The sequence below is a fragment of the Dasypus novemcinctus genome, chromosome 22 (assembly GCF_030445035.2).
Source record: "Dasypus novemcinctus isolate mDasNov1 chromosome 22, mDasNov1.1.hap2, whole genome shotgun sequence".
Lineage (NCBI taxonomy): Eukaryota > Metazoa > Chordata > Mammalia > Cingulata > Dasypodidae > Dasypus > Dasypus novemcinctus.
The window spans coordinates 59,018,609-59,158,558 of NC_080694.1; the positions used below are offsets into that span (position 1 = coordinate 59,018,609).

The 139,950-nt window shown below is 44.3% G+C and overlaps 16 protein-coding genes and 1 long non-coding RNA gene across 20 annotated transcripts; 10 read left to right on the top strand and 7 right to left on the bottom strand.

Moving 5' to 3' along the window:
- The first annotated feature begins 1,627 nt into the window (after positions 1-1,627).
- Positions 1,628-2,102, top strand: LOC101427758 (histone H3.1). Its single transcript, XM_004463491.5, has one exon. The coding sequence runs from the start codon at positions 1,644-1,646 to the stop codon at positions 2,052-2,054; it is 411 nt and encodes a 136-aa protein (XP_004463548.1). The 5' UTR covers positions 1,628-1,643; the 3' UTR covers positions 2,055-2,102.
- Positions 2,103-2,633: 531 nt separating this feature from the next.
- LOC101428187 (histone H4) lies at positions 2,634-5,087 on the top strand. Its single transcript, XM_058285355.2, has 2 exons — positions 2,634-2,994; positions 3,982-5,087. Exons 1-2 carry the CDS (start codon positions 2,687-2,689, stop codon positions 4,142-4,144), a joined length of 471 nt encoding a protein of 156 aa, XP_058141338.1. The 5' UTR covers positions 2,634-2,686; the 3' UTR covers positions 4,145-5,087.
- A 9,420-nt stretch (positions 5,088-14,507) lies between these two features.
- Positions 14,508-14,916, bottom strand: H4C2 (H4 clustered histone 2). Its single transcript, XM_004463502.5, has one exon. The coding sequence runs from the start codon at positions 14,872-14,874 to the stop codon at positions 14,563-14,565; it is 312 nt and encodes a 103-aa protein (XP_004463559.3). The 5' UTR covers positions 14,875-14,916; the 3' UTR covers positions 14,508-14,562.
- Positions 14,917-17,788: 2,872 nt separating this feature from the next.
- On the bottom strand, positions 17,789-18,253 carry H3C2 (H3 clustered histone 2). Its single transcript, XM_071211091.1, has one exon. The coding sequence runs from the start codon at positions 18,225-18,227 to the stop codon at positions 17,817-17,819; it is 411 nt and encodes a 136-aa protein (XP_071067192.1). The 5' UTR covers positions 18,228-18,253; the 3' UTR covers positions 17,789-17,816.
- A 758-nt stretch (positions 18,254-19,011) lies between these two features.
- LOC101431834 (histone H2A type 1-D) lies at positions 19,012-19,493 on the bottom strand. Its single transcript, XM_004463500.3, has one exon. It carries the CDS (start codon positions 19,460-19,462, stop codon positions 19,070-19,072), a length of 393 nt encoding a protein of 130 aa, XP_004463557.1. The 5' UTR covers positions 19,463-19,493; the 3' UTR covers positions 19,012-19,069.
- A 5,449-nt stretch (positions 19,494-24,942) lies between these two features.
- LOC101431410 (histone H2B type 1-B) lies at positions 24,943-25,411 on the bottom strand. The gene has a single exon (XM_004463499.5). It carries the CDS (start codon positions 25,371-25,373, stop codon positions 24,993-24,995), a length of 381 nt encoding a protein of 126 aa, XP_004463556.1. The 5' UTR covers positions 25,374-25,411; the 3' UTR covers positions 24,943-24,992.
- Positions 25,412-25,686: 275 nt separating this feature from the next.
- On the top strand, positions 25,687-26,178 carry LOC101430962 (histone H2A type 1-like). Its single transcript, XM_058285357.1, has one exon. The coding sequence runs from the start codon at positions 25,727-25,729 to the stop codon at positions 26,117-26,119; it is 393 nt and encodes a 130-aa protein (XP_058141340.1). The 5' UTR covers positions 25,687-25,726; the 3' UTR covers positions 26,120-26,178.
- A 1,112-nt stretch (positions 26,179-27,290) lies between these two features.
- On the top strand, positions 27,291-27,754 carry H3C3 (H3 clustered histone 3). Its single transcript, XM_004463498.5, has one exon. The coding sequence runs from the start codon at positions 27,302-27,304 to the stop codon at positions 27,710-27,712; it is 411 nt and encodes a 136-aa protein (XP_004463555.1). The 5' UTR covers positions 27,291-27,301; the 3' UTR covers positions 27,713-27,754.
- A 5,944-nt stretch (positions 27,755-33,698) lies between these two features.
- Positions 33,699-35,578, bottom strand: H1-2 (H1.2 linker histone, cluster member). The gene has a single exon (XM_004463497.4). It carries the CDS (start codon positions 35,545-35,547, stop codon positions 34,918-34,920), a length of 630 nt encoding a protein of 209 aa, XP_004463554.1. The 5' UTR covers positions 35,548-35,578; the 3' UTR covers positions 33,699-34,917.
- Positions 35,579-45,349: 9,771 nt separating this feature from the next.
- On the top strand, positions 45,350-52,692 carry LOC131275350 (uncharacterized). The gene is made up of 3 exons (XR_009182785.2): positions 45,350-45,500; positions 45,625-45,775; positions 52,440-52,692. It is a non-coding gene; the product is annotated as an uncharacterized lncRNA (long non-coding RNA).
- Positions 52,693-58,376: 5,684 nt separating this feature from the next.
- Positions 58,377-71,390, top strand: HFE (homeostatic iron regulator). Of its 2 annotated transcripts, XM_058285350.1 has the most exons (7): positions 58,377-58,888; positions 61,898-62,161; positions 62,285-62,560; positions 67,818-68,093; positions 68,235-68,348; positions 69,421-69,453; positions 70,456-71,390. In XM_058285350.1, exons 1-7 carry the CDS (start codon positions 58,813-58,815, stop codon positions 70,500-70,502), a joined length of 1,086 nt encoding a protein of 361 aa, XP_058141333.1. In that variant the 5' UTR covers positions 58,377-58,812; the 3' UTR covers positions 70,503-71,390. The 2 variants fall into 2 exon arrangements, with proteins under 2 accessions (XP_058141333.1, XP_058141334.1); XM_058285351.2 differs by lacking the exon at positions 62,285-62,560 and having other exon boundaries at positions 58,743-58,888.
- A 5,072-nt stretch (positions 71,391-76,462) lies between these two features.
- On the top strand, positions 76,463-76,840 carry LOC101428620 (histone H4). The gene has a single exon (XM_004463493.4). It carries the CDS (start codon positions 76,467-76,469, stop codon positions 76,776-76,778), a length of 312 nt encoding a protein of 103 aa, XP_004463550.1. The 5' UTR covers positions 76,463-76,466; the 3' UTR covers positions 76,779-76,840.
- Positions 76,841-78,665: 1,825 nt separating this feature from the next.
- H1-6 (H1.6 linker histone, cluster member) lies at positions 78,666-79,463 on the bottom strand. Its single transcript, XM_058285353.2, has one exon. It carries the CDS (start codon positions 79,452-79,454, stop codon positions 78,813-78,815), a length of 642 nt encoding a protein of 213 aa, XP_058141336.1. The 5' UTR covers positions 79,455-79,463; the 3' UTR covers positions 78,666-78,812.
- Positions 79,464-100,840: 21,377 nt separating this feature from the next.
- H2BC4 (H2B clustered histone 4) lies at positions 100,841-102,640 on the bottom strand. Of its 2 annotated transcripts, none has more exons than XM_004463505.5 (2): positions 102,207-102,640; positions 100,841-101,154 (listed from the first exon to the last, which is right to left on the bottom strand). In XM_004463505.5, exon 1 carries the CDS (start codon positions 102,594-102,596, stop codon positions 102,216-102,218), a length of 381 nt encoding a protein of 126 aa, XP_004463562.1. In that variant the 5' UTR covers positions 102,597-102,640; the 3' UTR covers positions 100,841-101,154; positions 102,207-102,215. The 2 variants fall into 2 exon arrangements, with proteins under 2 accessions (XP_004463562.1, XP_004463561.1); XM_004463504.5 differs by having other exon boundaries at positions 100,841-101,158; positions 102,207-102,639.
- A 218-nt stretch (positions 102,641-102,858) lies between these two features.
- On the top strand, positions 102,859-103,386 carry H2AC6 (H2A clustered histone 6). Its single transcript, XM_004463503.4, has one exon. The coding sequence runs from the start codon at positions 102,931-102,933 to the stop codon at positions 103,321-103,323; it is 393 nt and encodes a 130-aa protein (XP_004463560.1). The 5' UTR covers positions 102,859-102,930; the 3' UTR covers positions 103,324-103,386.
- Positions 103,387-127,381: 23,995 nt separating this feature from the next.
- H1-4 (H1.4 linker histone, cluster member) lies at positions 127,382-128,161 on the top strand. The gene has a single exon (XM_004463509.3). It carries the CDS (start codon positions 127,434-127,436, stop codon positions 128,091-128,093), a length of 660 nt encoding a protein of 219 aa, XP_004463566.2. The 5' UTR covers positions 127,382-127,433; the 3' UTR covers positions 128,094-128,161.
- A 547-nt stretch (positions 128,162-128,708) lies between these two features.
- On the top strand, positions 128,709-132,326 carry LOC101434750 (histone H2B type 1-C/E/F/G/I-like). 2 transcript variants are annotated; one of them, XM_004463507.5, is made up of 2 exons: positions 128,709-129,158; positions 129,471-132,326. In XM_004463507.5, exons 1-2 carry the CDS (start codon positions 128,782-128,784, stop codon positions 129,487-129,489), a joined length of 396 nt encoding a protein of 131 aa, XP_004463564.1. In that variant the 5' UTR covers positions 128,709-128,781; the 3' UTR covers positions 129,490-132,326. The 2 variants fall into 2 exon arrangements, with proteins under 2 accessions (XP_004463564.1, XP_071067106.1); XM_071211005.1 differs by having other exon boundaries at positions 128,714-129,603.
- The last annotated feature ends 7,624 nt before the right edge of the window (positions 132,327-139,950 follow it).

The following is a 139,950-nucleotide window of genomic DNA, read 5'->3' on the forward strand; positions in this document are numbered from 1 at the left end:
CTAAGAAAACTGACAATTCCCCCTTTCTTCAGGCTAAATTTATCAGCAAGCTTGATGCCGACCTCAAGAACTTGGGAGGAAGTAGTGCCCAGTACACTCCCCGTAATGGTCCTAGACACGTCTCCTCCATGTTCTTTACCAATCTTTTCTACCCCCAATTTTCCTAGGAATACATGTTTTCTAAAGGCACAGCTGATTAGGAATGTGTTAAAAAAAAAAAAAAAGAAACAAAGGGAATTAGTGACGTTAAATAGAAAATACTCGGACACAAGGCTCCTCAAATATTTAAAAACCTAGTAGAACACTGAAACTACAGTAAAACCTTTCTCAGTAAAAGTCAAACAGGGACCTAATTAAGGGTACCTTCCAAAATGGAAATACTCCTCTGCGATTGCAGATGTTTCTACGCTTATTTTTTCCTTTTTTTTTTTTTTCACGGTTTCTGCCTTCTCTGTTTCCATTGGATTAAACTGGCATCAAATGGGACTGCTCCACGCAAATGAAGGATGCTAGTTCTGCTTTTTTATTGGCTACTGTGTAGGATGGTCTTTTGACCAATAAAAAAACAGAAATTGGTCTACTTCCTGTTAGTCCAAAAGTCCCAGTCGGCGTTTTCATTTTTGGTTGGCTTGTTAAAAATCTTTAGGTAAGATCTGGGCAAGGCTACTCCCTCCTTAATCTTGGACCTCATATTCTTGTAGCCGCAGCCTGAGGGTTCCAGCACGACCCAAAGCCAGTTACTCCGCGCCGGTCGCGGAGGGCGCAGTACTAAAACCGCTGGACGGTGGCGGTTCTGCAGCCCAGGTATGAAGGGGTTGGACACTGCTGCCTAAGGGTACGGAGACCGGAAAAGCAGGGAAAATTAAAAGTCTCGCACTACTTTCCACGTCTCGAAGCGTATTTTTTGAGCCCTCCATTATTATCCATAGGAGATCTCTTCCACTTGCGTTCTCATCTTCCAAGCTGTTTACTAGATGACGTCACCGCCGTTTTGCAACTGGCCAGGTGCTCTTTAGATTTTGGAGAATGAGAGTTGAATACAGTAAATAAAAATTAGGGAAGATAAGTACTTAAAGTTTGCCAGGTAATGTGGAGGCTGTGTAACTTACTAGGCTGTATATGTGCCCTGTAGGTTTAAGTAAAAGCTGAACTCTCAATTTAAGCACCACAAAAGAAATCAATTTTCGTAAAATGTTGAGACAGCTAAAAAACCGGGGGAAAATGAGCAGGGAAGTGTAGATTGCTATTCAGCGTGAGGCAGAGGGGAGACAGAATTTCCTTAATGTTATTTTTCCCGAGCACTAAAGGAATTTGTAAATTGGAATATTACTAAACCACTGAAATCAAGGTCTCCAGTTTTATGAAAAGATAACATACACTATCAAACGTTAAACTAATTGCGAAAAATTAGATGAGGGGGGACAAGAGAACAAAAGAAAAAACCCAATCCGAACATACTCTTGAATATAGCAGCCAATGAAACTGCACGGTTTCTACAAAGGAAGGTTTAAAGATTGACCAATCAGAGTGTAGCCTATTATGTTTAAAATTTGTCTCCGCCAATCACTACGCCGCAAGCTCTATAAATAGTAGGCGAGCTTTCTGCGCAAGTACCTGGTAGTTTCTGGTGAGCACTGGTAGATATGGCTCGCACTAAGCAGACTGCCCGCAAGTCGACCGGCGGCAAGGCCCCCCGCAAGCAGCTGGCCACCAAGGCGGCCCGCAAGAGCGCGCCGGCCACGGGCGGCGTCAAGAAGCCGCACCGCTACCGGCCCGGCACCGTGGCGCTGCGCGAGATCCGCCGCTACCAGAAGTCCACCGAGCTGCTGATCCGCAAGCTGCCGTTCCAGCGCCTGGTGCGCGAGATCGCGCAGGACTTCAAGACCGACCTGCGCTTCCAGAGCTCGGCCGTCATGGCGCTGCAGGAGGCGTGCGAGGCCTACCTGGTGGGGCTCTTCGAGGACACCAACCTCTGCGCCATCCACGCCAAGCGCGTCACCATCATGCCCAAAGACATCCAGCTCGCCCGCCGCATCCGCGGCGAGAGGGCGTAATGAGACTACGACTCAACCCCACCCAAAGGCTCTTTTCAGAGCCACCCACGTTTTCAAACAAAACAGCTGTGAAAACGCTATATTGGCCTTGGAAAGTAGCCTTTGATATTAAAGGAGATAGTCTTTGACAGCATTGTGCAATCACGCGAACGGGTTCGTTTCAAATGTTAAAACGGGACTGTTAGGTCCTTCCTAGGGTCATGAAAGGCTTAAGACGTTAAAACCGTATTTGAAGGACACTGTTGCCCTAAGCTCCAACCGAATGAGTGCTTTTAAAAAGGCAGTAAAGCAGAATTGCTTGATCCTATATAGTCTTCCATCTTGCTTTCGTGATCATTATTTTTTTAAAAACGGCATTTTTGGACTAGCGTCTTCACATTTAAATGCCTAAAGCCCGAGCAGTTAATAACCCAGTTAACAGCAAAGACAAGCTGGGGTCTGCTCTTCGGCGAGGTCCTGGGGGCGTGGAGGCGGGCTTAGGGGAGGGGACTGTCAGCGTCACATGTCCCGCCGGCGCGCTTTCCCTTCTCTTCATGGTTGGCAGGAGCGGAAAAAGGGGGAGGGGAGTAGTTATATAAGGACCAGCTGCCCTTTCTTCTCTCATTCGTTGTTGCTTTTCTCCTGGGGAAGTCATGTCTGGTCGCGGCAAGGGCGGGAAGGGCCTGGGCAAAGGCGGCGCCAAGCGCCACCGCAAGGTGCTGCGTGACAACATCCAGGGCATCACCAAGCCCGCCATCCGCCGCCTGGCCCGGCGCGGCGGCGTCAAGCGCATCTCCGGCCTCATCTACGAGGAGACCCGCGGGGTGCTCAAGGTCTTCCTGGAGAACGTCATCCGCGACGCCGTCACCTACACCGAGCACGCCAAGCGCAAGACGGTCACGGCCATGGACGTGGTCTACGCGCTCAAGCGCCAGGGACGCACGCTCTACGGCTTCGGCGGGTAGGCGCTCGCATTTCGCCCGCAATACCTTGTATTTCTCAACCAAAGGCCCTTTTCAGGGCCGCCCAACCGCTCAGAAAAAGAGCTGTCATAATACCACTTGTTAGGACACTTGGTTGGCGGATCTGCAAGTCTAGGATGTAGTTAAGTGTAACAACTCTGAAAAACTGCGAGCAACTGGACTTTTTATTCTTACACATCCAGAACTCATTCAAGTCGAGTATGTTTCCCCCACCTACAGCTTCTCTTTTCCCCACTCACTGGGTAAGGAGATATGAAAACAAAGAATAGAAAATAACCGAGTGCTGTCAGGAACTTGCCTCGGTTTCCAGGGAACAAAGGAACACTTTGTCCAATCAGCGAGCGCCAGGCAGGGCTGTCATCCAATCAGAACTGGTGAGCTAAAGTCGCGCGGCCCAGCCGGGAATCCCGGATGGGGAAACCCGGCCGTGCCACGCACCGCCGCGTTCAGAAACAATTTTAAGCTTGTATTTATTTTTATGGATTACGAAATCGAGTCACAGACATTTAAATGACCCAAATCGTGTCCTGAGAATAGCACTGAAATTTTCGACACGAATATGATACTTTGTCCCTAGAAAGAAAAAAAAAACCGAAATGAGGGATAAAGGAGAAAAATGGATGCAGACTGCTAGTATGCCGTGAGCATCGGGTTAAGGGAAATTCACATCTGGTTTAGGTTGAGAAGGGGCCTCCCCTTCAGCGCCAACTACAGCCTTGGGTAAGGTGGCCTTATTTTTTCTTCCGGATCACCTTTCACAGGCCCCAGCAGCTGAGCTGCCCCGGTGCTCTCTATTCCCTCCAAGGCCCAGTAATCACTTGCTAATTGCAGTGAACACTGCCCTTTCCTGGCCGCGGGGGTTTTAAGCACCCGTGAGCATGCTTCCGTGGGATTCTTCCTTAAATTATCGTGACCGGTTTTCCTTTCCTTACTCCTCTCGCATCACTGTTTACTTGATCCCGCAGGATCTGGCCTTGGCCCTCCGTGCATTCCCTCTGTGGAGACCTCACCCACATCCTCAGCGTCCATCTTGTCCGACTTCCCAGCGGCGCCATCATCTCTTTGCCAGAGCCTCTCACGCAAACTCATCTCTCCCACCACCCACCACTTGAACTGATCTCAGCCTAAAACTGGTCCTCGATTCCACCGTCGCCCCACAAGTCCAGTCAGTCTTGTAAATCTCTCCTGCATCTACCCACCCCTTTCCCCATTCCCACTGCTACTGCTCAGTCCCTGTTCACTTACTTGCACAGTGAACCCTCACAAAACAAAACAAAAAAAGCCAACAGAAACAAGGAGGTGTAGATGCTATCCCTGACTCTCAAATGCAAAGGCAAATTCCTAGAGGATAGTTGACTTGCCCACCGGCCCCACGGCTGATAAATAAGGTGAGCATTGTCTTTGTTAGCCTATTGCCTTGGTTTAATTATTAAATGTGCCCCTTTCGTTATAAATAAAGCTTTCTTTTATCAATAATGGCCCTCCCTTTCATTTTCAAAAAAGGGTTCTATGGGAGCAGGTATGGCTCAGTGGCTGAGTGCCTGCTTCCTGTGTACAAGCTCCCAGGTTCAATCCCTAATACTGAAAAAAAAAGGGGGGGAAGGGGGTCTAGTTCCAGAAAAAAGAAGGGGGGGGGGTCTCCCTATGGTTGAGTGGCAAGGTCACTACAGAATCAGGTCTCCCTCACACCAAGCCATAATGCAGTACTGCCTGCCACTCCTCCATGGGTACTGGAAGATTCATAACTGATCACTTCATTGCCAGTCTGTTGTCTACCTTATTGCTAGAAAGATCCTTCTAATAAGTAATCCACTGCCAAGCTCAAAATTCTTCAGTAATTTCCCATTCTTTTTGGGTTAAAATTCCAAAATCATTAAGGAGACAGTCACAGTGATTATATCCTCTCCTCCCAGAACTGCCCCATCCCACCTGCTCCCAATAACTCAGGCATACTTAAGGAACTTCATTCAGACTCCCAAATAGCCCATCCTTTCTCAGATCTCTATGCTTCAGAGGCCTGCTAAGTTTACTGTTACTCTTAGCCTAGGCAGTCCTTTGCATCTTGATTAAACCTCTATACTTAAGCAAACTTGTTTTTGTTTTTCTTTTCAGGTACTAGGCTCAGGGATTAAACCCGGGACCTTGTAAGTGGGAAGCCAGTACTCAACCACAGAGCCACATGGGCTCCCCTGGGTTGTTTTTTTGTTTGTTTGCTTGCCTGTTGTTTGCTTTTGTTTTTTGGAGGCACTGGGAACCGAACCTGGGACCTCCCATGTGGAGGCAGGCACTCAACTGCTTGAGCCACATCTGCTCCCTATACTTGCTTTCATCAGCTTGATAATAATTGTTGGGCTGAAAGTGGGAGGATTGCATCCAGCATCCATGTGGAATCTGAGCCTCCTCTTGACATAGAGGTGCAATGGACACAACCAATCCAATGTCCACATAGAAAAGGTGGCATTGGATTGGGAAAAGCGGACATGGTGGCTGATGGGTATGGGGAAATACAGGAAGAGATGAGAGGTGGAGGCATCTTTGGGACATGGAGCTGCCCTGGATGGTGCTTCAGGGGCAATCACCGGACATTGTAAATCCTCACAGGGCCCACTGGATGGAATGGGGGAGAGTATGGGCCATGATGTGGACCATTGACCATGAGGTGCAGAGGTGCCCAAAGATGTACTTGCCAAATGCAATGGATGTGTCATGATGATGGGAAGGAGTGTTGCTGGGGGGGGGGGGAGAGGTGGGGTGGGGGTGGTGGGGTTGAATGGGACCTCATATATATATATATTTTTAATGTAATATTATTACAAAGTAAATAAAAAAATAAAAAAAAACAATAATTGTTGGGGAGTAGGGGTGGGGAATCTGTATTTTTTACTAGGTATCAGTGTTGGGAAGGGGACTATTTCATCCCCAAAGATCACTCAGCATAATTTGAATCCACAGGTGCCTGGACCTGATGCCTGTGTGAGACTTTTCATCAGGCGCAGAAGGCAAGGAGGTAATCAGTTGTCTAAGAGGAATGGAAATTAGAGTGATGGATGTGTTGTACAACTAAATGTAGTATATTTATGTGAATTTGATGTATGTAAATTATATCTCAATAAAGCTGTGTTTAAAATTTTTTTTTAATTTTGAAAAGACCTCCAGGCAGGGTGGTAGGAGATGAGGTTGTTACATGAGCCCCATTGGTCTGCAAAGGGCTTGCTGTGCTAACTGAGGTTTGAGCAATGTCTAGTCAATCATTTTTGCCACAGAAGTTTTTGTTTTGTTTTGTTTTGTTTTGTTTTTTAACACAGAGGAATTTTAAGCAAGGATGTCCCCTTGGCCTATTTTGTGTTGCAGTAGTAAACTGAGGTTCAGAACTCAGAGCACGAAGAGGGATGTGAACCCACTTGAGGCTGTCTAATAAGGAGACATCTTACTCTCATCTGAGAGATAGTCACGAAGGCCTCCATCACTGGGTTCTTTGTGGAATCCATTTTGTAGAGGGAGCACTGATATTAGCTTCAGCCAGCATCTCTTCTAGCGTTTTGGGTCCTGTTTTCCACCTAACTGTCTTTCGTTGGAGAAATGACAACTTACCTAGTTTGACTTGGTTTAATCTGGCAATGGGAAGAGGACTCAGGAATGGATTCAGGAAGCAAGGAGTCACAGTAGTGGAAACATCCTCCTTGGTTGGGAGGGTGGTTATTTTATGCCCTCCTTAGTGGTGTTCTTTCTAGAGAGATTTTTTGACCTCATGCCAGGTACTGCTGTAGGCATTGAGGTACATCAACAAAAGAATAGACAGAACTCCCTGCCGTCGTGCCCAGCTTCAATGCAGAAAGGTGTGTGGATGCAGATCTTCTATGGGGTAGGAGTAGTTGCTATAACATAGCCACAATCGGCTTGTTACTATTCTTCCCTGCCTCCTTAGCTCCCAGCCTTGTTGATGGCATCATAATCAGCGTGACTGAAGGAAAACACTTCTAGGAAGAAAGAAGATTAAGCATAAAGGCTCTGCAGCTGCAAGGAGATGATGATGAGGAAGAAATGTGGCAGAGAATGAGGTCAGAGGGTGGTCTGGGGTTCAGGCATAGGTGGCGAGATACATCCTCGTTCGCCTGGCACTTTCCAAGTTTTAGCCCTGAAAATCCCATATCCTAGGAAAACCCCCAGGCCTAGGCAAACTGGAACAGTTAATCACCCTACCTGTAGGCTGTGATAAGATGTTGATTTTTATAATGAGCATAGCAGACATGACACCTTTTAAAAGTGTCACTCTTACTGCTGGGTGGAGAATACCCTGCAGTGGGGGTCAAGAGTGGCATCAGGGAGACTAGGTAGGAAGTCACTACAATTATTCAGGCACAGGTGATGGTGGCTGGTACTAGAACAGCAGCAGCAGAAGTAGTAAAAGGTGGCCCAAACTGATTTGCAGATAAAGATAACTAGATTGGATGAACATTGTGGTCAAAGAGAATCCAAGGTTTCTAACAGAACGCAGAGGAAGAATGGAATTCCCCTGACTGAGATTGGAAATACTGGGGGATGAGCCGGTTTGGTTGTTTGAGATTGGTGTATGAAGTTATCTATTTTGGACAAATTAAGTTTGAGATTCCCCCTAGATATTCATGTGGAGACATCAAATGTGAAGTTAGATATATGAGTCTGAAGATTAGGAGAGAGGTCAGGGAGCTTTATATTGCAAGCACTCAATTGTTTCTTAGATTATATGTTGTAAATCTTGAAGTGGGTAGAAGAAAATGGATGGAGTTTTAGAGTGGTGGTTAGAGCCACCCTCCAGAAATCAGCCATTGGGCATGAAAAACAGCTGGAGGCCAGCGATATCATAGGCCTTCTGTATTGATAGGAGGTAGCCTAGAACCTATAGCACAGGTATGGTGTTATTCTGTTGAACTTAAACTACTTCACACAATACCAATAACAGATAAGGCTATTTTGTGACTGTGATGGATCAAGACAAATAAAAGACCACTCCAGAATCATGTTTTCAGCACAGTCAAAAACACCACCATTGTCCATACCAAAAAAATGACCAAACATCTTTCTATCCACTTCTGACACTTAACCAATCACATCGTTAGCCTCACCCCATTCTTCTAGAAAGATAGGAATTCTTAAGATAATTGCAAGGGGACCATAAATAGCCAAAACAACTTTGAAACAAATAAGAACAAAGTCGGAAGACTCACACTTCCCAATTTCAAACAGTACTACAAAGCTACAGTAATCGAAACAGTGTGGTACTGGCATAAAGATAGACAAATAGACCAATGTCCAGAACTGAAAGTCCAGAAACAGACCCACACATGAGTGGCCAATTGATATTGCTAAGTACATGCAATATCCCCTTCAACAAATGGTGCTGAGAAAAGTGGATAAACACACGGAAAAGAATGACGCTAGGTGCATACCTTATACCATATACAAAAGTCAACTCAAAATGGATCAAGGTCCTAAATGTAAGAGCTAAAACTATAAAACTCTTAGAAGATAAAATAAAGGGGAAAGTCTTCATGACCTGGGATTTGACAATGGATTCTTATATATGACACCAAAAGCACAGGCAACAAAAGAAACATTAGATAAATTTGACTTCACAATGAAAAACTTTTGTTCATCAGAGGTCATTATCAGATAGTGAAAGGCAACCTAAAGAATGGGAGAAAATAGTTGCAAACCATATAACAGATAAAAGCTTAATGCCTAGACTATATAAAGAACATTTGCAAGGCAACAAGAAAAAGACAAACAGGCTGATTTTAAAATGGGCAAAGGACTTGAATAGACATTTCTTCAAAGAAGATGTACAAATGGCCAATAAGGTTATGATATAACACGCAACATCTTCAGTCATTAAGGAAATGCAAATCAAAACTGTAATGAGTTTACAACTTCACATCCACAAGGATGGCTATTACTTAAAAAGAATGAAAGTAAGAAATGCTGGACAAGGTTTGGGGAAAATGAAACACTCATGCACTTTTTATGGGAAGGTAATATGATCCAGTCACTGTGGAAAGCAGTATGTCAGGTCCTCAAAAAGTTAAATATAGAATTATCATATGACTTGGCAATTCCATTCACCCAAAGAAACTGAATATAGGGTCTCAAACCGATACTTGCACACTGATGTTCCCAGCAGTATTATTCATAATAACCAATTGGTGGAAACAACCCAAGTGTCTATCAACAGATAAACGGATAAACAAAATGTGGTCCATGCACACGATGAAATATTACTCGGCCATAAGGAGTGAAGTTATGAGATATGCTACAACATGGAAGAATCTTGAAAATGTCATACTTAGTGAAATAAAGCAAGGCGCATAAGGATGAATATTGCATGACATCACTTTTAAGAGATGAGCAGAAATAGCAAATTTCCCCATCTGTGTATTCTCTGCTTGGCAGTCAGATTAAAACAGCAGTTAGTGTGTCACTCCTCAACCCCAAACCCACCAGTGGCTCCAGCTCATCCCTGTAGAAGCCACATCTTCACTATGACCCTTGAAGCCACTGAGATCTGATTCCTCTCACTTTTTGGACTGTACCTACTACTCTTTAGAACAGTTCCAGCCACACTGGCTCCTTCCTCTTCCTGAAACATGCCAACATTCCCCCACTTCAGACTGGTCCCTCTGTGGGAAAGTTCTCCCCCAAGACACCTGCAGTGCTTCCTCCTCTCACCTCCCTCAGGTGTGAGTGAGGCCTGCTCTGACTACCCCATCTACAAGCGCACCTGTTTCCAGCTTTGCCTCCCCTCAGCACCTAGCTATTTCCCCTATTTGCTTATTGTCTGTCTCCCCTGAACAGCAGTGCAAATACAACAGCCATCCCTCTTCCCTACTGAAGCCCCCAGTGCCTGGGTGAGACCTGGTACATGGTGCATACTTGTTAAAGTGGTTTTTTTTTTTTTTTTTTAAACAATTGACTGAATCTCCAAGATGTATTGTCCTGTTAATAAAAAGGCAATTGAAAAAGAAGGCAATTGAGAAATGTATGCATTATTCACCTGTGTTTTCTTTTTTAATTATTGTTTATATTTTCAATTATTAAGTGTACAAAATAAAGTTGAAAAAAATTTCTACCTCATTGGGTCGTTGAACTAAAATTTTTAAAAGGCTTGGAACAAAATAGTTAATAAATATTAGTGACTGTTTAAAAAAAGGCAACGTATAGCACTGTGCATATAGATACTACTGTAATTTGTGGGGGGGAAAGGGAAATATAATGTAATAACTGGTATATGCAGGAAGGATTTAGAAGAAAATGATTATCATAATGGCCTGCCCGGGAGGAACAGGGAAGGGCATTGTAGCTAGGGGTAGAGGTGAGAGGATTTGTTGATATTCCTTCTTACACCTTGGAATTTTGCACCCTGTGACTATATTACCTATTATAAGAAAAAGCAATAAATCCTCCAAAGGGAGGACCATGCTGGCTGCTGTGTGGGAATAAACCAGTGGGGCAGAGGCAGGGAAACTGGTTGAGAGACTTGGCAGAAGTTCTGGTAAGAGCTTACAGTGATTTTATTGTTGGAACTAAGGTGGTAGCAGCAGAGATGAAGTGGATGGATTCTATTACATGTGATTATATCATACCACATGTTTGCAAATACACATTCTGCAAATACATTACATAATGTGTAATACACGACCATATAATTGTGGCTTGAACTAGAAATGGTGGTGGTAGGAGATGGACTTGGAAGAAAGAACTGAGAGACTTGGCTGACAAACTGATTGCAGAATATGAAAGAGAGATGCTAAGGATGCTTGCAAGATTTTTAGCCTGGACGGACAACTGGAAGGCCGAAAGTGTCACTTAACTGAGATGGGAAAGACGGTGAGCCACATTGGGGGGTGGAGTGGGCAGTAGGGGTTAGAGATCAGTAGTTTGGCTTTGGATAGTTCAAGTTTGTGATGTCCATCAGAGATGCTGAATATACAGTTGGAAAAGTCACTTGAGGTCAGATGAGAGGTATTAACTAGAGAGAAAAATCTGGGAGTCATAAGCACAGAAGTGGTGAGAGCAGATGAGATCATTAAGAACCGTGAAGAGGGAAGCGGACTTGGCCCAGTGGTTAGGGCGTCCGTCTACCACACGGGAGGTCCGCGGTTCAAACCCCGGGCCTTCTTGACCCATGTGGAGCTGGCCCATGCGCAGTGCTGATGCACGCAAGGAGTGCCGTGCCACACAGGGGTGTCCCCCGCATAGGGGAGCCCCACGTGCAAGGAGTGTGCCCCGTAAGGAGAGCCACCCAGCGCAAAAGAAAGTTCAGCCTGCCCAGGCATGGCGCTGCACACATGGAGAGCTGACACAGCAAGATGACACAATAAAAAGAAACATGGATTCCCGTGCCCCTGACAACAGCAGAAGTGGACAAAGAAGAACATGCAGCAAATAGACACAGAACACACAACTGGGGGTAAGGGGAGAGAAATAAATAAAATAAATAAATCTTTAAAAAAAAAAAAAAGAACCGCGAAGAGGGCCAAGAACTGAGCAGATATATTCCAGTGAGGACACGCTTAGCTTCCCCACTCTTTAGGAAGGCTGCATACTATCCCATTTTATGAATATACATAATTCTTTTATCTGGTCCCCTCTGATAAAAATTTACATTGTTTTCACTCATTTCTATTTTACAAGCAATGCTGCAATAAACAATTGCATTTAAGTTCTTCGTGATCTCATCCAGTTTCACCATTTCTGTCCTGGTGACTTTCAAAGGTTTCATCTCTAGTCCAGACTGCTCATCTGAATTCAAGAATTTCACTTTACCCAAACGTCCATTCAACCTCTCCTTCACTGGTCGAGGCCTGCCTGATATGAGAGTAAACAGGCAACAAAGTTCTCGTTTTTCTCCATGAGGCATCAATACTGAAGCACTGATCGGCAGATCTCGTGCATCATTCTAAAGGATTAAATAAAAAATACTGAGTCTTCAGTTGACCAATTTCTCAATTTGGGGACATACTTTTTTGTGTGATCCATTTTTCCCCATCCAAAAATCACGTATTACTTTAGATTTAAATGTTACTTCAGTCTCCCTTTAATCTGGAAGTTCCTTAGTTTTTCTTGGTCTTTTTTTTTTTTCACTTTTTCACCTGAGTATTTTAATTTAAAAATTCCAATGTAAACAATCACAGGGCATACATACTAGAATTAAATAATTACCAAATGATTCTTCTTTTCTTGATTTTGCCAGTCCTGACCTCGGCCCTTTTGAAGAGTACAGTCCAGTTAATTGTTGTGTTGAGAGCCTCATTGTGGGTTTGCTTCATGTTTCTTAATGTTTAGATTCAGGGTAGGATTTTGGGGGTGGGGAGGGGTGGGGTGGTGGTTCGGGCAGAAATACCACAGGGATATTTTGCCCTTCTCATTGTAACTGAGGCTTAAGAATTAACAAATAATTATGATTACTGAATTATTATATAAATAAATGCCTTTTTACTTTCCAGTTAGTATACAATAGCCAAAAGTTGGTATCTGAAATTACTGAAACTGGCTAGAGCGACCTTACCCTTTGTATATGGTCATTTCTAACTAAGATATGCTATTATGATTATTCCAGATTGATCTTGAATATGATCATTTCAAACTAGAACCTGCTATTGTGTTGATTATTCTAGGCTGAATTTACCCTGGTACATGGTTTTTTCTATTGAAATGGTAACTACTGCCCCCTCCCATTTGAAATCCTCTATCCCCAAATGCCTTGAACCTGAGCCAGCCCCACCCCAATTACTCATTAGCAGAAACCTGCCAGATCTAGATACTATAATACTGTCAGAACTACTGCAGTTCAGATAGGCAGACTTTTAGGGCTTAGGCCACTGACCTCCTTGTTATGTGCTAGCAAATAAACTCTTTGAAACCCTGGTCTCTCTATTTTATTTAATGCATCAGACAGAGGAACCCATTTTTGCTCTTGCTTGGTTGTTACCAGTACATCCAATCTGGAGGCACTTGATGTCAGTTTACCTGGAGAGAGATGATGGGAGTTGAAGGGATACTCAGTTTATTAATCAGGCTTCACCAGAGAAATAGAACAGGATACAGAAAGAGAGAAGGCAGAGGGAAGTGGGAGAGAGGGAAAGAGCAGAGAGAGAGAAAAAGAGATTTCAAGACCTTGGCTTACATGACTATGGGTGTGCAAGTCTGAATTCCATCAGAGACTGAAGTTGGAAACTCCAATAAAGGTGATTTTGAAGTCTGGTAAGTCCATCTTCCCCAGGGGAAACTGGATGAAACAGGTGACACAGAAACTCTGATTCTGAAATCTTCAGTTCTGGCTTTTTTAAGACCTCCAACCGAGGACTGGATAAGACTCCTCACATGCTGTGTACAATCTCCTTTATCGATTGTAGATGCAATCAGCCACTGATGCAGTGACTATAGATGCAAATCTACCAGTTATGCTCCCAATCATAATCAGGCCAGTACTTGTTTGATCAAACTGGACACCATAACCTAACGAAGGAGACCATGAAATTGACCACTGCAGGCAGTACTGGAAGACAAGGGTGGGGATAAGAGGGTCTGCGGACTGTATAGTGAGCCGAAGAGGGGCATAACGAAACCTTTTTATAATCGTGTGCAGATGGTTAACTTTCATAATAAACGCTAAAAACAAAACAAAGCAAAACAAAAAACACTTGTTATTGTACAAGAGTAGGCAAAGAGGGAAGGAAAGCCGAGAAGAGGCACAGGGAGGATGCAAGAGGAAAGCATCTGAGAGCCAGGGACTTGACGGAGGGACCTTGGGAACCCTCACACCTGCTGGGTAAGCCCCGGCGGGGCCTCGAGGCTCAGAGGAAATAACCGGAAACCTAGGTTACGATACAGCGTACCTCGGTCTAAGTCGGGCCTCACAATTCCTGCACAGGGAAGGTCCCCAGCCTCGTAATGGGCAACGCCGGAGCTCCACGAAACCGAGTCCACTGGGACGCACGTCTCTGGGCGCGAGCGGGTATGGGTGGGGGGCGAAGGCCTGGGCGGCGCGGCCTGAAGGGGCGGCAGGTGTGGCCGAGGGACGCAGGTCTTCCGTGACCTGGGGACCGGGACAGGGGGACGGCGTATCTCGAGCAAAGTTCATTTCAATCGGCCATGCACGCGTTTGCGGAGGGAGCCCGCACAGTGGGCCAAGCCGTAGGGAAGAACCCGAAACAGGAGCCCTAGGCGCGCGAGCAGGCGGGGGACCCGCATCACCGCAGCACATAGCCCACCTGGCTCCTGGCGAGGGCCCGCCGCGGACGCGATGTCAGAGCCGGGAACTTGCCGGGGCCTCTACCGTCCCCACTCCAACCGCGCTGGAAAACCCACGAATGCGCCCTTGGCTAGGTCCAGGTTGGCGCCCTGCACCCCGCGCCACCGCAGACTGTCACTCGGGACCAACCTGCCCAGGCAACGGCCTGGCTCCCTCCTACGCGGAGAGCGAAGTAAGTGCGTTTCAGCCCCTCCCGGGAGGCAGTGGGCGGCCCTGAAAAGGGCCTTTTTCTTAGCAGTTCCAAGACACCAGTTCCGGCCTAGCCGCCGAAGCCGTAGAGCGTGCGTCCCTGGCGCTTGAGCGCGTAGACCACGTCCATGGCCGTGACCGTCTTGCGCTTGGCGTGCTCGGTGTAGGTGACGGCGTCGCGGATGACGTTCTCCAGGAAGACCTTGAGCACCCCGCGGGTCTCCTCGTAGATGAGGCCGGAGATGCGCTTGACGCCGCCGCGCCGGGCCAGGCGGCGGATGGCGGGCTTGGTGATGCCCTGGATGTTGTCGCGCAGCACCTTGCGGTGGCGCTTGGCGCCGCCTTTACCCAGGCCCTTCCCGCCCTTGCCACGACCAGACATGACGAGGAAGATCTAACCGACTCAGAGGCGAATGAGTCCCAGGTCCAGGCCACGAACAATTATACTTTGAGGTCGGACCTCATTGAGAACTGAACGCGCAAGCGGGAAACCAGGCGCCACAGCTACTGTCCTCTCTGCTCAGCGCCCTCTTTTGGACAGTGAGTGAGTGAACTAAGCATTCTAGGGGAAGGAGCATAGCAAAGAATTTCGTTTTTAATCCCGCCATTCTTTTGCTTCTGTTCACTGCACCTATTTGAATCTGAACCATACTTTGGTCTGAGCACTTTAATCGGGGCTTATGTTTTGATGACAAAGCACGGTCCTGTGAATGAGGGGAAAGACTGTTTACCTGAGTGACTGTGGATAAGTCATCCCAGTTTGCCTTCACGTCCTTCATCGCTAACGCTTGGAGAATGACAGTATAACGAGTTTTTGAGGATTTAAATTAGGTAATTTAAGCAAAGCTTTAGAACAGAGGCAAAGAAGGCTTACATAAATGTGGTTTATTTTAGGTGTTATTACTTAAAGAATGCCTGACAGCAAATACGTATATGTTTTGTAAGAGTTATTTTTTAAAAATCACAGCATTTAATAAAGTACAAGATATTGATGGATTTTGCGTTTTGTTTTTCACAAGTGACATGTTCTGCCCTCCCCACAAGATGCTTTGACAGTCTTAGCCCTGAGGCTTTCCTGCAGCTAAGCCTGCAGAGTGCAATTCAAACCTTTACACGGACCCCTCACTCTTGTGTTAATCTCCCAAAAACGCTCCTTAACGAGCAAGGCACTTCTATTAGGAAAACTGGAAGGGCAACTACTGAAAATTTAGGGTTCTCTGAAAAATGCACTCAAAACTCGACTCCCCCCACCTCTCCTAGAGTCAGTCTTTTTACACAAATTCTCCATAACAAAACCAAACTGGCTCTACACCTCAAAGGCATAGCTGTAAACAGTAGCCTGTGGAGTAACATCAGTCTGTGGTGCTTCGGGAAGAAATAACCTATTTCAACAGAGGTCCTGGAGAAAACAACATTGAATAGATATAATCTGTGCACATAACCCCCTTTTGGTCTCCAGGTCCACCTTAATTGCTCCCCTAATTCTAAATCATGGATGCTTAATGAGATATTAAAATGCTGGCACACTTCTCCCATTCAAAATGCTCAGTAAATTGTTTCAAGAAATTCCCCAATGTGAATTTCTTCCATTTTAAAATTTTTGAATATTTGCAGAAATTTCATTTCTAAACTGAGGAGAATTTATGGAACAAAGTAATTCCAAGTGAGAAGGAAATTCAAAGGCTAAAGTTAGAATTTTTTTTGAAATTTTTTTTAAATACAAGAGTAAAGGACAAATGGTACACAGCACAGGAAAATTAATAGCATTTATATAATCCTTTGTGTGCAAAAATCGACTAATATTATCCTAACAATTTGAGGTTGAGTTTGAGTTACCCCCATTTTTGTGTGTTGATGAGCAGAATAGCTGGGATAACACACTGAAGAGTGTAGTTGGGATTTGAGCCCAAGCAACCTAGTAACAGAATGCTATTCATTGCTGCCAACTTCCAGAGTCTTCCCACAGAGAGATTAAAACCTTTTTCATCTTGATACTGGGAAGATGATTTATTGAAGGACACACATAAATTATTGGCACAAAAGTCAAGCAGCATACATCAGAGCCAGGACAGCCGTAATGAGAAAACCAAATACTTACACTTCAGCTAGTGCAAATGGTAAAAGGCAAAATAACCTTGGTATAAACCCAGAGACGTTGTGCCTCTGCCAGATGCCTCTGCCAGATGCTTCCATGGGTAATAGAAGCTGAGCATGGAAAAACTGTTTGTACCTGAGAGTCTGGAAAAATGAATTGCTAAAGAAACAAAAAAAACCCAGCATTGTCCATTTTCATTTCAAAAGCACAAATATTCTATAAACCAAAGGCTGCCTTAAAACCCTGAAATGCAGACAACCCCAAGAAAACTACAGTTCAAGTTTAATCCTCTTGTGCGTGTACTAAAAATTGACAATCCAGATGATTCTTCGTGTGATGCATCAATTCACATGTCAGTGTAAGGGGACAGGGGAGAGAATAATTGGTGTAAGGAAAACCATGACAAAGTGAAGCAAGACCTGTAGGATTAATGTGATTGTCATGCTCTTCAGGACTTTGTGAAAACAGTCTAAAGAGTAGCTTGCCAAAAATGATGTAAAAGGCATACAGTTCAAAAACAAAAAAAACCACAAAAACACATTTAGGTGAAATGAGTAAGTAAATTTTTGAATTAAAATTTTTTTTTCTTTTCACACTAAATCACTCTTTCCAGCCTGACCACCTTTTTTTCCAACTCTCCAAACTCCCAATTCTCCCAAAACTTAACAGCCAAGATCAAGAAAAGGTATTGGTTAAACTTGGAAACTCTGGACATGAATATAAACTACAATAAAGAACTGTAGGGGGAATAAAGGAGAATTTCACATAAGACAGTCCTTAGAACAGGCAGAGGAAAGCAATGGAGTACAATATTTAGAAGCAAAAACTGAATGGTTTAATATAGCATGTCACTTTAAACCATTGGAAAAAATATTTAATAGTTGGGCAATTAGGAATATCAATCTGCAGGTTAGACATGAATCTCATTTTACTGATAAGACTAAAAAGCTAAAATAGCATGCTTAGAAACACCTAACTCAAAGAAGCAATCAGTTTTTCTACTTATTATGTGTCACTAGGCCTAACATTCTGACTACTGATCAAAATGCTTGAATAGGCCACATTGCCTTCAGAATGGAACCACACCTTTATGACTCGACTTTAGCACTTAATATTTCAATGCCTTTTCAAGTCTTTACGATGTTGGCATTAACAGCTGCTTTCTTTGGAATAATTGGGTGGCTCTTAAAAGAGCCTTTGGGTTGAACAAACAATAGGTATTAACAAACTTAGGCCCTCTCGCCGCGGATGCGGCGCGCCAGCTGGATGTCCTTGGGCATGATGGTGACGCGCTTGGCGTGGATGGCGCAGAGGTTGGTGTCCTCGAAGAGCCCCACCAGGTAGGCCTCGCACGCCTCCTGCAGCGCCATGACGGCCGAGCTCTGGAAGCGCAGGTCGGTCTTGAAGTCCTGCGCGATCTCGCGCACCAGGCGCTGGAACGGCAGCTTGCGGATCAGCAGCTCGGTGGACTTCTGGTAGCGGCGGATCTCGCGCAGCGCCACGGTGCCGGGCCGGTAGCGGTGCGGCTTCTTGACGCCGCCCGTGGCCGGCGCGCTCTTGCGGGCCGCCTTGGTGGCCAGCTGCTTGCGGGGCGCCTTGCCGCCGGTCGACTTGCGGGCCGTCTGCTTCGTGCGAGCCATTGCGAGCGATATGCAAAACTGGTGCCTTGCGATCCCCCTCTGAAGGGTAAGAAAGAGCCGCCCTTCTTTTATAGAGCCTGACGACCGACTATTGGGTCCAGGAATATTCAAAAAGCCCCGCGCCCTCCCAGGATTGGTCCCTCGAGGTAGGGGACCCGGATTGGGAGCTGCCCTCGGGTTGGTGAACGAGCCCGACGCCAGGCGTCGCTCGCCGGCTGCGTGACGTCATCTCATTTACCCTTTCGCCTTCGGGACCCTGGGCACAAAGTAGGCCTGCAAACTTCTGGTAGTTGAAATGAAAAGCAACGTAACCTGATAAAGCAACACGCCAACCTTCAATGGAAGCTGGTTAAAAGGAATGTTTTTAAAAGCAGCGACACATCGATGGCCATTAAGGAAGTTTGCAAGAGGGGAACTTTAACATCCAGGATTTTTGGGGGGAAATGGTACTTACTATTCTTGATTTTGGGAAAGAGACTAATATAAGGGAGTGTGCCAACTGATTTTGGGAAAGAGGATAAATTTAAGGGAGATGTATCAAGGAGTGTGCCAACTGTCAATTACTGTGCCAAATGTAGTTATGTGGATGGCTTAATTGGCCAATTATCACTCAGCTGATTGCTGAATCCTTAAATGCTTGTCTTTTCCACAATTTTATAAGTGCTTGTGTACTTAAGGACTATTGCTTGTTAAGAATAAAATACTTTTCGCTTACTGCCGTCTTTCCTGTATGCAAAGTATTTACTTCCAAGCGTAACAGCTCTATTAAAGGAAACTGTGGGTGGCTCTGAAAAGAGCCTTTGTTAAGCTTCGGATTCCCCTGTTGTATAAAAGCTAGCACTTTATTTGCCCTTGGCCTTGTGGTGGCTCTCGGTCTTCTTGGGCAGCAGCACGGCCTGGATGTTGGGCAGCACGCCGCCCTGCGCGATGGTGACCTTGCCCAGCAGCTTGTTGAGCTCCTCGTCGTTGCGGATGGCCAGCTGCAGGTGGCGCGGGATGATGCGCGTCTTCTTGTTGTCGCGGGCCGCGTTGCCCGCCAGCTCCAGGATCTCGGCGGTCAGGTACTCCAGCACCGCCGCCAGGTAGACCGGGGCGCCGGCGCCGACCCTTTCTGAGTAGTTTCCCTTGCGGAGCAGGCGGTGTACACGGCCCACGGGGAACTGCAGGCCGGCCCGCGACGAGCGCGTCTTGGCCTTGGCGCGAGCCTTGCCGCCTTGCTTACCGCGTCCAGACATAGTAAAGAAACCAACAAATTCCTGCGCAAAGTTGAGGAAAAAAGCGGGTAGCGACCAGAGGCAAAGAGCGGTATTTATACTCATTGACGGTAGGCTGAGAGTCATTTTCTTATCGGCTACAGTCAATTATCCAATGGGAAATCAGAATTTACATCCTTCATTTACATATGGCGTCATTTTGAACGAGATTTGTGTTTGAGCCAATCACCAAACTGGCCGGATGACTTTGCTCTTCAAGTCTACCGATAATTGGATCGATTTGTTTCTTTCAAAAAACCCTTCTCAAAAGGAGTCAGGATGTGCGTGCGTTTGTGTTTGGGCTCGCGTGTATTTGTTGTGTGTGCGTGTTTTAGGGGCTGAGGGGCGGGGCGATTGTACACATTTCTCTTTTGTCTGTTAGTCCCTTTTGTTTTTTCAGACTCTAGATTTTGGAAAGGTATGTACCCAGGGAAATTCCTAAGTAATACATAAGAAACGCTAATGCGCCAGGCGTTGTTTTAACTCTTTTAAACTTTGCAACAATGGAAAAGAGGGTAAGAGAGAACAGACAAATGGATCTTTATTGTGTCTCAAATCTTAAACTCTATGAACAGAAGAGGGCAAGTACTGGATGACCTAGCCACTGACCTGACAGCAAGTCTTCACTTTCACTGCAAAATCTGACTTAGAACATCTTCGGTATCATCTTGGTGTGTAGAGTGAGCAGAAACCTATTCCAGAGATTTAAAAACTGAGACCTAGAAGGGTTATTTGCCTTTCTCATAAAAATAAGTGTGGAAAAGTCTTTCTCATTATTCTCTTGTGACATTCACAACCGTTCTGCCCTTCTTTATCACTTGGCTTCAACATGCAAGATTCTAATTCTCTGAGAAAACTCTCTTGAAACTCCCTCTGGTTAGGAAACCAACGACATTACAGTACAATTCCAAAGAGCACGCCAGTCTTCGTATACTTCAGAAATGGGGAAATGAAACCTCCATTCCACAGTAACACTGAAAATAAGATTGCTGATATATTTTAAACCATTATATTAATATATTATTACAAAATAGTTGACTGGTCTGAAGCTCCCATGTCGAGGAACATAAACTCAAGAGACCTTTCCAGAGAAAACTTTTCTGTGTTTCATTTCATGGTCATGAGCTAGAAGCAGAACCTAGCAGCCAGCAAAGCAGGTAACCTCATGGAGCAATTTCAGTGGGCCAGGCACACAATAAGCATAATGAAAGTGTAACAAGGGGTCCCTGAGCTTGAATTGAAATTCAAAGAAATGTTATTCTTGTGGGGACCTGTTTGTGCAAGTGTAATATATTTATTAAATAATACACAGTGTAGTGTGACATAGTAAGAGGTCCATGGTTTTCACCTCACTGGCAAAGGGATCTGTGGAAGGTCCCTTTATATATTTTGTTTGGTAGATACTAGACTACATCGTTGCCTTTTGGGAAGACAACTTGGGGATAGATATTAAAAAATAAAATATGTACATCATTGGGTCCATGAATCCTACCTCTGAAATGTCTGTTAACAGCCATCTCATAGGTGTGGGGGAATGTATCACAATGGATCTTCATGGTAACCTGGTTTATAATTTTTAAAAGGAGGGGGTCAAAAATAAAGGGCTGTTATCTAACTCCCTAAAATAAATAGATTAAGACATAATGATCAGTAGCATCTGTTTTTTCGGTTAAAATATTACAGAAAAGAAAATTTGACCTTGTTGGAGAAAAAGAAAGAAAAGCAAATTTTTCTCCCAACCCAAAAAATCTCTCTCCAAAGGTAAAAGAGATATATAAACAATTTTATTATGGAATAAACATTAAACCAAAATATATTACAAAACAAGCAATCCGCTAAAGAGATTGCAAAGAAAGAAAAAAGGGCATCTCACTAGTTTATCTAGCCAAGCAGATATAACCCATTAATACATATTCTTAAGATGAACAATAACTAGTCCTCATGTCAGGGACTTGACAGCACCATTTGTCAGACAGTTTCAATTCACCTGCTAATTGGGGTGGTACTTGTGTTTACTAGCTGACACCATCCAAAGGCATAGTAAAATTTCTTGTATCTCTATGACAATCGGAGGTTACAATTTGGAGCCAGATGCCCAAGTTAAACTCCCATGGAAATGGGGAGATAAGGTGCTGTCTTTCCTGAAGTTTACATTTCAGAGGGATGGCCCCCAGGTCCTTGAGAAAGACATCCCTGGCTAGTCAAGATGGCAAAAGCCTTATTTAGCTTTTGAAAGATTTACATCCACCTGGAAGGGACAGAACGGACAATTACAGGTGTTCTAAAGAATGCTCTAAGAAAAGGGAATAGGGGGCATGTCTTTCCCTTTCTGCACCAAGGAAAATTAATACCGATTTAACTTTTTCCTTTTTAAATTTTTATTTGCCATCACCGTTATATGCCATCTATAAAACTGTGTGCACAGATTTGCATGAGGTAAAATTTCTGGAAGGCTGCTCACCGAAATGTCCTGCATGACAGAAGGTCAATTGACCTTTATTTATTTGCTAGCAATTATTTGTAGTTGTGTTTTAAATAATGGACAGGTATTATTTTTCCAATAAGGCAAACAAAATCAAAACACCTCACTCAGACATACATGTATTACTTAATGGAAATGAGAAGCCATGAAAAAAACCCATGTCTATTACTTTGGGGAGATACTGAAGACAGAACTGAGAAAAGTCTTTGCCCTCTCTCCTGCCATGAAATAGGGGGAGGGCATTCCTCTCCCCTCAGCCTTCATACCTTTTCCAAATCATGAACGGTCTCCAGATCTCCCACCACCTGTCCCCTCCTTGGCCTCTTTTCACATTTCCCAGTCTACCTCCTTCCAAATCAAAAGTCTCCTGAACCCTCCTCCATCTGTTTCCAAGCACCCACAGCTTGGCCAAGGGCCTCCTTTTCCTTCCTGGAAGACTCAGCTCTTTCCTCTTCAGGTCATCTTTTTTGGATAGGAGGTTAGCAAAGTTTTCTGGGTCTACAAGGAGAATTGGGGATGCAATACAGGTTATTTTTTTCCCCTTATTTGTTTTTTACTCCTGGGCCAGCAGCTCTGCAGCAAATGTGAGTTCTTTTACTGGGTAAGGGAATGCAGATACTACTAGTTGACTGGTTTTAAGTTGAGCTTGTCCGCAGGCCCTGCTGTGTCCAAAGTTGGAATTATAGCAGAATCAAGTGGTGAGACTTTTAAATATGTAATTTCTGGCTTCTCCCCTGTCCCTACTATAGAGCCCCAGAGCACAGACATTTGATTTTTTTTTTTTTTTTTAATTTCCCCATTCTCTTGAAAAGATCAGATCAGTCAAGTATGGATATAGCAGAAAGGCCTTGTTTCAGGCTTTGGGGGCCTGGGTTTTGGTAAGTCAACGAAGGGTATACTTTTTAAGTAAAACTTCTAATATTCTTTTCTTATTTGAAAAACAAGTATGAAAGAGAGGTGAGAAGGAAGGATGTGGACAGTGGAAGGAAGGAGGCAAGTTATGAGGGACGCGATAGGGAAAAAATAATCCCTACAGCAAGAGATCATTTGGGAGAAGTTAAATATTATTACCCACGCTCAGTTCTCCAAAGGAAGGACGGAAGAGCGGCTGAGCAGTCCTCGGAGGCTTCCTTCCGGTTCCGACAGAATAGACAGAAACACTGAACTAGGCTAGGAAGGAAAAGAGGATTTATTCGCCTGAGGGAAACCGGAGATGTACAATCTCAAATCAGTCTCCCCAAACTGCCGAAATTCTAATATTTGATACCATCGGATACTAATGAATTGGAGCGGAAGCAGGCACAGGTTCTTTCATTAATAAACATCACAGGATTGAACATGGAGGGTGGGTACCAAACCAGGGGCAGTTACAAGGTTACAGTCAGAGATCAGGGTTCTGGGTTAGGAATGCACAGAGCAGAGGTCAGTCACCAGGTTTTCCATATGGATATTAAACAGGAAGGTGGAGTGGTTACCATCCCAATGTCAGGTACACACTAGGATGAGCCTAGTTCGAAATAACCATTAACAAAGGTAAATTCAATGTGAGGTAAAATCATCACAATAGTAAGTGAATACACAAGGGCGAGGCTAAGTTTTTGAGCAACCATAAACAGAGGTGAGACCTATTTAGAATGACTGTCCTAACAGGTCTAGGCTAAATCTAGCCAGTTTCAGCAATTTCAGACGTTAACTTTTTGCTTTTTGTTTTCTTTTTTTTAATATAAAGGCCTCTGTAGAATTCTTAACCCTCGGTTACAAAAGTTCAGTACAATGCATCAATATGGAAGCTGTACTGGGTTTTACTACAGGACCTAAAGAACGGTGACTCTTAAATGCAGTCTGAATTCCCTCGTTATCTGGGTAGGGGAAAGGGTTTGACGAAATTGTTATAATCTAAAACACAAAAATTTTCATTTTGCATCTGCTGAGTTAAGGGAGTGCTTTTCATACTGCTCTCTGCTGACATCCCAGGCATCCAGGAGAACATATTTTATTTTCCTTTAAAATGGGTGCTGTTACAGAAATTTTACTTTAAAATTTATTTCTTCTTCCCAAGACACTGCTGCATGTCACTTACATCAAGTGCTAGCAACCGAAGGAAAGGAAATACGTTTTCTTTTCAATAGGCAATCAAAGCTGTGTCACTCCCAGGAGTGGCGCCAGACGGGAAAGGGCGGGAAATTCAAATCCTCCCGCGCCTGCAGGACGCAAGACATCACCCGCTCCCCTCCCCCCCAAACTGGGTGTGAAGACCTAACGGTACGTGACCCAAAGAATGCAGGCCCGGGTTTCTAGGACGCAAGAAAAATCTAAACGGCTTTAGATCGGCTGTCAGCGGTAAGCAATTATAATGCGAGATTAAGAGAAACCTCATTTCACCTGCACGCCAAAAATAGCTCGAAATATGCCACAGAGGCGCCCCGAGAAATCTCCAGTTTACGTTTCCCTAATGCTCTGAAAGAAATGATCCCCCCACCCCCCAACCTCAGCCCCCAGGCAAGAGTACCCAACTACCTGCCCTTCTCAGGGAGTAGGTACTCTAAATTAACTGCTCCATTTGCCAGCAGGGGACTTTCGATTTCCTCTCGAAATGCGCTGAGGCAGGTTAGAGTGGTAATTTCTTAAGTACTCAGGGGTTTGCAGAACAAAGGCTTCCACTTTAAGGAGATGAGCACCACTGTGATCCACGTGGAAGCAGCGCCTGGCAGTGCGGGATCTGATAGAGCCTGTCCGCCTTCTCCAGCAGGCTCCCTGTAGGTGCTCCGCTTTCCTTAAGAGCAGTGAGCTGGATTCTATGCAGTAGAGTGAGGGTGGCTAAATGGACAGAGAAATGTAGGATAAACTTGAGACTCAAACTTAATTTACAGAAGTGGTGCATAAGTATAGTTATGTTGACTACTGCAAAATAGTGTAGTTCACTAAAAAGCAGTGAAAGCTGGGAATCGAAAGTTGCAATTACAACTCTCTCTTGAAAGAGTGGGTGGCTCTGAAAAGAGCCTTTGGCTTAAAAGATGCCAATACAGGCATTCACTTAGAGCTGGTGTACTTGGTGACGGCCTTGGTGCCCTCGGACACGGCGTGCTTGGCCAGCTCCCCGGGCAGCAGCAGGCGCACGGCCGTCTGGATCTCCCGCGACGTGATGGTCGAGCGCTTGTTGTAATGCGCCAGGCGCGACGCCTCGCCCGCGATGCGCTCGAAGATGTCGTTGACGAAGGAGTTCATGATGCCCATGGCCTTGGACGAGATGCCGGTGTCGGGGTGCACCTGCTTGAGCACCTTATACACGTAGATGGAGTAGCTCTCCTTGCGGCTGCGCTTGCGCTTCTTGCCGTCCTTCTTCTGGGCTTTAGTTATGGCCTTTTTAGAGCCCTTTTTAGGAGCTGGAGCAGATTTCGAGGGCTCAGGCATGCTTGTTTCTATCAAGAGGCAAACAAAAGACACTTGAAATCACCTCAGGAAAAGAAGCAGAGGCAACGCAAGAACCCAGGAATTTATAGTGACTTTACTCAAATGAAGGATGATGGGCTTTTACTTCTGATTGGATGATTATAGCACACCTTCCCTAAGGGGCGGTGATATGTAAATAAAGGATACTCAGTTTTCTTTTCCTATTGGGCAAGTCCTACAAAATATTTGGACCAATAGGATAGCTTAAAATCCACAGCCCTTCTTCCTCTATAAAATGCTGTCCTCTGGTTAGATGTTAGGCTTGTGGCTACTTGTGAAGTGTTGCTGTTTACTGCTTTAGTACTGCGTGCACTATGTCTGGACGCGGAAAACAAGGAGGAAAGGTGCGAGCGAAAGCCAAGACGCGCTCGTCGCGGGCCGGCCTGCAGTTCCCCGTGGGCCGCGTGCACCGCCTGCTGCGCAAGGGCAACTACGCCGAGCGGGTCGGCGCCGGCGCCCCGGTCTACCTGGCCGCCGTGCTCGAGTACCTGACGGCCGAGATCCTCGAGCTGGCGGGCAACGCGGCCCGCGACAACAAGAAGACGCGCATCATCCCGCGCCACCTGCAGCTGGCCATCCGCAACGACGAGGAGCTCAACAAGCTGCTGGGCAAGGTCACCATCGCGCAGGGCGGCGTGCTGCCCAACATCCAGGCCGTGCTGCTGCCCAAGAAGACCGAGAGCCACCACAAGGCCAAGGGCAAGTGAAGTGTCAATTACAAGGATTTAAAACTGACTGCAAACCAAAGGCTCTTTTCAGAGCCATCCACATTCTCAAAAGAAAGGCTTGTAACTAGTTTCGCTGTCCTCACTTGAAATTAGTGTTACTTTATATGATGTTTCAATGACGTCCAAAGTTCCCTTGTGTATGTTCTAAAATGACTTTACTGTCTTAGTGATTACTACAATTAAGTGCTCATCATCCTATCAGAATTTTTTCCCAAGTGAGGTTTTCGAAACTGTTGCTGGGATTTCTCTCGCGTTATAGAATAACCGTATAAAGACAGCTACTGCCTAATGGTAAGTTAGCGTGGGCTTTCGTTTACAAGTTAGGCAAAATATCTTTAATACAAGCTCACAGACGATTGTCCGGAATGTAAATCAGCACTTCTGTCCATGCTATTTACTTGTGATCTAGACATTCAGGTACCCTGCCATGTATATCAGACTTCCCAGGAAAGAAAGCCCACCCGGGGATGAGGTCAACCGCAGTGAGCAAAAAGCTGGAGAGTGGCAGGCTGACTGTCCAGGCTATTTCAGGTTTAGTTCCGAAAAAACGAGCCGACTGCCTGAAGAAGAGAACAAGACGCTATCCACTGCAAGCTATGGATATGCTGACGTGCATTAACAATATCTGCAGGTGTGTTCACATTGCAGGATATTAAGTCCCACCCTAATTTACCGAATCCACATTATATATTACTAGATCCCAAGATGTACTTTGTACTCCAAGACAGGCTGAAATTGAACTTCAGAAAACTCAGATCTCTGAGGGTATAAAAAGGGTAGAGGACCGGTAGAGTAATTCACCTAGAGCAGGAATTCTCTCTTTTGTTCCAAGGACCCCTTTGCCAGTTAACTGAAAACCACGGACCCATCACTAAGTCCACTCTGTACTCTGTAATAATTAATAAATATATCACATGCCTACCAACACGTCCCCGCAAGAATAAGGCTTTGTTGAATTTCAATTCAAGCTCATGGATCCCTTAAGAAACCCTAACCTAGAGTCTCCGGTAAATAGCCAATCATTTCAATCACTCATCAGCCAATGGTTTTATCGCGCGGGACTTTTAAAAATTCGAAGCCAATGAGATTGCTTCTGACTGTATATAAAGGCAAGGTTAGCCGTGTCTTGCTACTGATTCTTGCTGCGCTCAGTTTTCCCAAATGGCTCGCACGAAGCAGACGGCCCGCAAGTCGACCGGCGGCAAGGCGCCCCGCAAGCAGCTGGCCACCAAGGCGGCCCGCAAGAGCGCGCCGGCCACGGGCGGCGTCAAGAAGCCGCACCGCTACCGGCCCGGCACCGTGGCGCTGCGCGAGATCCGCCGCTACCAGAAGTCCACCGAGCTGCTGATCCGCAAGCTGCCGTTCCAGCGCCTGGTGCGCGAGATCGCGCAGGACTTCAAGACCGACCTGCGCTTCCAGAGCTCGGCCGTCATGGCGCTGCAGGAGGCGTGCGAGGCCTACCTGGTGGGGCTCTTCGAGGACACCAACCTCTGCGCCATCCACGCCAAGCGCGTCACCATCATGCCCAAGGACATCCAGCTGGCGCGCCGCATCCGCGGCGAGAGGGCCTAAGCCTCCTCGCCTGTACGAATTGAAAACGGCTCTTTTCAGAGCCACCCACAGTTTCAGTTGAAAGCAGTTGTACTCTACTTGTCTTAATCACTACGATGTATATTGCAATTTTTAAAACTAGTAAACTGCCCTACGCAGGAAGCTCTCATGTCTAGTGACCTTAAAGTGAATTGCATTTTAATTCTTATACATGTTGCTTTGTATTTTCTCAAATATGAATTGATAAGTCAAAGTGCTTGTTATAGAGGCTACGGTTTAGCCATCCTTTAAAAAGTGAATATAAGGTTAGAGGTAGTGAATATTTAGGGTCAGAAAATAAGTTACAAAAAAGTCTAAAAGTAACATTTTATTACCTCATACAAAACTATAATCACTTCATTTTTGAGTCCGTATTCATCAGTATTATTTTGTACTCCTTATTATAAAGAAGGTAATTCCATTGTTCTTCCAGTGTGGTTGATCACAATTTGTTATTTCTTCATAGTTTAATTTCAGCTTCAAAAAATACTGGTAATGTCATGTAAACTTTTAGGATTCTTTCTAAGTTTGAGAAGTCCTCTATCAACTTTCTATCATATGTGATGTCAAATTTGTGAGAATTCTTCCAAAGGCAACCTGGTTTTGTACATTTCAAGTCTTGACTCTAATGCAGTCACCCCGGTGCTGCCATCCACGTGGATGTCGTGATGAAGGAGGACACCTAGTTCTGCATCTTCCCAGGATTCCCGATGAGTTGTTACAATGCGCAGCAGAAGTATTTCTTGAAACCATTCTTAGATCAGATTAGCTAGCAGCACCTGAAATATATATAAGCACGTCTGCAAATCATATAATACATCTCACTAATCCCAAACTGTATCTTCAACTCAATTGACTCTTACCCAAATCCCAAATGTGCTCACCAGCATTCGAAAGACACAAAGTGAGTTGCGGTGGAAGGGAAGATAGAGCGGAAATAAAAGGTGTGCTTAACTAGGTGCAATTAAAATGGCTTCTTGCAGATTTTCAATACCTCATACCAAGCACAGGCAGTTGTAGGAGTGCCTTGGAGTGAGCGGCCTGAAGCTTGAGTTTCCTTAGCTTCAGCGACAATGTGCCTCTGAGCACTGTCTCTGCTTTTCCCATTCATACAGGGCCCTTCCCTGTCTGCTGCCACTCTGCTCTAACACATCTCGGTGGGGATACCCCACGCGCTGAGCACCCCTGGTCTGGAATGACGGGAGCCCTGCTGTGCTGCTTCCCACTGGTACTAGGCTTAGAACCAGAAAGAAAAGACTGAGTGTGAAGGATAGGAAATGAGCAAATACCACTGCCAGCATATAATCCATCCCCCAGGTAGCCTCACACCAAACCCACATTCTTATTATCTTCTGATACTAAAATTACCAGAAAATGGGTTATCAGGTCGAGTTCCCTACTGGAGGGGAAAGCTGCCTCACATTGGACTCCACCCTGTTAGGCTACTTGAGGTGGGTGGGGACCGGCTGTGGTGGCCCGTGAGGGGCAAGTCCTGTTGTCAGAGTCCCCTGGCCAGAGCCCAGGAGTGAAGTGGGTAGAGTGAGCCCAAGTGACAACAGGGCTTGGGGGTGGCCTCTGCGCTTCAGGACCAGTCAGTATAATAGTTTCTCTGGAAACATCTGGATTCTCCTTCACAGCAGGTACTCTCTTACTCCTGCCCTAGTGTTGAGGACAGAACTGCACTATCCAAGGCAGGTAACCACTAGACACATGTGGCTTATATGAGCCCTTGAAATAAGGGGAGTCCAAATGGAGATGCCCTTTAAGTTTTAAGATACATACCTGGTTTTAAAGCCTTAGTGCTAGGAAGAATTTTTAAATCATACTCATATTTTTATATTGAGTACGTTGAAGGGATAATATTTCATTATGATGGGTTAAAATAAATTTCACTTGTTTCTTTTTACTTTTTGTTAATGTGGCTGCCAGCAAGTTTGAAATTACATGTGGGTTTGCCTTCTATTTATGAGGGACAGCACTAGTACATAGAAGTTAGCCATATGCACTGACAGATCAGAAACTTAGTAGCTCTGCCCTTGAGCAATTTCCCTCATGTCACCAAGCCCCAGTGCTGGGACAAGAATGTATTTGAAAATAAATGTAGTACTCAGCTATAGTGTGTGACACGTTTGAAAGACATGCCCAGAGAGGCTAGCTCTCAACGCACTTGCCTTTATTATTGCCTCATTTGTCTTTATTCTTGCCTCGGTGCCCTAACTCCCTGTTCCCTTCTAAATTCCTCTGAGGATGTAATCCCGTCTTGCACTAAACCTATTCATCTCTAGCGTGAATTTCAGCTACAAAGACACTTCTACATTTCATGGGGCCTTGCCTGAGGACATAACAGGACATTAAACTTTTCAGCCAGGAGAAGAACACTGTGCATATACAAACAGGAAATTTTTGAATAATATGTTACAAATAGCCCTTAATTTGTGTATTGCTACAATTCTATTATACATGGACAATTGCCAGCATTTTCATGGTCAAATTATCAGTCAACAATTTAGTTTATGCAGCATTCATTGCCATTTTCGGCTATTCAGCAGTGTTCGGGCACAATTATTGTAATTTATTATTACTGTTGTCCATATTATTTTAGATCACTAAGTGAAAAATTGCAAGGGATCAATACTAAAACTCAAAATAAAAAGTATAGTTTTCATAAATTGAATAGAAATGGACACAAGGGTCTTTTTTTTAATTGGCCAAGTTTTAGGTTTGCATTAGTGAATCATTGTACCAAAACTAGTCAGATATGTGAACAATTGTGTGAGGGAATGGAACAAAATTAAAGATCATGGGGGAAAAAATTGAGGAGACATAATGTTAATGAACCAGGTAAAATTAAAGATTGAGAAGACGTAATGTTAATGAGTCAGGTTAAATTAAAGATTTTCATTATAATTTCTAGGTTTCTGTGAATGAACTTTCCCTCTACTAGATGAAAGTGAATATGCATACACATACCTACATATATGTGTGTGTATATATATATATGTATATAGTTATGAATACCTTGTTGGAGATTTGGACCCTAAGGGGTATTGGGAATGAAAGAAAGATAAAAGGGAAAGAGAGAGAAAGAAGGAAGGGAAGGAAGGGAAGAAGGAAGGAAGGAAGGAAAGAACCAGAGAGCTGGGATCAGGGGGTCTGCGAGTAGAGACTCATCAGACAACTTTATTGTTTACAAGGGGCTCTCTATATACCCCAGTCTATGTGACAACAAGTAGCAACATGCAATTGACTATCAGCATTACTTATAGTCTAAGGAATTTTTAAAAATCTTATCTCAAGGTACAAAGTCCAAGTGTTCTATTTACTACAAAACTTATGTGCTCATCTTTTCTTTCAGCCTTTAACAGCTTCATCCTGTTTGCCAGGAACTCTTAATTACCGCATTCCTTAGGGTGCAAGCATAGCCATGGAAACAGCACGTCTCTCCTTGTGAGACCACTGTGCCTCAGTTTCCAACATACCTTTCATCTGAAAGTAAGGGGTGTTCTACCTCTACACAGATATGTGTGCAGGAGACATTCAATGGTAGAATCAATCAAAAGAATGGAAACCCAATAAATGGACACCCAAAAGTACATTTGTGGCAGTTTGAGATTATTTATGAATTCCAAAAAGAGAGATTATATTTGTAAACTGGTCTGTTCCTCTGGGTGTGAGCCCCTTGGCTTGTATTAGATTCTGCTGAGATGTCTTTAATTAAATTATGTTAAGATTAGGGCTTTGTTTCAACCATGGCAGTAGGGTGTAACTCAGGTTAAGTCCCAGCCCGCTTTGAGGGCTGATATAAACAGGCACTCAAGAAGACACACAGAAGATACATGGAAGGAGGGAGAATTATGTCAGTTTTGATTCTGGGGCCCCGGGCAGAGCTGAGCCATTTGCCTGATAGTTTGCAGCTAAAGAGACCAGAGCCCTGAGCAGCTGAAAAGGCCTGGAAAGAATTCTTCCAGCCTCCAGCTGAGATCAAAAGAAGCTGTACCCACAGCACCTAAAGAGGAAGAGGATGTCTGAACCCTCACAGAGACTGGCAGCCATCTTGTTTCAAGACATGGCAGTAGATTTTGGTGAGAAAGTACCTTGCATGGTACCTTGAGTTGGACTTTTAGGACCTTGCGAATGTAAGATTTTACCCCCAATAAATACCCTTCATAAAAGCCAACAGATGTCTGGTACTTTGCATCAGCACTCCTTGGGCTGACGAATACAGCATTCATAAGAGGTCTGAAGAAAAATGAGAGCACTGACTCTTTATTTACACTAATTGTTCCCCTGCCTAACTTTTCCAGTTAATGTGAAGATCAAGTAAATGGATGGACTGGATAGGATTTGGCTGTAAACACAGTGGTCCTATTTTGGAGTGTCTTGATTGACCCAGCATGTGCTGAGTGACTCCACCCAGGAACCCTGGGGTGAGCCCAGATGATGTGAAAGAACCCAGGCTCAGATGTCATTAATCCAGGCAGTTGAGCTCTGTACATCTCTCCTCTCTGCTCTTTTCTGCACTTGGGCTCCATTTACTCTTTGTGCCCAGGGTCTTTTGGTTTCTCCAACACAGTGTCTAAGAAGGCAGACTGATGCCCTGAGATCAGATCATCTGAATTTCGAGAACTCCATTCCAGTGTTACAACAAAAATGCCATTGGGTCAAATTGGCCCAGTGACCTCAGAACAAATCAACCATTGTTTGAGGTCAGAAACCCCTCCTCCCCCAAATTTTAGTACACAGACAATACGTATTAGGAAATATGGGCATTCAAGCACTGAACTAAAGATGAGGTCAGAGGAGACCAGATATTTGGGACCACAGGGCATTCTACATGAGCATGTCCTAGCCACTGGCCACACATGGTTAACTGAGCACCTGAAACAGGCTAGTGTGAATTGAGACGTGCTGTAGGTGTAAAAGACACACCAATTCTGAAGACTAGGCAGGAGAAAAATAAAATAAGGTTAACTATCTCATGAATAATTTTTACCTTGATTTTAAGTTGCAATGATAATATTTTGGATATATTGAGTTAATTAAATTTTATTATTCTCCTGTTCCTTTTTTCCCTTTTTTATATGATTTCTAGGTTTAAAATTGTGTACGTGGCTTGTGCTCACTCCATAGGACAGAGACAGCAGGGTTCTAGGGATTGTTGGTGTACTACATAGATCCCCTCCATAACAGGTTTCTTTGATGTGCATTTTATGGGATGCTGGCACTTTAAGAATTCTCAAATCTCATAGGTTCACATTTCCAACAGCAACAAGGGAGATAAAAAAGATCTATTTAGAGAAACTTTAAAAACTTTTGTAACATACAAAACACTTGAACATTTTAAGACAAAATCTGTTCTTAAATAAGAAAAGAGCATCAGAAATGTGTTGGCTCTTTCCAAATTAATTTATAAGTTTAACACAATCTCAATAAAACTACCAATAGGATGTTGAGGGAGGGGTTGTTTTGGTTTGTTGTTTTTTAATGTGTGGTAAAGGTAGGAGGCTCAGGCAGCTTAAAATACATATAGAAAAACAAAACAACCAGAAAATTCTGAAAAAGAATAGCAATGGGAGTGTACTAGCCCGACAGTCATTAAAAATATGTTTTAACATTTCAGTTTATTAAACACAGAATTATTTTAATACACACTGTTTCAGGTATTCTCAGCATTGAAGATAGTGTTGTGAACAATATTAAAAATGTGTTCCCAGCTTAGAAAGGGCCAGAAAAAACAAAGTAATGGTAGAGAAAGCTGAGCATTAGTCTTCCTTTCCATGGAATTTAGCCTTTAAAAAGGTGACATCTCAAACTGGGGAGAAGGGGAGAGAGCAAGCAGGCAGAGCTGGATGAGTTCATAAATGGTCTTGGGGAGAAAAATGGATCATATATTAAACCTTACACCAGAATACACGGCGCTCAATTATTTTAAATATAAGATTAATAACAAAATTACTGGACGAAAGAATGGAATTAAAAAAAAATTTTTATTGGGTGTTGCAATGTCAAAAAATTGCTTTCTACTGCTTTTAAAAAACAAAAATAGAGAACTAAACTGTTGCAATTCAGTTGGAGCGGGGGAGAGGAGGAAGGGAGGCGAAGAGTGGAGGAACGGTCACGACCTCTAAAACGGGGGAATTAACTCACACTAGATTGTCCTGCGGGCAATGAGTGACACACATAGTCTTAGATCTCCAGAAGCCCCTGTCCCTGGAACTTGGGTCTCTTAAAAACAAAACAGGACGCAGGGCTTTCTGTATCCAGCAGAAACGTCATGGGTACTATAGAATAGCTCGTAAAAACGAATGGCCTTCATCAGAGACACAGGCGCTTTTTCAATAACTGACCGAACACTTGGTTCCCTTGTAGAGAAACATTTGTCCTGCACACACACAAACGCGTTACAGCCAACTCGCCCTTTACGCGTGAAGCTTTTATCCAAGTGCGGATCAGGGCAGGACAAAATGGCCGCGGACAAGTTGTCTGACGCACTCAAACCCACCTTTGCTGAAAGTGCACTAGAGAGACCCATGCGCCCCTCGAGTCGCTGGTCTGCTTTTAAACTGCGTTCCTTTGTCGCAAAGAATTAGCAGTACGCAGGACAAAGGCGCCCGCACCTCCTGTCCTCCGAAATTCAAGTAACCAGCGTCCCCAGGAGATGCCTTCTTCCGAAAACCCTCAGGATCATAAGTACCAGACGTATTTCCATCACAGTGGAAAGGGCAGACAACCCAAAAGCAGTATCACCTAGAAGAGCAGACAGGAGGCCGACCGGCCCAATCGCGCACAGGACTGGAGTCTCGGGCTGGGAGCGCGCCAACCCCAGCGCAGGGCGGCACTTTTGAACGATTACCTCTAAGACATAGGACTTGGCTTTAGGGTGGGAACTGGGCATGTGGTCCCGCCGAGGGGCGGGGGGTCCTCCAGGGCCCGCCCCGCCCCGGTGCAGCTGCGCGGGAAGCCAGCCCAGAGTGCGACGGTGCTGGGGTCGCCACCGAGTCTCAATCTCTACCCCCAGGTAGCTGCCGCTGGCGGCGGGGAGAGAGCGCCAGCAAGCTCCAGTGACACCCCCGCACACCTGCCTTAGACCCTAGGGGCAGGTGGGTTGTGTCCCAGCTCTTTTCTGGAGATCCGTGGTGGCTCTGAAAAGAGCCTTTTGGGTTTTAGAAGCAGGACGCTCAGCCAACCTACTTCTTTTTGGGGGCCGCCTTCTTGGGCTTGGGCTTGGCGGCTTTGGGCTTCACCGCCTTGGCTGCGCTCTTGGCCGCCTTCTTGGGCTTGGCAGCTTTCGCCTTCTTGGGGCTCTTGGCCACTTTTTTGGCTACAGCCGCGGCCGCGGGCTTCTTGGCTTTCTTCGGGGTCTTCTTGACGCTCTTCTTGGGGGTGGCCGCCCCCGTCGCCTTCTTGGGCTTCTTGGCCGCCCCGGCGGGCTTCTTGGCCTTGGCCGCGCCGCCCTTCTTGGCCTTGGGCTTGGCCTCCCCGGGCGCCTTCTTGCTGAGCTTGAAGGAGCCGGAGGCGCCGGTGCCCTTGGTCTGCACCAGCGTGCCCTTGCTCACCAGGCTCTTGAGGCCCAGCTTGATGCGGCTATTGTTCTTCTCCACGTCGTAGCCGGCGGCCGCCAGCGCCTTCTTGAGCGCCGCCAGGGACACGCCGCTGCGCTCCTTGGAGGCGGCCACGGCCTTGGTGATGAGCTCGGACACGGGCGGCCCGGACGCCTTGCGGCGCGCCCCCGCGGGCTTCTTGGCGGCCTTCTTCTTCACAGGGGCCTTCTCGGCCGGGGGGGCGGCGGCGGGCGCGGCGGGAGCGGTCTCCGACATGCTGGGACTGAGGCTGGGAGGCTGGCGCGGGAGGCAGAGCGCCGATGGGGCGGTGCGCGCCGCCGCGGTATATATAGAGCGCAGGGCGCGCTGATTGGTGCTCCCCGCCCGCCCGCCCGGCGGCCGCCGCGCCACCGCGCTGCGCCCAACTTGTGTTTGTTCCACCGCACAAAAGGGGGAAAATATCCGAACGCCCACCACCAAATCAACCGGGCTCGATCGCAGAAGGATCCGGAGAGCCTCGGGCTTCACACTCTCGGTTTTTTTTCTCCGCAACCGCAAACCCAGCGCGTCCAGGCGCCCGCAACTCCCCCAACTCCGAGCGAAGGCCAGGGCTGTGGGACACCACTTTCTGTTTTTCTTCTAAATTATCAGTTCGCTCCTTTGCCCCTGGAAGTTCTTTTTCCCAAGGGTGGTTAGGCACATGCTTCCCTTCATTGGGAGACAAACACGGAATGGTTTCCACCTAAACTTTCATGGTAATTCCGTTTCTTCGCAAGGGAAGTAACACAGGTCCTCTGTGAATTCTGAGTACAGACCCGCAGGAGCTGTGGACTGGGGCGCGTAGTCCCGGGCCAGTGCAAAGTAATCAGGGCGGGATAGAGGGGTCAAGGGCGGTGGGGACTTAAATCTTTGACTCAAGACATTTAAACTCTTCATCAAATCCTTCATTTCATCGATGGGGGCGGGGCAGCCTTTTCCCTTCTGCAAAGGCGAGAAATTGGGCTGTTTTTGAACAGCTTTCAGGTTCCGCTCTGAGCTGTGCAAGGCAGGGGGTCTGACCTTCAAAAGGATAATAAAGTAAGAAGGGAGGACGCCCCCCTCAAGCCTGCAAGAACCCCCAACGGATTTGGCAGCTAGGGACATTGAGATTGTACGTTCTCCAAGAAAACAAGTATTTATCTCTTTGGTTTTGTATGCTGCAACATAAAGGTGAATTTCAACCCGTGAAAATCCTAGGTTACTTCCAGGAACAATATTTTACTCATGTCATAGTCCTGAAATATAGTCTAATTGAGTGGGAACTCAGAGATGGAAATAAAACTATTGATTTTAATTTTAAAAAAACACTCTTGATTTATAAGATAAGCCATAGATTTGAAATAGGAAAAAAACTAGCAAAATTTTAGACAGAGATAGAGGATAATTTCTGGAAGACAAAATTTTGATACTGTTGTAGATGAACTCAGTATCACCTCTCCTAAGTCTCTAAAGCTCAACATTCTGTATTCGATTCTGAAGTTTGCTTTTCTACTTTAAGGGTTGCTACTTTATATTTCCTCATTTGGTTCCAAACAATTGCAATTTATTTTCCTTGAGAGAAAAAGTGAGTAAACTGTCTGCTCATATTTAATATAATCATATAATTGTATGTAGAGATAAAGTGTTACAACTCATCCGAAATTACTGTTCAAATACATGTCTATAGAAGAAACATGGATTAAAGATACCAGCCTGAGAGTGTAGTAAAGTCAAAGGGACTTTACAAATTAAGCTCAATGATGAATTAAAAATACTGCACCTCTTCTTTTAGTCTACGGATGACCCCATTCACTGAAAACATTCATTCAACATTTGGATGGCTACTACCAGCCATCCCTGTGGGAATTAACAGCCTAATAGGATTAGTGATAGATGGATTAGCAGCTGCGGAAAACTACCTCAGACTGGCAGTCTATACGTCAGCCATCAGTGTAACTTTGGGTATAGGAATTGTAAGAAACTACTGAGTGTGCAAATAGTGATAGCACCAGCATACTAATATATTTTGCCAGAAAAAAGAAAAGCATGCCACTTCGCTCTGATTCACTGTCACTAAACCCCCTTCCCTGAAGCTCAGCTAAATAGGCTTAGAGTACTGATTACCAAGTACCTGGATCTCCCTTGACAATAATTTAAAAATCATTGGTGCATAAATTTCCTTATTGTGATTCAGTTCTCTAATATGATCACTGACTTAGGCTGCATCAAGCAAATCTTATCTCTGTATGGAAATCTGAAATACAGACATCAATTCATCAGGACAGCCAGCCAACCCAGAGTCTTGCCCCCAACCTCCTGGCTACATGGCGAAGGCCAGAAAGCAGAGAAAAAAGCCTTCCTCAGATTTCTTAAGCTTGTATTAAGAAAAGGTATCCAAAACTTAAACACATGCCAAAAATGTTACTGCATATCCTTTTGTTGTATTAGAGAATTGTCTAAAAACCTCACTTACAGGTCATCTGATGTTCTAGGGCAGGGCTATACAGGAAAATAGAATGTGAGTCATATGTGATTTTAAATATTCAAGTAGTCACACTGAAGAAAGGAAACGGGGAATTATTTTTAGTAATACATTTTCTTCAACTCATATGCAAGATGTTGTCACTTAAATTATAATCAAGGGAAGCGGACTTGGCCCAGTGGTTAGGGTGTCCGTCTACCACATGGAAGGTCTGCGGTTCAAACCCTGGGCCTCCTTGACCCGTGTGGAGCTGGCCCATGCGCAGTGCTGATGCGTGCAAGGAGTGCCCTGCCACACAGGAGTGTCCCCAGCGGCGTAGGGGAGCCCCCCACACACAAGGAGAGCTGCCCAGAGCCAAAGAAAGTGCAGCCTGCCTAAGAATGGCGCCTCCCACAGGAAGAAGATGACTCAGCAAAAATAAACACAGATTCCCATGCCACGGACAAATAAGAATGAGAAACTTAATTTTTTTTTAATGCTAAGGCTACGAAATTCATGGTGTATTTAACACTCACAAGACATTTCAATTCAGACTAGCCACATTCCAAGACCTCATGTAAGTATTGAACAGCAGGACTTTAGGGGAAAGTAGCCTTGTTTGACTTGATGGTTTGTTCCAATTGAGCTCAGATTACATAAAATTAGATGTTCACCTGTAGAAGAGTGACAAATTAATAAGTACTTTTGTCCAGGAGAGATGCAAATGAATTCTTTCTGGTAGAAAAGATAAGCCTAAAGGTTCTGATTGTATTGCCTAATAGAACATTAACCAATTTTGCCTCTCAAGTTGCAATCTTCCTTTCAATGACTAGGTACATATTTCAGTCTCCTGTATCTTCCACTGACCTGACTTTGTTACCCTGCTCGTTCCTTCATTAATAAGTTAAATCATTCTTGGACGTGTACACAAACTCACTCTAGGCTTGTATGAGAATCATGTTTTTTAACTTTCTGAAATTTACACCTTGACAGATACCGAGTTAGTCAGTTTGCCCTACGGCTCATTACTGAATCAGAATATTTCTGAACCATTCCGAAAATTAAAACATGCAAAAGGTTATGACCTTCAACTTTAAATGACCTTACATCAGGTAGAGGCCGCGGAGTCTCAGGCTTTGAAATAAGATTGAACATGCCTGTGAGCAACAAAAGTCCTATCAAATTTAGCCCCAAGGGAAAATTCAATTTAAGGGTGTGTTCACCCCATTCAAAATTCATGATCTCAAGATAGCTGCAAATAAATCTACCAAGCTGTTAAAATATTGCAATGCAATATATTGTGTATTCTTGCATTGCGCACATCGTGAAGATTATGGGTTGATTCATTTTGTTTTACACCACACTGTTCAGGCTCTGGAAGCTATAGTGGATAAAGTTAAATAAGCAAAACAGAATGCCAAGTGCAAAAGGCTATGTATGTAAGGGACCTGGGGAGTGACTCCAAGAAGAAATACATGCAAAGGAGAATAAGAGGAGTTGCTAGAACGGGTGTAAGAACAAGGGCTAGCAGCTGATTTTTCTTTCATTTCTGGCTGCCTCTAGAAGTAGCAGACCTAGTATTAACAAGCCCCTGCCACAGGCCACAATTGGCGGTGATTCAAAGTGGCTTCTGCCCCACTCACCAAGGGATAAAGTGACTCACAGCCACCTCTGCACCTGGCAGCATCTCCTCAGGCTAAGGAGATTCACAGCCTAAAGGGGATTAGTATCTTGCAGGACCTCTAGCTTATTTTCTGGCATCAGCCCCACAGAACATACTTACAAATAACCCAGAGCAACTTTTCAGGGTTTTTTTTTTTTCATTTGAGCAGGCAAATGGCCAACGATTAAGTCATTAGATCTGAACTGCCTCTGCCACCTTCCTGAGGCCCCAGCCTGTGAGCCCCTCAAAGGGGTGCATCTTTATTCCCTGAAACACCCTCAAGATGCATGTGGGAAACTGTCAGAGCACAGAGTAGGAGCTTAGTCACGGCACAGAGAGCACTAGAGAGCAAAGGATACGCTGGGAAAACATTTATCTAGCATTTTGAAATTGTCATTTGAACCGTGGAAGCCACACAAGGAAACTGGGTCATTGCAAGCCACCTTACTCTTCAAGCTTGCTTTCAGATGATTTGAAGCTGCTTCAGAAAATCAAACCTCCTCTCAAAAGAGGAAGATTTCTCAATCGTGAGACTATAGAGAGGTTTACACCTCCCAATCTACACCTGTAAGGAAGGCAGTTATACAGCACAAGATCAAACCTGTCTTAGGCGATAGCCCTAAATAGAAGAGGTATAGAGTCTCCCACGGTGACTCTACACCTCTTGCAATCACGGTGACGATTTGATGCAGTGACATACAGGGTTTGATGGCTCTCGTATCGTTTCTTCTTTACTCCCAACCCGTGGCTATGCTGCCCACTGACACACTATGCTGCCCAGTGACAGCCCTGGTAAAGCACAGAACAGAACAAACCAGCCAAGAGTCCCTTGTTAAGGACTTGCGGATGAGGGCACTGACACAGCCCAGCGTCGCTAGGATAGAGTGTGAAAAATCCGACAGGAAGGACACGAACCACTGGGCAAGCAGAGGAACAAGAAAATAAAAATGTTCATGTGCTGGCTTAAACCGCTGCCTTCAAGTACTTACCAATCTAGTTGGGAAACAAGACTTTGGGCACCTACAACAGTGGTTCTCAAACTTTTAGGTGTCAGGATCCCTTTGCACATATAAAATTATTTGGGACCCCCGAAAAGTCCCCCCGCCCTCCATGGCCCCCTCATTTGTTTGCTCGTTTCTTTGGTTAGGAGGCAACAGGGAACTGAATTCGGACCTCCATATGGGAGCCACTTCTGCTCCCTGCTTGTTTTTGTTTTTGCTCCTTGTCTGCTTGTTTTTTTTTCCCCCCATTGTCTATGCATTGTTTGTTTGACTTCTTTAGGAAGCACTGAGAACCAAAACTGGGACCGTGTGGGAGGCGGGCGCTCAACTGCTTGAGCCACATCTGCTCCCAAAAAGCTTTTTTAATGCAGGTTACATCTATTCATATTTACCTCTTTGGAAATTAAGTCTGAGAAGTATTTTAAATCATTAATAATTCATTAAAAATAATGACTCACTAGATATTAAAATATTTTATGAAAACAAACATATGCTCCAAAAAATTAAAGTGATTAAAGTGGCATTGTTTTCCATTTTTGTCATTAAAAAAAAGGCCTGGCCTATTAAAAGATGAATTTGCATGTCTGCCTCTGCATTCAATCTGTTACACACAATGGAATACTATTCAGCTGTAAAAATCACACGTGCTACAAATTGGATGAACTTTGAGGGCGTCATGTTGACTAAAATAAGGAAGACATAAAAAGACAAAATAGTGTATGACCTCATTTATATGAACTAAAAAGAAGCAAATTTCACAGCAACACATGGTAGATTATAGGTCACCAGAGGGGCGGGGGAAGGGGAGTAATTGCTCAGTGGGCACAGTTTCTGTTGAGGTGATGAAAAGGTGGGCAATGGATACCCGTGATGGCAGTGAGCCATGATTAAAATGGGAAATTCTGAGTTGCATATATGTTATTGTAACAAAAAGTGTTTAAAATTCCCAATTGAGGGACACCACAGCATATCTGACCAGGTTATCAAATACAAGGAAGGGCTGAGAAACTGTCACAGCCAGGGGAGCCTGAGGAGACCCGATGGCTAGGTAGATCCTGGACGGGAACCAGAACATAAAAAGAGTATGGAGATAAAAACTAAGAAAATATGACTAAACTGTGGACTTCAGTTAGTAATAATGCATCAGATCAGTCCATTCCTTGTAACAAATATACCATATAAATGAAAGATGGTAACAGGGGATACTCAGTGCTGGTGATACAGAGACTCACAGTTATCATTTCTTTTTTTTTTCTGTAACTTAATATGTTCTAAATAAAAATCGCATTTAAAATGCACCCCTGCACCTTAGAGAAAAGACTACAAAGTACGTATGTAAACCCTGGGCAGCTCCAGGCTAATCTGGAATTTGTGAAGGTGCCTGCCGGCCAGCAGGGCTGAGCTGCTGGGGCGCTGAGCTGGAAAGCAGCCCCTTGGGCGCGAGCAGGCGTGTTCTCCACCCCAGGTTCTCCACTCCAAGCCTGGCTGACCCTGGCGAGTGCCTCGGCCCCTCCCGCCTTCCTTTCTGCCTCTGTCAAGTGGCGATGACGCGCCCCCCACCCCCACCCCTCCCGGGGATGGCTCAGGCTGGGGCCGCTCGCTCGAGGTTTGCCTCCACTCCTCGTTGCGCTCTGGACACTCCTGAGAAGCTGGTGGGTGGGTGGGAGAAGGCCGAGTCCAACGAGCTGGGGCGCTGGGCCTCGTCGCCTCTGACCGGTCTCCGGGAGGGGCGGTTCCACACGAGAGCCGCCGGGCCCGGGCGGGCCGCGGAGGGAGCGGGTTGCGTGTGCGCCCACGCAGCCTGCACGAGGGCGTGTGCGCCCACGCAGCCTGCACGAGGGCGTGTGCGCCCACGCAGCCTGCACGAGGGCGTGTGCGCCCACGCAGCCTGCACGAGGGCGTGTGCACGGGGAGGTGCCCGGGGGGCGTGAGCGCCGCGCGGCTCCGGAGCGCCCCCGGGGCCCTCCACTGAGCTGCAGGCGCCCCCGGGGTGGGACAGGGTCGCCGCTCGGGGTGTGTGCAGACGCGCCGCGGCAGGGGGCGGCTGCGGGGGACGGCCTGCGGCCCCGCCGGGGTCCACGGGGCAGGGGGCGGCCGGGGGGCCCCGCGAGGACGTGGCAGAGCCAGGGTTAACCCTCACGCGCAGCTCTCTGCTGCGGACCCCTCAACCTGCTTAGGTCAAACACAATTTTGGATCGCGACCAAGACGTTAGTTCACCGAAGGAGACGCAGCTGCGTTTCATGATTGCTGCTTTATTGATGATCCTGATACTTTTCCCCGTTAGCGGTGCCCTCTTACTCTTATAAAATAATCCAGGAGTAACGAAGAGGCCGTACACTCTCTTGGTGAAGAGGAATGACTCTGGAGCGAGACTTCTTGGGTCGAAATGCAATCCTGCTGCTGCCCAGCCGAGTAACGATGGGCAACATAACTAACTCCTCTAGAGTTCAGTTTTCTCCTCTGCAAACGTGATACTAATAGTACCCGGTTTAATATTTATATAGAGCTTAGAACAGTGTGTGTGGCATACACTAAGTGCAAAATTATATATATATATATTTTAGTAATTGAATTAACAAAAACTCTTTTTAAAAGTGTACGTGTATTCTTGTAACCACAAATACTTCGGCAACTGTTGGAGAGTGTGTCAATGATTACAAAAATAATAAAAATAAAGGTTAGCCCGGTGTTCACTGTGCACCAAGTGTGACATACGCTACTTTCATTCTGTCTTCACTGCCATCCTATAACTATCGTTATTGTCACTTTGCCGATAAGGAAATAAGATTGAAAATTCAAATTTTGCCTGTGCCAGCCTGGTTGTCCGTGAATATAATTCACGTACCCCAAATATACACACCCACGTGCGTGCGCCATAAGTAAATGTATTACAATACCAATTGTATCTATAAAATACAGAAAATTAAAATACACCCCCAACTATTAACTACTTACAAATATAATGAGTTTGGGGAGGAAGGCGTTTTCACCCTTAAAGGTTCAAGTCCGCTGTGAGAGAAGGAAGGTAATAGTTAATAAAGATAACTGCCTGCAGAAAGACCTGACACTTTCCCTTAGAGCCAAAGGCGTTTGCCAGACTTGGTGCTGTTTGCCCCAAGGGACGCTAGGTGGCGCGCCGAAGCAAGCAACGTCTATTCCAGAAGCCCATTCCCCGGACGCTAGTAATTATTAAACTCTAGTTATAGAGTATATCCCTTAACAGCCTTCCATTTCCTTTGGTGGTTGTGCGTTATTATCTCTATTTAACAGACGATGGTCCTGGGATAGCAGAAGCCATGAGACTGCAGCAAATCCACAAGAGGCTTGAATGTGGAAGGAAACAATAAGTGGCCTTGACTTTTGTTTAGCCACAGTGAGAAAAGTAATTACAAAGGGGTCTGGAAAACTCCTGTTGGCTGATTCATCCATTCAACAAAGAATTAATCAGCACCTTCCACAGCCCAGGGATGTGCTGGGTGCAGAAGATAAGAAAGTAAGTGAAACAGACTCTAACCTCATGGTGGAGGCTGTAGGATGGGACCTGGAAAGGGGCAGGTAATAGCCTGGGATAAAAAGTCAGAGCACACGTGGAAAGGAGGGGACCTGGGGATGGGGGTTAGAAAAAGGCAATAATGAAGGCAAATTTTAAAATATTAGTTCTTTTCATTTTAAAAGTAAAAACAATCACAGTAAGTAGGAGAAAGGGAGAAGAAAACACTATTGCACAAAAAAGTTAACACTACAAAATTTTTCCCATTGTGGATGACCATTGAGGAACACAGAAAGCATTGAAAGGAAAAACCAGAGTCTAGAACTAGCTGTGGCTGCCAACTTCACACTACTCCGAATTATTCTGTAATTTGGGTCTATGAGAATTACTTTTGTTTTTCAAATGTGTTTTGTTTTTCTGCATGTCTCTAATGTCAAAATTTTTTATAAATTTCTGGTCAGTTGTACTTAAAAAAAATGTTAACACTGGAACTGGCTCTTGCTTTACAGGCAACAAAATTATGACATTCTTGGTTAAAGTGTATCAGGAATGACCATCATGATAATGATAATAATAATAGTAATAATAAATTTATTAAACCCTATATGCTAATAAGGATAAAGAGATTAAGGAGGTTGTGACTTTACAATGTGCCTAAAACCGACGCAGCAACCTGACTGTAATCCGCGTTTTCCTTTAACACATACACCCCACGTGAAAGCCCACAAAGTAGATTTTATTAAAGTGCAGGTGGTATAAAAGTCCCAGAGAAGCGATTGCTCCAACTATTGTTTTCTCACTTGTGAAACACAACATATAAATGAGTCAGATTTTAAAAATTCCAGTTGTTAACAAGTTCTTTTAAAGAGCTTTGGAGAAATAACTGAATATAGAGGTTACTGTCTGCCTTGAAAGTTTAGGGCTCTCGGTTGAACAGGAGACCTTGCCTGGCTGGGTGCTGTTTGAGACAAAGGCACCAGGGGGCGCTCCAGGAACGCCGCCCGCCTTCGCGGCCACCCGGTTCAACTTTGGGTGGAGCCGGCGTCACGCAGCGGATTTCAAAGCTCAGGCGCGCACAGCCCTCGGTGCACGTGAAAGACTCTGACCCACGACCCACCAGGGCGGTGTCGAGAAGCTGCGCCTGGAGGCAGAGCCCAGCGCCGACAAGTGGGCAGGCCGCCCGCCAGGTCCCCTGACCCCGACTCGGGGTCAGCACCATCTAGAAAGAGAAACAAACGGTCAAGCAGCTCCCCCGAGGAGTTCTCACGCTGCGGAAATAAAGATAACACCTTCCCGGTGGAAGGCGCGGGGAAAGGACCGGCAGGAACAATTTATCTCTTGGGCTAGGGTAGAGCAAAGGCCAAAGGAGGAAATGACCAGTTTTACCAAAAAACGGAACTAGAAATCATCTACGATTGCATCTTTTTTTAAAGATTTATTTTACTTATTTCGCTCCCCCAATCCCCGTTCTTTGCGCTCGCTGTCTGCTCTCGGTTGTATGCTCCTCCTCTTCTTTTCAGGAGGTACCAGAACCCAACCGAGACCTCCCCTGTGGGAGGCAGCCACGTCCTCTTCCCTTCAATTGTATCTTAAAAGTGAGTAGCAAATTAATTTGGCAGAGAGTGATTGAGGTTATCCTTATATGTATCTCCCCGGAGCCCCAACCCCCACGGCTCTCTCCTCTTTTTGCTTGTTGTCTGCTCATTGTTTTTTCTTTAGGAGGCACCAGGAACCGAACCTGGGATCTCCCATGTAGGAACTACATCCCTCCCTGTGTATTAATATTTGATTTTAATCATGAGATAACCATAGCACAGGCAAACAGTAACAGGATACCGGCAAGTCACCTGGCAGGGAGCAACGTTCCCAGGTAAGAAATGTCATTGATATCATTATTGTTATCACGTTGGAATACGTGGTAGTAATAACAAACACTGGTTTAGCCTTGATTATATGTCAGGCACAGTGCTGAGGGGTTCAGTTATCAAATTTTAATTTTTTTCATTTAATTCTAAATATCATCTTATGAAATAGCTGTAATTATCACCACTTTACAAATGAGAAAATTGGGACTTATAAGTGGCCTTACAATATGCTTTGCAGACTGAGTCTAACTCATGTCCTTTAAAGCACACATATATACACATAGCAGAAATGAGATATGAGAGGAAATTTACACAAATTCGAGTTGTACAAAAGTGAGCAAGAGCAGACTGTTGCTTCTCATAGATAGTGAATAATACTTGTAGACAGTTTCCAATGGAAGATACTAGATGTGGACAACAGTGCCTCCCTGGACTCCGTTTCCAAGGCCCTGAAAGAGCTGCAGGATAACGATAACAATTAATAAAAAGTATCTATTGCATTGGTCTCATACCCTTTCCAGCAGAACCATTTTTACATTAAAAAAAAAAAAAGTCAAACTGACTAGAAACTCATGAACATCTACACTTTGTCGCTGTTACACCCACTGGTTATAAATGTAATATTAATAGAATTCCAGGGCATGACTTTTTGGCTAATGTATTATAGCATATTTCTGCAACCTAATTGTAAACTCCTTGTAGAAAGATAAATTTGAAAATGACATGAGATCATGTGTACAAAGGGTTTAACATGGTTTCTGGCGCATAGAATTAACCTCTACCTCTATTACATCTATTACTATTATTATTTAAAGAAACCTATTTGTGATTAAGCCTGGTGACTGAAAGCGTGTCATACTCTGCTCCTTCTCCAAATCCCACCAAAATGACAGGAAAGGGATTGACAGAGAAGGCATAACTCCCAAAGACAAGGAGAATGGTAGAAGAAACAAAGGGTCATGAGAGATGTGAACCAAATTTTTGAAGCTGGAGAACAAGTGGATAAGTGCCCAGTACCCGGTCAGACCAGAGAAAGCTGAGTCCTGCAGGTGCAGAGGGAAAAGCTAATAAGACACAAATGAATTTCCTGCTCAGAACATTACAAAGATGTAGGTCTTTGAGACACCACGGGCCTCTGAGATCAGGGATATGGGTGGGACTAAAAACAGAAGATTCATTAGAAACCTGTGTAAAGAGTATTTTTTTATTACAGACCCCACGCACACAGTTTTCCCTATTATTAACACTTTGCAGTAGTGTGGTAACTTTTTTACAATTGATGAAAGAATACTATTTTAACTGCACTATTAACTATACTCCATATCATAATTACATTCAATGTAAATGGTCTTAATGTACCAATTACAGGACAGAGATTGACAGAGTGAATAAAAAGCATGGCCCAGCTACATACTGTCTACAGGAAACTCACTTCACTCTAGTACATAAGTAAATTGAGAAAAAAAATGATGGATAAAACTATACCATACAGACCTCAATCAAACAAAAGCAAAGGTGCCTATCAGACAAAAAAAAAAAAAAAAAGACTGCCAAGGACAGTTATTACATAATGATAAAAGGATCAATCTACCAAGAAAACCTAGCAATCCTAAATACATATGCACAAAATGAAAGAGCTGCAAAATTTATGAAACAAATCTTAAAGAAGAAATAGACAAAACCACAGTTCCCTCTATCAACAATTGAAACAACTAGATAAAAAAATCTAATAGGATAGATAACATTTTAACAAGGTCACCAACTAAATAGGATCTAATTGCCATCTAATGCTACATCCAACAACAGTGGAATATACATTCTTTCAGACAACCATGGACATTAATCAAGACAGATCATATCCTGGGCCATAAAACCAACTTCATCAAATTTAAAAGAACTGAAATCATTTAGCATGTTTTCTCTGACCACAGTGGGATCAAATTAGAAATCAATGACAGAAAGATAATAGTAAAATCTTCAAACATTTGGAAACTAAACAGCACAATTCTAAATAAACCATGGGTCACTGTATATAATTCTTTTTTATACTTTGGATTTAATTTGCAAATATCTTCTTGGGGATTTTTCATCTCTATTCATAAGGGATATTGATCTGTAGTTTACTTTTTTGATGCTATGTCTGATTTTGATATAAAGGTGGGAATGATCTCTCCTATTTTATGCAAGATATTGTATGAATTGGCATTAATTCTTCATTAAATGTTATATATTAAACATGGTATTAAATATAGCATACTATATATTAAATATAACATTTAGTGTTATTTTTGCATCAACCATCTCTACTGGGGCCTGGAAACTTCCATTTTTGGAAGCTTCAAATTATAAATTCAGTTTCTTCAATGACTATACAATGATGCAAAAGATCTATTTCATCTTGGTTGCCTTTTGGTAGTTTGTGTGTTTTGAGGCATTTATCTATTTCTTCTAAGTTGAATTTATTAGCATACATTGTTTATAGTATCCCTTTATTATCCTTTTAATGGCTATAGGATCTGTAGTGTCAGCTTCTGTTTCAGTCTTGATATTGGTGATTTGTGTCTTTCTCTTTTTTTCTTTGTCAGTTTTATCTTTGTTTATCAATGTTATTACATTAAAGAAACAACATTTTGTTTCACTGATTTTCTCTATTGTTTTTCTATTTTCAATTTCATTATTGCTCTTATTGTTAATGTTTCTTTCCTTCTTGCTTTGCATCTATTTGGTTCTTTTTATAGTTTCTTGAGGTAAGGACTTAGATGATTGAATTGGAGACTTTGCTTTTTTCTAGTTTAAGCATTTAGAGCTATAAGTTTCCCTCATAGCACTGTGTTAGCTGCATCCCACATCTTTGGATAGGTTGATTTTTATTTCATTCAGTTAAATGTATCCTTGTTGTTCTTGTTATTTTTAATTTCCTTTGGGAATTCCTCTTTGAGTAATGGGCAATTTAGAAATGTATTTCCAAATGTTTACAGAGTTTCCTGTTTGTTGTATTTCTTTCATTGATTTCTAGTTTGATTCTATTACAGTCAGACAACATTCTCTATTATTTCAATTCTTTTAAATTTATTGCATCTTGCTTTATGACAGAGGAAAGCATCTATCTTAGTGAATGTTCCATGGGCCTTGAAATTTTAAAAATGTGTATTATGCTACTGTTGGTGGAATGTCCTATGTATGTTGATTTAATCAGATTCTGTTGGTTCATTGCACTTTTCAGATCTTCTGTATCCTTGCTGATTTTCTGTCTAGTAATTCTATCAGTAGCTCAGAGAGAGTTATTGAGGTCCTCATCTATAATTGTGGGTTTGTTTAGACCTCCTTTCAGCTCTATTGGATTGTGCTTTATATTTTGAGACACTGTTGTCAAGTGTACATATCTAGAATCATTATGCCTTTCTACTGAAATGATCCTTTTATCATTGTGAAATAACCCTCACCATTATTGGCAAATTTTGCTCTAAAATCTATATTATATGATATTAATATATCCCTTCCTGCTTTTGTTTGCTCAAGGTTTACATGGTATAACTTCTGCTATCCTTTTACCTTCGACCTACCAATGTCCTTGAATATATAGTAAGTTTCTTACAAACAGCATATAGTTGGGTTAATTCCCTGTCCATATCTGTTTTTAATTCACGTATTTAGACAACTTATACTTAAGACAATGACTGATGTTATGGTTTGAGTCTGTCATTTATCTGATTGTTTCATCTGTTCCTTCTTTTTCGCCTTTCTATAGGTTAATTTGAACAGTTTTTAGAATTCCATTGTGATTTATTTATAGCATTTTTCAATGTATTGCTTTGTATCATTTTCTTAGCAGTTGTTCTGCGTATTACAATATACATATATGACATCACAATCTACTAGGATCAACATTTTATCACTTTGATTGATGTATGATTCCTTTATTTTCTCAATTTTAAAATACCATTGTCTTTAAGATATCAGATTGTTCAATGGTAAAAACAGCATGGTACTGGCATAAAGATAGACATATTGATCAGGGAAATAGAATTGAGAATCCAGAAATAAACCCTCACCTTTATGGTCAACTGGATTTTGAAAAACCTACCAAGTTCATGTTAATGGGACAGAACAGTCTCTTCAACAAATGGTGCTGGGGCAACTGGCTACATATAACCAAAAGAATGACAGAGGACTGCTATCTCACCCCCTATACAAGAATCAACTCAAAATGGATCAAAGACCTAAATATAAAAGCCAGAACCATAAAACTACTAAAAAAAATGTAGGGAACCATCTTCAAGGCCTCGTTGTAGGTGGTCGTTTCTTGGGCCTTACACCCAAAGCACGTGAAATAAAAGAAAAAGTAGATAAATTGGACCTTTTCAAAATTAAACAGTTTTGGACATCACAGGACTCTGTCAAAGGGTGAAAAGGCAGCCAGCTCAATGGGAGAATATATTTGGAAATTACATGTCCGATAAGGGTTTAATATCCAGAATATATAAAGAGATGTGACAAACAATAAAAAGACAAATGGCCCAATTAAAAAATGGGCAAATCCTGGCAGACATCAGCAGACATCTTGTTCCAACATGTGGCAACAGACTTTGATGAGGGAAGGAACATGCTTTATGGCCTTATGAGTGTAAGCTTCTATCCCAAATAAATACCCTTTATAAAAACCAACATATTTCTGGTATTTTGCATCAGCACCCCTTTGGCTGACTAATACAACTTTCTTTCTGTATTGTTCATTGTTGGTATATTGATATACAGATAATTTTTGCACATTACTCTTGAAACTTGCAACTTTGCTAAATTATTTATTAGCTCTGGCAGTTTGATATTATTTATGAATTCCAGAAAGAGATAATATGTGAACTGTTTTTCTGGGTGTGATACCCTTTCATTGTATTACATTCAAAGGTTTTATATTTACTTGATTTAATCACGTCAAACCCATTTCATGGTTTTTGCTGTAGAAGCCTGGAAACTAAAACAATGCTTATCTTTTTTAATTAAAAAAAAAAAAGTTGTGCCATTTCCTTTTTCCCTCCATGGATCCCAAGGAGAAATCCAACATCATTCAAATGGGTGTTCCCCTATAGGTAAATGTGTCATTTCTTTCTGGTCGCTTTCAACATTTTTCTTTGTCTTTAGCTTGCAGCAGTTTAATTATGAAGTGTTTTGGCCTGGATTATCTTCGCGTTTATTTTATTTGAGGTTTACTCAGCTTCTTGACTCCCTAGGTTTATATCTTTCACCAAATTTGGGAATTTTTCAGATATTATTTCTTCAAATACTCTTTATGGTTCCATTCTTTTTCCTTGCTTTCTTGGTCTCTGATAATACAAATGTTATATCATGTGCTTTGAGTGTCTCAAAGTGGCAAAAATGAACATACTCATTAACAGAGCCAAAAATATAGCTTTTCTCTAGAATATAAAAATAAGGAACAAGAGCATATTAAAGTATGATTAGAGATCAATGTTTCAGTGTCTATCCTTAGAAATTATCTAGATATCTAATGATTATTAAGTTACTTAAATACCTCTTCTGAATATCTGTGGTAGAAGCAGATGCGCCTTTCTTTTGCAAAATTATTACAGTTCTGAGTTGTCACCACCAATCCTATTTTACCATCAACCTTATTGATTTTAATCTACCTTTTCTCAGAATATGAGGTCTTTTAGGATTGTATATGTGATGTTATAGCAATATCAACTGTACATCTCTATGCTCGATACTCTGCCAACCATTAGAATTATCAAGAAGAGGAAAAAATGACCCTAGGTCATTGGAGAATCTAGGGGGATCTAAATGTATAAATATGTGAGTCCCTGCAACACATTTCCTAATGTTGAGTAGAAAGCCATTAAATCTTCCTACATGCGTTCAAGTTGGCTTTAAAGAGGATCCAGTCTACTCTTGTTCATTCATTCATTCACTCATTCATTCAATTCATAAGCAATAGTGCTTGTGATGTTTAAGCATCTATGTCAACTTGGCTAGGTTATGGTGACCAGTTAGTTCTTTGATCAAGCAAGCACTGGCCTGATTGTTACTGTAAGGGAATTTCACAGATTCAAATCACCAGTCAGTTAATTGCATATATGACTGATTATATCATAATCAACAAAGGAGATTGCCTTCAGCAATGAGAGAAGTCTCATCCAATCATATGAAGATCTTAAATGGAGAACTGATGATTTCAAAGTTGGAAAGAATTTCTATCTCTACTTCATCTTACTAGCTTCACCTGGGGAATATATCAAAACCTTCATCAAACTTCCCAACTTGTGGTCTGCCCTACGGAATTCAGATTTGCCAATTATGTGATAAGTGATTATATAAGCAAATTACTATAAATTTCATATTTACGTACATACATAAACATATTGTTTTAGTTTCACACAGGTTACTGAAAGCAGATACCATGAAATGGATTGGCTTAGCCATGGCAATTTTTCAGGTTGCAGTTTTGAAGCTGAGAAAAATGTCCAATTCAAGGCATCATCAAGTTGACCCATTCTTCCTCAAGATTGCCTGGTGGCAGTCCTTGACTCCTCTGACACATGGCAAGACACCGGGCAGCATCTGTTAGGCCCTCCCTTCTCTCCTGTGTTTAGTTGCTTTCAGCTTCTTGCTTCTGTGCCTTTCTTTCTGACTGAATCTCCTTCTCTTACAAAGGATTCCAGGAAAAGGATTAAGACCCACCCTGGCCATGCCTTAACTGAAGCAACCTCATCAAAAGGCAGATATGCAAGCCGAGGCCCAAGGATGGGGCAAGCAAGCACCAGGCCACAGGCTCTAGGAGAAACCATGGCCTTTCTGATGCCTTGATTTGGGACTTCAGGCCTCTAAAACCATGAGCCAATAAATTCTTTTTGTTCAAGCCAGACCCACTGTGTGGTATTTGTCATAAAAGCTCTGACAAACCAAGACATAAACACATGGAAAGAGTATTTTATATATATATATGATCATACACACACACACATGCTGATTATTCAAGTCTATCTCTCCAGCTAGAAAGTAAGCTCGAGGGTCAGCCCCAGGTCTGGTTTTTCATCACTATTCCTCTAACATTCAGCAGGTTGGTTCACGTGGCCTTTGATTTGCAGACAGACAAGGAAGTTCAAGATGGAGAGCACAGCTACAGTAAAGGCACAGTCATGAGAAATCATGGACTGTGTTTATTAGATGTTAAGCTCTATATAAGGAAGAGAAAGATATATAGTCTGGTATTAATGGTAGTATTTAGTAGGGGACCAACTTTCTAATAACTATGCTTAACCTAGCAGGGATATGTCAAATAGATTGGAAACGACTAGAGTCTGGAGCCAGTGAGCTCGAACAGTGGGATCATAAGGTGAACAAGGAAGGTGAATGTTTCCAGAAGCAGGGAATGGCTGTATGAGCTGACTGCAGCTGAAAGGTCAAGAGGGGACCACTAGATTTGTCACCTCAGACACTACTGGTGGCCTGGACAGCTAATGTAACTTACACACTATAGTTAACAATATAGTTATATTTTTATTGCAAAAGCAAATGAAGTACTATATCAATGCTAATGGTCAAAAAAATATATATATGGGGTTTAGTTTTATGAGATATGAGCAAGCATTTTTTTCTTCTTTTTCTTCATTAACAAAAGAGATCGTGATCATGTTATTTAACCAATTTGTGTTGATCTGCATAGCTTTCTAAACACTGGAGGAACAACTGGGTTTGTTTTTAGGATTACATGTGATAAAAGTGGGCAGAATTTTTGGTAGTCATGCATTTTTAACTTACTAACCTGCCTTTTTGTTATTTTATTTCCTGATTTAGATATAAAATTTACTTAAAAATAAATAATAAAAACATGTACAAAATGAAAAGCATAAGAAAATGTTAAAAGACTGAAAAAGAAACAAATTCAAGTTCTATGTCGCTGACAAAGAGTTAATATCCTTAAACTATAAAGAACATATTTAACTAAGACAACCTCCCCTCCGAAGGAAAATGGGCAAAGGACATGAGCACGCAATTTATTAAGTAAGAAAGGCAAGGTGAAAATAATTTCAGAAAAAATAAACTTCAAAAGCCATCAAAAAAATCTTAAACAATGACACAATATTTGAAAAATATTTTTATTTGCTATTTTGCCAGTATTAGTAAGGATTTGGAAATTAAATCACTGCTGATGTTAAAGAAACACAAGCTTTCTGGGGGCCAATCTTTAGCTGAGGGTCTAGCAATTACAAGTCTAGAAGAGCAGACCAAGAAAATACTGCAATCATGCTTAGCTTAAATATTAATACAGACAATATGGGCCATGATTATAAGACTTTCAAACAAACGCTAAAAATTTAGAAATAACTCAAATGTTCTCCACAAATAATAGTACATCCATACACTGAGATAATGTACTGCAGATTTTTTAACTCTAGAGTCTTCATGACACGAACGAAAGAACATCACAGAATCGTATGTACAATATGATTCCGTTTACTGTTAAAAAAAAGTTTGCATGTACTTTATCTTAGCTAAACCTCTGAAAAACTGTAAGGAAATACATGGATATGTTTTTGAGTTTATCTGGATGGTGAGATTGCAGGGGCTATTAATTTCTTCTTTTTATCTGTCTAGTTTCAATTTTCCTCTCCCAAACAGAAGTTGAATTAGTAAATCGGTTGCTATAATAGCGATATGCACAGTCCTTTAACGCGGAAAAGTGACGTAGTTAGCAGAGGTCGCGGTTTTGCGGACATAGGTTTGGGCTGAATTGTCAGCAACATCTGAGATGACGTGAAAATGATATTCAGAAGCAAGAGAGTGGGAGGGAATGGAAGGTGACTGGTGAGATTTCAGCCTTGCTTTGCCCAGCCCATAGCGCTCCCCAGGTACTGGAAATTGTCTTGCTCAGATCTTCTGGAAGGCTTCTCAAAACACAGATTCGTAGACTCCACTCTTAGCGTCTGTAATTAAGTCTGGGACCGGGCCTGGGAATTTGCATTTCTAACAGATTCCCAGGTGAGGCTGGAGCTGGTCCAGGAACACAATTCGAGCACCCCTACCTTCCAGAATTCCACTCCCAGCCCCTTGCAGGTCTCTCGGGTTCCGTGGGTGTCAGAACCCGAGAAGGCGGCGTAGGCTGGCGCTGGGTCACCCGCCACCAGCAGCACTTTTTGAGAAAACTTAATCTGCACCTGGATGACTTGCCTCTGGCTGCTTCATCCGTGCGCCCCTTTCGTACCCGCCGAGGCGCCGGCTGAACTCGCCGGTTCCCGGAATCTTCAGGTCCCTCCCTCTTCCGGTCACTCACCCGCAGCGGACCGGAAGTTGCGCAGGGATTGCCTGTGGCGCCGTCATTTCCGGGACGCTCTGATTTGCTCCTCCCCTCTCCCTCCCCCTTTAAAATAAATGGGGAAAGACTAAAAGTTCCGCGCTCCTTCTGCCCGCGTTTCGAGACGTGTCCTGGGTTTCTGCAGGGACCAGGGTGAATTTAGGAGCTAGAAAGGGCCCGGCAGGGGCAGCTACAGCAGAAGACCCAGCCAGAATCGGAATCGGCGTTGGATTCTTGGGAAAGGGGCAGGCGGAGGAGGGGCCCCGCCTGGGCAGTGGTTTGGGGCGGATTAGGGAGGCGGTTCTGTTGGTGAAAAGTTTGCGACGAGTCCCGAAAGGAGGCGGAGCGGAAGGGCAGGGCAGGGGAGGGAGGGTTGCTGTCGCCCGGGGTCGGAGAAGGGGTAGGGGCAAGGGGCGGGCCGGAGGGGAGGGTACAGATTCACAGTTTTTTTGCGTACGTGAGTGAAAGGTTGGAAAGTGAGGCGGGGAATTCCTAATAAATCCAGGTGTCCTTAGAAATTCATCCTTTTTGCAAAGCAAGATTCTTTTAAAAGTAGAAAATAAACGTCTTCTGTTGAGACATATCTGTCCTCTCTTTGAGGATGCCATTGAAGGCAAAAAGTTCCACATCTCCGTGAGTTCACAGTTATTCATCTCTCTGAAATGAGTAAACACTCAACTTGTCCAAACTCCAATCTTCTCACTTACAAAATAGTGATGTTTTTCAAAAAATTCAGAAAACCTTAAATATGATTCTCATCTGCAAATTGTCTGATTGATCCTTGGTACAGAGCTGTCATTCTGCAAATTTTATTTCATGTTCATTTCTCCCCTTGAGTGATGAGTAAGACGGGCAATTTGAGGTTACAATTGAGAGGAAGGCAAGGATGCAAAGATAGAATCGTGGAGCTGGAAACCATTATATATGAGGCCAGCACTGCGCATAGGGGCAGTAAACTCCAAGCCAAGCAATATCAACACTTTTCAGTAGTAGAGAGATTGCTACTGAAGACTGTCGAACGGGAGAGCAGTTTTGTCGGTCAGAAGGAGAAACATCTAAAGAAATGTCAGCCCACGCCAATGCACGGGTTGGGGTCTTCCAGCAAAAGCACTACTCACCCAGGCTCTGAGGGAGAGCCCTTTTACTCACAGAGTCTGAGCAAGGACAGCTTCACTAGTGGGTGTCAGTTCCCCACAGCCAGCAGGTCTCAATCCATGACCAAAGCAGGGAGCACTTCAGTGCACAGCACCCTTCTCAAGTTTGTGTGCTGCGGCTCCCTCCCCACCAGGGATACATAAACCACCAGAGTGTGAGCTGGATGTGAAAACAGGCCCACCTGAATCAGAGGGTCTCCTGTGAATGTTGACATATGCTCAGGACAATGGGAGAACGAAGGTTCCGGCAGTCCTCTTATCTACTAGGGGACAGTTTTATCCCTCCAGGCCAACACACCTCTACCTGAGCACAGGATGTATTTGTGGGTCCCACAGAGAGGCGACAGGCTACCCTAGGACTGCCGGCTGCATAAGTTTGCTCAGACATGCATTTTAGAAAAGCTCACCTGGAACCAGTGTGTGTGATGAATTAGATGAGGGGTTACAAATCAGATGCCTACAGGTCCTAGACTGTGCAGGTAGCTCCCATTTCCGAATGCTAAAAGCACTTCTTGGGCCCACTCTGTGGAAAGGGAAGTCCAGGGCTGTTATCAGAGACAGTGTCCAGGTTCTTGGCTATGTCTCATAAAGGAATTTAACGATACACCATAGGTAGGCAAGGGAGTAAAAAGTTTATTAAGAAATTAGAAAAGAGTTACACACCGGAAACATGGGCGTGGGCCGTAGTACAGGGTGAGGTGTGCGCCCCCTCTCTAGGGGCTTCTGGTCTTATTGGCTATCATTGGAGTTAGGGTTTATGCCGATTGGAATATTTAAGACAAAGAGGGGGGAAATTCATTGGGTGGTTTGGTTTCTAAGGGTTTCTGTCGGGTGGTAATTGGCTTTTGGCTACTGTCCTTGAGCCCTGAGCTGGTATGGGGTGTTTTATGAAAGTATGTGAGTGGTGATGGTGGAGCTCTTTCTGTTTTTCTTTCTTTCTGTCCTTGGAGAATGTTGCAAGTTATGTTTTCATAAGGAAGCTGCTGGGTGGAGCTGCTAGCGACTTCTGATGTGGCTCAGTGGTTGAGGGCTGACCTCCCTCACACTAGGTCCAGGGCTCACCCCGGCCCTGCTACCTCAAATAAAAAACAAGTACAACCGACCTCCATGTACCCATCACCAACATCCAACTTTTTTCCAGTCTTATTTCATCTATTCCCCCTATACTTACGAGGTCCTAATTTCCAACTCTGATTTTTTTTCTTAGATTGCTTAGCTTTTCCTTGTTAGATCTGTTGGGCACATTAAGGTTTTGCACAAATCAGATGTATTCAGTTTGTTATAATTGCTTGAAATTTATAAACCAAACTTTGTTGCAGAGGAGGATCTTTTAACATCCCAAAACCCAAGCAGTACCCCATACCAACTGAATCAGGGTCTGGGGTGAGAGCCAGAGAGCAGTAATTTTAATGATTCTGGGAAGCAGATTTGGCTCAATGGATAGAACATCCGCCTACCACATGGGAGGTCCAGGGTTCAAACCTGAGGCCTCCTGACCCATGTGATGAGCTGGCCCACGCACAGTGCTGATGTGCATAAGGAGTGCCCTGCCATGCAGGGGTGTCCCCCACAGAGGGGAACCCCACGCGCAAGGAGTGCACCCTGTAAGGATAGCCGCCCAGTGTGAAAAAAGTGCTGCACACTCAGAAAGCTGACGCAGCAAGATGACTCAACAAAAAGAGACACATTCCCAGTGCCACTGATAAGAATACAAGTGGAAACAGAAGAATGAACATAGCAGACAGCTGGGGGTGGGGAGTGGGGGGTGGGGAAGGGGAGAGAAATAAATAAAAAATAAATCTTAAAAATTTTTTTTTTAATGATTCTCCAGGTGATTCCATTGTGCTGCAAAGTTCGCAAAACACTCTTGACAATTAACATTAATTGTGAAAGATGTCTTAGTAGGCTTAAATTATTAATCTTAGGATTTAATTCTCAAGGAAAAAATGAAGACCTTGCACAAAAATCATTGGATTTCTAAATGGAATAACACGATTGCCAAGGTGAACTAAGCTTGAGAAATGTTATTAAAGGTGTAGTTGACTACTCAAATTATTTAATTTGTAATATTTAAATATTGACTATTTGAATCAGGAAATCTTTAAGTGTACTTGCCCAATCAGCAATAGCCCCTGGGGATTTAAAAGCCAGGGGGACAGGGAGTGGATGTGGCCAAGCAGTTGAGCTCCCGCCTCCGACACGGGAAGTCCCGAGTTCCTTTACCAGTGCCTCCGAAAGAAAAAGGGCAGCCAGCAAAACAACAACAACAAAAGCAAAAACAACAACGCACAGACAATGAGCAAACAGACAAGGGAGGCATGGGGGCGGGGGGATCCAGGGGGACAGCGGGGTCAGCGTCTGCACCAGGTGGGATAGCGTTCAAGTTCAGGAAACCCACGTCTCTTCACCGAAGGCCCGGAAAGGGATCTCTCCGGTCAGGAAGTTTGATCTGGCGTCGCGGGAGCCTGGGCCACGGCTTCAGGGCGCGTCCTCGGCCCGCGTTTCCCCGCCCGTCGCGGGGCGGGGCTGGGGCGCAGGGACCGTGGAGACGCGCGGGGGGCGCGGACAGAGCCGCACCATGGGCCCGCGAGCCGGGCTCGCGCTTCTGCTCCCGCTGCTCCTGCGGACCTTCGCCCTTGCGGGGCGAGCGCCGCGTGAGTCGGGGGCTGCGGGCGGCCGAGGGCCGGGCGGGAAGGGACCCGCGCAGCGGCCGGCGCCGGGCGTTGGCGGCGTTGGGAGGAGGTGCCCCGCCGCGCCGCACTCCCTCCCCCGCTTCTGTGCGGGAACCCGGGGAGGGACCCTGGCGAAGCGCTGCGGAGGGGTTGTGCCCCCCAGGGCGCTGTCGCCCTCCCGACAAACCCTGCCCTCGGGGCACGTGGCGCCCCCCGCCGCCCCCTGCCCGGCCTCCAGCACGCGTTCAGCTCCCCCGCTGCGCGTTTAGGCGGAGCGCGCCCGGGGCCTGCGCTCGGATCTGCGTTTTCCTGCGTCTGAGGTTGGCTATGCCATCGTCTTCCCCGTCATCTCCAAGCAGGACATTCCCTCCAAGTGCCACCTTGATGGGCCCCTCGGTGCTTCCACCCCGCGCCCGGCGAAGGGGTGGGGAGACCTGCCCAGCGAACCCTCGCGGGAGCGGTCCCGGCTTCCCCCACCTGGGCTAATCGCGCCTGGGGTGGAGAGTGGAGGGGGAGTGTGGAGAGGCTGGGGGATCTCAGTTCCGCCCACGCCCACTCCCTTGTGGCGAGACCCTCCGTGGAGGCCCAGGAGAGAGACCTGCCCGGCCTCCCCGACTGCGCGATCGCTCCTCTGCGTGGGAAAATGACGTTCTGTTGGCTTTTATCTGTAGGCTACGGGTCTCTCTTTCACTGGGGCTTGTGGGTTGGCAGTGTTAACGGTGCTGCATAACTAACTGAAGGATGCCAAGGAGGGGACCGTTAACACTTCAGTGGAGCATTCAGCCTTCAAGCACGTCCCTATCTGAGCTCTAACTTGACTCTGCCCTGCCCTGAGGAAGTAGGAGCTAGCAATAGCTTCGTTTTACCAGTGGTTTGGCTTTGTGATGTCGAACTCGGCACTGCCCTGCCCAGGTCTTAGCAGACAAGTGTCGCTGGGCACACAGCAGCACTGCTCAGCCACAGAACAGCCCTTTGAGGCAGGTGCGGCGGGGTGCCCACATTTCAGGGATGGCTAAAGTGCAGCCCAGACTGCTCACCCCATATACACCGGCCACAGTACCCGGGCCGCTACCCCAGAGGTGCTATTCCACAACAGCGCACTGCACTAGAGACTGAAACACACAGTGTGGCCTTGGACAGAAGCACTCATTTGTTGGCAAGTCTAGGATGAGTCCCAGGAAGAGAGGGAGCGGGGAAGCAAGCCCTGGCCCTCTGAACTTTTGCGTTCTGGTTGGGGAGATGACAATAAGGAGGAAAAGGTTAGTTACCTGAGGCGGCACTGGTGGACGTTGGAGCAGAAGCCTGAAGGAAATGGTTCTCCCAGGTGGGAGCAGGACCTGCAGGCAGGTGTAGAGTGCCTGGCGAGCCGGGTCCAAGCAGAGACTCAACCTGGCACTGCTGGTGTTTGGGGCTGGGTAACTCCTTGCTGTAGGGGCTGTCCTGACGTTGTAGGACGTGTATTAGCCAGAAGGGTCCTGATGCAAAATACCAGAAATGGGCTGGTTTTTATAAAGGCTATTTATTTGGGGTAGGAGCTTGCAGATACCAGACCATAAAGCATAAGTTACTTCCCTCACCCAAGTCTGTTTGGAGCAAGATGGCTGCCGACTTCTCTGAGTGTTCAGGCTTCCTGGGTTCCTCCCTTCCTGGGGCTTGCTTCTCTCTGGTTTCAGGGTTCCTCTCTTCTTGGGGCTGGCTTCGCTTTCTTCTGTGAGCTTACTTCCCAGGGCGACAGTTTAAGGCTTCAGCATCAAACTCCAACATCAAAACCCTCAAACTCTTCCTTTGCCACGTCCTTTATCTGATGTGGCCCCATCAAAGCCCTAATCATAATTTAGACACGCCCAGGTACAGACCAGATTAGAAACATAATCCAATATCTATTTTTGGATTTCATAACTATATCCAACTGCTACAGACGTGTAGCAGCATCCTGGCCTCCGCTCAAAGATGCTGGACGCACTGCCCCAGGTGTGGCAACCGAAAATGTCCCCGGACTGCCAGCTGCCAGCTGCCCGCTGGGGGACGAAATCTCCCGATTGAGAACCCCTGGGTTGAAGGAAGAGCAAGGAGGCTGGCTTGGCTGGAGTGCCAGGGGCAGAGAAGTGGGTGTTGGGGCAGAAAAGGGGCCATGGGCAAGTACACGTGCGTCCTCGGAGGCCACGGCGTGGATTCTCGGCTTGTGGGAAACCAGCCTGGGCTGGCCGAGGTTTTAAAAAGGACTGGTCTGGCTGCTGGGTGGAGAGCAGGAGGAAAGGGGCAACAGGAGCAGGAGCCCAGCGCGGGAGCTGCTGCACTTGCCCAGACCAGGAGGGTGGGAGCAGACAGGCAGTGACCCTGGCTGTCCTCGGGATGTATTTTGGAGAAAGGTGCTGAGGAATCTGTGCATTGTCAGAGAGCAGGAGAAGACTCAGAGGTGAAGCTGCAAGATTTAAGGATTGGATTTCATTTTAAGACTCTTAAATTGGCCTAAGCAACAGGTGACGCCTTTTCCAAGATGGGAAGGCAGAAGCAAGGGCAGTCTGGGGAGCTTGGTTTTGGATGAGTTGAGGTTGAGATGTCAAGCAGTCACCCAAGGCGTGGCGCCAGGGAGGCAGCTGGCCGGAGAGTCCAGGCTTCCAGCCGGAGATAAAACTCATATTCATAATACCGAATGCCAGGAAACACCACCTACATGCTTTCCAGGCTACAGCTCCAGGCACGGGGGTACATCACCCAACTCCCCCCTTGTACAGGTGAGGGAGGTGCAGGAGAAGCTCCCACTTGCCCCCAGGGCGCCAGCTGCTCCTTCGCTTTGGGGCTGTTGAGCTGAGGAGCTGCCCCCAGTTATTTAAGAGCAAACCTGTGCACCTGGGAGGGTTTAGAGGCTTGATGGCCACGATCTGATGAGCTCCGAGTGCCGGCCCTGGATGCTGGGTCCTTCCACACCCCGTGGGCCAGCTCACGGGCTGGCCAGAGCTTCCTGCGGTGAAGGCCGTGTCCCCTCTCCAGGGTCACACTCTCTGCGCTACCTCTTCATGGGTGCCTCGGAGCCAGAACTGGGGCTGCCCCTGTTTGAGGCCTTGGGCTACGTGGACGACCGGCTGTTCGTGTCCTACGACCACGAGAGCCGCCGCGCCCAGCCCCGTGGCCCGTGGACCTGGGAAGGGGCCGCCAGCCGGCTGTGGCTGCAGCTGAGTCAGGGCCTGAAAGGGTGGGACCACATGTTCACCGTGGACTTCTGGACCATCATGGACAACCACAACCAGAGCAAGGGTGCGTGGAGCTTCTGGGGGGGGGGCTGTGCCCAGGGGTCCTGCGGCAGTCCCTGGAGGGTGGGGAGGTGGAGGCAGGGACCTGCTCCTTTGGTTTGGGTGATGAGGCCGCGGGCGTTGTCAGGGTCACACACCCTGCAGGTGATCCTGGGCTGTGAGGTGCAGGAGGACAACAGCACCAGAGGGTTCTGGAAGTACGGGTACGATGGCCAGGATCTCCTCGAGTTCTGCCCCGAGACGCTGGAGTGGAGAGCAGCAGGGCCCAGGGCCCGGGCCACCAAGCTGGAGTGGGAAGGGCACCCGCTGCGGGCCAAGCAGAGCAGGGCCTACCTCCAGAGGGACTGCCCGGAGCAGCTGCAGCGCTTGCTGGAGCTGGGGACAGGGGTTCTGGACCAGCAAGGTATGGCGGGAGCGTCCCCGCAAGGACGCAGGTGGAGGGAGGGGCGGGGACTGGGGGTCAGGGGGTGGCAGCAGCGGCCGAGCTCAGCTGGTGAGGTGGTGACTCTCCCAAACTCTGGGGAAGGACTCTCCAGACCAGATGTCACCACCCCCAGATTGAGACGATGACTCATGGCTTATTTTCTTCCTAGGCATGTGGGATCGGAAATAACACCTGGGATCCTCTTTCCATTTAAAAACGCATCCTGTGTATATTTGCACCTTTTAGGAATTCAGAGATGTCAGTTATCACATCACTACCAAGACAAGAAATTACCAAGGGAGACAGACATCAGAGCTGCCGAGATTTTCGGAACTGAAATTTACTCTCATTGATAGAAAGCAGGACTCTCTGAAACCTGACTATTTCACATGTCCCTTTTCACAAGACCACTTAAGGGGTTGAACCAGATGAGATTGCCAATAGTCCATTCTCATTTATTGTGACAATATATATATAGCATAACATTTGCCATCTTAATCACTTCTAAGCGTAAAATTCAGAGGCATTAATTGCACACGCAATGTAGTACAACTGTCACCACTATATTTCCAAAATTTTCTCATCACCCCAGATAAAAACTGTGTCCATTAAGCAATAAATTCCCATTCCATGTCGTAGCATGTAGCAGAAATTGCTTTTTTTATGGCTCAATCATAATCCCTTGTATGTGGATAGTGCATTTTGTTTGTCTGCTTGTTCCCAGCTTTTGGCTATTGTGATAATGCCACTATGAATGTACAAGTTCTGTTTGAGTCTCTGTTTTTAATTCTTTTGGTGATCTACCTAGGAGTGGAATTTCAGGATCATATGGGAGTTCTCTGTTTAACTTTTTAAAGTACTGCCAAACAGTTTTCTTTAGTGCCTCCTCCATTTTACATTCCCAGCAGCAATGTACAGGGGTTTCAATCTCTCTGTGTCCTCACCAACACTTGGTATTTTTCTTTTCCTTTTTTTAATTATACTCATCTGACAGGTATAAAATAGTATCTCATTGTGTTTTTTTTATTTGGATTTACCTAACATAATATGATAATGTGCAGCTTTTCTTATGCTTATTGTCCATTTGTTTCTCTTCTTTGGAGAAATATCTATTTGGATCCTTTGCATCTTTTTAAATTGGGTTGTCTTTTTACTTTTGAGTTCCTTATATATTCTAAATAAAAGTTCCATCTCAGATAAATGATTTGTAAATATTTTCTCCCATTTTGTGGATTGTCTCTTCATTTTCTTGATAGTGTCCTTTGATGCACAAAACTTTTAATTTTAATTAAGTCCAATTTATCTTTTTTTCTTTTGTTGCCCATGCTTTTGATATAATATTTAAGAAACCATTGCCAAATCCAAGGTCATGAAGATTTGCTCCTGTTTTCTCCTTAGAGTTTTATTTCTTTAGTTCTTAAAATTACGTCATTGATCCATTTTGTATATGGTTTGAGGCAAGGGTCCAACCTCATTCTTTTGCATGTGGTGATCAAACTTTCCCAGCACCATCTGTTGAAGAGACTGTTCTTTTCTCATTGAAAAATCAATTGACCATAGATGTGAGGATTTATTTCGGGTACCTCAATTCTCTTGAATTGGTGTATAAGTCTTTTTGCCAGTACCACACTGTTTTGATTATTTTAACTTTGTAATATATATTTTTTGGAGGTACAGGGAATTGAACCCCAGACCTCATACATGCGAAGCAGGTGCTCACCCACTGAGCTGCAGCCACTCCGCTGTAATAAGTTTTGAAATGGCAAAATGCAAGTCATCCAACTTTGTTCTTCCTTTTTAATATTCCTGTGGCTATTCTGTGCTACTTGACATTCCATGTGAATTTTAGGATTTTTTTTTCATTTATGCAAAAAAAATGCTGTTGGGATTTTGATAAGGATTGGATTGAATCTTTATATTGCTTTGAGCAGTGTTGTCATCTTAATATTAAGTCTTCCAAGGGTGTCTTTCCATTTTCTTAGGTCTTTTTGAGTTTCTTTTAGCAGTGCTTTGCAGTTTTCAGTGTACAATGCCTGAGCCTCCTTGGTTGAATTTATTCCTAAACATTTTATTCTTTTTAATAGTATTGTAAATGGAATTTTTCTCTCAATTTCCCTTCAGACTAGTCATTGCTAGTATATAGTAGTACAACTGATTTTTCATGTTGATTTTGTATCTGCAACTTTCCTGAATTCATTTATTAGCTCTCGAAGTTTTTTATGTGTGGATTCTTCAGGGTTTTCTAGATATAAGGTCATGTCATCTACAAACAGATAATTTTACTTCTACCTTTCCAATTTGGATGCCTTTTATTTCTTTTTCTTGCCTAATTGCTCTAGCTAGGCTTCCATTACTATGTCAAATAAAAGTGGGGAAAGCAGGCATCCTTGTCTTTTTCCTAATCTTAGGAAAAAAGCTTTCAGTCTCTCATGCTTAAGTGTGGTATTGACTGCCTTTTCATGTCATCATGTCGAGGAAGTTCCCTTCCCTTCCTAATGTATTGAGTGATCTTTTCATGACAGGGTGTTAGAATTTGTCAAATGCTTTTTCTGTATCAATTGAGATGTAGTTTTCCTTCATTCTATTAATGTGTTGTACTGCATTGATTTATTTCCAGATGCTGAACTACTCTTGCATTCCTGAGATAAATCCCACTTGGTTATGGTGTATACTTTTTTTTTTTCTTTTATTTTCTGAACAACAGGAATTTATTGTCTCTTGGCTTTGGAGGCTAGAAATCAAAACGAAGGAGTAGGCAAGACCTTGCTTTCTTCTCGGAGTCTGTGGCAGCATTTGCCGCTGCCCTGGCCTGCCCCTCTGCCTCTTGGCACAAGGAATCTCTTTGTCCCTGTGTCAGCTCTTCTGGATTCTGCTGACTTCTGGCTCCTTCCTGTGGCTTTCTCTGACCTCGGGCTTCTCTTTGTAAGGACTCAGGCACATGGATTAAGGCCCACCCTGATTTAGTTTGGCCACAAATGATTCCACACCTAAACTGATAATATGTCTTCAACTGTACAGTCCTTTTAATGTGCTGCTAAACTCTGTTTGCTAATATTTTATTGAGGATTTTTACATCTATATTCTTAATGTATATGTAATAAGAACATTGGTCTGTAATTTTCTTTTCTTGCAGTGTCTTTGCCTGGCTTCCAAATCAGGGAAATGTTGGCCTCATAGAATGACTTAGGAAGTGGTCTCACCTCTTCAGTTTTTGGATGAGTTTGAGAAGAATTGGTGTTAATTCTTCTTTAAATATTTGGTAGGATTCACCAGTGAAGCCATCTGGTCCTGGGCTTCTCTTTGACGGGGAGTTATTTTTGTTTTAACATATATTTTTTATTAGAGAGGTTGTATTTCATAACTGCTTCAATCTTCTTACTTGTCATAGGTCTATTAAGATTTCCTATTTCTTCTGGAGTCAGTTTTGGTAGTTTGTGCATTTCTAGGAATTTGTCCATTTCCTCTGGGTTATTTGATTTGTTGATGAATAATGATAATATCTCTTAGAGTCCTTCTATTTCTGTAAGTCAGTGGTAATGTCTCCTCTTTGATTTCTGATTTTAGTAATTTGAATCCTCTCTGCTGTGGTGGTTTGAAGCTGTGTGTACCCCAGAAAATCAAGTTCTGAAAGTTAATCCATTCCTGGGAGTATAAACCCATTGTAAGTAGGACCTTCTGATGAGGCTGCTTCAGTTAAGGTGTGACCACGTCAGTCAGGTTGGGTCTTCGTCCTATTCCTGGAGTCCTCTATAAGAGAAGGAAATTCAGACAGAGAGAGAAAAAGCCACAGAAGCCAGAAGCTCGAAGCAAGGAAACCCAGGAGAGGAGGGAGAGACGAGCAGACGCTGCCCTGTGCTTGCCCTGGGACATTGTGTCCGGGATCACCAGCAGGTGGAATTTGGGAAGAAAGCATGGCCTTGATGATGCCTGGATTTGGATTCTTTCTTGGCCTCAGAAGCTTGAGTGAATAAATTCCCCTTGTTAATACAACCCATTTCATGGCATCTGCTTTGAGCAACCCTGGACTTAGTCCTTACTAAGTCTTTTTTACTTAGCCTAGCTTAAGTTTTGCTGGTTTTCTTGATTTTCTCAAAGAACCACCTTTTCCTCCTCTATTGTTTTATATTCTCTATTTCACTATCTCTGCCCTAGTCTTCATTATTTTCTTCCTTTTACTAGCTTTGGGTTAGTTTGATCTTGTTTTTCTAGCTCCTTAACATGTACAGTTGGGCTACTGATTTGAGATCTTTCTCCATTTTTTTTTTAGGATAGGTGTTTACAGCTGTACATCTCCTTCCAAGCTCTGTTTTCACTGCATCCCATAGCTTTTTGTAAATTGTGTTTTTATTTTCATTCATGTCCATGTATCTTCTAATTTCCCTTGTAATTTCTTCTTTGACCCATTGTGCATTATGTAATTGCTGAATGTTTGTAAGTTTTCTGGTTTTCCTTATATTACTGACTTCTAATTTCATTCCATTGTGGTTGGAGAAGATCTTTAATCTTTTTAAATCCATTAAGACTTCTTCTGTGGCCTAGCACATGCTCTGCCCTGGTGAATGCTCCAGGTACACTTGAGAACCGTGCATACTCTGTTGTTTTTGGGTGCAGTGTGCTGTGTGTCTATTCCGCCAAGTGGGTTATAGCGCGTTGAACCATGGATAATGGTTCTATCCATTATGGAAAGTGGCATAGCGAAGGCTCCAACTATTAATGTAGAACCGCTTAGTTCTCCTTTCAATTCCATCCACTTTTTTCCTTCATGTATTTTGGGATTCTGTTCTTAGGGACATATATCTTTACAATGGCTGTTATTCATGGAGTCAACTTTTAATCGATATTTGATGTCCTTTATCTCTTGTAACCTTTTCTGAATCAAAATTTATTTTGTCTTATAATAATATAGGCACCCCTCAATCATTTTTGATCCACGTCAAGGACAATTTCATCTGGTTCAGCTTAATAACAAAGAAATAAGACCAGGGCAGCAGGCAGCTGTCTATTTTGGACAGGGGAGCAAGGCTGATACCACATGATTGTTCTCTGTGTGACTCCATAATGGAGCTGCCACCGGGCATAGAGTTTCAGAACACAAAATGCTGTCTTTGCTGCAGCTTGCTCTGCCTGAAAAGGATCCTTCCTTTCTCCAGCCCACAGAGAAAGGAAGTGAAAGTTTCAGTCCTCTCGACCAGGGTCGAACGATCCCCTCCCCTCAGCCTTCCTCTTTCCTGTCCAGTGCCTTCTTTGGTGAAGGTGACTCATCGTGGGGCCCCTGGAGTGACCACTCTTCGGTGTCAGGCTATGAACTTCTTCCCCCAGAACATCACCATGAGGTGGTTGAAGGACCAGCAGCCCGTGGATGGCGAGGAGCCTGAGCCCGTGGACGTGCTGCCCAACGGAGACGGGACCTACCGAGGCCAGCTAGCCGTGGCCGTGCCCCCAGGGCAAGAGCGGAGGTTCACCTGCCAGGTGGAGCACCCGGGCCTGGAGCAGCCCCTCACCGCCACCTGGGGTACGCACGCCGGCGGGGACGGAGGCAATCTGCCGTGGGTGGCGCGGGGTGTCACCCAGGAGCCCAGGCAGCGGCTGCTGTGTGCTGAGGGCAGCGCCTTGTCGGGGTCACTGGCCTTTCTGTGTGCCTCTGCCTTTTCAGAACCCTCGCCTTCTGGCGCCCTAGTCGCTGGAGTCGTCAGTGCGGTGGCTGCTTGTGTCATCGTCTTCCTCATTGGGATCTTGTTCCGAATCTTAAGGAAGAGGCGGGTTTCGAGTGAGTAGGAAGAAAGAAGGAATCTCGTAGTATCCCTGCCCCCGGGACACAGAAATGCAGAAGTGGGGCAGAGGGGGCTTGGCATCCCCCGCAAGCCTTCCCCTGTCTTTCTTTCGGGGGCACCAGCTCCTCCCTGCAAGGAGGAAAGGAATGATTGGTTTTCCCCAGAATGGAAGTTCCTAATTCGACCAGCATCATCTGAGCACCAAATGTTTGCAAGGCTCTCTTCGAGATAGCACAGGGCCTTTGAGATTGAGCCAGTCGCTGCTGCTGCTCTCGGAACTCAAAGCTAGTAGGGGATGAAATCAGCACGAGTGCCATCCAGGGAGGCCCTCAGGGAGGTACAAAGCAAAGGCTTTGGGGGTCAAAGATGGGAATGACCCCTGACCCTATTAGCTAGGGATTGGGGAAAGCTGCTAGCACTCCAGCTTCCAAGTGCAACTTTTTTTTTCCCCTCTCATTAAAAAAAAAAAAAGTCCCTTTTTCTTTTATACCAAATGCCATTGATGGTACCCTTTAGATGGAATGTATGGTTTATGAATATGTTTCAGTGAAATTTATTATAACTGTAAAAAGTAAACAGAAAAAGGGATTTTTAAAAACCCGAGGTGGATCTTAAGGGAGTAATAGGGTTTCTTTAGGTGAGGTTGGACAAGAGGAGGTCTGTGGGTTCGAGCAGCCCCGCAGGATCCTGCGGGGTGGGCAAGCATCACTCCACCCTGCCTCTGACTCCCCATACCTGCCCTAACCAAGCCCTGCAATCCTGCCTCCTGAGCCCCGGGCAGAGAGAAGCCCGCTCAGGGGGCGCCCGAGCGCTGGCTGGGGATTCATCTCATGGACTCGGGGGGCCAAAGGAAGGGGCGGAGGGCAGGAGGTACCCGGGTGTCACGGACTGGACGGCGGGTCTTTAGATGGTGAGACTGGAGGCGAGCTCGCCAGATAGAAGGCTCTGCAGTCACCCCAGGAGCCTGAAGCCCAGAAGTGCCCGGGACAGGGGAGGTCAGAGTTGAGAGGGCGAGGGAGGCGGGGCCGGGGCAAGGCCGGGTGATGCCAGGGGCTCTTGTCTCCACAGGAGCAGCCACGGGCGGCTACGTCTTAGCTGAAGGTGAGTGAAACGCAGCCTGTCCAGCCCTTGGGAAGAGACGCGATGGGCAGCCGCAGGCGCGGTGCCTTGTGGGCTTCTCATGTGTCAGGACTGATGGGGACTAACCAGGAGAAGCTGCCCAAGGAACCCTGTTCCGCCTTCCCGTTCACTCTAGAAAGGGATGCCCCCCGCTTAGTATTCTGAGCCCATGGTTGCTGACAGCCCCACCTTGGACTGCTCCCTTGAACTGGTTTCCTCCACCACCTGTGCCACCTCCTCTTCTACCCCTGGACCCAAGCGGAGCCAGAACATTCTCCCCAGGGACTTGCACACGCAGACCCCTACCAGGATTTGGCCCAGGCCCTTCCTGGACCTCCCCCTCCGCTCTCTTCCTGGTGACACATCTGTCACCCAGCCCTGGGCGCTCTGCCCTCAGGGGCCAGGCTGGACCATGGTGCAGCTGTGACCGCCCAGCCGCAGGAGGAGGCCACGCAGATGTCCCCGGGTGTCACGGTAGCCTTCCACGGGGGAGGGAAGCACCTGCTGGAGGTGTGTCGTCTCCTGTGCACAAAGGTGCCACATGCTTTCCTCAGACGAGTGGGTTAGGCATTGGCAATGCCTCTCCAGACCTCCAGTGTCACGGTGATTTTCTGCCTGGTCCCAGCTGACACTGTCCTGGCGGTGATGGTGGTGAGGAGGAGGAGGATGTGGCTGATTCTTAGAAAAAGCAGTGACCTGGCGCCAGGTTTGTCCAGAGCACTCACGCATTCTCTCCTGTAGTCCTCACAACCATCCTTTTTTAGATGAAGAAGTGGAGGTACAGAGTGTCACACAGACCGCCAGGCAGAGAGCCAGGTTCCGCGTATGGTCAGTCCGGCTCTCTGACCCGTTCCATACACCACGGCGCTCAGATCTTTTAGGTGTTGGGGGTAGATGCAGAAGCAAGGAGGTGGCTGGGGGATCCGGGCGATATGATGGGCGGCTCCCCACTCACCTCCTCTCATCTGTCCTGTCTCTTCGCAGTGAGTATGACCCAGATGCAGGAGAAACAGCGGAAAGCAGTCTACTGAGCCTCAGCTGCCTGTTCTCTTCCAAGATCCCGGTGGGAAGGACCCAGGGCGCCATGCGCTTCCTCGCTGTCGCCAGCACCGCCTCTCTCTGGCATCCAGGGCTGCAGCTCCCGGGCCAGGGCTGTGCCTGGGGGCGTCGGCCAACAGTTGTGTTGGCTCCAGCGCCTCCGCAGCCAGAACGCTCGTGGCATTTTCTGTGGCCAGCTGGAGCGTCCTCCCTGGTGTTGCAGACAGTGAAACAGAAGCCACCAAGTGGCCTGGCAGATACCAGCTCTCATCCCCAGCTCTGCGCACGCCACTCGGGAGCCTCGATTCTGGGACGGCAGTTCATCTGACCATGCTCAGAAGAGGCTCACTGTATGACCAGGTGCCATCTGGTCCTCAGACGACACTGCCTGCAGTTGGCTGCAGAACGGTGGTCCCAGGCCTTCTGTGGGGGAGGGCAGGGACCTCAGGACACCAAATACAGCTCAGAAGCTTCTTAGGGAGGCACCGAATTTCAGCAAAGAGAGCTCAACTATTTTTCTTTTAACCTCTTTTCTCTCTCTTCCTTCTGGTTATGTAAGTTATGTGGGAAAAACAAGCAAATGTGATTTGTGCTCATTGTAGACAATTCTGAAAACGAATAAAATTAATATTGATCATTTCATCAGAGATAAACTCTACTAACATTTTGTGTATTTTCTCTCATTGTTACCCTGAAAATAGAGAAAGTTCACAAATATGTATTTTAATAAATGTATAATTTTGTATTGGATGATTTTACTGATGTTTTACTTGTTCATTATCTGTATGTACTTTCTCATTTCCTCTTTTTTGGACATTTATACTGCTAATTTTTGTACATTTGGTTTTATGGGATATTTTCATTAAACTCTGCTGAATTAATTGCTCTTCCTGCTTTAGGAACATTATTATCTAGGTTGTAACTCTGGTTATTTTTTACCTCCAAACCATGTCAAAAGCACACTAACACCCTTTCTCTCTAAATATTATCTGATACTCAAAGCAGACCCCCAAAAAACTTACTCTTCTCCTTCATGAAAGATATATAATAATTAGGAGACTTTTTTTTTTTAAAATACTGATTTTAATTCATAAAGACATCTTTCAGGGTGCATCTAGTCTTCACAATAGCACCTCTATTAATCTTCGGCAACTGTGGCCTGTTCAGATTTTTAAAAAAATAACATAAATATCTTTTTTTTTTTTTTATGGCTTTGTTCATCAATTCTTAAGGTCTACCACATGTGAAAAATAAGACACCATTTTAAATTGTTTTGCCTCTGGCAAAACCACCAATAAAGTGTTAGTAAGGGGAAGGGTGCCATCTGGTGGCCATGGAGTGTCACAGCAGTCATGTGACAGGCGAGTCCACTACAGACACCCTGCTGGGCTTGTTTGAGGGAAGGGGGTGGAGAAGGGACAGGAGCTGGAGATATTTAAATGGAGCAAAGCTCCTGAAAATTTGAGGAAGCCGAAAGGAAACTCGCCAGCTATTGGAATCGCTGGACTCACAGGGAATTATTGAGCTGCCTAGACTGGGAGCAGAAGAGAAGGGAAGCAAAGTCCTAATCTTTGAGGAGAGGCACAGCAGGTGGCTCAGGCCTGGGGGAACAAGACCAGATCTGTTTTACTTCCAAACCTGCTATCTCCAAACTGTTGCATTGTAATAATCTTAACAGTGGTGTGTATACTTTATGTACATTCTTCATGTTCGTACACACATTTTAAAACGAAATGCTTTCTCTGAAATGCTGAAAGTTTCCTATGAGCTGCCTTTTTTCCTAATTTTTTTTTGTGGTAAAAAAATATATATCATTAAATTTGCCACTCAAAGCATTTTTAAGTGTACATTTCAGTGGCATTAATTACATTTACAATGTTTTAGTATCGCCCCTTTCCATCACTAAAACTTCATCACTCAAACAGAAACTCTGTACCCATTAAGCAGTAACTCTCCATTCCCTCCCCCTGAGCCCTTGGTACTTTCTCATCTACTTTCTGTCCCTAAATTTGCTTATTGTATTCATATAAGTGGAATCATACAATACTTGTCCATTACTGTTGATTTATTATACTCAGCATGATGTTTTCAAGGTCCAGCCATGTGGTATATGTATCAGAACTTCATTCCTTTTTTGTGGCCAAATAATATTCCACTGTATAGATATACCACATTTTGATTACCCATTCATCTGCTGATGGATGCTTGGGTTGTTTCCACTTTTGGGCTATTGTGAGTAATGGTACTATAAACAATGATATACAAGTATTAAGCTACTATAAACAATGTTATGCAAAGTACTGACAATAATGGCTAGTACTCAAATATGCATGACTTTAAACACTAAAGGTTTTGTGAGAGCTGATGTTTGTCATTTAGTTTACCTTGGGTCATAATCTCTTTTCTTCTCCCCTTTTGTGTCAGTGTTTGATTCCTATGCAGTAACATCTACACCATAAATACAATGTTAAAGTGTGACAATTTTATTACAAAGCCTGGCTTGTCCTGGCATCCTTCACATCTTTAGTACTTGGCATTGTATACATTCTGGTTTCTCACATGTTCTGTTTCTGAGTAACTGAAGGGCTTTCTCATGTGTGTGCGTGAAATATATGGTATTGTTTTGAGATGTGTCTGGATTGTCTGCTTCTTGGCTGCCTGAATTTTCATTCTTAGTAAAGCGTTCCATGACATGAGTATTTTTCAAAAACCATTTTTTCCCTGGGTAGTCATAATTGTGTGCTTACTAGATTCCAGGCCCTGTCCTGAATATTAATTTAACTCCTCAGAATAATACTGTGAGGTAGAAACTATTTATCTTCTCTTACTCCTAATTACTGTTTTGGAAACTGAGGCATGAAGTAATTAGTTAATTTGCCAAAGGTCATACGGCTAGAAGATAGTTGTGCCGGATTTGTTGTTGTTGATTTGTTTTTGTTTTTTGTGTGTGCTGGGTTTTGATAACAGCCACTCTGGATCCACAGTCCAAGCACTTCCACTGTACAATAGTGATCCCTGAGTAAAGAAAACAAGTGCCCCGGCAGTGTTACCATCTTGTTGGGATACTACTTTCCATCGCCATTCTGCTGCCTGGTAGCAACACCTCTGATATTTTCTGCAAAGAGGAAGGAAGCTGTTTAACATTACAGAATTTGCCTTATCCCTCTACTTTTCTTCATAAATATTTTGAAGTGTTTTCTGTTGGTATATGTTTTTAATTTAAGGATTTTTTCCTCTGTTCATATACAATTTCTAACTTTTTTTGCAAATTCACTTTATTAGTTTTTTATTAGAGAAGTTGAAGGTTTACAAAAAATCATACATAAAACACATAGTTCTAATATACTACCCTATTATTAACACCTTGCATTAGTGTAGTACATTTGTTAAAATTAATAAAGGATATTTCAGATTTCAAACTCTTGAAATCACATTATAATTATTCTCTTTATCATCCGGGGGAAATTTGGGGATGAGTAGATTTGAAGCACCTGCGGATCATTTTATCCACCAGATTTGGGTAGAAAGTTTTGTTCTTAATAGTTTAAAAATCACATTTAGCCTATTGGTCCAAATATTCTTAAAAAGAATTTTGAGGTCTTTACTGTGCTCTTTCGGGGTAAGTACCAATATATGTATAAACTTTAGCACAAGTCTTATCGGTAAACCTTATTCTGTGAGTTGATTAAATATTCTGTTCCTTAAACTGAGTTACCATAATGGCATTTTCATAAATCAGTCAATAGCCAATGTAGCATTGCCAAAAGAGTTTGATTATGTGTATGAGAGCATCTGTTTTAAATATGGATACCCACGAAGAGTCACAGTTAATACTTCCCTTAGGTTAAGTGTGGGTTACAATTTCACAGTTTACCCTACCCAAATGCAAAATATTTTCTTTGTGAATTCTGCGTGTAATTAAGAAAGTATTCAAGGGAATTTTGAAAATCAAATTTAATTATAACCATGTTAGTTATAAGTCATAAACAAACATATTGAAGAAAGGATACCATCAGAAACTCTGTCCAAATAATTTTTCCTTTAACAAGTCAGCATATATTCAGAGTATTTAGGGGAGAGAGCCCACAAAAGGATAGCTGGCCTAGGAAGTGCAAGTGAAGGCCACTTTTAATTAGAGTTTGCACTGAAGGGAAGAAGCAGGAACATTTTCTTAGAAGAGGAAGGAAAAGAAGGAAGAAAAACAGAGAGAGACATGGTGTATATTATGGAGCCAAATATGTGCCAACAGGAACAACAGTTTAATTTAGGGAACGTGAGTAAGAAAATGGTTATTCATAACTAGAATAGAGGGCAGGTGGCTGAAAAAGAGAAATGCATTGAGAACTTAAATGGGAGTGAGATAAATCAGCCAGAGACCAGAGTTGATATACCCACATACCTGTGGGTAACGACTGAAATGTAAAGCCCTGGCCTTCTTAGCTGGGTAGGACTGTATCAGGTCTCATACAGCTCAGAAGGATTTCTAATCTGGAATTTCTTTACTTTTCCCCAAGGTTAAATTATACTCTTGAAAGCGATAGTGTGTGCTGGACTGATGGTGGCTCTTAACCCTGGCTAAGTATCAGAATCATTCATTGAATTTATGTATATATGTAATTAATACAGGTGTGTGCGTGTTATATATATAACATATATATATAACATATATATATATGTTAAAATATATATATATATATATATACACACACACATATGTATATATACCATATCCCAACTCTGATATTCTGATTGAGTGAGTCTGTAGAGGATTCTGGCTAATTCATATTTTTATAAAACCTCTCATTTAAATGACGATGGCACCTGCTAGAATGTGAATCACATCAGGGTGGCTCATGCCAGGTATTTTTGCATTAAATTACCACTTCGTAGGCCCTCTATTTTTGTTGATTTTCGTGAAATCATGTTGAGATTTCAGAAGTTACTACGAGCTCAGTCCTTGCACTTTTTCTCCGCTGTTTGACATTCCTTCCCAGTTAATCTCCTCTTTGAAGTGTGCGTCGGTGGCGGTGAGCCTCAAAACTCTAAATTTGGGACCCAAGGAGTTGTAGCTGCTTAATTACTTCAGAAGTATCACAGAAGCAGCAACGGTTTTGTAGAAGAGGAAAGAGAAGTGTCAGAGACTATGTGCCACTCTGGCTTTCCTGCCCTCCCCCGCCGATTCGCTCATCACCCTGCTGTCCCTCTTCTCCCGTGAGCAAGTCTGTTATTAACACGCTGCCTTTCTCAGGCCACGGTCTCATTCTGACTATTCACAATAGGCACTGACTTGTTAAACAGTCGGGGAGGGAGCCCTTCTAGAACCAGAGTGATCCTTACCCTTTTAAAAACAATCTTACAAAGTCCTCCCAGGGAAGGACACTTTAGGCTTTGTAGTGACCTTAAATGGGTATTTGCTCTACTCTACAATTAATCCTCAGCTCTACAAAACGTACTTATGCTTTGTCTGGGATAAAGAAGGGGCAATTAAAATGCGCCGGTGTGAAAACAACTATTAAAAGGACTTGAAGGGAAAGGCCCTCAGCCAATAAATCCACCCGCCGTTGGACATTATTTCTATTTTCTTCAAAAGTCCTTACCTAATTTATTAAAGTAGGGAGGGGGAAGAAACGGGAAATGGGGCTCTTCGCTCAGCATTTTTAAGCTGAGAGCATTTTCAACTTCCAAAGACGCGAAGACAAAGAAAGGCACTACAACAGACCACCAGAAGCTTTCCCGCAGGACGAAATCTGCAGCTTCCGATTACAGCCCGCCCTGCAAATCGCGAGGTTTCACTGGCGAATCAAAACACTGGAATCTGAATAAAATGCTCTCACTCCACCCCCTTGGTGACCTAATTTGAAAGAGGCTCCGCCCACGCTTCTGGTTTTCAACTAGGTCCGCACAAATGCTATTTAAAGGCCCGCGCCAGCCCAGAGTTGTCTTTGTACAAAGCAGACATGTCTGGTCGCGGCAAGGGAGGCAAAGGTCTCGGTAAAGGCGGCGCCAAGCGCCACCGCAAGGTGCTGCGCGACAACATCCAGGGCATCACCAAGCCCGCCATCCGCCGCCTGGCCCGGCGCGGCGGCGTCAAGCGCATCTCCGGCCTCATCTACGAGGAGACCCGCGGGGTGCTCAAGGTCTTCCTGGAGAACGTCATCCGCGACGCCGTCACCTACACCGAGCACGCCAAGCGCAAGACGGTCACGGCCATGGACGTGGTCTACGCGCTCAAGCGCCAGGGACGCACGCTCTACGGCTTCGGCGGCTAAGCCGGAGGCCTCCCGTACCAACCCCCCCCAAAAAAAGGCCCTTTTCAGGGCCACCCACAAAATCACTTAAAGGGCTGACATTCAGTTAACCTGGTCTAGTTAGTTAGATACGCTCTCCCTTAAGTCCTTTTACCGTCTTTAAAAAGCAGCGTGACTGAGGTCCTTTGGGTTTCCGCCTCCGTCCAGGCAGCTAAGACAAAGCTAGCAGGACAGGTCTATGTAAATGAAGCCTGCTTGGGCATTCTTGGCCATTGGAGGACACTGGTGTCATCTGGGGAGTGACACTTCGATTGGGGGGGGGGGGGAGTTGGCATTCAAGGCCTGTCTTTCTATTGGCCAAAGTGGCCCAGGGCTCTCCGTGTTCCGGAACTCGGCGCTGGAACCAGCGAGGTTGTCTGTGTTTTTAACCCGTTGTACTCCGGGCGGGAGCAGCAAAAAGGCGCACAGCCGGCTAAACCGAGTCTACACGGATTGTGGTTTGGCCCCGCCCGGCAGGATGTCCGCTGTCCTTTTCTGGAGAGAGCGCGCCCCGCTGCGGGGCCGACTGGGGGATCCCCGCCTGCTGGCGACTGAACCCTCAACTCCAACCTTGGGGAAATTGAGATCATTATGAGGCGTTTGGTCGACTAGTTTTCTATTTTAGAGCATAGTTTAATTTCCTTCCCGCTCCCTTCTCAGCCGCTCGGTTGCACAAAATGAGTCCAGAAAGGCGAGGTCCTGATGAGTCATCTCAGGAATACGCTGTAATATAAAAATTTGCTTTACTTTGGACTTCGCTCAAAGTCCCTAGGGATACTAAGGCGCAAAGTTAAGATTTAATAGTACAGATTTAACATAAAGGGTGACCTTGAAGAATATTAAGTCACAAATTAAGTGAAAACTGGAACTAGCATTATTTAGAAAGAGAAATGTTGATTAAAAAAAAAAACACTTCACGCAATTTAGGATTTCACATATTACTGAGCAATTTGGACAGCATCTCATTCCGGAAGTAGCAGAGGCTTGGTCAGGGGGTGGGGGAGGGAACCTGCCACCTGGTGAATGCGGAAGGAGGGAAGGCGCTGATTGGCTGGCGTGGAATGTCCCTTTGACTCAGGGGTGGGGCCTTACAAGGTGGGGAGTATATAGGTGGTGTGCTGGCCGAGGCGGTGGGCTGCCTCCGCTGGACCCAACCTGTTTATCCCTAGGTGTGGGTTATCAGCGACCCTGTAGCGTGCGATCCATTTTCTTGTGAAATCCCTGCAGGGGAGTTACTGTTTTAAGGAAAAGCCTTCTCAGAAAGGTCTTCTCCCAACAATGCCCAATGCCTAACAATGCCTAATTTGTTTTACTTGAGGTTGAACTGAGAATTTCCTAATCCAAGCAACTCATACTTTATGAGGTTTAACACAAACCATAACTGTATAGTATCCAAACCTTTCATATATAGTATCCAAACCTTTCATAAAATGTTTTTTTAAACAGCTTTGTTATGCAGTGTCCTGGCGATCTGCCAAAGCCTATACTTTGCATTCATAAATCCATAGCCAAATTTATTAAAATAACTAATAGAATTGACAATGTGTACATGCTTTAATATCGAATTTTATAAGTTAACACTAGATTGTTAGTGGTTGTTTTTGGCTCTAATCCAAATTCACAGCACTGTAATTATTTTCAAAGATTGTACACACCCAGGGAAGCCCTATGTAATAGGATGTAAAGGGGTGGATTAAGAAAAACCAAGGCAGGAAAATTTGAAGACCAAACTGACTGTCTCTGGGTTAAGTACTCTACAAGTTTCTATAGCAGTGACATGTGCCTTCTACAATTCAAGTGAAAACCTACTTTTTCAAAGAGCCAACCCAATATTCTTGAACTTCCCGTAACCGTGACTTTATGCCCCCTTATCGTTACATGTGCTCGGCAGCCTGAGAACTGGCCTACACCTGCACTGCGCTGCTGGACCTCAGTGTTACGCCATCTTAAAGAGTATTTGGGTGGCTCTTAAAAGAGCCTTTGGGTTCTTGGAAAGCTGGTCTCTCGGAAAGCGTCTCACTTCTTGGCTGCCACCTTCCGCAGGTTGGTCTTCTGCTGGGTTAGCTTGGGCTTGCCGGCCTTCGGCTTCCCTACTCTGGCCTTGGCCGGGCTCTTCCGCTGCTGCTTGCCTTTGGGCCCATTGGCCTTCCGCCCGCTCTTGGCAGCCTTCTTCGTACCTGCCGCCCGGGGCTTCTTGGCTCGCTTGGTGGCCGCCTTGGCGCTCTTGGCAGCCTTGGCCTCCCTGGATAAGACCAGCTTCTTGGTCTTGGAGGAAGTAGGCTTCTTGACCTTGACCTTTGCGGCCTCCGGCGTGGCCTTCTTGCTGAGCTTGAAGGAGCCGGAGGCGCCGGTGCCCTTGGTCTGCACCAGCGTGCCCTTGCTCACCAGGCTCTTGAGGCCCAGCTTGATGCGGCTGTTGTTCTTCTCCACGTCGTAGCCGGCGGCCGCCAGCGCCTTCTTGAGGGCTGCCAGGGACATGCCCGCCCGCTCCTGGGACGCGGAGAGTGCCTCGGTGATCAGCTTGGACACTGAAGGGCTCGGCGACTTGCGGCTTCCGCCCGCCAAGGTACCAGGCTTCTTGCCCCTCTTCTTGGCTGGAGGCTTCTCCATGGGGGCTGGAGCAGGATCGGGAAGGACCACGGGCGCTGTCTCAGACATGACAGCAGAGGTAGCAGCTGAGAGAAGTGTGAAGCGCCTCGGGCGGCAGGGCCTTATATAGGGCAGGGCGCGCTGTGATTGGTGCATCGCCGGGTGCCACCCCCGCCCTTCGGTGCCCGAGCATTTGTGTTTGTTTTACCCCCAAAAAGTGGGTCTCACCAAACCCCTCTGCACTGCATCGCCCGAATTCCGCCGCTGAATGATCCCTGGAGCCCCGGGTATCACATACCTTGGCACCTTTTCGTGAAAGACCAAGGTGCACGCAGAAACGATTCGATAAAGCACACATTTCTCTGCAAAATCCAAGGGGGAGAACAAAACTTCCTCTTTCCCGTGTAAATTGAAAAGTAATTTCTAGCCAGAAATTTATTGCACCTCTTCTGAGGGATCATCCAAACATTCGGCTTCTAATCGGTGGAGAAAATAAATGACTCAGGCCTGGATTTTTATTAAAATTTACTGATGTGAGTGGGAGAAGTAACACAGGTCTCTAGGACGTCGCATGCCGAGTTAGAAGATACCTATAGAACTGCCAGAAAACTTCAGGGTACGAACACATTTGGGCACACCTAATCTCCTACACCATAATCCACCAGCTGGTGGGTGGCGGGTACTCAGTGTCCCTCCTCGGAACCTGCGGCTTGCTCGAAGCCCCTCAAGGGCGCCGTGAGTCACATGGGTGTCCCGCAGACTCTGTTTGGTCAGAGCCAGGCGACCCTCATGGCTGTGTTATCTCAGCTTTGCTTCTGGCTCCTTACTTCACTTTCCACCCTCCTCCCCCGAGATAAAATAGATCCCGTCGCAATTAACCGGAACACCCCAGGCCAGATGCCTGCCCTGAAGGAAACCATAGGACTGGCTGCCAGGTGCCGGTGTTGCACTGTGGAAAGGGTGGCTGGAGCCGGGCCAGCATGCTCGTCTGGGTGTCTCCGTGGACCCTCCTGGAGAAGGGTGCACACGAGGCCCCCCCTTTCAGGAGAATCCTGAGGGGAGCAGGCTGGTGTGGCTAGAGCCCCTGGCTCCGCAAATTCCCATAAGGACCATTCGGAGACTATTCCCAAATGCCAGAGTGAGAAGCTAACAGAGTTGTTACTCTACAGGCCGGGAGCCACCAGCCGTTTCCCAGGAGAGACAGTTTGCCTTGTTGTTGTCTGGGCTTTACATTTTCACCTAAGCCATCATTATTGAGAAGGGGCCTGATGTCTGAGGTTGAGACTCAAGTGCAATCGGCTCCGAAGAATGACAAGGGTTTCTAAGGGGGGCCATGTGGGAAAGGAGAGCGCTTGCCTGTAAAATACTTCTCAGGCAGAAGCCAAAGGATGAGAGTGATGATTTTTAAAGTTCTTCTGACCTCAGAGTAGTGTGGAAAAAGTCTCTGTCACACACACAAGCTCACATTTACTCAAACACTTGAAACAAAAATTCAGAAAATACTACCCTAAGTACCAGCCCTGGGATATATTCTATTATATTTTATTTCACTTTTTAAAAAATACTGACTGAAAATCATGGCATTGATTTCACAACCTGCTAATGTAATGTTTCACCCGCAGTAAAAAAAAATCTCCAGGGAGAATACGGGAGTGTCTTACCAAGGACCCTGTGCTTTGACATCTTGGTTTCTCCCATACCCAGTGGTCCCTGAGCCCTTGTGCCTTCAATGTCAGTGGCTTGGAAGTTCCTTCTGTGGAGCAAGCTGACCCTTATACCTACAGGGTGACAAAACATATTGCCTAGTTTTTAAAACAGAGAGAACCACGATCCATATTTTGCATTAGATAGCTAAAAACATAAAAACAAATAACACATATATAGTGCTTTACTCTATGCCAGTCACTATCTCAGGTTCCCTACTTCCCTCCAAACAAAAATTAAGGACTCATCTTATAGATGAAGAAATTGAGGCACAGAAAAGCGACATGTCTTACCCAAGGTCTAAGACCTTAGGAGCAGGAAAGCTGGGACGTGAGCCCAGGAACTCTGGCTTCAGAGGACCCTGTCCTTCCCCACTTACTCTGTAGACTCCCCTCAGGAGCTACAGATACCATCTGAAACGTAGCGATGGGTCAACTTTTGTTTATTTTTTCTTCACTTAAGATGTCAGGACTGATGCTTACATGATCACATTTTTCTTACAACATACTTTTGGGGTAACACTGTAATTTTTATTTTAAAAAGTTCTCTGGTATGGGGAATTCAGTCATCTGAACTCTCACTATTTTTATTTTTTTATTTTTTTATTATTTATTTCTCTCCCCTTCCCCTCACCCCCCACCCCCCACCCCCCACCCCCCACCCCCCACCCCAGTTGTCTGTTCTCTGTTCTCTGTGTCCATTTGCTACGTGTTCTTCTTTGTCCACTTCTGTTGTTGTCAGCGGCACGGGAATCTGTGTTTCTTTTCGTTGTGTCATCTTGTTGTGTCAGCTCTCTGTGTGTGTGGCGCCATTCCTGGGCAGGCTGCGCTTTCTTTCACGCTGGGCAGCTCTTCTTATGGTGCGCACTCCTTGCACGTGGGGTTCCCCTACGCGGGGGGACACCCCTGCGTGGCAGGGCACTCCTTGCGCGCATCAGCGCTGCACATGGGCCAGCTGCACATGGGTCAAGGAGGCCCGGGGTTTGAACCAAGGACCTCCCATGTGGTAGTCGGATGCCCTAACCACTGGGCCAAGTCGGCTTCCCTGAACTCTCACTATTGATATAATACTGCCATAAGCATTTCTTCCAGTGAACTTCGGCTGACATCTCTAACTTCTATACAGTAAAGCAGTGGAAGCAATCCCCCAAAAAATAGCTTTTGTTTAAAAAATAATAATCTATCTGGTGTATGAAAGGTATACAGCTCATTTTAAATATTAATTCTACATTCTAATTTGTCATGTTTAAAAAAATATTGACCCTCTATTTCTTTCTCCCCCTTGCATGAGTGTAAATAAAGACATGCATAGATTTTAACTTATGTAAGTGAGGGTATTCTGGAAAGAATATTTACTTGCCAGCACCCCTACCCTATCCACTTTGTGGATTTTACTGATATTTAAGATTTACATATCCCTTTGTAAACTGTTAGTCAGCTTTCATATGTTTCTTCCTTTTTGCAGAATTAGTTTTGGACAGTATACTAAGTTTGCAATCATCTTTACAGACACTGTTTCAGAAAATAGCCTTATTCCTATAGTCAATTGTTTTCGTTAGTTTTGAATTCTTTTATTTTCATCACTTTCTTTGACTCTTGAGAGAATTGTTTTGATTGTTTGTTGTTTACGAAAGGAACATACATAATTCCATGTTTTGTAAAAGTCATCTCTAATTTTTCCCTCAAGTATTTGCTGAGCATCAGGTGCAGGGCTGCGGGCTGCTGCTGTCGAGTGGCAGCACTGTTCTGGTCTCTGGCTGCCAAAATTCAGGGTATCAGAAAGGGGTTGGCTTTTACAGTGGGAATTATTTGCTTACAGGCTCACAGTCCTGAGGCCGTAATGTGTCCAATCAAGGCCTCCTCAGGCGATACTTTCTCCCCAAGGCCTGCCTGGTCCTGGACTCCTGCCACAGGGCAAGGCACGTGGCGGCGTCTGCCGGTCTTTGCCTGCTCTTCGGCGTTTCGTTGCTTCAGCTTCTGACTTCCTCTGCCCTTCTCTCTCGGTTCATCTGAATTCATCCCATGTAGAAAAGACGCCAGTAAGAAGATTCAGCGGGGAAAGAAAAGAGAGACCGAGAAGGTTGTTTAATTACATTGAGAATCTGTCCTTTAGTGTTGCCACCATCATCAATTTTCTTAGTTAAATCTTCTGGATAACTTACTGCCCCTTCTGCCACAGCATTAGCTGTTTCACCTTGCATGTTTATGTTATAAAGATGGCTTCTTCCTTTAAACCTCATGAACCAATCTCTGCTAGCTTCAAACATTTTTCTGCAGCTTCTTCACTTCTCTCAGCCTCCATAGAATGGAAGAGAATTAGGGTCTTGATCTGGATCAGGCTTTGGCTTCAGGGATTGTTGTGGCTGATTTGAGCTTCTATCCAGACCACTAAAACTTAGCTTTCTTATCATTCGTGCTAACTTCTTACTCACTGGAGTAGCACTTTCAATTTCCTTTAAGAGCTTTTCCTTTGCATTCACAACTTGGCTGTTTGGTGGAGGTGATCTAACTTTTGGCCTGTCTCAGCTTTCTACTTGCCTTTCTCACTAAGCTTAATCATATGGAGTTTTTGATTTAAAGTGAGAGGCATGCAACTCGTCCTTTCACTAGAATACTTAGAGGCCAGTATAAGGTTATCAACTGGCCCAATTTCAATATTGTTTTGTCTAAGGGAATAGGGAGACCCAAGGGGAGGGAAAGAGATGAGAACAGCTGGTCAGGAGCAGTCAGAGCACACACGTTCATCAATTAAGTTCACTATCTTATATGGGTACATATTATAATGTTTCATGATACCACAGATTTCCAGTGCCAGATCACCTTAACAGTTATAATAATAATGAAAATGTTTGAAGTATTGTGTGAATTACCTAAATGTGACACAGAGCTGCTAGAAAAATGGCACTGATAGACTTGCTTCATGCAGGGTTGTCATAGGCCTTCAATTTGTAAAAAACACATTATCTGTAAAGTACAATAAAATGATGAGCAATAAAGTGAGGTATGCCTGCCTGTGTATGTATACTTTCTTTTGTGCAGATGCTAGCTTTCATAACTATTTTTAAGAAAGAATCTGAGCAAGAGGCCATCATCTAGTTAGGAAGCTCTGGAAGAAAAGTGATTACTATGGTTGGAAAGTGTCCAGAGGAGCCAGCCAGGTCAACTTATTTCTGTTCATCTTGACATTCCAACCTCTCTTATTAGCTATTTATATGTGCCAGCATCATGCCTGTTTCTTAATTTATGACTAATGTATTATGCTAACCACACAGACTTATGTCTAGAATCTCTCTGTGAACAATTCATTCCCGGAAGCCTGAAAGATTTTCCCCATACTACGTGGAGGCTAATGAGCCAGTCCTCATTGGCAGGGATACACATGCCTTAGAATTTGGGTGAACTTTCTGTTACACTTTAATCCAGAATAAGGTACAGGCAAAAACAAAAACAAAACACATCAAGTCATTTTTCTTAAACTTCCTGATAATGAGAGGCTGAAACTCAGATGACAAGCGCCCATTTTCCCTTGCCCTTGCTGCAGACATCTGCTGATCACAAGGTCAAGAGCTCTGTGCAGTTTAGCCCAGGATTGCAGAAGGCTCAGGACGCAGCCGCAAAGCCCCCAGCCTGGTTTTGCTAAAGGGGAAGACCAAATTCCTTTCTGGCTAAGCCACTGGAGGAGAGTTTCTGTGAAGCGTGGCCTCCAAAGCTGATACCCAGTTATTGGGTCAGTAGTGGTACCTCTCCACGGGCACGCTGACGTCACGAGGCTGGGATTTTTTGTCTGTCGTGTCCGCTGCTGCGTCTCCTCCTGTAGCAGTGTCTGGTAGACTCAAGGCATCAACAGGCCACCTCAGTTAAATGAATGAATGCAGGCAGAGTTAAGTCTTATTTCCAGCTTTGTCGCATATATTTCTTTTTGAAAAAAGAATAAGCAGTTTGATAGCATATGTCGTTCCCATTTGTTTACCTATCTCAGCCAGCACACTGGGACGGATTTAGAGTCCGCCAGCTGTGTAGGACTGCCTGTTTCCCACACATACGCAATCCTCCAAGAGCATAAGAATGTTATTAAGTTTTATATCATCATCAGTTGAAGAGGGAAAATAGTCTTGTACCTAACCGCATTTCCTTAGCTTTTCATGAGCTCCCAAGGTTTTCATGTGCAAGTTGACAGAGCAGGCTTATTTAGGCTCCCCGGGGGGAAGTCGTACTCTAATGCAGGCTTGGGGACACTGGGTCTTGCTTCTTGCGCTGCTCTTTCCTTGTGGAATGGCCTTGGAGTGAGGAAAGCTGGCTTTTGGCCAGGTTTAAACTTGCTGCTGGTAGCACTCGGTTTCCTTGTCCATTAGTTAGAGCAATATTGCCTTCTGCTGCATAGTTAAGAGGTTTGTAAGACACAATGCAGATAAAAGTAGTTGATCTTCTGTTATAAGCAGCCAAACACCATTTCTAATTCCAGCACAACCCTGGCGAGAGGAGGTACCTGATAAAATTCACTTTCAGGCTTTGATCTCAGGTCCTACTTCTGATCCTTTGAACATGCCTTCCCATGGGATGACTGCAACCATGTCCATTTTTCTGCAGCCCTTTTTTTTTTTTCCAAATCAGGCATGACCATTAAAAACATGAGGGAAAAAAATTATCCTCACTAATAATGAAGGCAGTAGAATTTTAAATGAATTTTTACACCTCATTGCAACAATGCTCTTTAAAAACATTCTTAGTGTAAGTATGATTTCAGTAATATACTCCATATTAATTAATTGCAATTTTAAATAGGCAAGGTCCTTCTGATTGTCAGTTTGGCAATATACATGTTAAGATCCTTAGCAGATGTTTTTACTTTTTGATCTAGTATTTCTCCTTCTAGAATTCTTCCTAAAAATAATCAAATCTTTGAACAAAGACTTATGCACACAGATGTGTGATCCGTATGACTTAAAATGCATAAAAGTGGAATCAATCTAAATATCCAATAGCAGAGGATTAATTTCAGAAATGAAATATTAGACATCCTCGGAAAGTTATTTCTATATAATTACTTGAAAATTATATTTATGTATATAGATATACATATACAACATGACACCTAAATTTGCTTGATATATATCTAGTATTAATATATGTGTATTCTATATATTCATATATATCTTATGTACTATATAAAAAGAATAGGAAATACTAGGAGTGACTTTAGTTTAATTTTCTTTTTTATATTTCCCTTTCCACAAATTTACACAATGAACATTTACTATTTTTATAATCAGAAAAAAAAGTAAATGCTTTAGTCAGGTGCTTATTGCTCTTTCCTTGATAGTTAAAAATTATTCCGTTCATCTTCTTCCAGCATTCTTATGTTCATTGGTTTATCTGTGAGATAAAACAGTGTCCAGCAGTGACAAGTAATAGAAAATGTCTAAAGCCTATTTAGGCTTCCTGTAAAAAGAGATTGATTGATTCGTTTCCATAATCCATCAGATGGCCAATACTGTACTTGGCTGAGAGAACAGTAATAATGCTACGCCAATGGCCAGCTTTTACTATTTTTGCTCCACAATTTTGTTCCACACGGTACACTGCTCTAAGCACCGTGATGCCAAAGCATTTCATTGTCACCAGCACCGCAGGTTGCTCCCATCAGTCTCTCTCTTCTATGGATGAAAAGGCACAGAGAGGGAGAGCTTCTCAGGTGACAGCTCTTGGGTGTTGATGACTTAGAATGAACCGGGGTCCATGGAAAGATGTCAGGGGGTCCGTGAGTTTGAATTGAAAAAAATCACCTTATTATCTTTATTTTTTTTCCTCTGACCTCTAACTAAAATCCAGCATTTCCCTCAATAAATCCCTCACTTATGACTGTATGCAATAAATTATAGTTGCATTCATTTCATATCACATTACAGTTGTTGCTTATCTCAAAAAATCAATCGCTTACCATCATCCATACTTTGAAATTACCATAGTCGTTAGGCCCGACTCTCATTGAGAGTCATAAAACCATCTGCCACTGCATTCTGAGAAGGGGTCCGTGGTTTTCACCTGACTGGCAAAGGGGTCCGTGGGACAAAAAAGGTTAGGGACCCCTGGACTAAACCCACTCCCTCCAGCCCGTGAGTGCATGTCTGCTCTTAAGTAAAGGATGCTGTAGGCTGGAAGAGACAGACGCTCAGGTCAAGTTCCATTTCAGCCAAGTCTTGAAGATGGAATGGGAATTTACCAAGAGAGGAGAAGGATCTGGCCTTCCACACAGGAGGCTGAGTAGCAAAGGCCAGGGAGCATGGCTTGTCTAAGGTGCGCGGCGCCGGCTTGGCGGTGACTCGGAGGGAGCAACCCGTGTCGGATGACGGGCTGACGAGCTCGTGCTTGCTCTCCCCATGCAGGGCAGTAGTAAAGTTTCCAGAAGCCTGCCTCCTCTCGGAGCTCTTTGCTCCTGGCTGCTGGTGGAGGAAGCCTCCCCCCAACCTCGACTGCCTTCCCTTTAAAGAAGTGAAGTCAAATGAAACGCATCCAGTGGAATTGCCCCCTAATAAATGCCTCGTCTCTTTGGAGTGTTAAAAATGTACTTTTCCTTCCCAGCAGGGCAAAGAAACAAAAGCAGAGTACATTTTATACTCTGTTGATGAGTGTATCCAAACCCGCCACAGGAAAATGTACCGCAGGGTTTGCTTATACCTCCTGTAATTCCAGTGGGGCTCGCCCTTTAGTCGGGCAGAGAGAAGTGGGTTTCCATGACCCGTGTCCTCACCCTCAGCTAACCTGAAGGTTCCTAACTGTGACATCTAATACCCAGGCCATTACTTCAGTCCACACCATCTGTCACTTGAAAGAAGGAGGCTTTTCCTGCATGTTGTGTTTGTACTTGTAAAAAGTTATTCTTTAAACAAAGTTGTCTTTAGTTAGGAAAGGTCATATTTAGGTAGATTTTAAGAGGGATCTGCTTGGAGGCAGGGCCCAGTGGTGTAAACAGTGCCCAGTGGTACAGGCAGTGCCCAGTGGTGTAGACAGTGCCCCGTGGTATAGACAGTTCCCACTGGTATAGGCAGTGCCCAGTAATGTTGGCAGTGCCCAGTGGTGTTGGCAGTGTCCCATGGTGTTGGAAGTGCCCAGTGGTATAGGCCATGCCCCGTGGTATAGACAGTGCCCAATGGTGTAGGCAGTGCCTAGTGGTATAGGCTGTGCCCTGTGGTATAGACAATGCCCAGTGGTGTAAACAGTGCCCAATGGTGTAGGCAGTGCCCAGTGGTGTAGACCATGCCGTGTGGTGTAAACAGTGCCAGTGGTGTAGGCAGTGCCCAGTGGTGTAAGTATTGCCCAGTGGTATAGGCTGTGCCCCATGGTGTAGGCCATGCCCCATGGTGTAGAGAGTTCCCAGTGGTATAGACAGTGCCCAGTGGCATAGGCAGTGCCCAGTGGTGTAGACAGTTCCCACTGGTATAGGCAGTGCCCGGTATTGTTGGAAGTGCCCAGTGGTATAGGCCATGTCCCTTGGTATAGACAGTGCCCAGTGGTGTAGGCCGTGCCCTGTGGTATAGACAGTGCCCAGTGTGTAGGCAGTGCCCAATGGTGTAAGTATTGCCCAGTGGTGTAGGCCATGCCCTGTGGTGTAGGCCATGCCCCGTGGTGTAGAGAGTTCCCAGTGGTATAGACAGTGCCCAGTGTTGCAGGCAGTGCCAAGTGGTGTAGACAGTTCCCACTGGTAAAGGCAGTGCCCAGTAAAATTGACAGTGCCCAGTGGTGTTGGCAATGTCCCATGGTGTTAGAAGTGCCCAGTGGGGTAGACAGTACCCAGTGGTGTAAATAGTGCCCAGTGGTGTAAATAGTGCCCAGTGGTGTTGGCAGTGTCCAGTGGTGTAGGCAGTGAGTAAGTAAGAGACCAGCAGCCCTCAGTGCTCCCTGGCTGGTGAGGGACAAACTCTGCTGACTCAAGGTATGGCCTGTGACATTCCAACTGCGCATTAACAGACTCAGTGTTGCTTCAGATGGAGGACGTGCCACGTACTATCTTCAACGCTGTGGAAGAGGTGCCAACTTCAAGGAGTCTGCTGGAAGGAACCACAGCTGGGCCGCAGCTGCTCACAGCCACGCTAATCCTCAAAGCTCATGCCTAGGAGGACAGTGATGGTGGTACTACAGGACAAGGGTCAGGGACTCAGAACAGGTCACAGGGAGGACCAATGCTGTTCTGATTCCTCCCCTTCTCACCAGCTACCAGCTTATTGTTTGAGGATTAATCGAGTTAGTAGAGTAAAGTGCTTAGAACAATGCCTGGCACATCCTCAGTACTACACCGGCTTTGGCTGACGTTCTTATTTTTAGCATTTGAATGAATGTCAACGTGACTATGATCTTATCCGCTGGCACTCCTCCTCCCCTTTGCCCTGCTCCATCTTTTGCATGGTATTTATCCCTTCCTCACAGTCTACAGAATGGCTTATGTCTATTGACTTGTCTTCCCCAGCTACAGGTAAGCTCGGAGGGCAATGGCTCTGTTGTTTTCCAAGGGGGCAGTCACTGAAGATGGCTCCTCAGCCACTGGAGGAATCTGTCCTTTCAGGATGCTGGAGAAGCAATCCCCTCCCTCCATCACCCTGAGACTCTGTCCCCACTCCCTGGCCTCCGTGCTGGATGCTCTCTGGCCAGCGAGAAGCCGTGCTCGTTTCCCGGGGTAGGTACACAGCTCCTTTGGAGGCACTTTTGAGATGAGTCCTGGCTGAAAGAGTGGCAAAAGTGACGAGTGCCCCTTCCAGGCCTGGCTCACAAAAATCCCAGAGAGGCCTTTTTCTCTCCTCCTCTGTCTTCTGACTTGAGGCAGAGAGCCCAGCTAAGCTCTCCAGGGTTGGAGGATGCCCAAGGCACGAGGTGGAAGAGGCGCTAAGGGCTGTGGAGCAGAGCCCCTCCCCTCGCCATGAGGGTGTATTCTGGGTTTGCTTCTTAGAAAAGCTGGTATCACTCACCTTGCCTTGATCTGAGATGGTGCCTCAGTGAGCAAACCCAAAACTGCCCTCCCTAGTAGGCGAGCACCCCAACAAGGCCTTAATGCTGGAATCGGTCTCCTCTTCAATGGTTAATAATTAATCAATATTATCCCCCTGGACACCTTGAACATCTCCAAGATTTTGCCACATGAGCTGGCTCCACTGAGCCCTTTGGATTTCAGGACCTCGTGCTCACGATTCATTCATGGTTTCATTTGTGGCAATTTCCTTCACTCCCTACCCCTGCTGCTTTATTTTTCCTCCATGGCACTTAGCTTCTAACAGTCCTGACATTTTACTTGTTCTCTTTTTCTTTCTTCCTTTTCCAGAATGCTAACTTTCCAAGGGCTGAGATTTTGTGAGGTTCACCATTTTTTTTGCACCCATGTAGAACAGTGCCTGGTAACTGTACTGAAAAAAAATAGAGTTAATTCACTCATTTTTGTACACCTCCTGTGTCCCAGGCTCAGTGATAGCTCTGGGGAGATATTGTGGTGACCACACCAGCTCAGGACATACCGGAGAAGATAACCACACCAGTAGTGACAAGTAAGTACAAACTGTGCAATGGTTACACACAGCGGTTGGTAGGACGGAGAGTCTGAGAAATCTCCCGGGAGGGAGATGTCCAAGCAAATGCCTACAGGGTGAGGCGGAGTCTGCCAGGCACCAAGGCAGGAAAAACACCCAAGAAGGAGGTCCAGCCCATGTGGGCAGCAGGAAGAGCAGGGTGTGTGCAAATGCGGCTGCAGCACCAGGGGTGAGGGGAGAGGGGGGCCGGGCCTGGAGGGCTTGCAAGCTGTGTTTCAGAAGTCTGGAATACTCCAAGACAAGATAAAGCTCTCTCAGACCCAGTCCAAGCCATCCATCACTCCCCAGCTCACAAGCCAGGAGGACAAATGTCTCATTGCCCTTATGTCCAATTGATTGAAATTCCCAGTCTACTGAAGTTTATTTATGACTCGGCCAAGCTAAGTCTCTGCCCCTTTGAGCCAAGAATCCCAAGCACTCCCTCTAAACCCTCCGAAAAACCCTCACCCTGCTGCCTGCCAGGCATCTTCATTCTGCCCTGGAGGTCAGCAGGTTTCCTTCCACTCAGGATCTCAGAACCTGCATACTTCTTGTTGAATTCTTACATACACATTGTTTTCTCTCCATTTTTAAAAAGGCATTTATTTCAGGGCACTAGAGCCTAAATGTGTGCACATTAAAATCTAATACCCAAAGTTCTGTCACTGGTGGTCTAAGCAAGTCTAACAATGAAAGAGGACTGTGATGGTTTGAAACTGGTAGACTCCAGCAAATCCCCTCTTTACAGGTGATCCATTCCCATACATGTAAACCTAGTGTGGTTGGGACCTTCTGGTTAAATTACTCAGTTCAGGCAGTGGACTTGGCCCAGTGGTTAGGGCATCCGCCTACCACATGGGAGGTCCGCGGTTCAAACCCCGGGCCTACTTGACCCATGTGGAGCTGGCCCATGAGCAGTGCTGATGCACGCAAGGAGTGTCCTGCCACACAGGGGTGTCCCCCGTGTAGGGGAGCCCCACGTGCAAGGAGTGCGCCCCGTAAGGAGAGCTGCCCAGCGCCAAAGAAAGTGCAGCCTGCCCAGGAATGGCACCGCACACACGGAGAGCTGACACAGCAAGATGACACAATAAAAAGAAACCCAGATTCCCCGTGCCGCTGACAACAACAGAAGCAGACAAAGAAGACGCAGCAAATAGACACAGAGAGCAGACAACTGGGGTGGAGAGGGGGAGGGGAGAGAAATAAATAAATAAATCTTTAAAAGAAAATTACTCCGTTCAGGGCCTTTGATTAGATTACGTGACACAGGGTGCTCTTAATCCTCTTTTTGGAGGCCTTTATAAATGGAGGAACGAAAAAAATCACAGGCACAGGAAGAAAGCCACAGTGACATACAGAAGTCTCCAGAAGTTGAAATCCATGGACGCAGGAGAGAGAAAAGCCACAGACCTAGGGGCAGCCCGAAGCAGAACTAGCAACGAGGCCGGGTGAAGAGGGGAGAGACAAGCTGCTGCCACCATTGTGCCCTGCCACATGTCTGATGGCCCACACCGAGCTCGGGGAGATGGTGAGCCTGGAGGAGAGGGCAGAGACGGGCAGAGCAGCCACCATCCCTCGCCACGTGGCAGGAGTCCAGGATTGCCATCAACCGACTTTCAGGGAGATTACTTCCCAGATGCCTTTACTTGGACATATTTCCCAGCCTTGGAACTGTGAGTGTTTCACATAATAAATTCCCATTATAAAAGCCAACATATTTCTGGTATCTTGCTCCCAGCAGCTTTTAACACCCTAAAACAGGGAACATTTTAATTGTCAGTATTTTTGGATACTGTCCTATAACTGAGTTTAGGCTAATAATAGTGCAGAAAAAAAAAAAGAAAAGAAAGCAGAGTGTATTAGCCAAAGGGGTGCTGAGGCAAAATATCAGAAATCTGTGGGCTTTTTTAAAGGGTATTTATGTGGGGTAGAAGCTTACAGTTACCAGGCCATGAAAAGTTCAAGTCAAGGTACCATAAGAGGTACTTCCTCACTCAAAGTCTGTTGCCTTATGTTGAAGCAAGATGGTGGGTGATGTCTGTGAGGGTTCAGCCTTCCTCTCTCCCTTAACGCTCCATGGTCCCAGCTTTGTCCAATCTCAGCTCTAGGCCGGAGGGCTCGTTTCTTTCCAGGCTCACCTGCTGTGGTCTGTTCACAAAGTCAGCTGTAAACTATCAGGTAAATGGCTCATCTCTCTCCCGGGCCGCAGGATCCTTTTCCGCAGGATGTCTATGGAGTTCCCTTCCTCTTTTTCTTGCATATCTGCTTCTGTGTTCTTGAGTGAGTGCCCATTTATTTATATGGTCCACCACGGGCGCAGGGACTCAGCCCTGCATGCCTTAGTGACAAGGCCGAATCAAAGCCCTAATCTTGATTTAATCAAGTAAATGTAAAGACTTTGAATTTAAATCAGTTCAAAGGTATCAAGCCCAGAGGAATGGACCAGCTTAAAAAACATAGTATCTCTTCTTGGAATTCATTAATATTATCAAACTGCCACACAGAGGAAAATTAAATAAAAGACAGAAGAAAAGTGAGAACGAAGATTTGTTTTTATTGGTTTGGAATCCCATTATCACATTGTGGGCGAACAAGAGGATAAACCCAGGGCAATAAGTGATGGAGCCAAAGTGTTGCCTCAGAGTTGCCTTCTCAGTGTAGCTCTGTCTCCTCAAATATGAGACAGAGCCTAGCATTTCTGCTGCTCCATCCAGTACATGAGCATCTGTAGCATGATGAAGCAGATGTGTCTCAGTAGTCTGCCAACTGCTTACTGGATGATAGGGCTCCGTTAAGTTTTAAGTGAGCCAACCGAAGTCTCATTTTTTTTTCTCCCTAAGAATTGAGGGGGGTGCTAAGAAAATAACTCATTCTGTAGACTTACTCCTTTTTCCCCCTGGTTTATAATGAACCCATAATACCAGAGGATACATGCTTATTTTCAGAGTTGAATGAATTTAGTTAGAGCCTAGAATGCCTTGCAGGAAAGGGCACAGCGGGCTGTGCACTCTGCTCATTTTATTTTTATGCTTAGTCATCTGGATTGCCCAGGCTGGAAGTTTAGAAAAGCTAACTAATTTTTAATGCCTGTTAATTGTCCAGCAAAGTGCTGAATATTCGCTTCCTTCAAAAACATGGAAGATTCAAGATAAATGGTAGTCATTCTTTATGTCCTTAAGAATATGACTTGAGAGCTAATTATGTAGGCATGAAAAACATATTTTTTCTCTTAACCTGTTGGGCAAAGGAAACACCATTCCTGTTCTTGCTCTATTACATCATTTGTGAAATTCCCAATGTTCATTAAAGGCCAGCTTCTACCAAGGCCTTCCTCAAAGTCCTTTCAGGGGTAACAAGGAAAGTTTTAAGTGAAATTTGTCAAGCAGCAGCAGATAGCAACTATGTGCCAAACACTCTCAGTGTTTTACATTACAGGCCTTTAATGTGCACAAACTTCTAGACAGTGAGTGCTGCCTTCTTCATCCTCAAGGAATAAATGAGGACCCCGAGGCACAGAGAGATTCAATGACTTGCCTCAAAGTCACAAATCTAATTAATGGCTGGGCAGGGGCAAACCTGAAGTTTCTCCAGAGGCTCCACTTTGTCACGATGGAGCAATGCAGCTCGGCCATTCTACCGTCAAGATACCAGGTCTGGAACCAATGTTTTGTATTTGCTATTTCATCACTGCCCAGCTACGTGAAATCGGTAATTGCATCCTACAGACTCACCTCACAGTGGTTGTATCAAACTATAATTCAGACAGTTATTAGCATACTGTTTACTTACGTGGAGGGTTTATCAATGAGTAGATTGATCTCACCCAACAAAGGCTGAAAAGATGATTTATATAAGAGGAAGAAAAAACCCTGCAGACTGTTCAGGGAACTTTTTATCATGTATCATGATTTTTGGAAGCAAAGTGTTCAGTCCAGACAGTTTATGTAAACCAAGAACTTTCAAAGAGAAGAATAGGGGTTGTCTAGAAACACTTTAGACTGTAGAGCATTTGCGATAGGCTGCCACTGCCTAAGACCCTGCATCTTCCATCAGCACTTCCATGGTAGGTAGGCCCTGTTTTCACTATTTCCCACATCACAGTTTCTCAACTCCCCCAGTTTGGTCAAAAGAACCTCATAAAGGAATGGGTTTAATCATGTGGGTTTTAGATTCTTCTTGACAATGACTAGGTAACAATGTATAGCCAAATGAATATTAAACAGAGGAAGAGGAGGCCAAAAAAGTTATGAGGACAATCACAAATAATATAAGAAATATTTCAAATTCACACTGTCTCTAAGTTTTTAATTGGTTTGTTTTAACTAGAAGAAAAGAACTCAAAGACCAGTTTGGTTAACTTTAAACAGAACAGGTGGCATTTTTTCCTAATAGATTGTTTCAAGTCTAATTTGATCCACAGTTAGAACTAAATTATGTAACCCACATTCTTTTTTTTTAACTTTATTTTGTACATTTAATAACTGAAAATATAAACAATTATAAACTTAAAAAAAGCACAGTTGAATACAAATATACAGTTCTTAATTAAATATACTGGATACCTATAAATTGCTATTATTTTTTGTGAATCATACAATATGTTACACAATAGATTTGGTTCATAGTAATGCAATCATACAGTATGTGTCCTTTTGTGTCTGGTTTGATTCACTCAGCATAATGTCCTCCAGGTTCATCCATGTTGTCATATGCTTCATGACTTCATTTCTTCTTACAGCTGCATAATATTCCATCGTGTGAGTAGACCAGTTTGTTTATCCATTCATCTGTTGATGGACACCTGGCTTGTTTCCAACTTTTGGCAATCGTGAGTAATGTTGCTATGAACATCGGTGTGCAGATGTCTGTTCGTGTCACCGTTCTCAGTTCTTCTGGGTATATACCCAGTAGTTAACCCACATTCTTGTTTGAGAACTTTTAGTCAAGGTATAGAAGTCCTTTTTAGAAATGTATAAACCTTGAAAACATGCAAAAAAATTTAGCATGTCAGGCTCTTAATAAAATATAACCGGGGGGGCAGGGGTTCAGATTGTTTCCCATAGTATTTGGAAGGCCAGATCTCAAATTCCATCATTGGAAAGAGACAATGAGAAGTTAAACAGGATAACAGAGGAAGAAGCTTTCTACACTGGATTGCATCTTGATCTGTTAGAATATTAGGACAAAGAGCTTCCTCCTTCCAGAATTCTGGATGCCTTAATGAGTCTCAGGATTGGACTTCCAATGGAAGTATATATCCTTAGTGCGATTCCAAATGTGTTTACCCTGGACAGCACATATTCACCTGTCCTGAAACTGAAGAACGGTATTAGCAGGTGAGTGGACTAGAAGTGGCCCTTGCAAGGATAGTTGTAAAGTTGGCTTTTGCTAAATAGAGATTTTTAAAATATACTTAGTCTTTATTTGTGTATTATGTAGAGGTGTGTCTGGTGATGTTTATTTTTTTGAAATGTAGCTTGCATTTGTTGAGTATTTGAGTTATAGTTGGCATTACTGCTACTATCTGACAATATCAGATGGACCAAGGTGAAACATGTCAAGAGAAGAAAAGTCAAGTCTCATGCATCTCTTGGTATAATATCAAATGCGAGAATTTATGGGAATTTTTAGGTGTTGACTATACATTGTTATTTTTGTTAGGAGTAAAATTTTGATGCAAAAATTTTAAGCTCTTTTGAGCAATTTTTATTTTAATCTATCTTGTTTTACTTTCTTAGCATTTTGGGATAATGTGAATAATGAAGATTATTCTAACAAGAATACGTTTCTGTAGATTTTTTTAAGTATCTTACCTATAATCTCATTTTTTAAAAATCTTTTAAGAGGGGGTGGGGGGTATATGGGGACCTCATTTTTTTTTAAAGTATCGTTAAAAAAATAAAGACAAAGAAATGTTTAAAAAAATAAATGAAAAGAAAAAGGAAAAAAATCATTTAAAAGTATGAAGGATATTCTCAGGTGGGAAAACAAAATCCATATACTCTGAAGCAATTACATGATATTGATTTGTTAATGTTGTAGTCCTTAAAGTGGAGGTTGAAGCACTGCCCAACATTTTGTTTTCTATTTTACAATAATTATAGATAAGGCAAGATTCTGTCACCTGTGAAATCTCTTAACTAATCAATATGTTTTTAAACATTTGAACTAATTCACCCTTGTTGTTGGGATTATTTTTTGTTGTATGAGTTTTTGGGGGGAGATAAGTTGGGCAACACTAAGCAATATGAGAGATTTGAGATAGTCAATGACTTTTCTGTTCAGCGGACCTTTGTAGTTGATCTAATTTTTCTAATTTAGACATTATTATAGACAACTATCATTATAGGATTAATGGCAACTAAACTGTTAAGGTCTATCTGTTTGCACAGCAGTAAGGACATTTTCTATTTTTTTTAGCATAGGCTTTAATTCCCCACCCCACCCCATCCCCACAGGCTTTAATTTTAACTGCTGAGAGGTTTTAGTTTCTCCTGGTCTCATGAGTAATTTTCCTTTTTTAAAAATTTATTTATTTTTGCCCCCATTATTGATCAAGCTGTCTAAACAAGTTAAAAGAGTCCTTTGTTTTCAAATGAGCCAAAGTAATGAATACCGCCCCACCTCCCCCAAGGCATATCTATGATAAATATATGTCAGCTCTTAACCTCTGGCAATGTGACAGTTTCCTATCTGAGATATTAAGTAGTCAAGGCTATTGGTTACAGAATATTTTGAAAGCATACTTTGATGGCTCTTCCTCAAATACAATCCATTTCCAAATAATACGATCTCAAGATTGTAAATTGAGTTGAACACAAACCAGAGTGATACAACTTTAGCATGAGAATAGCTGTTAGAAAATCCTGGTTCTTACCCTTATTAGGACAGGAAGGTGAGGCAGCTGGATTTAGATTGGAACATTTAAGAGTTATATAACGATTTTACAGCTGATATGCAAAAATCAGCAAACCCAATGGCTCTGTAGGAAACCCCAGAGTTGATTTTTTTTGGTGTAAAAGACATCTTGACAGTTTTATTATTTTGAAAGTACAGCTTGCATTTGGGGTAGCGAACAAAGTTGAGAAAAAACTGGTTTTTACATTAAGATTTGAGTATAAATCATGGGTATAAAAAGCAAGAAAATGGTTGCAAGCTTATTTAAGAGTGACAATATTTAAAACACAGCACAAAGTGATTGTAGCATGCATTTGTTGAGTATATGAGTTATAGTTGGCACTACTGTAGCAAGCTCCTTCTGAAGTGAAGTACTTTGGTTAAAAAAAGACAAAACGTGACACAGGCACAGTATTTTTAAAGTTCCATTTTGAGTACTGGATTTTCCTCTTCATTGTAGCGTTTTCTGTTTTATAACCAATCCTAGTAAACCTTTATGTGCATATATTTAGATATACACAAATAAATGAATCATCATAGAATGATAAATGTAAGCTTTTACACTTCAGTATAAATAAAACAATACATATTAAATTAAGTTTACTGTATTCTACAACCAGTAACAACCTCCTTAATAAATAAACAGATGAAATGCAGTTTTTGTCTTGCAGGCATGTTTGTGTGTCTCTGTGCTAACAGGACCTGCTCCAGTCAGAGCTGTTTGTGTTAACGACAGGAGGCAATTCTGTTCCCTCTCAGGGGAAAGTGGAAATCACCTGGGTCCTGCCAGCCCTCTTGGCCCACAAGTAAAGTACACATTACTATCCCTTTTACAAGTTTAAAGCGGCCAAAAAAAGCCTATCTATATTACCATTCTCCAAAAGCATCCTCTTCTCTAGTTTATTAATCCATGCTCAGTCTATCCTTGGTAAAGAGCCCTGCATCGATCCAGCTGGTTTAGATGCCTATCTAAAGATTAGGCATTAATTTACTCAATTTAATACTCATCCAAGGCCTCGATGTTATCTATGGATCATGAATTCAGAATTTAAACTGACACACTGAGTCCTTACGATGTGAGCATCATAAAATTAAGTCCATTTTCAAATGGCACTTTCCATTATGATTTAATTTAGTTGAAAATGTACAATTTTATAATTATAAAGCATTGTTAGCACATCTAAATCTTAAGAGAAATTAAGTAAATGCAAATTAATTAGGATGTTTTAGAAAAAATGACCCTAGACTTGTATAAACTAGAGTACTATGGTAACAGTATTTTTACATTATGACAATAAAGAAAAAGACAAACCACTTTTAAAGCAAAATGATTAACCAGCAGTTTCATCCAAAAATCTATCTTGATTAGAAATATTAAGTGATTTTCCTGAAAAATTACATATAAGGTATTGAAATTTCAAAGTTGTTTAAAAATATCAGAGTTCTGTTTTGTGTTTCATGTAACTTAGTAACTAAGACCATTAATTAAACTCACGTTCGGCTTTTCTTTTCTTCCTGAGTTACAGCTTAAAGAGACTGCACTTTTATTTTTTATTTTTTTATTTTTTTTAAGATTTATTTATTATTTATTTAATTCCCCCCCTCCCCTGGTTGTCTGTTCTCTGTGTCTATTTGCTGCGTCTTTGTTTCTTTGTCCGCTTCTGTTGTCATCAGCGGCAGGGGAAGTGTGGGCGGAGCCATTCCTGGGCAGGCTGCACTTTCCTTCACACTGGGCGATTCTCCTTACGGGGCGCACTCCTTGCGCGTGGGGCTCTCACGCGGGGGACACCCCTGCGTGGCAGGGCACTCCTTGCGCGCATCAGCACTGTGCATGGGCCAGCTGCACACGGGTCAAGGAGGCCCGGGGTTTGAACCGCGGACCTCCCATGAGGTAGACGGACGCCCTAACCACTGGGCCAAGTCCGTTTTCCCTCACTTTTAAACATAAGGAAAGTTTTTATTATTTTTAGAAAATTTTGGATTTTATTAGGTTTATTTGTTTTTATATAAGTCAATTAAATTTTTATTTTGCATCATAATGTTATTGTTCCTGAGGTAGACAATTTGTTCAAAATTATTTCACATTCATAAAACAGAAATGTTCTCAATTCTTGTATAAATTAGAGGAGCTAATTGTGATAACAGAGCAGAATTTAAGGTAAGTAGAAACAGAACCACAGGTGTCTATTAAGTATGTTGATCAGTTGGAAAAACTAAGGCATGTAAATGAAGACCAAAGAGGCCTCAGGGAATAGCACTGCTGAGAATCTGAGTCATTCTGTAATCCCCTTCTGAGTTTGGCAGAAAATTCTTATTTCCAGTGCCATATTCCTCACAATAAACAGTCTAGGGAAACATTAAGTCTTTGTTTCATATGGTTATTGGAAACCTTTTTTTTTTTTTTGACTCAATAATCAGATCTATAGTCACATATTTCCTATCCCTTCCCTCAAATCTTAATTAAAGTGCCTGAAGGGACATGGATTTGGAATTGCTCAATCAAACTTGAGTGGCTCAGGCATAGCAATTAAGGGTCAGGCCAGTGTATGCTGGGGATTCGATTTCCTGCTTATCCTGAGATTCCTGTAAGGCTTAATTACTTTTATTAAACTCAAAAGTTATTAGAAGAGGCCATTTTATATCATTTTTGATACAGGAATGCCATTTTTGCAAGATAATAGTAACTATTTGGACCCATAATGAGTAAACACACAGAAAAGAGTTTTGAGAAGGAAGGATTTTTACAGTTGCAGGAACCCCCAGCACACAAACACAAAACACCAAAGAGCAGACGCCATCAAAGGCCAGAAGAAAAACTACACCAAGGCCTTGACCTTGTGTTCTCAAATGCCAGTCTCTGAATCCTCATACATAAATGACTAAAACAAAAATGAACAAATGAACGAGATTCAGATTGCCTTTTCTGTGCCCCTTAATCACTTAATGATCTGACACAAAACCAGAACTCAGTTTCGACCACATGTTACCAATGGTTACCCAATCGATCAAGCACTATCAGAATCAGAATTAGGGGAGACAGGGAAACTAAGCAGTAAACTCAAAAAGACCCAGGCTTCGACAAAGGGCACTTTCAGGCCAAATGTTTGTTGGTTCCTGTGGTAGCTCAGGGTAGACAATGTTTTCGTAGAATCTTCAGCAATGACCAAAAAGTTAATATTAGCCTGCTGCTTGCTTGTTTAGCAAAGAGAGAACAATCAAATTCTTTCAAAGGCAAAACCAGCATTTATGAAAAAAAAAGAGGAAAGTGGGGAGGAATTATGCAAAAAAAGCAACCTGCAGCCAGAAGCCTGGACACAGTGAATTTTATTTATACATTTGAGGGGTATACTGCTGAGTTTGCAGTTAGGAGAGAGGTCAGGCTGGATTGAGCTTTGGGTTCTTGAGCAGGTCCAGTAGAGGCATAGAAAAGCAATTTCAGATGAAGAACTCTGGGAAACCTTACAAGGGTTTGTCTGAGAAACTCTGTGACAAGCTTCTGCCAAGCTCCTGCAGAGGCACTTCTCCCTTAATTAGGCCAGGGCTGCACCATTGCTCATCAGCTTCACAGGTAACTCATCCAAGCCAGAAGCCTGTGACTGCAGAGCGGTGATCAAATGGAACCTGCCTGGCACGAAAGACAGGCTTTAGTGCATTATACTCGTCATGTGTGTCAAAGAGAACGAAAGACATAAAATCATAGGTTCTTATTACATCATTTGATAGAATCTGAGTCGCATTGTATTTTGTCTTAAAATATTTTAAAAATTTTAACATTTTCTTTGCAGTACAGCCCCTTGTTTTTAACCGGGAAAGCAAACTCCACTCCTACGTCTAATAAACGTGTCCTGGACTTACTGGATGATGTCTCATACCAGATAAGTGCTCCTACTCTGATCTTAAAATATTCCTCCAGGAATGTTTAAATGCGGAAATTTCCCAGCCCAGTTAGTAGAAAACGGGCTCTCTGGTTGAAGGCCTGTCATTATTTCAAGTCTAATGGCTGCCCTTTTCCTCCCCCAACCCAGGGCCTAGACCTTGCCTTCATTTCAGCCTCCAGTGGAGGACTCTCAAGTAAACCCAGCCCTGAGGTTGAACTGGTTAATCCAAACCCAGGGCTTCTCAAGCCTATTATAAGCCACCTCTGGAAGCTCTGAGGATTTCCATTCTCAGAGCACACCAAATTCTAGCAGGAAGCAAAGAAACCCACAACCTAACTTTCTTTAAAAAATTTGTCACGTGATGCAACGTCTAATCAAAGTTGAGAACCACTGTGCAAGTTAAGCATGACCTTTACCCCTGAAAACTATAAAGAGCGGTCAGCAGTGCAGACTCGAAACAGCAGGTTTTAACCCAACTACCTAGGGCTAAAGGAAACTTGAACCAACACCTGGCACATCTTTACGTTCATACGTACACCTGGAAGCGTTTACCTGCCCCTAGAAAGGACAGGGTGGTACAGCACTAGCTCTGCATCGTCTTACTCTCTAGAGAAACCTACAGATTTCTACGCTTCTGACTTAAAGATATAATACTTCCCCCTTACCTTTATACCGAGCCACCGCTAAGATATAGGTTAAACGGCACCGAATGGCATATGTCTGATCACAGCTCTCTTTGTGGATAAGTGGGTGGCTCTTAAAAGAGCCTTTGGGGTTAGATGTCGAGACGCTTACTTGGCAAATCTACTTGGAGCTGGTGTACTTGGTGACGGCCTTGGTGCCCTCGGACACGGCGTGCTTGGCCAGCTCCCCGGGCAGCAGCAGGCGCACGGCCGTCTGGATCTCCCGCGACGTGATGGTCGAGCGCTTGTTGTAATGCGCCAGGCGCGACGCCTCGCCCGCGATGCGCTCGAAGATGTCGTTGACGAAGGAGTTCATGATGCCCATGGCCTTGGACGAGATGCCGGTGTCAGGGTGTACCTGCTTGAGCACTTTGTAGACATAGACCGAGTAGCTCTCCTTGCGGCTGCGCTTGCGCTTCTTGCCGTCCTTCTTCTGCGCCTTGGTCACCGCCTTCTTGGAGCCCTTCTTCGGAGCGGGCGCCGACTTCGCTGGTTCCGGCATCTTGCAACTCCAAAGCCCGAGCAAGCAGCGGAAACGGAGGCGGACTTCTGCTACTTATAGGAGCTCCATGCAAATGAGGGATGCAGAGCGCACCTCAGCTCATTGGGAGACAGGCCACGGGCCCGTCATCCCTGGGCAGGACTATGCAAATGAGGTATGGAGATGCGGCTCCGCTATTCGCCACCTGGCTGAGCCTTGTTTCCAGCCAATCACAGGGTTGGCTTTACTGCCCAGGAAATGCCTATAAAAGCCGCCGTGTTTAGTCTCTTCTCTGCTCGCCTTATCTTCAGCGTCAGTAGGTTTCTTGTTGTATTTTCCGTAGTTTTTTTCTGTGATGTCTGGACGGGGCAAGCAAGGAGGCAAGGCGCGCGCCAAGGCCAAATCTCGCTCGTCGCGGGCCGGCCTGCAGTTCCCCGTGGGCCGCGTGCACCGCCTGCTGCGCAAGGGCAACTACGCCGAGCGGGTCGGCGCCGGCGCCCCGGTCTACCTGGCCGCCGTGCTCGAGTACCTCACGGCCGAGATCCTGGAGCTGGCGGGCAACGCGGCCCGCGACAACAAGAAGACGCGCATCATCCCGCGCCACCTGCAGCTGGCCATCCGCAACGACGAGGAGCTCAACAAGCTGCTGGGCCGCGTGACCATCGCGCAGGGCGGCGTGCTGCCCAACATCCAGGCCGTGCTGCTGCCCAAGAAGACCGAGAGCCACCACAAGGCCAAGGGCAAGTGATCTGATAACATCTCAGCTTCCGGAAACGCATTTGAACCCAAAGGCTCTTTTCAGAGCCCCCCACCTTTTCCAGGGCAGAGCTAAAAACACTTTCACAAAGACAAAAAGGGAAGGTACCGGGTAAGTTTAACAATAGTATTAAAGGCCCTACGTGCTGTCACAAGCCGCCTGGTTTTTTGGTAAACTACTCTGGCCGATACCATGAAATAGTATTCCACCAGGCTCGGGCACTCAAACGGCTGGCCTGTCACACGCAGCTCCAATTTCCTGAGGCTCCATGCCGCGGGTTGATGTGGCTGAAACTGCTCCCGGCGGCATCTGGCTTCCGGCCCTCAGGCCGCCCGCTGTTCTGGGCTCGACTGGGAGCTTCAGGCTCCGCTCGTGCCAGTGGCTCTTAAGTGTCCCTGGAAACCGCAGGGCGTGGGAGGGGCCTTCGCAATTTCCTCCTCTTGCGGTGGCTCAGGTGCAGACTGCGATGTCTTCCTCCTGTGCAGGTTGTGAAGTTGGGGCCCTTTTCTAATCTGTTAGATGAATCGAGAAGTGTTGGAATCTCGTGCCCGTGGGCTCTGCCGTCCAGTGCCCCTAGACGGCCAGCGCCCGCGCTCCGTGAGCTGCCTGAGGCTATCATAAGGCCCTAGCGCTGAGGTCCCCAGCGCAGCCTGCAAGCGGGGAATGGGGCCGGGCCCCTGCGCATCTGGGCACTTGCCTTGGTTCCGGGGAACAGGAGCCGCGCGGGCCTCTGCGCTCGGAGTCAGCACGGCTGTCCTGGCGCTGCGCTCCGCCCTCGGCCAGCGAGTGGACCGTGAGGCCGAGGCTAGCCCGCACCCCGCCGGGACAGCCCACAGCCGCGGGGAGTAGTCCAGTTTCCAGCGTTCACGTCCGCGTGTGCCGGAGGAAGGCTTTTCCCACCTTGACTTGAACCCAAGTAGAGGCTGTTTTCCGCGGCTGAGCTCTCAGCTTGGCACCTCCCCTCCCCACACCCCTTGCCCTCCACCCCAGCACCAGGTAAGGTGACACGGCTCCAGGGTCCTGAAGTTCGATGACACAAAATGGTCGGAAAAACAAGTGACCGCCTAGGTGACTGCTTGGTAGAATCTCCTAAGGACCTAAGATTCTGTGGGCACCGCCCAGATCTTCTACTAGCCTCCAGAGCCTGGGAAGGACTGGTGAAATTTCAAGTTGATGCTTAAACCCCCGCCTCGCTGTGAAGACACCTGGACAGCTGGGGCAAAAGTTGCTCCCCGGGGATTTACTGAGCTGCGGCTGAGCCCTGCCATCTGGCTCTTTGAGCCAGAACTAGTCGATTTAACACAATCACCCATTTAGTATATTTTTCAAAACTCCCAAGTCTATGCAACAAAATATCCTTTACACCATCCATCACTACTCCCTATTTTGTTTTGGTATTATTTGAGTTTGTTTTTACAAGTATAGTAATTTTATAACCAGCTGTAAAAATATATAAATGTAAATATACAGAACGTGAATAACTAGTTAACTTCTAAGGGTTTATCTACTGAACCTGTTATAACTAAACTTATGCACTCCTGCTAAGGTATAATACATATATGTTATTGAGAAGGAATTTAATTGAGGATTCCTTAGGCATTCTGAAAGCAAGAATACTCAAAGTGAGATTAAGTATAGCTATTGTAATTCAAGAGACTGTAAGTAACCATAGTAACCATAGTAATTTCAAGAGACATTAGAGAACATTACACGTCAGCTTCAAAATGAATTGAATCCTCAAGCATTGAATTAGTGTAGTTAGATTTTTAAAATATCGGAACTCCATTGGGCTTCCTTAGAGTGACCTTAAGGGAGTTTATTTGCGCTGGAGTTTGAGGCACACAGTGAAGGAACCAACATCTCATGCGATGCTTCTGGCTGAAGCTTTTTCTGAGTCTCAGGTGTGCTTGAGACGGTTCTATGGTGTTTGTCAGCCCCTTGGGTGGGGCTTAAACCTTTACCATAACCTCATCACCTTAGGAACGCCAGGCAGAGATTGTGAATATGTTCATTCTTTCTTGTATTTGGAGATAACCAGAGCAGAATGTGCGGGGCTCTGACTTTCACCCAGTGTCAGATCGTCCTTGCATTAAATCTCTCACACAAAATGGCCTGTTGTGCTCTGAATTTTAGAACCCTAGAGCTTGATTCTGGTCCATTCTTTACTCTGTCTCCCTGACCTTGTCATACTGCAGTTTTACTTTATAGGTCCAACCCTGACCTCTTCTCTGAAATACAAATGCGTGGATCCAAATTCCTCCTTGACTAATTCTCGTGGAACTCCTCACATGCCTCACAAACTGAACAACACCAGAGAGTTCCCCACCCTACCCACCCTCATCTTCCCTAGCTCAGTAAATGACACTCCCCTAGGTCCCTTTACTTAGCCCAAAACTGCAGGAGCAAGCCTTGCCTTCATCTCCACAAGCCCCAACCTGCAGTGTTGTTTCCTAATTGTTCTGCACGCTCCTTACCGCAGCCTGACCTCTCCCCTCCCTGACTTCCTCTCCATCACTCCATTCCAACCACACTGGTCTCTCCTAACCTGCAAGCTCATCCCTTCTGTGAAATGCCTGTCATCCCTGACTTTACTCTCAGCAAGCTCCTTCTTTCCCTTTCAGGTCTCAGCTCAAATATAAAACACAAATGTTAGAAGACATTCAGGAGACCATTTATATAATCTCTATTGTTGTGATTTGTGTGGGGGTGTCATTATTAAACAAGCAGAAACAACAAAAATCACACTACACCATAGAAGTAGAAAATAGGCAATAAATTGAGATAAAGGATTTGCAAAACCTTATTCACAAAAATTTAATGAACTCCCATCTACGAAGACCTGCAGAAGGTTAGTAAAAAAAAACAAATAACATAATAAAATGACTAAAAAAATTATCTTAGATTCTTTAAATGCAAATGGCCAAGACATATGGGGGGAAAAATCTGTCAACTTTCCTAGTAGTTAAGTTACACATATTAAAGCAACAAAGAGATTCCATTTCTCAAATAAGGATAGGCAACTGTTAAAACCAGTAATACTCAGGACTGCTAAGGACGAGGAAGAACTGCCAATGTCATACACTCTTGAGAAATTGTCCTGACAATACCTATTAAAAGTTATTAATGGATGCTCAGTAAGGGGGATGTCTACCATCTAGAAATTAAAGCGACTCTGTAAAGTTATCCCTGTAAGGACTCCTTTGCAATAGCGTCATGGGCAAAAAGCAAAACAAAAAACAACCCCAAACCATTTAAACTATCTGTATATAACTATTGGTAAAGATACCGTTGACTTAAACACGAGGACAACCATGCTAAAGAACATCCTGCAACCACCATGAGGCAGTGAAACAATCACACGCACCACTAATGAAGATAGAGTAAGGTGTGTGAGAAACCACATCACATAGTTTATCTCAGGGAGGTGAGATTGGAGGGAATGAAGAGATTATTAACTTTTCCTTTAACATCTGTGTAGAAAGTGTTAAAATGAGACTGTGTTAATTTTGTGACTTAAGAGTTAAAACGTTAAGTAAAAAAGTAGTCTGCTCTTTCCCACCTCCCACCCCAAATTACTTTCTATCAGTCACCCTCTAGATTCTTCAAAATACTGCCTGGTGTATTTTATTCCTCAGATCCCTTGTGGTTTGCCTCTCTCCATTACTGACCTGGTCTCTGTTCTCTGTTACAAACACTCACATATCTAGTGAATGGCCCAGAAAGTGGATGTTTTAGCCCAGAAAGCACTCCCGCAGCCCCGGGCACAGTTACGTGGATTTCTCTCGAACAATAAAACCACTGTTGGAACACTGTCTGCTCATCCTGCCTACCTCCAGGACCGCAGTGACATTTGGAAGTAAACCCCTTCAGTTTTCCACATTCCACCTTCTCCTGCTTTTTGCACTCGCCTTTCCAGACTCATGGTAACCCTCAGTTCCCGATGCCCCTCATTCCTTTCAGGGCCTCATACCCTTTGTTGGCTGGTGTCCCGCATAGAAGGATTTTCTCTGATGCACACACTACTGGGGCTCTGATTCCTAGCTGTGGGCTTACAGTCGTGGAAAGAAAAGGGTCACACAGCTCAATGGGTATACCTGACCACGGCAGTGCCTTGTGTACCCTGACCACGATCACTCCACGCAAAACGGCACCTCGACTGACTCCACGTTCTAATGCCGGAGTTATCCAGTTAAAACTCTCTTCCCTCTGGTGAGGTTGTTAAGGAATCCTGCTGACTCATCTCTCTGCCCTTGGCACTTGGCACTCTTCTATGTAGCAGATTCCCATTATAGACTCAGAATGAAGAAATGAACATGCTTGGCAATAAAGTTTTATCTCCACAGAGATGGAATCATCACTGTCTCAGCTGCAGGGTCTTGGGAGTTTTTTCCTGGGTTATGAACCATTTCAAGCCACCACCTGGTCTTAAACTCCAGTTCCTAAATTTGGAGGGAGATACATGATGGGCTCTAGAGCTGTGCTGTCCAACCCAGGAGTCATGAACCGCATTCTAAATTTAAATTTAATTAAAAATTCAATTGCTCAGTCACACTTGACACATTTCAAGTGCTTCACGGCCACATGTTGCTGGTGGCTCCTGTGTCTCAGCACAGTTACAGAGCATGTCCATCGTCACAGAGAGTTCCTTGGATACTGCTGCACTAGATGCTCTTGGCCTCTGTGGGCTAATGTGTACATGTCCAAGCTTCTCAAGTGGCATCAAAGGATACTGTAGCCAGATCAAATACAGCAAGCCCAGTTAAATTCAAACTATGGGTGAGAAGAAAAAAAAAGTTTTTGGAATAAATATGCCCCAAATATTATATGAGACATACTTAACACTAAAAAAAAAAACAAAAAAAAAAGATAAAACCAGTTGTTTCCATCTGAAATTCAAGTTTAACTTGGGGCCTTGTATTTTCATTTGCCACATCTGGTAACCCTATCTGAAGTAAAACAGAACCATCTTCCAGGAGGTTCGATCCTCCCACCACTGGGAGTTCTTTTTACGTGAAAAATTGAGAAGGAGGCGCCCAGGTACATTGACTTGGGTGTCTTCTCTTCTTTAGGTTTCAGAAGCTCACTACAGAGAGGTAGCAGGATCTGGAACATCTGCTCACCCCAGCTCGCAGAGGTAAATGGACAGACGGCTGCAATCCATTCACTGATGGCAGCTGCACCTGCAAATTTGTTCCTATTAAAAACTTTGGGTTTATTTTTACTGTATCTATATGTGTGTGTTGGGTAAGGCAGGTAGCGGGGGCGAGAAAGGGTATTATTGGGGGAACTCTATTTACTACTAAAATGTGTTTGGTTTTTTGAATATGTAATACACTCCCGGGGTTCAAATAAAATGAAAGAACCAATTATGTTTGAAGAAGCTACTCCCTCCACACTGCACCCCCAAGTATTCACTAATTTCATGTATGTCCATAACAATGTATCTTGGAGAACTTTCCATACACGAACACGCAGAGCTTCCAGTACGCAGACCATGGTGTGGCAGTGTGGCTGTGCCATAGTTTATTTAGCCCATCCTCTTGTTTAGGCACGCAAGCCACGTGGGTTGTGTCTACTCTTTCATTACTATAAATGATTCTGGAATGAGAACCCTGATAACCAAATTGGAATTAGTATCATGTTCTGCTGGGATGGTAGAAAGTAAACTGAAAGTCAAGTCACTCTTGGGTTGGACTTGAGGTTCTTCATCTTAAAATCTGGGTGCCCCTAGCCAACTTCATCATTTCAAACCTCTTTCTTCATGAAACTCCAGTAACACCTGCCTTAAGGGACTGTAAGAATGAGAAAAGATCATATTTGTGATTGTTTGGAAAGCCAAAGAACAACACAAATGCCAATTATTTGACTCTGAAAAACATTTCCTTTTTGAGAGTAATAAGGAGCTGTCAAAATAGGAGCAGATGCCCCAGATTCCAGCCTGGCTTGAGGAAATAAAAGGTGGAGCACAGAGGAAGGATGGCACCTCCCTAGGTCAATCACTATTTCCTGTCTACCCTGCATCAGAGCAAGACAGCCACCCTCCTGGTCTGCAGCTCACTCAACCCCTCTGCACAGGTGCAAGTCAGGTTTTAGGAATGTCTGCTACACTGGCACCTGTGGGCGGGGGAGGCTGGGTTAGAGGGCTGTCTGATCCACCCCTAAATTCCCAGACAGTACCTGGTATAAACTGGTCACCCAAGAAATACCCGATGCATTCCTGAGGCCTGCTCTGGGTTCTGATTCTGGCCCTGATTTTCCAGAAGCTGGTGGGAGAGTCGCCTAATCTCACATATAGAGCTGTAAGAAGATTGAAGAAGCACCTGTGCCTGAAGTTTGTAAGAAGTGACTGGTGTGTGTGCCCACACTCCCGCACCCACACACGCAATTCACACGAGCACAGACATTCAGAGGGAAGGGTTCTTGCAAGACAGGAGGGTCTCGAGCTCAAATGCCTGGTTTTTTGTCCAGCTCCACCACTTACCAGGTGCCTGCCGGAGTGTGACTCACCTGCCATCTCTGAAGCTCAGATTCCTCACCTCGAAAGCAGGCTAAGAACACCTCCCAGAGCCGTGCAAACCCATCCAGTGAGGTGGCGGCACCTGAGAAATCATTCCTCACGGTCAACCCGGGTGTAAAGGTGCAGGATTCATCCAAGACTGGAGAGATAGATGGATCAACAGACAGACTGCCAAATATAGATGAGAGAGACAGGAGAGGGCTTCACTGGCCTGCCCTGCAGGGATTGATGATTTTTTTTAAATTTTTTATTGAAGGATATCATTCATACATGAACATGCATAAACAATAAGTGTATAGTAAAGATTGTGAACTTACAAAATATACGTAACATCACACAGGGGTCTCATACATTACCCCTCCCCCAACTCTTTGCATTGTTGTGAAACATTTGTTACAAACTATGCAAGAGCATTGTCAAAATACTACTACCAACTATAGTCCTTATCTTACATTTGGTGTATTTTGCCCCCAACCCAAACTTTATATATGTATTTTTTGTTGTTGTTGTTACAGATATTGTGAACTTGCAAAACAATCATACAGATGTGATTTCCCATACAACTCCACAGCCTGGTGGAACATTTCTTACAGATTATGAGACAATATCATCAGGCTCTTACCAGCAATCATGGTCCGTAGCATACATTTGGCACACTTTTTCCATACAGGGATTGATTTTGAGCCTCGTCAAGTCAGGGCACGACCTGCTTCTGTGGGCAGCTTGCCCCAAGGAAACTGGAGAAGCCCGCCTGGCAGAGGTGCCTGATGAAACGGTGGCGGGGCGGTCTCCGTTGGGTGCAGAAGCGGGGGAGCCCCAGCAAAGGGGTTGGGACTTCCCACGACGCTCAGCCACCTTTCCAGGCACAAAGGGTGCCCCACGCTCTGCCCCTTAGCTCTAGGCTCGGCTTGTCTCCCACCTTCAGGGAGCGATGGAGTCCTCCCGGGTGGGAAGCTGAGTGTTCTTAGCAGAAAAGAAAGAGGACGGCCCTCGCAGAAGGGCCCTAAGCACCTCTGCCCTGTGGGAGGAGAGAACAGAGAGGCAGGGCTGGGAAGACGCTCAGCTTCCCCTGAGCTCTGTCTCTTCAGGTTGTCAACTCAGAGGCAGTTCGGCGCGGGGTGCTCAATCAACTGGCCCTCGGCTGGCTTGCAAAATGGATCAGCAGTTTGCCCATTTCCACAGCCGGAATTCTCTTTCCGCTCTTGGCATCTTCCTTCTCCCAGGGCTGCAGCTGGAAATCTACATGTCCTTTTGCGGCCTTCTTTCTGGTCTTTCTACTCCGTTCAGTGGAACATGGCCAGTCTGAAATCACCGCAGTGGCCGTATTCACACCACGGAAACCGGCAAACGCTGCAGATCAGGGTTTGGCTTGATGTTGTATCCTGGCCAGTCCGTTGTTAAACAGTTACCAGAACGTCTTTACCCTAAGCACCCTCTGCTCCAGCCTGTGGGGTGCCCTCACCCATGTTTGCCCCTCCCTCCTCCTGCTGGGCTGTTCTCTTAGCGGGAAGGCCCTGGCTCGCCTTCCAAATGGGCCCTACTTCTGGGTTGACTCAAGTCCCAGAGGACTTCCTAGGACGTGCACCTGTAACAGATGCCTCTGTGTGGCTCCCCACCCCTTTTTGGATTTCGTATCTTCTTTCCAGATTCTAAGGACACGCTTCCAGCAGATACCTGCTGTAGCAGTAAGCCAAAGGGCTGCCGAGGCAAAGCGCCAGAAATCTGTTAGCTCTCGTAAAGGGTATGTACTTGGGTTAAACACTTGCAGTTACAAGGCTCTAAGGAGTCCAGCTCAAGGTTGCTTTCTCACCAAAGTCAGTTGCCACGTGTTGAAGCCAGATGGTGGTGGATCTGGTTCAGCCTTCCCCTCTGGCTTCCTCTCGCTCAGCTGCAGGCTGCCACAGGGCTCGAATCTCAGGGCTTCCCGTGTCAGTCCTCACTCTCTCCACAAGTCAGCTGTAAGCTGTCAGGCAAATGGTCCCTCTCTCCCTGGGGCTTTAGCTGTTTGAGCCTGCTTTCTGGCACATGGCAGGATCAACAATGACAAAGTTCTCTCCTCTGTGGTCTTGTCCTGTAAGTGAGTGTCCCTTTATATCGGCCCACCAAGTCAAATCAAAGTCCTAATCTTAAAAAGATATTTTAATCAAGGGCCCCCTCAGCTGAATCCGATATGATCAAAGGTATCACACCCAGAACAGACTCGTTTACAAACATAATCCTTCTCTTTTGGGGATTCACAAGCATCTCCCACTGTCACACCTGCCTCAGACCCTCACTTCATTTGGGCCTTTGCATAAATGCCACCTTTTCCTTGAGGTCTTCCCTACCACTCCCTCTCCCAGAGACAGGGAGGTGCCACGTGGGAGGGTGGCCGTGGTCTGGTGGACAGTGGTAGCGGCAGTGCTGACCCCCAACCTGGCCAATAGAAGTACCACGCGCAGAGGCGCTATGAAGACTCAAGCAGGGCTGGGGACAGCTGAGCCCTGGGGCATCCTCTGGGTTGCCAGGCAGTGAGTGGGGAAGGAGGGCTGCTTCTTTCCCTGTGGGAGGATCAGCCAGCGTTCCCAGGAGCCAGAGGCTGGCTTTCCCAGATGGCACCCACACAGAAAATGTTTATTCTCCATAGTCAAGTCTTCACGCTTTCTCTCCTCAAAGGGAAAACCACGGGGAGTGGGTCACCTTCTGGAGTATCAGGCTCAGCGTGTCCGGCACACGAGTCTATGGGGCAAGAGACACGCGCTGGGCATTCGCTGACCTACCTGCGAGTTCCTGCTGGCACAGGCGACACTGCGCCAAAGTGTCAGCAGAAGCCGAGAGTGGGAAGGCCTGTTAGGAGGAGTGAAATTACGCTGGAGGAAGGAGTCAGTGGAGATGAGTGGTTACAAGCTTTCATTAAGGGGCTGGGTTCTAACTTTGTGGATCATTGTTAAAATCAGCTCAAATGCTCTTAATGAGAGGGAGAAATCGTTTTCCATTTATCACCTATTATGTTCCCCTTTCTATTATCCATTCTCTTTTCACTGTTTCTCTTTCCTCTCCTTTTACTTTTTTTTTTGTCTTTTTTTTTTAAAGACCACAAAAAATATAACGTTAAAAAAAATAAGAGGTTCCCATATACCCCACCTCCCACCCCTCCCCACTTCTCCCATATCAACAACCTCTTTCATCATTGCGGCACATTCATTGCATTTGGTGAACACATTTTGGAGCCCTGCTGCACTGCATGGATTATAGTTTCCATTCTAGTTTACACTCTCCCCCAGGCCATTCAGTGGGTTATGTCAGGATATATAATGTCCTGCATCTGTCCCTGCAATATCATTTCAGACAACTTGGAGTTGTCCTTTTACTGTGTTTAAAGGAGCAGTTTTTAAAGTATCTCTCCCGTTTTCATCCTGGGGAGTCCACGCTGAAATACAAGCAGATGCTCCAGTCGCCCTCTGTGGCTGCCCCGGCAGGGCTCAGCTGTCCTGGACCCATGAGCTCAGATCCAGGTTTGTGGTGGCTCCGTCTGTGCAGTGGGGCAGCTCCTGTGGAAAGGTCCTCTGGCTTCATGACAAGGAACCAGGCTGCTCGGATGCAAGCAGAGGCTCAGAATCAGACCGATATTTCTTGCTGCCCAAATTCACTGTTAATCAAAGAAGATTTGGATAGTGAGGGAAGTCGTTCCTACCTCATTTCATTAATTAGTCTATGATGCTCACTACGTGGCAAGCACTATTGTCAAATATTACCTCATGCTATCTAATCCTCATAACAACTTTATAAAGCAGGAGCTATTACTTTCCCATTGTGTAGATGTGAAAACTGAGGCATGCAGAGGTGAAATAACTCAATGGGAGAAAATATTCCTAAATCACATATCCAATAAGGGTTTAGTATCCATGATCTATAAAAAGATGCTGTAACTGAACAATAAAAATGCAGACTACCTGATTAAAAAATGGGCAAAAGACTTGAACAGACATTTGTCCAAAGAAAAAATATAAATGGTGAAAAAACACATGAAAAAAATGTTTAACATCACTAATGATTAGGGAAATGCAAACCAAAACTATAACGAGATAACATTTCACACCAATTAGAATGGTCACTACTGAAAAGTCAGAAAACTACAAGTGTTGGAGAGAGAAACACTTATTCACTGTTAGTGGGAATGCAGAACGGCAGAGCCACTGTGGAGGACTGTTTGGCAGTTCCTAAGGAGGTGGAATATAGACTTGTCACATGAGCCGGCAATACCACTTCTGAGCATATACCCAGAAGAGCTGAGGGTAGAGACATGAACAGACATCTGCTCACCAGTGTTCATAGCGGCTTTATTCATAATTGCCTAAAGTTAAAAACCCAGGAGTCCTTCAACCACTAAATGGATAAACAAACTGGTATAGTCACACGACGGAATGTTATGTAGCTCTAAGAAGAAATGAAGTCATAAAGCATATGACAACATGGATGAACCTGGAGGACATTATGTTGAATGAAGCAAGCCAGACACACAAGGACAAATACTGTATGGACAAATATATGATTGCGATATTATGAACTGAATATATTGTGTAAACACATGGAGCCAATAACTAGAATATAGGTCACCAGAAAATAGGATGAACTTAGAGAATGGAAAACTGACGATTAATCTGTGCAGAACTGGTAAAAAAAGATTGTAAATCTTTGAAATTAATAGAAATGGTGGCACATCATAGTGTTTGTAACTAACAGAACTATTACATGGGGGTAACTTTTTGAGATTATCTAGGAACCCCCAAAAAGAGAAGGATTATGTTTGTAAACTGGTCTGTTAAGACTCGGGTTAAGACCCCGCCACCTTGGTGGGCTGATATAAACAGGCACTCACCCAAGAAGACACAAGAAGAGAAAGAGAGGACTTTTGATCCTGAGACCCTGGGGATTGATGAGCCATTCACCTGATAGTTTGCAGCTCAGCAGCTGAGAAAGCCTGGAAAGAAATGAGCCCTATGCCTGCCTACAGCTGAGATCAGAAGAAGCCAGGACCACCGAGCCTTAAGAGCAAGAAGGAAGGAGAGACCAGGCAGAGACCACCTGCCATCTTGCTCCAACATGTCAACTGCCTTGGTGAGAAAGCAGCCTTGAGTTGGACCCTTTAGGGCCTTGAAACTGTAAGCTTCTACCCCAAATAAATACCCTTTATAAAAACCAACACATTTCTTATACTTTGCATCAGAACCCCTTTAGCTGACTAATACAATGGGTATGACAGTGATTGAAAGGGAAAGTCTAAGGTCATATATATTACTAATATATAAAAAACTAAAAAAAAGAGTAACATGAAACTGTAACATAGTGAAACCTCATGTGAAATATGAATATGGTAATATTTCATACATAAGACTGTTTTTGCAAAATACAAATACAAATAAACTTGAGTGACAAACAGAATAGTAACCATGTACTGCAGAGGAAGCATAGAGAGATGGAGAGGTGAAGAGTTTTTTGTTTATCTGTTTTTTGTTTTTATTATTGGGATGATGAAATGCTCTAATAATGGTTAAAGTGATGAATGCACACCTATATGATTATACCAAATACCATTGACTGTACACTGTTGGATGGTATAGCAGTTCGATATTATTTATAATTCCAAAAAAGATATTTGATTGTGTTTGTAAACTGGTCTGTTTCTCTGGGCATACCTTTGATTGTATTAGATTCAGATGAGATGTCTTTGATTAAATTATGTTAAGATTAGGGCTTTGATTCGACCATGTCAGTAGAGTGTAACAGTCTCCATCCCCTTGGTGGGCTATATAAATGGACATTCACTCAAAGAGAACACAGAAGTAGATACACAGAGAAGATACATGGAGGAAGGGAGCTCAATAGACACAGCAGAGGCCCTGGGAAGAGGGATGAGCCATTCACCTGATAGTTTACAACTGTACTTGTGAAGAGAGCAGAGAAGCTGAGCCCAGAAAGAAATGAGCTCTGGCAAGAGAGAAGAGCCTTATACCAGCCTACAGCTGAGATGGGATGAAGGTGGACCCACAGAGCCTTAAGAGGGCAGAAGAAGGCTGAATCCTCGCATATGTCACCCGCCATCTTGCTTCAACATGTGGCAACAGAATTTGGTAAAGAAGTAACCTTGAGTTGGACTCTTTAGGGCCTTGTAACTGTAAGCTTTTACCCCAAATAAATATCCTTTATAAAAAGCCAACAGATTTCCTCTACTTTGCATCAGCACCCCTTTGGCTGACTAATACAGATGGATTGTATCCTTTATTAACATGTATTAATAATTTTGATTTGTTTAAAAAACAAGGAGTCTTGTTCATAGTGTTACTGGGAGGGTCAATGAGTTAACCCATCCTTAGAAGGAGCACGAAGCACAAAGGGAATCCTCCATACACACTAGTTGTTTTTTGCTATCATTATTATCATAATAATTATTATTGTCTGGAAAATAGAGCTAGTCATGATCACCCACCTCAGAGGATGGATGAGAGAATTAAATGGAGAAAACATACTTAGCACCTAACAGACACTGAGAACAATGCACCCCCCTTCCCCTGACCTTCACCTTACATGTGTGTTTGGTTCATCTCTGGGCGTACTAGTTATCTATTGCTGTATAACAGATTACCCCTAGGCTCTGGTCTCCAGCTAGTTGGGTCTTCTGGATCTCTCACAAGCTGCAGTTAAGGTGCTGACCAGGACTGCAGCCATCTCAAGGCTCTATGTAGGGGCTACCCATTCACAAGCTCACTCGTGTTGTTGGGAAGGTTCAGTTCACTGATGGCAGTTAGACTGAGGCTCTCAGATCCTGGTTTGTTTTCCCTCATCCGTGGGCTTTTAGGCAGCTCACAACATGGCAGCTGGCTTCCTTCTGAAGGAACTCGCATGTGAGTGAGCGTGAGATTGTGCCCAAGACAGAAGCTACGATTTTTTGTCACCTAATCTCAAAGGTGCCTTTCCATCACTTTTGCCACATTCTACTTGTTGGTAAGTCGCTAAGTACAACATACACTCAAGGAGAGGGTATAAACCCTAAGAGGCAGGTCTCAATGGGGCTGGCTTAGAGGTTGTCTAATTGCAATCTGCTTAAAACAAGGTGAAACTGTCTTCGTGATTCAGCACCTTTAAAAGTGTGTTTTCCAGAGGGCCTGGTTGACTCCAGGTACATGGTCACACATTCAGGTATCTGAAATTGCAAAAGTGTTTGATGTGTTGGTTGAGTTTCTGACTATGTCTGTCATTTGTCTATTTACTCTCAGATCTAGCCCAGCATTTTTCAGTCCTGCTTTCCATCACTGGAAATCACACTTCCCAGGCTCCCTTGCTCTCCGATTTCCAATAGATTTGGTCAATGGAAGGCACTAGTGGATGATATTGGTAGGACCAGGGTATTTTTCCCCATTCCTTTTTGCTTGCTAGGTCTTCTCCAGCCTGCCTGGTCCTCTTTAGCATCACCTCTCGTGAGATAGAGCCTCTCTCGGTGATCTCTGCTCCTGCCTTACCAGTCTACCCTGTTTCAGCTTTCCAGGGGATTCCAGCCCCAAATCCTGGGTGCCAGTATCCTCTCTTGCTCCCTTTGTTTCCCTAGTCCTAGGAGAGATGGCAACTTCCTGCTGCTGCTTACCTCTGGGTGGCCTGTTCTCCACTCTTTCCTCACCTGTTGATCTAATTCCCTCTATTAAATTCCTTGTATATGAAATCCCTAGAGTGGTTTCTCTTTTCTAACTGCACACTGACAAAGGGTTGAGGAAAAGCTCAGTGCCCCTAAACAAAAATGATGAACATTAGTTCTTTGCTGAGCAACTCATGTACAATACTGTTTGCAACTCTTCCTAGTCCTCATCAAGGAAGAATATAAAAATAAATTTAGGGGAGCGGATGTGGCTGAAGTGGTTGAGCACTTGCTTCCCACATGGGAAGTCCCAGGTTTGGTTCCCAGTGCCTGAAAAAAAAAAAAAAAAACCTTAATAAATATGAAAATATCATATCCTTGTACATGGACTAGAAATAACTTACAAAGGAAGGCGGGAATTAGTCACTGGGAAAATCTTCCCAGGAGTAAAGACAACACAGTTGACGACATCTCTGTGACTCTGTTATTTCTTCTGGAAAATGGTGATAATAGCACATAGGGTTATGAGGAGGATTGCATCTGTAAAGTGGTTAGAGTGGTGTGTGGCACATAGTATATACTCTGGTGAATTTTAAAAGAATGTTACAATATTCTGACTTTATATTGTAACTGATGTAAATTATACTGGGATATTATGGTTTCAAGTCTGAAGAGGTCATATAAGAGCAATGGCGAGAAAACAAATGTTGATAGTTGTGGCGACATGGAGCTATATACTCCAGAAAAACATGTTCATAAACTTAATCCACTCCTGTGGGTGAATCCATTGTAAATGTGACCTTTGATTGAGATTGCTTCAGTCAAGGTATGGCCCAACTGAATCAGGATGGGTCTTAAAAGGCACAGAGGAAGAAAGCTGTAGGAGATAACCAGAAGCTGAAATCAGGGGAACCCAGAAGAGAAAATAGAAGTGGAGAGAAGCTGCCATGTGCACTTCCGTACCACAAAAAAAGCCAAGGACCAAGGGTCACTGACAGTCAACCCCAGCGTGCCACGTTCTTCTGGGAGAAAGCACTGCCTCGATGATGCCTTGATTTGGACTTCTCCTAGTGTCAAAATTGCGGCCCTACAAATTCCTGCTGTTTAAGACAGCCCATTGCATGGTAGTTGTTGTAGCAACCAAAAAATTTCAAACAATGGTCATCTAGAAAAATAAAGAGTTCATGAAAGGGTGACTTGTTCAGTGTATCTTTACCGCAGATCAGAACGTAAGACACAAGTGTCCCTAGGGTGGAGGAGCTGATGAATCAGGAGACCACAGCTGACAAAAAATGTCCCTTATTGTCACTCTTTGCTCACAAAGTATCCTCTAATCTTTTGTTGGTCTGATGACCAGAAAGTAATGCCAAGAGAACATGTCAGATCTTTTTTTTCCCCCAGCAGATGAATTTTATTGGATCTTTAAAATAACACAAATAGGTCTTAGGGATCATCTAGCATGTTGTTTCCATGATTGGGCAACTTATAAATCTTATTCATCAACCTGATTGGGACATAGATATCATCCCAAATTTTTCTGATTTCCTTGTTTTTAACTATCATGGCTTGCTGAATCAAAGCAGCTGAATTTGACACAAGTGCAATGCACTTTTCTTTGGGAATTAATTCATCTTTCTGGGCATCAGACACTGAATAAGCAATGCCTTGGCCTCATCTGAACCTCATGGATATAATTTTCCCTCAAGAAATTTCAGATTTCCACAAGAGACCCATTCTCTTGAATAACAACATGGATGGGGATGTGAGCATACATAGAACTTACTATGTAATAGAAACCAAGTGCAACTCTTGATCATGTTCTGTATAGGACTATTCCCCACCATTTGTCAACCTGAAGCATCTTCTTTCTCCTCTCACCAAGACTGCATTCTACTCTGGCATGACTGAAGTCCCTCCATCGGGTTCCGCTGAAGCCCTTTACAGTAACTGTTCCTTCAGTGTGATGTTGACATTTTCTGAAATGTGAGCAGTCTGTTAGGTGGAGTGGTCTTCATTCTCACAGGAGATGCAGCAAAGCTCTGATTGCTGTTTTTAATATTAAATCTGACTCGTTACAAATCAATAATTAATGACCTGCATTATAATCCCCTGTCTTGTGAAGTTAGGTCTGGATCATCCTAATGATAGTTGTCAGGCATAGGTACTTAACAATGTGCCAGGCACATTTACAGGCACTCAAAAGCATTGTGTCATCTAATCCTGGCAGCGATCCTACTGAGCTGTTAATAGTTGTACCAGTTAGGTTTTGCTAACTTGTGTAGCATTCAACCCCTAAATCTCAGTGGATAATAACAGTAAGAGTTAGTTTAGCCTCACAGTACATTTCTTCATGGATCAGCTGTAGCTTTGCTCCACAACTTTGTGAAGTCACCCAGGCTGAAGGAGTGTTCTGTGTGTGCGTGACATGCTATTCTCCCAATGTGAAAGAGAGGAATGTGAAACAAAGCAATCTCACCGCAGATCTAAAAGATTCCTCTGGGAAGTGGGCATATGCCATTTCTACACATATTTCATTGACCAAAGCAACTCGCATGGCTATGCCTGACGTCAATGTAGAGGTAGTGCACTCCTCAGTAGAGCCATACCAATGGCCAGGGACATATAACCCTCCCACAGTGAGGATCAAACAAGGAACAAGGGTCCAATCTATGCTCTTATTCTTCACCAAATATTAGACATTTATAAATGGAATATAAAGAGTAATGCAAATCAATAAACTAGAGCAGTGTGCATCAATATGATAAAGAGGAATAGATATTGTTGAGGGGAAAGAAACAAGACCCAGAAAAAAAATACTCTATGATTTCACACCCATAAATTTCAAAAACAGTACAAACTAAACTACATTATTCATGGATATATATATGAGTGATAAGTCTATAAAAAAAAAATAAGGAAATAATTTCTATGAAAGCCCAGATAACGAAGGGAAGGATGGTTTGAGATCAGGAAGGGTGTGCAAAGAAGATTGTAGCTGAGTGTCTAGGAAATAAGGAACATTTATTTTTTGTCAATAAACCTTATCCTTTTCTTAAGAAATGTACTTTTTTACTAATAAGATAGTCCATGCTTCTCACAGAACCTCTGAAAATAAATAAAAGTTCAGAATCTGTAATTCCACCACTAAGGAGAATCTATGTCACATTTTGTTATCTTTTTCTCTTCTATGAAAATTGTTTTGACATGGTGACATCCTAGGAGAAACTTTTTTTAAGAAAACTTTTTACTTTGAACTAATTTTAGATTTCCAGAAAAGTTGCAAAAATAGTACAAAAAGTTCTCAGATCAAATTGCTTAAAATCTTACATAACTTTAGTAAAATTAACAAGAACAAGATACAGACATTTGGTACAATATTATTAACTATACTTCAGCACTTAATCAAATTTCGCCAATTTCCCCATTAATGTCCCATTCAGGATCCCATACTGAATTTATTTGTTATTCTTCCTGGCTGTCTTAAAGTCTATAATAATTCCTTAGTCTACCCTTAGTCTTTCATAGTCCTGACACATTCGAGGAGCACCAATCAGTTATTCTGAAGGATGGCCTTCAATTGGAATTTGATATTTTCTCATGATTAGAGTGGGTGTATGCATTTTTTTTGCAAGATATATTGCAAGGAGTTCCTGGTGTGAATGTGTCTTATCCCTCATGCTGGTTACTTTGATCACTTAGTGAAGGCTTCTCCACTGTAAACTTACCTTTCTCTTTTTATTTAATGGGTATTGCAAGAGAGATATTTGGGGACTATGCAAACAAATCCTGATTCTTTTTAAACTTTGCTAACTAATTTTGTCTCCTTCAGTGGATTTGCCTATAATAAGATTACTATAGCATTTACCTAATAGCCATTCTCTATTTCCTCTTTCCTTCTACATTTATTCATTGGAATTCTACTGCATGGGAGAGTTGCCCCCTCCTATTTAACTAATTTATTTATCAAATTTATTTATTTACATCAGTATAGAATCATGGGTATTTAATTTGTATTCTATGACATAAAAATCCAATAGGGCAGATGTAGCTCAACTAGTTGAGCGCCTGCTTCCCACATACAAGGTCCCGGGACCTTTTAGGTACCTCCTAAAAAAAAAATCCAATAATATAATATACAAAAGTCAATTGCTTTCTATACATAAGCCATGAGCAATTCAAATTTGAAATTAAAAAAACACAACACCATTTATGATAGCACAAAGGAAAAAAGAAACACTTAGGTATAAATCTAACAAAATATATACAAGATTTAGATGAGGTAAAATAAAAAATTCTGATGAAAGAATCAAAGAAGATCTAAATAAATGAGAGATGTTCCATGTTTGTAGATAGGAAGATTGAATAGTATTAAGATATCAGATCTTCCCAACTCGGTCGATAAATTCAATGCCATCCCAGCAAATTCTTTTGTGGATATTGACAGACTGATTCTAAGGTTTATACAGAATAGCATAAGACCCATAGTGGGAAGTGGATATGGCTCAAGCGGCTGGGCTCCTGTCTACCATATGGGGGGGGGGGGGGGTCCAGTATTGGAATTCCCAGAGCCTCCTGGTGAAGGTGAGCTGGCCCACACAGGAATGCTGGCCTGCGGACCCGTGGCACAGCAAGATGATACAACAAAAAGACACACGGAGGAGGGATAATAAGAGATGTAGCAGACCAAGGAGCTGAGATAGCACAAGAGAATGATCACCTCTCTCCGACTCCATAAGGTCCCAGGATCAGTTCCCAGAGCCACCTAATGAGAATGAAAGCAGACACAGAAGAACCCACAGCGAATGGACACAGAAAGCAGACAGTGAGTGCAAAAACGAGGGGGGAAGAGATACATAAACTTTAGACAACACGATGCTGATGAGGAATGGAGGGCTGACACTACACTACTTCAAAACTTATCTAAAACTACAGTGGTCAAGACAGTGCAGTGTCGATAAAAGAACAGACAAATAGATAAACGGAACAGAATAGAGAGCACAGAAATAGATTTCCCCAAATATAGTCAACTGATGTTTGACAAAGGAACAAAAGTATTTCAGTGGAGTAATATTTTCAATCATGATGCTGGAACAACTGGACATACACATACAAAAACTAAATAAATAAAAAGAAACTAAACACAGGCCTTATACATTTCCCAAAAATTAACTCAAAATGAATTACAGACCTAAATGTAAAATGCAAAATTATAAAATTTCTAGAATATAACATAGGAGAAAATCTATGTGCTGTTGGACTTGGCTATGCCTTCTTAGATAAAATCCAAAAACACAATCTAAGAAAGAAAAAAATTATCACATTGGACAACATTAACATTTTTTTAAAGCTATCATTCTGTGAAAGACACTATTTAGAGAATGAAAAGACAAGCCACAGACTGGGAGAAAATATTTGCAAACACATACCTGGAATGTAACTAACACCACTGAGTTGTACACTTGAAAGTGTTTTAAATATGAAATTTTATGTAGAGCACGTATTACTACAATAAAAAAAATTTTTAAACATGAAACTGTAACACAAAGAGGGAACCCAAATGTAAACTATAGACTTTAGTTAATAATATAATTATAATAATATTGTTTCATCAATTGTAACAAAGTTTCCACGCTAAAGCAAAATGTTAATAAAAGGGAAAACTATGCGTGGGGCAAGGGGTGGAGGCAGTACTTTCTGCAAGATCTTTCGGTAAACCTACCACCATCTAGAAAATAAATATTTTAAAAGAAGGAGAAAAAACTTCAGACAACTGACAAAATACTTGTATCCAAAATATACAAAGAATTCTTAAAAATAAGAAAACAACCCAATTATAAAAATAGACAAAAAAACACAACAGACACCTCACCAATGAAGATATACAAATGGGAAAGAAGGAAATGATCAGAGATCCTATCACATGTCATTGGAGAATTGCAAATTAAAACAATGAGATACCCTTGCAGAATGGCTAAAAGCCAATAGACTGACAACACTGAATGCTGGTGAGGATTTAGAGCAAGAGAAACTCTCAGTAATTGCTGGTGGAAATGCAACATGTAATGAGCACTGCAGCAGACAGTTTGGCAGTTTCACACAAAGTTAAACAAAGAATTACCTTATGACCCAGCCATCACACTCCTAGATATTTACCCAAATAAGTTGAAAACTTATGTCCACACAAAACTCTGCACATGAATGTTTATAGCAGCTTTATTTATAATTGCCCCAAACTGGAAGCAACCAAGATATCCTGCAATAGGTGAGTGGATAAACAAACTGGTATAGTTATCATACAATGGAATATTACTCAGCAATAGGAAGAAATGAGCTATGAAGTCATGAAAAGATGTGGAGGAGACTTAAATGCACATTCCTAAGTGAAAAAAGCCACGTAGGAAAAGGTTAACATATGAAATATATGAAACATATAACATATGAAAAGGTTATAAACTGTAGATTACAACCATATGACATTCTGGAAAAGGCAAAGCTATGTAGACAATAAAAGGATCAGCATTTGCCAGAGTCCAGGGGAAGGAGGGAAGGTGGAGCACAGGGCAATTTGAGGACAGTTAAACTATTGTGTAGGATACTGCAGTAGTCAATATGTGACATTATACATGCGTCAAAATCTGTAGAACTGGACAATACGAAGAATGAACCCTGATGTAAACTATAGACTTCAGTTAATAATTATAATAATATTAGTTCATCAATTCCAACAAATGTACCATGCAAATACAAGATGTTAATGATAGGGAAAATGGTAAGGAACAGGGTGGATATATGAAAACTCTCTGTACTTCCTGCACAATTTTTCTGTAAAACTAAATCTGCTCTAAAAATAAAAATTATTTTAAAAATTCCAATATTGTCATTTTTCTTTTTGTGACAGCATTAACCATTAAGATCTCCTCTAGTCTTCATTTTTTTTCAACAAGTTTCCAAGTTTTCTTGAGCATCTCCTTGTTTCTTGGCAGCACAAGATATTCCAGGCACATTCTATATTGTCCCTGCCCCAAGCCAGGAAACAATCTCTTCTCCAAGGAGCCCCAGTTCTTTTTTATTGGAGAATAGTGCTTAGAAGCCAAACATTGGGTGCTAGGTGTGCTCATTGCTACTAGGATGTCACTGCTCCCAGTCCCTGGCACCTGACAGAGCAGCTGCATTTATCCTAACCCATGCCACATACATCTAGGTTTCTGTACCTACATAATTATACATTTCTTCCCATGTAAAATGGTGATACTATTCATAGGAGAAGATTGCTTTATTTACTAATTAAGTCAGGAGCAGCATACAGTAATGTAAGTATCAATAAGTAGAGAGGATAATTATTAAGAATAAGATGGATAAGGAGCAGAGACACTGTGCTAGGGGATTTCAGCAGCCCAAAGGCAGCTATGGTCCAATCTACCCAATGTGGGTAGAAAATAAAGCAGAGGATGCTTACTTTACTTGTTACTCTCTTCTCTCCTTCCCTAGCCCACTCCAGTGCCCAGTCAAGTGTGAGTCCAGGTAAGCCAGGATTGAACTGCTGTTGCCCCATCCTCCCAACACGTGATCACATCCAGCACGGACTTCTTTAGGAAGGTCGCACAGGCAAGCACAGCACTCCCCAGGAACCCCCACGTAACTGGGAACATTTTGCCCTGTCAGTGACCTCTGGTGAGAATCAGAGGGCCACAGGCTTGTCAAGGACATCAGAGGTGCCCAACACACTTGCTAAACTTTCAAATTCTGTGGAGGCACTGGAGACTTATTGGAAGAATCTTTCCGAGCCTGGCTTTGAATCTATATTTAAAACACATAGTTCTGATAGAGCCCACCTAGCTGGCATGGCAAGAATAAATGCTATTGCTTCTATAATATCATAGCAAAGCATCAAAAAAAAAAAAAAGATTTAGTAATGACAGGTCCTCAATGCCTTCTCTAGGTCAATCCAATAGTTTTATTTATAGGTCTACTCAGCCGTACATAGGAAAACATTATGAACCATAGGAGCTCAGCACAGGGCAATTGAAAGACCACAGAATTTGGAGAGTTTAAGTCCCTTTGTGTCAGAAGCAGTGAGGCATACACAATAAAGCAAGCTGTTTGAAAGTAAACTTCAAAGTATTGTACAAATTTCAGTCATTCGTGGGAGTAGTTTTGTCATTAAAAATGAGCACAATCCCTCCGTTCTAGAATCAGATGCCCACATAATCAGTTTCCCTAGTAACCATCAATCTAATGTGAAAATGCTTACACACTAAGATGTAAGATTAGATGATTAACATCACTTGTATAACAAATTAAGCATTAATTTGTAAAAAGACTATTTTGAAACATTTCATTAATAAAACAAAGATATATCAAAGATCTCTATTTCTGTTTATTTCAGTAGTTTGGTTTGTGTGTGTAGATTTGAGGAAATAGAACTGAAAATTGAAGGGATCCTTAGTGACTTTTTGCAGCCAGCCATGTCCATCACCTGACGGCATTGTGCAAAATTGTAACTTGACTCTCTAATTACTTGGCTTGCAGCTTTTAAGACAATTCCAAACCATTTTCCAGGAATAATTCCTTTAGTTGGGCTTTCATTGCCAACATACACTCTTCCATTGTTTGGCTACCTGAACAACTCACCCTTTCAGCCGTCTTACAAAGTAGTCTTCAGAGGGCAGTGACATGACTTCGATACCATCTCAAAGTTCTGCTTCTAAGGTGGAAATGTAAATTACTCATTGAATCCCTACATGTCAATTCTCTTTCTTTCTTTCTTTTTTTAACGGAGCTCTGGAAAAGCTATGGACCATAATCTTCATGAGGACTGAAACTGTATTTTGTGAGTTGGCTAGTCATTCGTGAGCTCTTCAGTAATAACAGGGCCTGGGTTTCCCTAATAAGGAGATTCCTTGGCTTAGAATCTATGCTTCTCATTTATTTTCCCTTAGGATCAATGCTCGAGGTTCAGCTCTTAATAGTATGTTACAATTTAGTCCTGAAACATGCCCAAAGAACTCAGCCAGGCTGTGGGCAAATTCTTCAAAGTAAAATGCACTCCCACTTCCAGTTACTTTGTAAACATTATCTGAGTGTTAATTAAAAATTCCCCTCTGTCATCTCTGTACTCTAACAATGTTTTGTATCGACTGCATTCCCACATATCCTGAATTTAAGGTATCTCAACGCTTGGAGCAATTGTCCAGAGGAAGAGAAAAGCAACGGCCCCGCCCCCAACCCTAGGGAGCAGAAAGGAAAAGAATTAGCCTAAGGAATTGTTAAAAATAAAATAAAAACCCAGGTGCCGTAGACAGAAATAAAACCATGACTATACAGATTGACATCCCGGGGGTCCCAGAGTTAACTCAAAATGGGCAATAATTTGTTTGGGATTAAACTAAACCAGTTTGATGAACTCAAATGCCCTCGGCTCAATAGGCAGGACTCTCCGAGGAGCCTGTGTTACTTCCCTCACTTAAGCGCAGATTTGTAATAAAAATCGTAATGACAGTGGCATGTTTTTTGGACATATAGGTAGCTAACCACTTGGAGAATGATACTTGAGAGGTCAGAAAACTCCATAGTTAAAGATCAGTTTATAATTTATGAAGAAAATAGAAAGTTTTGTTCCTCTGAGTTGAAATTTGCCGAGCACGGCGGGAAATATTGATAGTTTTTGGCATAAGGATTTGTGCTTCGCTTATATTTTGAGATCTGCGTGAAGCCTGAGGCTTCGGGGATCATTTTCCGAGAAAAACCGGGCAATTCGGTGCAGGGAATTTTGATATTTTTGGCCTTTTTTGAGGTGTAACAAACACAACTCGGCATCCAAGAGGACACTCCGCGGCTGCCAGCGAGGCGGGCTGGACAGCGCACCAATCACCGAGCAGCTCCGCCCTATATAAACCGGCGGGCGCGGCGGCAGGGCCTGAGTCCCGGCCAGTGCCTCTCTTTTCGGTTCCAGTTGCGCTCCCCACGGCTGCCCGCAGCATGTCCGAGACCGCGCCCGCCGCGCCCGCCGCCCCGGCCCCTGCCGAGAAGACGCCCGTGAAGAAGAAGGCCCGCAAGTCCGCGGGCGCCGCCAAGCGCAAGGCGTCCGGGCCGCCCGTGTCCGAGCTCATCACCAAGGCCGTGGCCGCCTCCAAGGAGCGCAGCGGCGTGTCCCTGGCGGCGCTCAAGAAGGCGCTGGCGGCCGCCGGCTACGACGTGGAGAAGAACAACAGCCGCATCAAGCTGGGCCTCAAGAGCCTGGTGAGCAAGGGCACGCTGGTGCAGACCAAGGGCACCGGCGCCTCCGGCTCCTTCAAGCTCAGCAAGAAGGCGCCCGGGGAGGCCAAGCCCAAGGCCAAGAAGGGCGGCGCGGCCAAGGCCAAGAAGCCCGCCGGGGCGGCCAAGAAGCCCAAGAAGGCGACGGGGGCGGCCACCCCCAAGAAGAGCGTCAAGAAGACCCCGAAAAAGGCCAAGAAGCCGGCGGCCGCGGCTGGAGCCAAGAAGGCAGCCAAGAGCCCAAAAAAGGCGAAAGCTGCCAAGCCCAAGAAGGCGGCCAAGAGTCCAGCGAAGACCAAAGCGGTGAAGCCCAAAGCGGCGAAGCCCAAAGCCGCCAAACCCAAGGCAGCCAAGCCAAAGAAGGCGGCGGCCAAGAAGAAATAGGAAGTTCCTTTGGCCACTGGCTTTGTAAAAGCTCAACACAACCCAAAGGCTCTTTTCAGAGCCACCCACAGGTCTCCCAAAAGAGCTGTTGCACTTCCGTGGGGGCGTTTCCCTAAGGAAACCTTAGGGGTGGGGTCCCGGGAACGGAGAAGGGTCCAGTGGTTCCCGATGAAATATGCCTAGAAAAAGTTTTTCAAGAGGCAGGTTCAGTATTCTGGGGGAGGAATTAACCAGGTGGGAATCTGCCAGGACAAGGGATGTCTCTCTCCCCACCGCAAGCCCCGGTCCGTCCCGAGTTGAGACCCCCAGGGACCCACTGGTCCTGAACGCGAGTCCTCAGAGTTGCTCTGAGAAGCAGGGCGCTGGCTCCACCCACAGGCTACGAGCTGCCTTACTCCAGAAATCACTTGACTGCTGGAACTGCCGGGCACGCCTCCCCGGGAGGTCGTATTTATGGCCCTCCGGGGTAGCCTAGTCTAGGCTTTCCGATTGGGTCAAATCAAAGTATCCGAGTAGCCAATGAGATTACCTTTGCGTTTGTGACGACACCCTAAGGTTAATCCAATCATAAGCGAAATCTTATTAACTTAATTTGAATACCGCATCTATAAATAAATGCGATCTGGCGCAGAGTGGTTTTCTGCAGGTCTCGGCGCTGAGGTCGCTGCTCTTCACGTTAGTTGGAACCATGCCTGAGCCGGCCAAGTCCGCTCCCGCCCCGAAGAAGGGCTCCAAGAAGGCGGTGACCAAGGCGCAGAAGAAGGACGGCAAGAAGCGCAAGCGCAGCCGCAAGGAGAGCTACGCCGTCTACGTCTACAAGGTGCTCAAGCAGGTGCACCCCGACACCGGCATCTCGTCCAAGGCCATGGGCATCATGAACTCCTTCGTCAACGACATCTTCGAGCGCATCGCGGGCGAGGCGTCGCGCCTGGCGCATTACAACAAGCGCTCGACCATCACGTCGCGGGAGATCCAGACGGCCGTGCGCCTGCTGCTGCCCGGGGAGCTGGCCAAGCACGCCGTGTCCGAGGGCACCAAGGCCGTCACCAAGTACACCAGCTCCAAGTAGGCGCCCCCGGGAAGTGCCTTTCACTTAACCCCAAAGGCTCTTTTCAGAGCCACGCATGCGTTCAACAGATGAGTTGTAATCCTTTCATTCCAAAGGTTTTTTTTGGATTCTTACCGAATTTGAAGCAGCCCTAGCATTCTTGATCTATTTACAGTTGAGTTGGGGGACTTGTAAGGAATAACGACAATTAACTTAAATTAAGCATTTAAGGACACATACAGCTCTATAGAACCTATTCATATAGCATCCTTTAACTAGATATTAATACGGCTGGTTTTGGAGTGTAGAACTTTTGTTTTCATGCGTAGGCTTCGTGATTTCGATTGATCCTGCAACAATTGGAAGGACTGACGACTGCTCACCCTGGCACTGACGTTACTCTGCTCAGCCTTTTTTTTTTTTTAATCTTCTAAACATGTCTCAATAAACTTGGCTAAGGATGATGCGAGTTTTCAGACATAATTACAAAGATTTTACCGGTTTGTTTGCTTTCCAATTTGGCCAATTTCTGCCTGAGGCTCTGAGCACGGGAGGGGGAAGGGCAAATACTGTGTCTACAAAGCACAGAGGGAGGGACTCAGGGAGCAGTCTAAATGCCTTGAAGCCTCAGTTATTTTCTGGAAATTCAGGTCTCTACAGTCTTGACTCAGAAGTCAGAATCTCTGTAAGCATTCCACTTGAAATCCTCCAGGTAACTGGAGAGAAGCCCAGTACTCAATCCTTCCAGGTGGCACAGTGTGGATGGGCAATAGCTATCTTGCAGGTGGCACAGTGTGGATGGGCAATAGCCCCTTTACCACTTGCCCTTTCCCAAAAGTTCCAGAGTGTCAAGGACTTGAGAAGGTAGAAAGGACAGGACAGCTCTTTCATGATGGGGCTTCTGCTGGGCAAGGTAGGATGGCACAAAGAATCTTCAATGCTGGGGACTGAAATATTGTGGGGAAAGGAAACAGGAAGAGAGATTGGAGGCAGGTAGGAGGGAGTAAGAACAGAACCGAAACGTCAGAGAGCATAGATCAAGACCACAGCGACGGGAATGAAATGGGCCTGGGGAGAAGTGCTGCTGGAGGGTGAGGCTGCCTGAGGTAGGGAATCATTTAGCTAGAAATTCTAGTGTCCTCACACCTTCCCAAAAAACATGGATTCACAGATTATGGGACTAGGATGACCATAATATGGCAAACTCAGCACCGAATGGACAACTAAAATTCTGGATAATTTATTTTTAATTCTTCAAAGCATTGAAGAGCTGCTGAGAAATTAAGCCCAGGGCTTTAGGCCACATAAAACCATAGGACCACAGGCAACTTTAGGTTTTGGTATAGGTTTTATGGAACCTTTCCCTGGAGGGAACATGATTTAAAAAAAAAACAAAACTTCTTCCTGAAGCTGAGACACCAGACCAATTATGTTTACAACTAACCACTCTTAGCCAGATGACAGTCATGCCATAGTTTTGTGAAAACCTGGTAAGATCAAGAAAGTGTTAGAATAGGTTGTCTTTGGTTTGATGTAATTTTATTTAGCTGCAGTAGGACTTGTTTTAGATTTTCATCTCTTTGAAAGTGTTTAGCATATCTTAATAGACAGTGGCTTAAGAACTGTACATGAGTTTCAATGTATGCTCCCTTTCTAAATAACTACAAATCACCTCATTTTGGGAATAAATACTTCTTAGGATAAATGTGTTTCTCAAGTCAGTCCACTTGTTTTGTCTTGCTCTTTGGGGCGTTGATTGTGGCACAAACCTTCTCTTTGTGCTGGAACTGTACAGCAGTGGATCTGAATATAATTCCCAGACTGGCAGAATCTGCCTACTAGAAATGCAGATTCTTGGGCCCTACCCCAGACCTACTGAGTCTGTTTTACCTTGCTGAAAGTCTTGCTTAATTACCTGTTATTAAATAACAAGAACATAGATATTAGAAAAAAAAAAACTTCATCCTCAAGGTAGAAGAGTCAACTAGAAATAACTACAGACACATAGACACACTCACTGGGCATGATGCAAAGAAGACCGCGTCTGTCCTGAACCACCCACCACCACCTTGCATTGATGTAGACCATTAGTCATAAACGATAAAAACATCCAAATATTACAACTTTAGTCCATAGCTTACGTTAGGTGTTATTTCCCCATAAGCCACCTTATTATTAGCATTAAGCATTAATATTGTACATTTGTTATATAGTTCATGAAAGAATGGTCTCATATTTGTACTGTTAACTGTATCAGTTATGCACCACAGGATTCACTATCTTGAGTTGTCCCATGCCTTGCACAATCCATTCATAGTGTACACTCATTGGCTCTCCATTTCATCACAGAGTTGTGTTGTCAGCCCTTCAATTTTAGAACATTTTCATTACTCCAGAAAGGCAAATCTCCTACCCCCTGATACCCAGCTCTGGATAATCATTGGCACTGATACAGTACCTTAGTTTTCCTTGTTACAAAGATAATACATTATTACTCTTAACTATAGTATATAAGTAGCCGTAATTCTATTCTCACAATGTATTCATACATGAATTTGTTCGATGATTTTCTTTTTTGGATTTACTTTCATTGGGTTTTGTCAATAAAATTAAAGTAGCTTTATAAACTTAGTTGTAGGGCTATCTGTGTGAAGCCAGTTAGTAAGAAAGAGAATCAATAGATCTGGAACCCGGCAAGAAGTCCACATGGACATCAACAACTCCCAAGATGGCTGCTGGAAGACCCGTGCCCACAAGATTCTGCCAGTCAAGAGATTATTTCCAGAAGCCAGGAGAAGCCCCAAATATTTCCCAAGGACTTTATCACTGGGCCCTCACAGGGGATTGATGGGGGAGGTAATCAATCAAAACAGTACAGCTGGAACTTCTGAACTTCTCCCTTGCCAATAAATAATAGTTCAAAAAGCAGGCACAAGACCTGAACTCTGTCACACCTTTGGACCCCTATTCCTGCCCTCTGTGCCCTACTCTTGCCATTTTTCCTCTGCCTCGATGACCATGCAAGTAAAACCTGGGCATTTATAATCTAAAATGGGGAATTGTAGTCTGTACATCAACCCACTTTATCACTTTTCAGCCCCTTTCTCTTCACCTAGGCTCCATGGGCTGTTATTTTCTCCCATTTCTCATCCCTCCCTACCTGAATAAATTACTGACCTAACTCACCTGATGTGCTCTTGAAATTCATTTCTGCAGCATAGTCAAGAACGTAGACAAAATCTGGTAACATATTTGGCAAGCAAGGCAGGAGCTAACTGGTGAATGAAACCATGGCCTACAGCCTGTTTAATGCCTTCCTTGGGTTCTCCATTTCAAACAGGTTCACCTACAAGCCTGCACAGGGTATAATCCTGGAAGAGAAGAGACTGGGGCACTAGAATTCTGTGTGCATGCCACGTGCCCAGGCTTATGAGATCTGACCCAGTCGGGAGGGTTGGGGCACAGGACAGCAGCTTAAATCATGAGCCTGCCAAGACAGAGAATCCCTGGCAGCATGCAGGGAGCTGCCAAGCTACTTTTTCAAGCCCTTTTATTAGCTGGAGGCTGTGTCCTCAGGCCTGGCAGCCTTTGCCTTCTCCTACCCTCTCCCCTCAGAGGCAGCAGGGCAATGAGGGAGAGCGAGGGGCTTGCCCCTCCCGGCCGGTCCACACCTTTGCAAGTGGCATTCCTATCTGACCATACCCAGCTACCTGCGGGATGAAGTGGGAAGGCAGCAGGCAGAGCAGAAATAGATGCCATGGGAGTTCCCCTTCCCCAGGGGTGTCACAGGCCAGGATACCCTTGCATAATTAACTTTTACCACATTTTTACCTTCCTACTACTGCAAGCCTCCCTTTGGGCCCCACAGTGGGCATCACTTGCTGCTTTCAGCTCACAATAGGTTGGCTCAAAGGGAAGGCAACACAGAAATAAAGGTAGAGACACAAGAGGGGAGACAAACCTGGGACCAGGGGACTCACAGCTTCTGGAACTGAGAGCCTCAATCCTAGTTTTCCCATCGCATTTATTGGGAGACTACCAAACAGCTGTTTGCTATCTGAATTGCAACATCACTTACACTAACAGGGAACAACTGCAACATCTGACAACTGCTACATTTAACAGGTGTAACATTTACAATAACAAACAGGTAAGTCAGTTTCCCACATTTCCCCCTTATTGTTTTTACAAAGTCTACACAAATGACGTTTTACTGATTAATAAAGCTTTAACAACAAACAAGGCTTCCAACTAGCAGAATAGACTTTCATTTTTCATGGACTTAAAATTTCCAACTGGCAAGGCTATATTGACCAGTACCTGATATTAATGCTGGCCACATTCAATTTACAGGCTAAATTAATACAAACTCTTACCCAGCCAAACAGCATTTAAAAATCTGATAGAGTAGCAGGGACCTTACAACTTGTCCCAATTGTTTGTCTGTTTCAGGCCCTTAATAGCCACAGGTTTCTTCTGATGTTTTTTCCTTTTAAGATTTATTTATTATTTCTCTCCCCTTCTCCCCCCCACCCTGGTTGTCTGTTCTCTGTATCTATGTGCTGCATCTTCTTTTTCCACTCCTGTTGTTGTCAGCGGCATGGGAATCTGTTCTTTTTGTTGCATGGGTGGCGCCATCCTTAGGCAGACTGCACCTTCTTTCGCACTGGGTGGCTCTCCTTACGGGGCGCACTCCTTGTGCGTGGAGCTCCCCTACGCAGGGACACCCCTGTGTGGCACGGCACTCCTTGCACGCATCAGCACTGCGCAAGGGCCAGCTCCACACGGGTCAAGGAGGCCTAGGGTTTGAACTGCAGACCTCCCATGTGGTAGACAGATGCCCTAAGCACTGGGCCAAGTCCACTTACCATCTTCTGATGTTTCTTAGGGTCACTGCCACAGGTTTCTTCTATGCAACCAGATTCACTGCCATCAGGCCAGGGCAGAAAGCCTTGAGGAACTGCAAAAGTCTTTTGTTGACCTTTTCACACAGTTTTTGCACTTTTTGTATTCATTCAGGCTTGTTTTGCTTTTTACAAAATATATTAACTCACTGAATGCTACCACAATACTTTTACAGCTGGTATATGTGCATACTAGTTCTGACCCACATATCTCCATATTAACCATTTTAAGACAAAATACACCTTAAATTTCAGTTAGCATTCCCACAAACCATTTAACTTTTTCAATATTCACTTAACTTTTACATCTTTCCTGTTATCCTATGAAGCTAATTGAGCAAGAATTCTATTAAGAAACTTAAATATAAGTGCTTATTTAATTTTTTGGCCAATTGAATAGAGCTCTTTTAGATTACATTATATCAAAATATAGCAAAAACCATTACTACACACATTAAAAAATTACAACACTCACTGACATTGACTTTCCCATACACACTGGCACACACACTAACATTGCACAAACACCTTTTGGGGCCTCTTGGGACCCTGGGCTCCCGCCCTCTTGGGGCACCTGCTCTTCTCTTTTTTTTACACACACTAACATTGCACAAACACCCTTTCTCATTAACATTGAACAACCATACAAACACAAAAGAAGTTTTAAATTTACTAATCTAGAATTTCTTCATTGCTTTAACATTTCTTTTCCAGTTCTCCTCTCAATTTCTTTCTTACTCTCTTTCTGTCCCCAAGTCATACTTGCTTTATGACGCCATGCTTGAACAAGTTCTGTAGTTAAGATACCTTGATGTCTTCAGAATAAGACCCAGCCGGACAGTTTCCAGTGTCCATCTCTCCATCTGCATGACCGGAGGTTCTGGGTCCCACAGGAACTTTTGTCGTCTCTTGGCATTCATGGCGTTCATGGTATGGTTTTATCTGATGAGCTGGTACCTACACAGGACATTCTGTCATTTCTCAAAACATCTCTGAAAGTCCTTTTCATAGCTTCCCTGCGCAGAAATGCTCCCAAGCTGCGGCATGCGCGCTGGGCGGCCCCACAGCCTTCCTGTAGCCGCTGGTCTGAAAAGACTGTCCCCACGGTCCCACAGCCACTGCCACCAACTGGGAAGGTGTAGATTCTGCTCTCCATCTCCTGGGGAAACACAAGAAACCCTTGGGGACTTCAAAGGCTTTCCAAACCACTCAGGGCTCTGCACTTTTACACCAACTTTAGTTTCACTCAAGGCGATCCTTCTTCTCTTTGTGTCCCTGGTCCGACACCAGTTATTGTGAGCCTTCTCTCCTTCATGCCCCACGTTGAGCACCACTTGCTGCAAGCCTCCCTTTGGGCCCCACATTGGGCACAACTTGCTGCTTTCTGCTCACAATAGGTTGGCTCAAAGGGAAGGCAATGCAGAAATAAAGGTGGAGACACAAGAGGGGAGACAAACCTGGGACCAGGGGACTCACATCTTCTGGAACTGAGAGCCTCAAACCTAGTTTTCCCATCGCATTTATTGGGAAACTACCAAGCAGCTGTTTGCTATCTGAACTGCAACCTCATTTACAATAACAGGGAACAACTGCAACATCTGACAACTGCTACAATTACAGGTGTAGCATTTAAAATAACAAACAGGTAAGCCAGTTTCCCACAACATCCTACTACTTGCTACTGAATTTCTCTTTACAGGTTTGTGTTAAAATGTTTTGAAATGTCTTAAAAAAGGTGAAACTGGGAAAATGCCTTTGCTAGCAAGGAAGGGATTGCCTCAGGGCCCCAAGGCCTGTTAGCTAGAACAATTGATCTCTAATTACTTAATGGTCTTTTGATGGCTTGTCTAATTAGGAAACTCCTAGGCAGTAAAGTCGTAAAACTAGGACAACTTTAAGGACCTCTGTTTTTCCCCCTTCTCTGAAGAAGCAATATTCGAGGAAAGAGCAATATTTGACTTGGCAGCTTCAGGTTGACATCTATTTGGCCTGTCTGCCAAGTCCAGAATAACCCCAGGAACACCCAGCAGCAGGGGCTCTGTAATTCCTGGGGTGGCGGGAATCAGAGAGCAGCCAAACATTTCCCGAGATTTAACTCAGGAACTTCTGTTTGGGTAACCTTGCATTCAGTCTCGGACCCTGAAATAGCAGAGATGCTGAGAACCAGAGCAATAAACTCTGAATGGCCCCATTCCGTGGGCCCTTCCATTCAGAGAGCAGCCAAATATCCCGAGACTTATCTCAGGCCCTCTGATTTGGGGTAACTGCTCAGAACATCTCCCACCAACTCAGCTTGGGTGCATTGATCTGATCTGAGGAATCATCAGATATCCGTCAAGACCTAGGTCGCCCACAGGGACACCTGTAGGCCAGGCAAGCTCTGAAATTTGAAATTCTCAGGATGCTGGAACAGAACATCAGCTCCAAATTAAGTGGAGTGGTGAACGTTTAAGTCAGACTGAGACTCTGGGACGCCAGATTGGTCGGCTAAAAGGTGCTTCTTCATTCTTCCTAGAATAATGGGTGCAGCCTCTAGCATACCAGCAAACTCCACATAGGAGTCTCTTCCCAAGAATCAGGAAATTCTGCCTACTGCTGGTCCATGTGGCCACAGTATAGCTGAGAGCAGCCTCTGTAGGACCCTGAATTCCAGTTAAACTAGTATAAGAAAAGAGGATAGATAGATCTGAGGCCCAGAAACCTCGGGTCACGTCTCCTTAGAGAAATGAGGAATGACACCTCAAACTTACATTAGTTTAAACTTGGTTGTGCCTATAAAATGTGTGAATAGAGATCAAGATCCAGAGTGGTTATTAAACCTGTTCTGAAAAATATGAAACCCCATGTGCCATCAATTAACATCAAAGGGTTCCTAGAAATGCTAAGGGTATAAAATTCTTCTGTTTTAATCTGTGCCTAACTTTGTGTCCAATGTGAAAATCTGTCTTTACCTTAATCAGTTTCCTTGTGCCTAGGAAATGAGATTTCAGGTTCACCTGTTACAAATTGAGTAACAGTGAAAGGTAACCTAAAAATGAGTTTTTAAAATATCATTACTGTCTTGCTAGTGGGTTTAATGTATAAATCACAAGTGGAATTAATTCAACTGCTAGAAAAGCAGAGAAACCTCATGAAGTTGTTCAAAATGTAACTTCATAACACTGAAACCTGTCTGGAAACCACCTCAATGTGCATATTCAGGTGGTGGTAATGAAAAGTTACCTTGATTCCATTGGAATCTTCAGTTTTCATTTTTTAAAAATGGAAGAAGTTCTTCCTCTACTGCTAAAGTAAAATACTTGCTAATTAACATCTTCATGGTAGAAATGTAAAAGTAATAAGCCTAGTACTAAAAAGTTCATTTGATATGTAACAGACTGCATTGGAAGTATTTAAAAGTGTATAAAAATCACGAGATAGACTTCAGCATTGTCAAACTCTCTTGTGCAGTCAAACCATGCCTTTAATACACTGCAGATTGCCTCTCCATTTTAATTATTGGCTAGGTTGGTCACAGACCCCTAAAGCAATAAAAGTATCTACATCTCTGGTTGTGCTCCTGAAGTCAATGGAGACTATGTTGCAGTTTCAAAGTCCTGCAGCAACCAATGATGGCTCGATATAGCCAAATGCACAATCGATATCACCTCCAAACTGGCACTGTTTCATAGTGCCAAAGGGCACTATGCACCAAGTCAGTGGAATACAGGAAACTACCTTCCTAGCTTCTCTTTAGGGTCAACAATGCTGCATCTTGCTGGCTGTGTGAAGGACATACCAAATGGAACAATGAGTACCAGAATACTGTGAGTAGAACTTAAACACAATTGGCATCATGGCCTGCTCCCATTGAGAGATAACATGTAAGTTACTGCAAACCTGGAACTTAAATCTTCGGCAGCTCAAAGAAAAATTTATACATTGAGTAGTACATTAATTAGTATAAAGTACTGAACCTATATCCTGTTCTAGATATATGCTTGATGATTATGGAGATATCTTTTCTATTCTAAACAATATGCAAAAAAAAAATTGAACACGTTAAAAATCCTAGTAAACTTCATTTTCTAAGTAATGAACGTGCTTAACTCAGGTATCCCTCCCAGCCCTTATTCCAAAACCTGTCCCACTCATACCCTGGGGAGGACTGGCAAATCCACATGCCATTCTACCAGGGCTAAGAATTTCCCACCAGAAGAGAAACAGCAAACAAGGTGGCTAAGACCCACTTCAACTTAGCCCCTTTGAGATGGTCCATAAACAACTTTTCCTCACCCAGGACCTGCAAACCAGGTTCTGATGAAAACTTGGCAAGAAAACAAGCTTCGTTCTCAGTTAGAGCCAAAATGTAAGGAACTTTCCTCTGCAGTTCCAATCATTGCCACAGCTATCAAAGTTAAAGGAAATTCCAGCTTGGTACACTAATCCTGACTGAAGCCTGCTGCCCAAGAAAGTGCCAGCACACCAGAAGCACCTGGTGGGATGTACAAATGCCAGTCATTGCACAGCCTGACATACCTCTTCAAGAGATAAAACTAAGTAGTATCTATGTCAAAGTCAGCTGTTCCCTCTAACTCTAGCCCCCTGTTAGGGGGAGGACAAACCAGACATCCCTTTAAGACGCCTTGTCTGTTTTCATCTCCTGTAACTTAACTAAAAAGGACAACGCCTCTATTCATTCCTCTCCAACCAGAGAAACTGGCATTGGCAATTTAATCTTAACCCTATTGTCTACTGCAATTTCTCTCTAGAGTTAACCAACAGCATAAAGTAACTCAAGGAAGAATACTGTTTCCAACCAACTTTGGGAAAATGCAGCCTTTGCAAGCACGTGGCCTTTTCTACTTCTGTGATCCAGTGTCCTCGTAGTGGGACCTTATATTCTCAAAATTCTAATTAAGTTAATTTCATCCAGAATCAACATCTTGTTAGCCATATGGGGACTTCATACAGCTTCACCCAGGATACAAGATCCATCTTCCTCCAACTGAGATAGAACAGCAGGAGCATTTCACACCTCGTCAGCTGGGGCCCACTGCCCCTAACCAGCAGGAAGAAGCTACAGAAGAATGATCATCTCCCTTCAGCACCCCTTTAAGAATAAAGGTATAAACTCTCTGAGGGGGGAATGAAGCCAGCTAGTATGATAGGGAATCAATGGATAGATCTGGAACCTGGCTAGAAGTCCACATGGACATCAATAACCCCAAGATGGCTGATGGGAGACCCCTGCTCACAAGATTCTGCCACTCAAAAGATTTTCTCCAGAAGCCAGGAGAAGCCCTGCATATTCCCCAAGGACTTTATCATTGGGCCCTCATGGGGGATTAATGGGGGAGGTAACCAATCAAAACAGCAAACAGCTGGAACTCCTCCCCTGCCATTAGCAAAGGGGTGGAATAATTTATGGCTCAAAGAGCAGGCACAAGGCCTGCATCTCTCTCTTGCCTTCAGACCCCTGTTCGTACCCTCTGCACCCTGCTTTCTCCATTTTTCCTCTGCCATGATGGCTGTGAAAGTAAAACCTGGTCATTTGTAACTACAACGGGGAATTGTAGTCTGTAAATCAACCTGCTTTATCACTTCTCAGCACCTTCCTCTTCACCTGGGCCCGATGGTCTATTATTTTCTCCCATTTCTCATCCCTCCCTACCTGAATAATTTACCGGCCTAAGTCACCCAATGTGCTTTTGAAATTCATTTCTGCAGCACAGTCAAGAATCTAAACAAAATTTGGTAACACATCTGTATTAGTTATTTATTGCCACATAGAAAAGTACTCCAAAACTGAACAGCTTAAGTCAATGAGTGTTTATTATCTTACACAGTTTCTAAGGGTCAGGAATCCAGGAGTAACTGACCTGGGTGGTTCTGACTCAGGGTCTCGCAGGAAAATAAAGTCAAG

Bases quoted from the DNA above. Each gene is read 5' to 3' on its own strand.
- LOC101431410 (XM_004463499.5), bottom strand. From the start codon at position 25,373: ATGCCTGAGCCCTCGAAATCTGCTCCAGCTCCTAAAAAGGGCTCTAAA.
- H1-6 (XM_058285353.2), bottom strand. From the start codon at position 79,454: ATGTCTGAGACAGCGCCCGTGGTCCTTCCCGATCCTGCTCCAGCCCCC.
- H2BC4 (XM_004463505.5), bottom strand. From the start codon at position 102,596: ATGCCGGAACCAGCGAAGTCGGCGCCCGCTCCGAAGAAGGGCTCCAAG.
- H2AC6 (XM_004463503.4), top strand. From the start codon at position 102,931: ATGTCTGGACGGGGCAAGCAAGGAGGCAAGGCGCGCGCCAAGGCCAAA.
- LOC101430962 (XM_058285357.1), top strand. From the start codon at position 25,727: ATGTCTGGACGCGGAAAACAAGGAGGAAAGGTGCGAGCGAAAGCCAAG.
- LOC101428187 (XM_058285355.2), top strand. From the start codon at position 2,687: ATGTCTGGTCGCGGCAAGGGCGGGAAGGGCCTGGGCAAAGGCGGCGCC. The intron at 2,995-3,981 runs GTAGGCGCTCGC...TTGATCCCGCAG, and splicing joins ACGCTCTACGGCTTCGGCGG to GATCTGGCCTTGGCCCTCCG.
- H4C2 (XM_004463502.5), bottom strand. From the start codon at position 14,874: ATGTCTGGTCGTGGCAAGGGCGGGAAGGGCCTGGGTAAAGGCGGCGCC.
- H3C3 (XM_004463498.5), top strand. From the start codon at position 27,302: ATGGCTCGCACGAAGCAGACGGCCCGCAAGTCGACCGGCGGCAAGGCG.
- LOC101431834 (XM_004463500.3), bottom strand. From the start codon at position 19,462: ATGTCTGGACGCGGTAAGCAAGGCGGCAAGGCTCGCGCCAAGGCCAAG.
- H1-2 (XM_004463497.4), bottom strand. From the start codon at position 35,547: ATGTCGGAGACCGCTCCCGCCGCGCCCGCCGCCGCCCCCCCGGCCGAG.
- LOC101434750 (XM_004463507.5), top strand. From the start codon at position 128,782: ATGCCTGAGCCGGCCAAGTCCGCTCCCGCCCCGAAGAAGGGCTCCAAG.
- LOC101427758 (XM_004463491.5), top strand. From the start codon at position 1,644: ATGGCTCGCACTAAGCAGACTGCCCGCAAGTCGACCGGCGGCAAGGCC.
- H3C2 (XM_071211091.1), bottom strand. From the start codon at position 18,227: ATGGCTCGCACGAAGCAGACGGCCCGCAAGTCGACCGGCGGCAAGGCG.
- H1-4 (XM_004463509.3), top strand. From the start codon at position 127,434: ATGTCCGAGACCGCGCCCGCCGCGCCCGCCGCCCCGGCCCCTGCCGAG.
- HFE (XM_058285350.1), top strand. From the start codon at position 58,813: ATGGGCCCGCGAGCCGGGCTCGCGCTTCTGCTCCCGCTGCTCCTGCGG. The intron at 58,889-61,897 runs GTGAGTCGGGGG...TCCCCTCTCCAG, and splicing joins CCTTGCGGGGCGAGCGCCGC to GGTCACACTCTCTGCGCTAC. The intron at 62,561-67,817 runs GTATGGCGGGAG...TTTCCTGTCCAG, and splicing joins AGGGGTTCTGGACCAGCAAG to TGCCTTCTTTGGTGAAGGTG.
- LOC101428620 (XM_004463493.4), top strand. From the start codon at position 76,467: ATGTCTGGTCGCGGCAAGGGAGGCAAAGGTCTCGGTAAAGGCGGCGCC.